The 144,179-nt window shown below is 42.1% G+C and overlaps 2 protein-coding genes across 3 annotated transcripts; both read right to left on the reverse strand.

The window, feature by feature from the left end:
* Nucleotides 1-26,698: 26,698 nt before the first annotated feature.
* Nucleotides 26,699-55,899, reverse strand: EDEM1 (ER degradation enhancing alpha-mannosidase like protein 1). 2 transcript variants are annotated; one of them, XM_046657692.1, is made up of 12 exons: nt 55,265-55,895; nt 49,570-49,642; nt 46,246-46,349; nt 44,139-44,310; nt 42,959-43,142; nt 40,521-40,695; nt 38,802-38,922; nt 38,132-38,302; nt 36,227-36,300; nt 35,264-35,360; nt 32,975-33,178; nt 26,699-30,693 (listed from the first exon to the last, which is right to left on the reverse strand). In XM_046657692.1, the coding sequence occupies exons 1-12, from the start codon at nt 55,771-55,773 to the stop codon at nt 30,604-30,606; spliced, it is 1,974 nt and encodes a 657-aa protein (XP_046513648.1). In that variant the 5' UTR covers nt 55,774-55,895; the 3' UTR covers nt 26,699-30,603. The 2 variants fall into 2 exon arrangements, with proteins under 2 accessions (XP_046513648.1, XP_046513655.1); XM_046657699.1 differs by lacking the exons at nt 26,699-30,693; nt 36,227-36,300 and having other exon boundaries at nt 33,041-33,178; nt 55,265-55,899.
* Nucleotides 55,900-63,479: 7,580 nt separating this feature from the next.
* On the reverse strand, nt 63,480-106,470 carry ARL8B (ADP ribosylation factor like GTPase 8B). The gene is made up of 7 exons (XM_046670550.1): nt 106,164-106,470; nt 75,855-75,935; nt 74,425-74,498; nt 73,913-74,006; nt 71,079-71,146; nt 70,730-70,800; nt 63,480-65,555 (listed from the first exon to the last, which is right to left on the reverse strand). Exons 1-7 carry the CDS (start codon nt 106,284-106,286, stop codon nt 65,506-65,508), a joined length of 561 nt encoding a protein of 186 aa, XP_046526506.1. The 5' UTR covers nt 106,287-106,470; the 3' UTR covers nt 63,480-65,505.
* Between the last annotated feature and the right edge of the window lie 37,709 nt (nt 106,471-144,179).

The raw sequence follows: 144,179 nt of genomic DNA on the forward strand, positions 1-144,179 counted from the left end.
TCGGTCATTCATGCTTGTATTCAGAGAGGAAAAAAGCACTTATATTGATTCTTTTATGGGAATTCTAAAATTCAGAGACATCTTACTGGAAAAGAGAAGGAAGAGGGGGAGAGGAGTTGAGAAAGATAAAGATTCATTTATGCATACATTTATTTAGACATGTAGAGCATTTGCTAAGTGCCAGGAGTTATTTTAGGAACTGAAGATGCAGCTCTGAAAAAAGCAGGCAAAGCTTCCATCACCAGAAAGCCTCTATTCCAGTGAGGGAAGAGAGATAACAAACAAATAAACGTGTAAATACATATATCAGTTGTGCAAGCCATGTGACTATCTATGGAGGACAGAAGGAACAGCAAGTGCAAAGGTCCTGAGGTGAGACGGATTGCAACACGTTTCAAGAATAGTGTGGGAGGCAGAATTCGAAGAGGGGCCCCATGATCTTCCCGTCTCCCCTGTGTTATTTCTAGGATTACATTTAACAACCTAAAGGATTCTTTTAACAAACGGAATTTTGCACTGTAATTAAGATTACTAACCAGTTGACCTTTAGTTAGGAAGATTATCCAGGTCAGCCTAACCTAATCATACGAGTCCTTTAAAAGCAGAGGATTTTCTCTGGCTGCCTGCAGAAGGGAAAGTCAGAAGGTGAAAGCATCAGGAGGATCCAATGCACCCTTGCTGGCTTGAATATAGAGGGGACCATGTGCAAGGAAAATGAGTGGCCTCCAGGAGCTGAGAGTGGCCCTCAGCTGACAGTCAGCAAAGAAACAGGGGTCTCAGTCCTACAACCTCAAGGGACTGAATTCTGCCAATAACGTGAATGAATCTGGGAGTAAACTTTTCCCCAGAGCCCAGGCCAGCTGACAAGCTGATTTTGGCCCAAGCAGAAAATATGGGGCCAGCCCGGCAGCGCAGCTGCTAAGTTCACACATTCTGCTTTGGCAGCCCAGAGTTTCCTGGTTTGGATCCCAGGTGTGGACCTACACACCACTTGGCAAGCCATGCTGTGGCAGGTATCCCACATATAAAGTAGAGGAAGATGGGCACAGATGTGAGCTCAGAGCCAATCTTCCTCAGCAAAAAGAGGAGGATTTGCAGCAGATGTTAGCTCAGGGATAATCTTCCTCAAAAAACAAAAAAAGAAAAGAAAACGTAGCCGAGCCTGCCCCTACTTCTGACCTACAAATTGGTGAGATGATAATAAATAGGGGCTGTTTTGAGCTGCTACACCTGAATTACTTTATTATGCAGTAACAGAAAACTCATAGAAATAGCAAGGAGGCCAGTATGGCAGGAGTGGAGTGAGCAAAGGTAGTTGAGAAGATGAAATCGAAGAGATAGTCAGAAGCCAGAAAACGCCAGGCTTTCTGAGCCTTGTCAGGCCACGGGATTTCTGCCGAATGAGACAGGATGCCCCTGGAGGGTTTGAGCAGAGGAAACACGGCCTCGACTTGCTCCTGGGAGCTCAGCACTGTCTGAGGAACTGATACCCAGAGAAAGTAACTCCACTGACAGAGTTCCAGGTGACCTCCAGGGGCACTGGTAAACGCTTGACTATAAAATATTCAGAAGAAGCTGGCAAAACAAATGGAGAACAGCCAGAAAGGTTGAGAGACGAAGCCTATCAAATACAACATGAAAGATACGCCAGCAGCTTCGAAGAGCAAATCCGTCCAGAGAGAGCACCCCAGACAGCCTGAAACGCAGCTACGCTTCCCCTTTCTTCAGCTCCCACGTGCAACAGGAACAATGCTCTCAGAAACCGTGCTTCTCTAACCAACATATCTGTGTGGTACAGACTCAGCCTCAGGACTATCTGAAGCTTGCCCCCACACCACCCTGGCAAACGATTAACATATGATTAAACCTGATGATTAATCATGGCCAGGAATTTGATTGCTAATAATCAGAGACTCGGGGGGCAACTTTTATTGGTGGTTGAGAGCTTTGCCAGAAACTGCCTCCCAGAGGGAGCTGGGGGATTGGAGGATGACTAAGGAGTCCCATGGTGGGAAAAATGAAACTGCAGACCCACGAGATAATAACAGCAATAGAGAGAGAGGCGGGGCCTCCCACACACACACACGCCAAGTCAGAAATACCTCAGGTATAATTAAACCCCACTCCAGAACGCAGCACCTTTTTGCAATAAGAATCTTTACTTGCAGTCCTCAGCATTCTGTTGCCTTGGCAAAAAACCTCTCTTTTGACATTTGAGAGGTTTCTGTCCTGTTTTCAAAGAACAGTCCTGGTGGAGATGCCTTTAAAAATGTGTTTTGTATCTGCGATGCCTTTCCTGCGGAATTCCCTGGACCCTCCCAACCCCGGGCAGGGTAACCTGCTCTCTGCCATATTAGAAACGGTTCTAATCAGAATCTGTTCATATCCTCTACCTGTCTTCTCCATAACAGGCATCCCCCAACCCCATTTTCACTGGCAAACCTTGGGTTAGACATGCCGTGGGGCCCCAGTTGTAAGAGGGTGCCCAAGCAGGAAGCAACAGAGATTTCCGTGTCACATGGTGCCTTTGAGTGTCCACTGTCTGAACTGGTGACCTTCTGCTTGTCTTCGACCCTGGTCCCTGGGAACGGTGGGCTCCTGAAGCAGGTTGAGCTTCTGGGACTTGGGATTGGCAGCTTACGTTTTCTTGACGGGTTTCTGATCAGTTTTATCCTGACTGCCAGTTTATGGGGACTTGTCTCTTCTATTTCCATTTCTGCCCCTGTTTGCTTTCTCCTGGCTTCCTGCTCTCCAAGATCCATGGTCAGAGCCTAATGCTGTTAGGAATGAACCGTAACTAGGAATTCTGTAAACTAGGAATACTCGTGAGTCGATCACAAAGGGGGCTTGTGATGATCTGGAAGATAACACATAGAAAGCGTTGTGCGGGTGGGCGGTACGTAAGTGTTGACCAAAGGTTAGCCATTTTTAGCAGGAAAGCCGGTGGAGGATGGGAAGAGATCAGAATGAAACTCAGAGAGAGCGCTGGCAGGAGAAGACACTTGGGCTGTGGGAATAGAATTTCAGAGTCCTATTTCCAGGCAAAAGGCACTGGGCAGTGGACCCCCACTTCATGAGCATCAATTCAGCCCTACAGCCACAGAAACACAGAAAGAGGTACTTGGGAGTTTGCTTAAAGCCAAGTAAGGCTGAGTTTGCTGTCTGAAAATTCTAGTGATGGAAAATTCACTTTAGTCCTGTTTTAGCCTTCTCTGTCATAGTGATGACAATTATGATGTCTTCATTCAATAAGTACAGTAGTTCCCCTTATCTATGGGGAACACATTCCAAGACCCCCCCCCCATGGTTGCCTGAAACTGCAGATAGTACTGAACCCTACACACTATTTCCCATCCATACATATTTGAGGTGTGACAGCAGAACTAGCATGAATGTCTTTTTCCTTCTTCACAATTTCACGGATGGAAGATTCGTTCTTATTGTAGTTCTTAGCAACCTAAAGATACAACGTTTTTCTTTCCTTTCAAGTCAAGAACTTTGACCTCTTCACTTAAAGCAAGAACTTTATGGTTTCTCTTTGCCATATCCATCCACACTGCCAGCATCACTACTCTTACACTTTGGGGCCAGAATAAGGGTGACTTGAACCCAAACACTGTGATACTACCACAGTCAATCTGATAGCCAAGATCATTACTAAGAGACTAATAGGAGAGTACACAGGGTGGCTATGCTGGACAAAAGGATGATTCGGAGTGGGATCGAGTGGGATCGAGTGGGATGGTGCAAGATTTCATCACTCTACTCAGGACACTGCACAACTCAAAATTTATGAATTGTTTATTTCTGTTAATTCTTTCCCATTTAATATTTTTGGACCACAGTTGACCAGGAGTAACTAAACCCCAGAAAGCAAAACCGGGGATAAGGAGGGGACTACTGTATACCGAGTGTGCATATGTGCTAGGTACACCGCAGAAAGCTAAGCAAAGGCCCTGCCCTCATGCATCTTAACCGTCTGGTGTGGAAGATAGATAATAAATACGAACACGACATAAATAAGTCATCGCAGTCAAAATGGTGGTATGAATAACTGGAGGAATCTCTTTCAGATAGGGTCATCAAAGAAGGCCTCCTTGAGAAGGTGACATTTAAACTGAGGCTTGAGGCAAATTAGAATAAACAAAGCAAGCAAACAACGGGAGTAAGGCAGAAGGACCTAAGGTGGGGAAAATGATAGGAACCACCTACCATGTGTTGAGATGCTATATGCCAACCCCTGTACAGGTCATCTCATTTGACCCCTACAAATCTTCAAGGAAGGGGCAATTTTTCCAGGAGATAACTGAGGCTACGGAGCTCAAATAAATCACCCAAAGCAAGGGACAACACTGACTAACACTGAGTGGCATCAGCATCTAGCTGTTGTGCACAGCCTTGTTTTGGAAACCCAAGGTCAGAGCAAGGCAATGGACCAGAACCAGTAAGAACAAAACGGACAAGGCTCCTGGGCCAGGGGGAAGGCCAGTAGCCACCATGATTGATTTCAAATGACTCTTAAAGAGAATTGTAATAACAGCCCCCATGTTCTGAGCGATGGGCTTGTGCCAGGCTCTGTGCTAAACCCTCCACAGCATCATGCATGGCCTCTCCCAACACCCCATAAGGTAAGAAGCGCTACACTCCCAGCTTTGTAGATGAAGAAAGGGACGTAACACCCCTTCCTCGCACCCCTTTCTCCCCCACCACCGGGTCACACACGGACTCAAGCAGAAGCCAAGATTTCAATCTGGAATGTTGACTGCAAAGGCAAGTGATGAGGGAGATTGTGAGACTTTCAACCGTGTCATAGGAGCATTGGTTAAAACAAAGTGAACCTGGAGAAGAGGAAAGTGCAACAGAGAGCCGGGCTAAGGCTCTGTCTGCAAGCATCTGGAAGGTTATCCCTTTTGGAAGCTGGACTAGATTTGCTGACCGCAGAAGACAGAACTCAAGTCAGTGGGTGGAGTGGAGGCCATCAATGCCCCACCCAGATCCCTTTACCAGGCCCGTCCTCTCAAATCCAAGTTGCTGGCAGTGCTGGCCCCGAGTTCCCACAGGGCACCCTTTTCTGGAGACTCGGCCGTGGGGCTGGACCACAGAGCAACTGAAGGTTTGCTCTGTCCCAGCCACTCCATTCAACCTGAATTTTGACATGAATAATGACTGTCTGAAAACCCAGCCCCCTCCTTGTACAGCTCACTTTAATAAAGAGCAAAAAGACCATGGTTTGGAGACAAAATAAATTCCATAGTATCCCACTTCTCCCCATCAAGCACACAAAACAAACCAAAAGAGGACACACCGAATATAGCACCCAGAAAATACGGTTTTGGAGTTTTTCCCTGCTGATATTTTATTTAATCCCTGGGGCTTTCCCTCGCTTGGCTAATTTACAGGTCAATGATGTCTATTCTCTTTGCACACCTAATGTTTGACTCCTCACTTTCATCAAGGAAAGATGGAGGCAAAAAGCAAGGATGTCTGGCTGTAGCAAAAAGCAGTTGTGAAAAGCGTTAAGCCAAGATCAAATATTTACGCTGCGTCAAGCTGGCTAACTGACTGTAATATCAAAGGACAATAAATCACTTGAAAAAAGGGAGAAAAAGCAATCAATGTGAATAGTATAATTTGCCTTTCATCAGGTGCTGTTGAGATCTTGATTTTTTTGGTTGTTCATCTAACAATGATCGTTTCTGACTTTCTTTTTTCTCATTTAAAAATACATTTCATTTCCGTCCCCGAAGCCACTCAGCTGTGCAGCGTGATTAGATGAGGTTTTGTGAAGATGGCATCGAATTCCATACTTTGTACTCTGTGAAAGGAAACAGTGTAGCTCTCTGCAGTCCACGGCCGCTTTTCAACGGCTCCCACTGTTGTTACACGATTAAGAAATTGATTGAACTCTGAGAGACCGGAGCATTTCAAAGAACAGCCCTGTTCAAATTATAGATTTTGGTAAATGAGACTTATGAAAAATTAACAGCAGCCAACTGGCCAATATTTCACATCCCTAGCCACCCCCCTCCCACCCCCAAGCCCAAATGGGCAGCAGGTAATAAATTAAATGTAGATAACAAAAGAAAAATGATAATGAACAACTTGACGTCTCTTCACCATTAATGTTTTTTAAAACTCTACCATTTTACTATTTTAAACAGTAATTTTCATCTTGTTGCATTTTTAAAAATTTTGTTACATACTTCAATTACAAAACCCTCCCGCGAAAGTCTGCAACAAGGTCATACTTAGAAGATAAATTGACCTAAGATTTATCATCAGACTGTTAATTTCCAGTGAAAATGACCTGATTCTTACAGAAGGCTGAATGCTTACGGAATTTGGTCCTCCTGCTTTTTTAATTTATTTATACCAGCTTTATTGAGACGTAATTCACATACCTACAATTCATCCACTTTAAGTATGCAATTCAGTGTTTTTTCCTATATTCACAGAGTTGCTTTCCTTTCGAATAACCATAATTCTGTTGTTTTGAATTGGTCTTTTTAGAGGGAAAGCTTTAAAGAAAAATCTAAAAGAACTTTTAACCTCATGAACTTTGAACTCAAAGCATCAACTCCTGCTTTTCTCCCACCTCCTGGCTTCTTTCTTTGTGGATTTATAGTTTTTCTTTTGGAAGACTTCATTTCACCAGTTGAGGCCCTCTGTGCCTAACATCGCCACAGAAGCAGAGACGTTAGGGTAAAGCTGCATCTTCACTATGGAAGCATCGCCGGGGCTCTGCTGCTGGCAAATAAAACCTTCGTTTCCCTTGTGTTTCCTCGCAGACATTTTCGCACTGCTCATTGCAGACTGATCTTGGCAACTTCGCACTTGCTCAAGGCCAGGGATTTATTAGCAGTGGCATCAATATAAATTCACAGAGGAAAAATCTTGATCAAGTTTCAACAAGCCAGATTCACCTTTTACACCTTGTGCTGCGTGGGCTGGGGGGGGGGGGGAGGGAGTGCCTGTGCGTGATTTGCAGGCACACACATACACATTCGGTCATTCGTAGCATGGGTCAGTCTGATTCTGTTATTTGTGTTTTCCTTTTATAAGAGGAGGTAATTAAACATGACCACTTACTGTCCCTCCAATTCCTGTCCATCACTCCCTCTCACCCCAGGCTTCCTGAACCTCTGGAGGAGTAGGGCCCAGGAACTTGTACTTTAAGCAGACTTTCCAGGTGACTCTGATGGCCCAACACTGGGGCACCAAGGCTGCTCTGTCACATACTGAAGACCAGGTATTCCATGCAAGCAGTGGAGGCCCTCACAGCTGATACTCAGAAAGACCGATGCACTGGAATCAAATCCCTAACTGCTGTGGTCCGAACATTTGTATCCTCCCAAAACTCATATTGTGAAATGCTAACCCTTAAGTGATGGTATTAGGAGGTGAGGCCTTTGGTGTTTACTAGGACTTGAGGGTGGGGTGCTAATGAATGGGATCAGTGCTCTGCTAGCAGAGCCCGCAGAGCTCCCTCGCTCTTTCTGCCCTGTGAGGACACAGCGAGAAGATACCAGCAGGGAACCGGGAAGAAGCTCTCACAGCATGCAACAGTGCTGGCACCTTGATCCTGGACTTCTGGCCTGCAGAACTGTGACGAATAAGTTTCTCTTGCTTATAAGCCCTCCAGTCTGTCGTATTTTGCTACTGCAGCCCCAATGGGCTAAGACACTAACTGTCCTGAAGTCTGAGGGCACCCAGACCCACAGACGCTACCACAAATCTACTCTACACCACACGCCAGGACTACAAGATAAACCAGACTCAGCTCCTCACTCTCTGTCTGGTGGGGTCTGGACGTGGAAACCAGTAAAGTGCAATAAAGTATTAAAAGTACAAAAGCAAAAATCTATGTTACAAGGCTAATTTGGGGAAAGCTTTTTAAAACACCTTCAGGTTTCCTATGTGTCGTCTTTCTTTCTTCTGACCAACCCTCCCATCCCCCCACCTAAACACGTACCCTTCCACACAGTATACACCCCCTCAGCCCCCCACCCCTGCTCATCCCCTACATACATCCCACTCACACATCACACAGACAGGGGTGCCAGATTTAGCAAATAAAATACAAGATGCCATTTAAATTAGAATTTCAGACAAACATATTTGGGACATAGTTATACTAAAAAGAAATTCATTATTTATCTGAAATTCTAATTTAACCGAGGGCCCTATATTTTACTTGGCAACTCTTCACACCGTTCTCTCTCTCTGACACACACAGGCATGCCTGTACTCTACTTTCACATTGTTCTACTGTATTGCTGCAAATTCTCACAAGGACAGTTCTGAGTCACTATCCTTTTTACCGTTCTACATTGTTTGCTTGAATTTTTATAACACATATGTATACATTTGAAATGGAAATTTAAAAGCAGTTCAAAAATATTTTAAAAGCATATTTCTTCCCATTAAGCCATCGGCATTCCTGAGACTGTGTCCCCTCCTCACCAAGTTGGTGAACTGCTGCAGAGAGCAGCGAGTTTCTGGGGAAATTTGGGAACTTTAGAAAGGGCAAGAACATAAGTCCAACAGAAAGGGCAGCTAGGAATGGACACAGGAGAAGGCAACCAGGAGGGCCCTAGGCACGGGGACTGATAAAGGCTTTTTTTTTTATGATAAAATCGATTACATAATAATATTTACCAGGACTGCTACATTTGGTTGTGCAGTATGTGCACTGCAAAAGGGGCTCATCCAAGGGGGGAGGGGCTGTACTCTGCCTGCCCCTCCCCACATCCATAGGGCATCTTTTTCTAACTTACATAAAGGCCCCATAGAGGTTCACAACTGCCTCAATGAGGTCGCACCTAGGAAAATTTGTTACATGCTAGCTAGTTTGCTAATTGGCTTAAGATTCACGACTCACTGTGAAGAACTCCCTTTTACAGCAGGAACAACACCCCGGCAATTTGGAGCGCTAGCAGGTAGCATGAGCACTGGTCCCGTTCATACATTGGAAGCTGTCACCCTTCTTTAGCCTGGCCTCCCTCACACGGGACTCCAGAGAGACGTGGAAGACTGTATTTGCCAAAGATGGCTGCAATATGCTCTCCTACAGTGTGACTCTCCAACCTGGAAACCAGGCAGGGTTGCAACTGCTTCAACCACAGTGTAGAGCAGAGTTGATACAGATGGCTTGGGAGGCTGGGTCATAACAGGTGACGTAGCTCCCGCCCTGAGTCCGACCACCCTGAGGCCGCCATGCGATGAGGAAGCCATGTTGCATGCAGAGGCCAGGTATAGACCTCACGGTTCTCCTAGTCCAGGCACCACATGTGTGCAGGAATGAACCTTCAGATTCCTGCCCCCTGCAGCTACATCACTACCCACCTTTGAGTCTTCCTAACTGAGACCCTAACATCCCGGCACACTGACATGCCATTCCCGTTATGCCTTGTCTGACTTCCTGACCCACGGAATCCATGGGCGTAAGTCACTAAATGTTATGGTAACTTGTTACACAGCCATAGTACCTGGAACAAAAGAGCAGAATGCCAACTGACCCAGGAACCTGGTGAGAGCCAACAAGTTTTATCAAAGCCTGAAGAACAGAGTGATATAAGTAAGGCCAGCTGCATTGTCCTGAAATCCGCCAGACCTGGGCTGCTTCCCTCTCAGGCCTAAACAGCACTTTGAGCCCATTTGATCACACCAAGGCAGAAATTGCAGGACATGAAAAATCAGCAACCGGCAAAATGGCTTTACTCTCTTATTACTGCCTATCAGAAGCAATGCTAAGCTCACTCTACTCCTATCCTCTGGGACAATTTGGTTCATCAATAGTCTGAACATCCCTGCGCCCCAGAGCTTGCAGAGCCCACTCAGCAATGGGGGCAGGACAGCAAATCCCACAGGTACAATTGGACTCCTATTACCCAAGGAGAGGGATAGTCTGATGCCTTCTCATACTTTCCCCGGGAAAGAAATTATGAGGTCATGGTGCTATCCTATCACAACTCTCTTGGGCCTTTTTGGGGACATAAACTACAAGCTTCTCCCTAATATGTGTAAGAACATGCCTAAGAATAAACGTAACAAGCAAGCATGATTTTTAAATGAAGGAGGGAGTGTTCAGCAGAGGGTTTGCAAACATTAAGAATTCTCTTACTTTGTACAAACACACATGCAGCCCATCTCTGGGAAAAGACAGAAAGTTTAGGTGACCCCACAAAAAGGTTGTTAGAAATTAGCTACAATCCATTAATTCCATTGCTCACCCATGAAATGGAAAAGTCATTGTGTACTGTTGTCCAGGGTCTCAAGGCTTACGTAAGGGATTTTTCTGAGGGCCTCCCATGACATTTGCGTATAGTTTAAATAACCTGCGATGGTTTAATAAGGTCCAAGAGGATGCCCCAAATCACCTCTGTACCTTCATGGAACTCACAATTTAAGACACTCATTGTTGCCAAGAAGTAGAAAAGCCAACATCCATAAACAGTTTTGGATCATTTGAAGAGGCTGTGCATTGCTATTTAGAAACAAAAATAATGGCGCTCATTTTTCATAGTGACATCAGCAAGCTTATATTACACACTAACAGTCTGCCTAGAAGGGACAGCATTAGCCCCAGGATCTCTAGTAAGAGGATGACGTGGAAGGTACTTCCAATTCTTCAATTAGCGACAGGATGTAGTGGCCCAAGCACTGGCCTCAGACAAGTTTGAATCCCAGTGTAACCACCATCCTACAAGACCTTGAGAAAGTCACGCTAACCTCTTTGGAACCCATTTCTCATAACCTAGAAAATGAGGAGTTTGGACCAGAGTGGTGTTTCCAAAAATGTGTTTCTTAGAATGCTAATTTTACAAGACATGTCATAGATTAAAAAAGCAAAAAGAAAAGATCCCGTGACCAAATAAGTTTGGAAAAGGTAGCATATTGAATGACTTTTTGGGGAATCACAGGCTGCATTGACATGTACGAGTTCTAAGAAGCCCTGCGTTACAGAAGCTGGTTTCATTTTGTTTAACCCAGCATTTCCAACACATGGTTGACCATGAAACACTTTTAACCTGTAACTCCTATTAACGTGTGGAGAATGGTTCCATGGGAGCCATTTGGGGGGAATACTAGCCGATGTTCATTTATTCAATCACTAATTCAGTTCCTCTTAGTCTCCCCAAGTTCCAGAATTCTTTTATCCCACCTCAATTAGTTTGCTTGTTTGAGTGGGACATCTGCCAAGTTGTCTACAAGAAAGTCAGTGGAGTCAAAACCAGCATGCTTTTACCCAGTTTGGCTGAGGGACAGCCCTCATCTCATCAATAGGACGCTGATTGTAAAAATATTAATAAATGAGCTCTCCGGGAACAAAAAAAGCCTAATGGAAGTGCTGAGAAATATTTTCATCCTCATGCTGAGAGTTCCTTTTATTCTCTGTGATGCTGTTTAGCCTCTCCCAGGTTGACTAGGGTAAACTATTCCTCCTTACCAGCCCCCAAAATAGCAAAAATATTCCCCTCTTTCCCAGAAGTAGACAGTTCTGAACAATTTTCTATTACTGTTCTGAGAACGGAATATTTGTCTTGCTCCACTTCAGATAAAACGCCTGTCCCTAATCCAAGGAGAGCAGCTAGGTTTCTGACCTATCCTCTCCCCTGCTTGGACTACTGGGGAGAGAAGGAATCTAAGGCTGTGTCATGGAGTCATGGGGAAAGAGTTCTGTGGTTGATTAATGATGTCTGTAGGGTCAGGGAGCAAAGACACACACCATGAATTCGCTATTCTGGCTCTGAACTAAGGTGAGGTAGAAGCCAGTATCCCAAAGCAACAGGACTGTTACAAAAATCACCTCAAAAATCAATCATAAATTAGCAGGGGAAATGTAAACAAATGCTCATTCTTTTTAATATTGTTCTTTTTACTCCACCAGCACTTGAGGAAAAAAAAAATGTGAAAAATTAGTCCATTTTATTACACTCCCAGATCCTGCTACTGATTCTAGTGGGATTAGAGTTAATAAACTTCTGAGCTGGAAGATTGAGTTGTAGTTGCTGCAATCCCCATTCTATTTCATTACCGATAATATGTACTCACCAAAAGTAACTTTATTATTCTTCTGACATCTTTTATCTAATTCAGAAATGGGCAATTCCAGCCATGATATGTGTGTGCTGCATACCAATATATGCAGAAGCTGGGCAAACCGCTGAGTGCTGGTTGTACATGAAGAAGTGTTGGTGCTTCGCCCCTCGGGGTCTCCATACAGCCCCGGTGGCCCTGTGATCAAACTCACATGAGCACGTTAGTGACAGCTGCCTCCTACTTCTCCATCACTACCTCGCAGTGGAGACGGCAGGAATCAGTGAGCTGCTCTTCTTAGGGCTTGGGAGCACCTGCGGGTCAAGCACAGTCTCGAGTTGCCGACCTCAGCCCCCAAGCACTCAGGGACTCCAAACTGAGTAGGGAAGCCGGCCGTGCATTAGGCAAGAAACACAAGGAGACCCGGATTCTAGATGAGCGCTGTCCAACAGCACTTCCTGTGACGATGGAAATGTTCTGCCTGTCCAATAAGGCAGCCATATGTTGGGCACTTATAAGGTGGCTGATACCACTGAGAAAGTGGAATGTTTACGCAATTTTAATTAATATAAATTTAAATAGCCACTATGTGACTCTGGTCAAGTTATTTAACTTCTCCAGCCCTCACTTCCTACAGACCTCCCAAATCCATTTACTTCTTTCCATCTCTCCGCTAGCATTCTAACCCCTTAATGGAAGCTACTCTGGCTATCTCTACCCAGGATAGCCACAATGGCCCCCTGATTAATAACCCTTGCTGATTGTGGGTGGCGAGCACTTATAAAAATAAAAATTTGAGTAAAAAAATTTTTCAGTGGCTTCCCAATGCTCTCCAGATAAAGGCCACGAGCACTAATGTGGCATGCTCCCTCCTACCTCCCCAGCCTGAACTCTCACTGTGATGCCCTTGCCCTCTGGGCTCCAGCTACTCTGATGTTTCCCTGTCCTTTGAAGTTCTGCACTCCTTCCTGCCCCAGGGCCTTTGTACATTCTTCCTTTCCCATTCATTGCCCTCTGTCATCCTCCTCTCTCCCTTTGCCATATTCACTCTTGTACATCTTTAGAACTCAGCTCAAGCATTATCTTTCCAGGAAAGCCCCAGTTTGGGTCCCAATCTTCTGTTGTGAGATCTCTTAGGACTATAGTTCACTCCTTCAGAGAACCATCACCTCCCAACTTCAAGGTCACTGCTCCTATGACAAAGAGGAAGACAGCCTTGTCAAATTCGTAGTAGCATCTCAGAGCAGGAGGGTACAGTTGCAATATTTAGAAGATTTGCAGGGACTGGTTTAAGGCAGCTTTCTCAAGGCAAGTTCTGACTGGGCTTGTGAACTTACAGAAAGGCCCCTGGGTCCAGGCCACACACAAGGGGAGGGGTTACTCAGGCCGTGAATGCCGTGGAGGGAGAAGGCTGGGGGGCAGCACAGAAGCGTCCTGCTTCACCCTCCACAGTCAGCCAGAGGCCCGTGGCTAAGGCTCACCTGGCCTTCCCATCACCCTCAGCGGCGGGAAGGGAACAGAGCAGATTTTAAGTACCTGATGTTTCCACTGAGCCAGACACCAGTGAGAATGCGAAAGCAGCAGATGCAAACAGTGAAGAATTAAACATTTAGAAAGATCATCTCGTGTAAACACAAAGACTAAAGATGACAAATATCGGAGGAGCACAGATGAAGCAGCCAGAGGAAACTCAGGTCTTCCCAGAGCCAGGGCCTCGGCCAAGCTGGAGGGATGCTTTTAGACTCCTTAAAAGAAACCAAACAGATACTCAGCAAGGTGATAGTAGGAGGCTCTGCGGCGCCCGGCCCAGATCTCCCTTCCCGGGAGGGGCACCCGTCTCCCCACAGTGCCCACCGAGAGTGTTGTCTGTCCGCTAGTGGTGCACAGCCGCCCCTTCTCCAGAGAACTGCCCCAGATGGCAGGAGCCGACTCTCCCAGAAAGGTGCATGCACACCCCTCCTGGGGGTGGCCCACTGCCTGGCAAGGCGAGACTCCCTGAATCTCCATCCTTGCTCTGCTCCTTCCCCTTAAGCATCCTGCTTCCCTCCTGCCTTCACACACATTTTTCCTCAAGAAATCACCTACAGCCAAATCCCTCTCTCAAGCTCTGCTGCTAGGGGAAGTGGCCTCTAGAGGAACAGATGGTGACAAAAGATCCAAGATGCCAAGCACTGTTGGAAGCATTGGTCTTCCAGGATGTATGCCGAGGGCTGGAACACTGGATTGCAGTTGGCAAAAGCCAAATATCCAAGCAACAGGGGTTGGTGCAAAGAGTGGTCCTCTAAGGAGCATTTGTTGTGTTTAAGTGGACTGGCATGACAAACTCAGGTCTAACAACAAAAGCAAGAGATCTGCCCGAGAATGGGGCTGCTATTCTCCATACGAGTCTCAAGGAAGAAGGTTCAGGTACTGATCTCAGGCCATCCTTGGTTGGCTGCAGCTTGTGGTCCACCAAGAGCATCATGTTGACAAGGTAAATGAGAAGCATGATCCACCAGCAATAGTTGACCCCAACGCAGGAGTGAAGCGTCAACCTGCACGTCTTGAACGAGCCATCTCTGGACTGTAGAAGTGAGAACTAGGCTTTGGAGCCAGCAAGGCCTATGTTAAAGTTCTGGAACAGCTTCTTACTAGCCCTGGGGCCTCAGGCAAACATTCAGCTCCTCTGTGTCTCAGTGTATTTGCTTCCTATGGCTGCTGGAACAGATGACCCCGACTTGGTAGCTTAAAACAACACACACCTATCTTCCTTCAGTTCTGGCGACCGGAAGTCCAGAATCAGTTACATGAGGCTAAAGTCAAGGTGTGAGCAGGCCTGGCTCCTCTGGGGGCTTTGAGAGAATTCCTTTCCCTGCCTTTTTCAGATCCTACTGGCCGCTCGTATTTCCTGGCTCACAGCCTTTTCCTCCATCTTCAAAGTTCAACACTCTAATCTCTGCTCATATCACCTCCTCTTCTGTGTCAATGCTCCCTCTGCCTCCCTCTTTTAAGGACACTGTGATTACGTTCAGGGACCACCCCGACAAGCCAGGATACTCTCCCCATCACAAGATCCCTAACTCCATCACATCTGCAGAGTCCATTTTGCCGGTAAGGTAACATTCACAGTCTCCAGGGATCAGAACCCAGATCTCTGGGGGCCATTATTCAGCCTATCACACTCAGTGTGCTCACTTGTGTGGTGGGAATATGCCTATCTCCTCACAGTGTTGTTGTAATGATTATAACACTCAAATGTTAGGTCCTCCATTGTCCCCAAGGGTTCAAACTGTCTGTCTTTACATCCCAGCTCCACCACTATGCAGTAAGGACTCGGCCTTACCCAGAGTTCTGAATTTTTCCTCAGCTTCTGGGAGGCAGTTGATATCATACATGATAGGAGTGTCTTTGTGTAGGGCAGGGGCTGGCCACGTCAGATCATAGAGTGGGGCTGGCCATATCTGACAGCTGTGGGGTGTGGGCTGACCATGCCTGAAAGACCAACCATATGATTTAGGGTGGGGGCTTCGGTCAAGCTGTATCAGCTGACCTGGAGACTGAGTTCAACCACATGGGCAATCGATCAACAAATCAATCACGCCTACGTAATGGACGTCCCAATCAAAACTGGACACCAAAGCCTGGGTAAGCATCTCCTGCATGGCAGTTCTCCGTGCATATTGTCATGCATTGATGCCAGAGGGTAATGCACCTTGAGGACAATAGAAGCTTCCTGGTTGAAACTCTTCCTGACTCGGCCCTATGCATCTCTTCCTTTGGCTAGTTAGTCTGTATCCTTTCCCTGTAATAAACTGTAACCACGAGTATACCAGCTTGCAGTGAGTTCCCTGAGTCCTGCTAGCAAATTATCACACCTCAGGGTGGTTTGGGGAGGAGATTGCTCCCTCTAACTTTGTAGTTGACCAAAATCCCTTGTAGTTGGTGTCAGAAGTGAGGGAAGTCTTGCACGGAATCTGTTCCCTTAACCTTTGCAGCTTAGTTAACTTGAGACCAGTACCTACACGCTCTGTGACCTTGGACAAGTCATTTCTTTGTGTCTCAGTGCCCCAACTCTGAAATGGGAAAACCTGGTAGGGTCATTGTGAGGGTTAAATCAGCTAATACAAGTGAGCACTCAGAAGAGAGCCTTGTGCATACAGAGTAAGCACTAGATCATGCATACTATTTTTACGTATAAAGCACAGATATACATATAGTACATAAACAGGTATAGAGTTTATCTATGGTATCAAAACTTCAAAGCAAGCAGGATTAGGAAACAAAGTCTAAAAGTCTCCATGGGGGGGCAATAATGCAACAAAGGTTGAGAAACACTGCTCTAGATGGACGCTAGCTGTGGTGATGGCGGTGACAGAGCCCAAATTTCTCCAAAGGGCCAAAATACAGAAATGGGCTCTTTCTGTTACTTGGGCAGAGGCCCATTCTCAGGACTGGTCAGTCCAGATTGCTTTTCTAGAACCCCCCACTTCCTCCCCGCCCGTCCCCAGGCAGTCAGTGTTGTGAAGCGGTGGGCCTGTTCTCAGCCTGAGCGAATGCTGCCTGCCTCTCTCGGGCGCGTGGCACAGTGATGCAAGGCCAAGCCTGGTCATTCTTCTCCCTTGCCTCCACCCCTGGTTTGCATATTATTAAAGCCGAATTATTTGGATGTCTGGGCTGAGAGAATTTTACTTTTTTTCTCATTGAAATCTATTTTGAAATTGATGGATGTGTAAAAAATACATGCAACGTGAAGAGGCCTCAGGATGACTGAATTGTCTGCAATTCTGGGGAAAGAGAAAGAGTTGCCGGAAGAAAGTGTCATCTATCTGCATACAATTTGGGTTAGAAAGAGAAAATCCTTATCAGTACCTTATTATATAGCTCTCAACCGGCACCAGGAAACAGCATGATTTGAGACAATGAACATCATCAGTGCCATGAATTCACTGTAATTGTATTTCATTGAGAAAAGGAAAAATGTTTCCCCTCGGCAGACTTGTGCTTCTTTTGATGGGGGAGAGGAAGGGGGGACAGGGAGAGCACTGTACCATCTGGACCGTCAGAACAGAGATGAAAAATAGAACAGCCACTCACTCCATCATTGAGAACTCAGTCACATGTTTCTGAAACACAAAATATGAACGCGATTAAGCTAAGGTAAGAAGAAATCTGCTCGACAGCTGATCATTCTCTGCAGTCCGGCCGCCTCTTACTGACCACCTACGATGGGTCAAGGGCGGTGGTAGCTGCCTCGCAGATTCTCTCCCCTTGTTGAATCTTCTTTAACAGATGAGGTAACAACTCAGCCTGAAACTGGCAGAGCGCATTGAACTCATGTTCTCTGAGTTTAATATTATAACCCTCTGAGTTGCAGGAGATTGAAACAGGGCCCAGCTGAAAAAGTAAAGTATTGGCTCCCCAAACGAAAAAGTCCAGGTGCAAATTCTCAGGCATGGCGGGATCTAGTGGGTCCAATGATGGGATCAGGACTCTCACCTCCTCCCAGTTCCACTTCCTCGGGGTCGGCTTTGTTTCTCAGGAAAGCTGTTCTATCATGGCAGCCCCTGAAAACCCCAAGCCTAAAATCTTCACAGCCCAATAACTTCAGTAGTAATTAAAAGAGGTTCTCCATTTCTTTTTCTCTCCAGCAGTTTCTAGGAAAAGCCCCAGGACTGAGTCTCCCTCAGGCACCTGGGACGAGCGTAGCCCATCAATGAAGCTTTCGCCTTTGGGAGCAGAGAGATGAATGCTCTGATTGGCCAGGCCTGGGTCACGTGCCTATCCCCAAAAGTGTCGGAAGGAGAACGGAACCTCTCGGATGGCGTCCAGGATGTGTCCCAGCTGGTTGGGAGGAAGACGCACCGGCCGGCACAGGAGCCCCGCCCCGCATTCAAGTGGACTCCCCAGACTTCTCAGAGCAGATTGCGGGGTCCCGCCCCCAGAGTTTCCTGTTCAGTAAGTCTTGGGTGGAGCCCAGGAATTTGCGTTTCCAACAAGTTCCCAGGTGCTGCTGCTGCTCAAGGAACCACTTTTGAGAACGGAGCTTTCTTGCAGTCAAAGACAGTGTATTTCTGGGGCCGAGTGGTTAAGTTTGCACGCGCTGCTTTAGAGACCGAGGGTTTCGCCGGTTCAGATCCTGGGCACGGACCCAGCACCGCTCATCAAGCCATGTTGAGGGGGCATCCCACATAGCTAGAGCCAGAAGGACCTACAACTAGAATATACAACTATGTACCAGGGGGCTCTGGGGAGGAGGAGGGAAGGGGAAGGAGAGATTGGCAACAGATGTTAGCTCAAGGCCAATCTTAGAAAAAAAATAAAAGTGTTTTTCTAATAGTATTCCAAAGTTGGCAGGCACTACTGAGTGCCGAGGGTACAGAGGGCAGATGCCTAGAGGAGCTAGATTTGTGAATTTTATTAAACCAGTCCCTGAAGGTAAGCGTTGAGCTGCCGGATGTGGTGCAGGTCCCCCAGCAAACTCCCAAGGCCGTGGTTCTCAAACTGTGATCCTCTGACCACCGGCCTCACAGTCCCCTCGAGAGACTATTAAAAAGCAGATTCTGACTCAGGGCCATTCAGGAGCTATTTGGCAATCAAATAATTTACACCAGGGAAGCCAATGGTATAAGTCCCAGTCTGAGTCTGAAGGCCTGAGAACAAGGAGTGTTGATGTCCAAAGGCAGAAAAAGATGGACGTCCCAGCTGAGCAGAGAGCAAATTTACCCTTCCTCTGCCTTTTTGTGCTGTTCAGGCCTTCAGCGGATTGGATGATGCCTGCCGGCATTAGTGAGGGCCAGGGGTAGCGGGGGCAGGGAGGGCCAGTGGCCAGCCATGCTTTCATGGGCTCAATCCCCAGAGCCCTGCCCTGCCAGGCATCTAAGAATTGAACAGGAGATTCTTATTTAAGTGTGAGAACCACTGCCTCAAGGACCTCAGGGTTTTATTGAACGTAACTAGGTCTGTAACAAGTATTCTGTGAATTCTCTCAGAACCGAGGCCCGCAACCACGGAGGCAGCTGATCTGAGGGTGAGAGAGGAAGAAGGGGAGGAGGATTCGCTCAACAGATCCACCTACCGCACGCCAGGCCCTTGGGATACACAAGTGCTTGAATCCCCACAAAACCCTATGAGATGAGTGTCACTAGCCCCATTTTACAGATGAGGGAACTGAGACTCAGAGAGGCTTACTGACTCACCCAGCTAATAAGGAGCGGAGTCCAGAGTCAAACCCACGATGTCGACTCCAAATATTGCCTTCTGTCGGCCAAATGGGATCATGGAAATTGACGGCAGGGCAGTAGCTATAGAAGGCTCTAAGAGTTGGGGCTCCACGGGACCCGGAAGCTTCTAACATCCAGAGTGGAAGCTCATGGTGAGAGGCTGTGAGGAAGGAGAGCCTAAGGAAGCTGTCATCTGGGAACCTCCTAGCTGTGCAACACTCCGTGGGTGACCAGAAACACCCTCCCAAGCTCAGTCTAGGACGACGCATCTACCCAATTTCACATCAAGCCGAAAGTAACTTCACAAGATGAAAATTAAACCACCCACCTGAACACTGAGGAAGGCCTGGTGTGCTTCCAAAAGAATGGGTCTACATTTCCCCCTTTTCTTACTTACCTCTTGGTTCTGAAACATCACCACCTAATTATGCAACTTGTGGAGTTTCCCTAATTTTACTCTCTTTACGCATCCCAAGATGCATGACATTGTGAGTTGGAATTGAATAATATGTGTGAAAGAGCTTGATCCTGAGAGGAGGACCCTATAGAGACGCCCAGCATCATCATTGCCATCACTATTCCTCATATGTCAATGGCAGCACGCACTGAGAGTTTGATACAAGATTCCAAAGGACCATGAAATTACATTTCTGCACACTGTGTTTAAAACACGCCAACACTGTTTCTTGCTGTACCACTGGTTGTTAAAACTGCATTTTTTTAAAGGCACCATTAGAAAAAGTGAGGCAATAGTGGTCTCTTGTGGAAGCGAGCAGTATGTACAACAATTTATAGAACCTGAATCCTGAATGGCACAGAATCTTTGGAAGCCCATTGGTGGAAAATGGCCCATTTTCAGAGTGGATGGTTTTTGAAAGGGCATGCCTAAAACCTAAGGCCGTATTTGGGAGCTCTCCTTGGGGCCATGGAAGTTTTATTCCTCCCGTCAGCCCCCAGCCTTCCTGCTCTGCCCTCCTCAATCACCCAGGCACGTCTGAAGCAGGGGTTCAGGATGTGCTCTTGAGAGTGCGTGTTCCAGTGAGTTTCACTGGCATCGTGTGGTGCATACCACTGCGTTTCCTTCAAATACCACTTTCAAAGTGGGGCCACACCACTTAAAGTCTTTCCCTCCTGGACACCCATTCAAAACAGGGCTGCTAACCCACTGACAACCTCTAGTCTAGGTTTGTGTCCACGTAAGCAAAGGAAGACTAGGGCTAGCTGAGGAGTAACAGAACTAAAAGGTTGGAGGGGGCCCCAAATACGTGGTAGATTTCTCACCCAATGATGAGTGTTTATTTCCCTCTATTTTGATGAAGATTTTACCATTGTTTACACTGTACCAGAACAAACTGAATTTATGACTTATATTTCATGATTTGGGAAACCAATTTCATACACAATGTTAAAATTCATTTATTATGAAATTTGACATCCACACTGAAGAGCATCTAAAACATGTGGACCACATAAAGAATAAAACTGAAGTGAGCATCCAGGCAACTAACAGCGAGCCCAGGCTAGGAAGGAGCAGTGCCAAGAGCCCTGCGCCCTCCACAGTCACAGCCACTCTGGGGATGACTGCCCCTAGGCTAACGTTTATGAGAGTCATTTCCTTGCTTTCCTTTAGAGCTTTCCACATGTGTTTACATCTCTAAGCAATAAATTTAGTTTGGGTTGTTTTTGAACTGTATGTAAATGGACGCCTTGTGACTCGCTTCTCTGCTCTTTAATATTCCATTGTACAAATAGACTACTTTTGATGGACATTTGGGTTGTTTTTCACTTTTTCGCTTTGGCAAACAATGCTTCTATGAAGTGTCTCATCTATCACTTGATTCCCACATGCAAGGAACCCTCCAGACCAAAGGTTGGTAAACATTTTCTGAAAATAGCCAGATAGTAAATATTTTGAGCTGTACAAACCAGATGTTCTCTCTCGCAACTCTTCGACTCTGCCATTGTATCAGGAGAGCAACCGTGACCGTATGTAAACAAATGAGCATGATGGTGCTCCAGCAAAACTTTAACAAGGGGCCGACCCCGTGGCTGAGCGGTTAAATTCACACGCTCCCTTCAGCAGCCCGGGGTTTCGCGGTTCAGATCCTGGGCGAGGATATGGTACCACTCATGAAGCCATGCTGAGGTGGCGTCCCACATAGCACAATTAGGAGGACCTACAACTACAATAGACAACTGTGTACTGGGGGGGCTTTGGGAGATGAAGAAAAAAAAAGAGGAAGATTGGCAACAGAAGTTAGCACAGGACCAATCTTTAAAAAAAAACAAAAAAAAACTTTAACAAAACAAAAACAGATGACACCCCGTTTTTGGACCATGGTCCACTAATTTGCCAAGTCCTGCTAAAGATGACTTGCTTTGGAGTGGAATTGCCAGGGCCACACCGTTGCACAAGTTCTGCAGCCAGAAGCTGCAGCTAGGTCACAGGGTATGTGCACGTTCAGCTTTGCTGGATAATGCCAAACTCTTCCCAAAGTGGTTTTGCAAGTTTGCACTCCCACCAGCAGTAGAAGTGTCCCCATCACTCACACCCCGACCAGTACTTGGTAGCATTAATTTTTGCCAAACTCCTGGGTATGTAATAAAATTTTGGTTTGCATTTTGCTGGAAGTAGCTGAGTCTTGAGTTCCTGTATCTCTGCCAGTGGTACTACTTTTGTGTGACTTGAAGCTCAGTCATTTTCCTTGGGCCCCTGAGTGGCAGAAGCATGTGCTTCCACGTCTCCTTCTTGCCCCTGCCCCCAAAACCAAGCTTACACATTGCTGAGGCAATTCTTTTGGTAATTCAGATCATGCCTCAAACCTCTGAAAAACCCTCCTAATATGAAAGACAGGCAACCAAGACTGGTGGTTGAAGCTGAGGCCATTTTTTTTTTTTTGGAAATACAGACCACAGACCATATTAAAACCCTGGAAAATAAACACAACCCTCCTAGTGAAGAAAGCAGAGTGAGTGGCTATCTCAGGGCCTTCTAGGGGACTCCTAGGGCTTGTAAAACAGGCCTGGTTGGGGCAGGAGGGAGGTTGGGGAGGGATGTGCCAAGGGCACAGGGTCCCCATTCCTATCTGCACGTCACCAGAGCTACCAGTGTGGGGTTTCGGTTTTTTCATCTGTTTTATAAACTCAATCACTGCATATTTTATTTGAAGGTTTTTATAAGCTCCTTAAAAAGACCACAAACCACTCTTCACTATTAATCAACTTACAGAGAGCCTATACAAGAGACTGCCGCACGTGGAGCGTATGTGAGACCGCTAGTGGTTAAGATCTGGGTGCTGCGGCCGGACATCCTGTGCTCAAATCTTGGCCATCACCTCCCGGCTGGGTGACCTTGGGCCGATGCTACACTCCTCTCAACCTGTGTTTCCTCGTGTGCAAAATGGCAGTAACGACTGAACCTCCCTCATTGGCTTAGTCTAAGTCTTAAATGAGATAATGCATGGGAAAAGCTTGCTATGTTTCAGGCATAAAGTGTAAGCAATAAACGCTGGCTATTGCTAGTTTTTTTTAAAAAATGCAATCAGGAATATAGCAGAATGTCCCTTATGTAAATCCACATAAACTCTTCTGGCTCAGACCCGCTTGTCTCCTATTGAAGAAGTAGGGTTGGCTTGGCTGGACAATGAGAGGCCAGGAACCCAACTACTTTCCCTCTTTGCTCTAACTGCCAGGAAGCTGAGTTTCTCTAACCAGAGGGTTGAGGGTATGTGTTAGGGAAGGGGCGTACAAATGTGAGCCACAAAATATAAACGTATTAATATAAGTATAAATACAGAGTATAATCAAAGGGTATGTAGCCAAAAGATGTAGGAACAAAAGAGGTGAATCAGGTCATTTTAATTAAAGCATTGTAATTTTTATGGATTGTGTTGTGATGTTTGTCAGCTTTTTAATATTTGCAATTTGCTGTGACTTATTTTCTCATCCTAAATACATATTCACTTTTTGCATTTCTAATTTTGCATTCATAATTTTATATTATTTTTCTTAAAAGAGATTGCCTCCAGAACCCGGAGAGAGGCTAACCCTGCAAGACATGGAAAAGTCAGGGCAGTGTCATTTGTATTGGAACACCTTCCAAGGGGCCCGTCTGCAGGGAGAGCTTTAAGCAGGATTCTCAGACTGTGGTCCCCAGATGGGCAGCATCAGCCTCACCTGGAAGCTTGTTAGCAGTTCGGATTCTCAGGTCTCACCTCAGACCTACTGAGTCAGAAACGCTGCGGTGCAGCCCAACGATCTGTGTTTTCACAAACACTTCAAGTGACTCTGAGGCACTCTCAAGTCCGAGAAGTACTGGCTTTAAGGGAAACAATTTCCAGATCCTCAATGTATAGAAGATAAAAGTACGCATTTGTACTTTCACCTAAAATGGATCAGCTTGAGACCTCAGCTGTGATCTGCCCGTTCTCATCCCCGACAATCCTCTCTTCTACTTTATCAGAGGGCACATCTCTCACAAACCCAGAACCTTACTACTCTGGGTGCACAGCCCTGGGGTGTAAAAACCTCTGGAGCACCAAAGGGTGGATGTGAAATGACAACCACGCCTCTTGCCTTCCCTCCTTGTCAGTGAACGATGCCTTGCTTCAGAGGCTGAGTCTCCATGAAGACACAGAGGCTGAGTGCCTTGTTCCATTCCTGCAGCAAACTGCAGCCAAACTTCCTGCCCATCTCTCCATCCCAGACTTCAGAGGGGAAAGGGCCACCACATAACTGTATTAACACATTTATTAGCACTGAAAAATGAAGTCAGACTTTTCTGGTTAGCAAATAGGCTTGATCAGGCCAGTTAGCTTGAAAACAAGCACCGACTTAGCCAATTAGGTTAAATGATGGATATATTTTCTAAATTGAAGAATTAAGTCTACAGCTCCACGGTTTTGATTCAAATATATTTAAGGGAGGTGACAAGATAAAGGCACTTATTTTTTTTAATGTATTATCAGAGATATGTTGAAGCTAATAATATTTTTACATTTCCCAGCACTTTGTTAGTATTTCAGGTTACACAAGGTGCCCCTAAATTAAAAAATAACAGGTACAATGAATAACCATTTGATAAATCTTGGAAGGCTTTTCTGGAATACATTCCAGAAATTGCAAAAGTGATGACTCTAATGACTCAATAACAAATCTTTTTGCAGGTCAGCGGTTTCCAATTCTTTGCTTGCAACAAAATTGAAAGAGAGCCCAATTAATTTGTCAGCAGATTCTTAAAAATAAGTTCTGATGATAAATTATTGCATAATTTTTGGCATATTGCTCACAAGTTCAAAGAATTAAGATATGTATATCTATAGATATTTATATGTAATATGTATAACAAAAACTGCCTCTATTCCATCCCTTATTTATGTGAATGAGGTTACATCTATAAAAATGAAAAATAGAAATATAATTGATACGGAAGCCTGTCTGATTCTGGCAATAAGTAGTGTTCATCCAGATATATACAACTCAATTAGCAGGGGAAAAAAATGTCATTTAATAAAAGAAAACCCTTCCAATAAAATTTTACTTTAATAATTATCAAAATATATATTTAAGCTGCTTACGTACTAATTGTAATGTTAGCTCAACCCTGAGGAAGTTTTTTAAGACTAAGAGGCTTACAATCACAGAAAATTTGTTAAACCTTATATTTGTCAAACTATATGTATTTTTGTCACACAGTTTGGTAGACAAAAAGACTTCAAAGGATTGAAATATATGAAATCAGCATGAAATTCTGTGGTGGGAGAGGAATAAAGAAGAACTTGTGGGAATCTATGTTTTAATAGATGATGGTAGGTAACAAATTGCAGTGGTTTTTAGACTTCAACAGATACATTTAAAAGAGTAACTTAGTGTTATTTTTAAATGTCCATATTTACCAAAAATATCTGTTTAGGGTGGCTCACGTGGGTTTTCTAACAATGGAACCCGGCTTTTTGCTCCCTTTTGGAGTCTTCGCTAAGCAGGTATCAAGCTTTTCAAAGAATCAGGCAGTTTTCTCCAAGAATTTAATTAGCCCACCAGTGAAGATGGCCCCCCCAGGCCCGCTCCCCCCAGAGCAGAGCTTCCTCAAAGTGCCCCATGATGCAAGAAATCCCTGCCTTGGAAAGGCGGATATTTCAGGAAGACTCAGCTCTTGAGAGAGAGCATTTCTATTGTCTGGAGGCAGTGCAGACCCCCAAAGCAGCCTTACTTCACGCCCCCGACAGGCACAGAGAATATTCTGAGTTGTGGGGAAAGACTCCGACACAGGCCGCTCCATGCCAGTCCAAGGTCTCATCCCTCCTCAGGGTCCCTGTTTAAAGACCCTAGGGCTCACCCTGGGTATCAAATCCAACTTGGCCATGATCATAGGAAATGTACACAGAGCCTGCTATGTACCAGGTGCTGTGTTTTAGGCAGTTTACATATCCACCCTACGCACATGGACTATTATTATCATCCCATATAATAGATGGGAAAACTGAGGCCCAGAGAGGTTGTGTAACTTGTCTAACTTGGCACAGAGCTCATCGGTGGTAGAGCTAGGACTGTACCCCACACAGTGTGGGTCCAGAGTCCCCACCCTCAACTCCAATGCTCTACTGCCATACCAACACAGGATGCTCCAGTCCACTAGATCCACGGCCGACCGAGGGTACCGCTGCTCCCAATATCAGGGCTTGGCATCTTGGAGAGGAAGAGGTGAGCTCTATGGCTCTTCAGCTGTCCCTCTGGCATACTGGGCCTGTCTGGATTTGTCAAGAGGATTACAAACCCACAGGACTTCATAAACCCAACCACCAGGCCTTACAATGCACATGGTTTAATATCAGCAAAGTGCTTCCAATCTCAGGACTTTCTCCTTAGCCCTGTTGCAATTCATAACTTTTATAAAAGCCCATCAGAATTGCCTATGGCATAAAGCTGGGACAGCAAGATGTCACAGGGCCAGAATCAGCAATCTCCTTCAAGATCCCATCACAAGTCAGGTAGCAGCAGGAATGAGGACATCCCTCTGAAACCCTCCTGGCTCACGCTTCCCCTGAACCAGCGCACCCCACATCGACCCCATGATGCCATTACCCTCATCTTAGCTGGTAAGAAGGTAGGAGAAATGAATTGCCTTGCTTAAGATAACATAAGAGAACTGGTTCTAGAACCCTGACAGACTCTGATAAATGGCAACAAGAATAGAGAATGAGTCAGTGCCTGGGAGAAGGGAGGCTGATACAGAGAGAAGGACAGGGATGGGACAAAGACCATTAAAAGTGGCTCCCACCCATATATGAAGGACAGTTAAATGAAGGTGCGACAGACAGACATGAAGCGGTATTACTTAGGGCTTAGCTGTAAAAAAATAGTTTTTATTCATCTAGTTTTATACTTTCCTTTAAAGATGTTTTTCCCTTTGTTTGCCCTGCATGTAAAGTGTATATGTGAGTATAAAAAGGAGAAACAAAATGACAACTCAAAAAAAAGAATCTTTTAATAAAAATTACTCATAAAAATCCTAATAAATTTCAAAAAGCAAGATATTCCTTAGTACATTTATAAAAGAACATTTGGTCCTTTTACAAAAAGCTCCCTTTTAATTTAAATACATTTCTTATTTACAGATTAAACGTAAAATATCATCTATAGTTGCAAAGCATATTGCACATTACAGAGAGAGAAGCATTCATATATTTCAATAGGTTTTCCCAGAGTTTCCAACTCCAGATTTTTTGTAAAAACAGATTTACCTTTCCTGTGCATAATAAATAAAAATGTAGCTTGTGTTTTGCTATTTAAAACTAAAACAAAATACCTTTAAAAAATATTATTTCTCTGCCTCTCAGAAAGAGGGGAGGGGGTAAGGAGTCAGGACGGTCCACAGGGACGTAACCTTGTCACCAGATTCACCTCCAAATTCAAGCGGGAGCAGAACCCTGAGCCCTGCAGACCTGGGACACGCAGCCAGCCTGCCCCCTTCTCACCTTCACGAGGGTCCCCGCCCTGCAGGGAAGAGGCACCGGAGGAGCTGCACGTCTGGGAATAGCAAAGGAAAGATTAAGGGTTTTTCTAAAGTCCCTGCACAGTCACTCTGGCTCAGGCCATCACTCAGCCCTGTTAGCCAGCACTAAATGTGGAAACGGCAAGAGAGAAAGACCTCGGGAGCCCTCCAGAAGGAAGAAAGGAACGTCTGATGTTGGGTCTACAAAATCCAAAGCAAAGGATTAATCACAGTTCTCAATCATTCAGTACACGGAGCTCAGAACACAGCTCAGAACATGGCTAAGAGGGGTATTCTTCTTTGGTGAGGGAGACAGGGGGATGCAGAACGGGACCAAGTTCAGGCCCTCAGATGGCATGACTGCACGCATCCAGCTAGGTAACTACAGATGTCCTCTAACCTGCAACTGCACAGACGCCACCCTGGTGCATAAATACAGAGAAAACGATTTCGTGACATGCGCACATCCCACGATCCAGGACAGCCTCCGAACCTGGGATTCAGTTGCACAGAGCAAGTTCTGGCAGAACAGCTGGAACAAACTGAAGGAAAGATTTGGAAACAGAAGAGGGTTTTTCACAAAGGTCAGCACAATCGGAGAGCTAGCAAACACTTCCTTTGTCACCTACTCTTCAACGAAATGGAAGAGTTCCTCAGTCACGTCATCTAAAGTGGCGAAGCCTGCCTGCAAGGATTTAGAACGTTGTTGGTGGGAGATTCAGACCCCACCAAGACTAACTGTAAGGCAGCTTCCTACAACAGTTTTGCAAAACCATTTTCATCCTATCGACCAAAGCAGACTCTAGACACTAGCTACACACGGGAATGCGAGGATGTCCAGGCTCACAGCTGTTCCAAGGATGACACCTGTTCAGGGGCAAAGCACTGATCAAGGGGATTTCTCTGACATCCCCTCTTCAGCCCTGCCCTTCCTGATATCTCACGACACAGACTGGAAGGAATAGCAAAAGCCCTGAAGGATGGATCACAGTTGTTGACATTCTGACTTTCAAAAAGAAAACAAGCAAGCTTTGAACTTGGCTCAGAGAACCTTCTTTTTATGACTGCCACTAGACAGCACTCTGGTACCGAGTCCCACAAATGACTGACTAGGGAGCATCAACCCTTAGAGTGGGTAGTCTGGAAGCTCAACAACCAGCTCTAGTGTGCAGTAACTCGCTCGCCCTGAGACTCCCCAAATGGCACCAGTCCAGTGCCTGGAAGTCAAGAGGGTCTGAGACTTCATACAAAACATGTCTCACGTCAGCTGGTAGCCCCTGAGGTGCGTCTAAGGTGCCAGGGCACTGCCAGGCACAGATCCCTTCCAGAGCAGGAGGAGGGAGAAATGCCCGAGCACGCGGCAGGTTAAGGGCCCCGATGAGAGGGTGAGGTTGGTGTGCTACACATCAGTGTTGTCACAGAAACTGGCGAGGGAAACCAGGAGGGTGCCAAGAGAGAAAACAGAAGCACAAAGGACCCACTTTCTTCTCTGATGTGCCCCAGTCTCCCAGCTGGGTCATTTACAGTCCCACCTCGATTTGCCTGGAGAAATGGTCCAGGGACGCTCGTGTGCGTGAGTGTGTTTTTGTGTATTTAACATGGGACATTTTGGTTTTACTGAGTCCATGAAAACATTTAAAATATATCGTATTCCCCAAGAAAATTCTCTATTCAGTAGATGAGATAATGTTGATAAACAGACCGCTTCTGAAATGAAGAAAAAAAGTAAAATAGAAGCATTTGACTTCTTTACTTTAAAATAATTTGCATAGTAAATGTTTAAAAGATAGAAGTGACACATTTATTACTGAAAATCCCTTTTTCAAAAATCTCAAAGAACTGAATTATATATCTATTTTATAAAACAGTTACACCTAACTTTTCAAAAGGAATAAAATTTCTCCCTTTTGATGGATGATGCAATGGCATAGACAGCACTTCTAGTTTTAAAAAGACTAAAATGAAATCATGTGAAGTGTGCAAGCAGTGACACGTGAGCAACATGACAGGTGAGGCTGGTGGCTTTTTAGAGACTTTCTGCCCTTTCTATTGGGATTCATTTCAGCCTCTGAGGTTACATGGAAGCCAGGGTAGGGCTCAAATCCACCTCTGCTCTGTATGAGCACTGAGCTCAAGTTCAAAGAGGGATCCTTGTGTTCTGGATAAGAAAACAGTAACAAAAAACAAAGAAGGTGTTTTAACTCAACTTCCTCCTTATACATGCTTGCTTAAAATTATCAGGTTGAAAGGCAAGGACTGACCAAGATATTTCCAGCATCTTCCTAACTAATACCCATCCTATCCCTCTTTCACTGTGGTCCCACCATGTGGCAACATAGAGCCAGCCTGCTAAGACCACAGCAGCAGCTGGCACACACAGTGGCCCAAACCAAAATCACATAAGGCACTCATCTGAAGCCTGTATTACACAGAGAAATGGCTCGAGGATGCCAGAAACTCCTCTGATCATTTCTTTCTCCCTGACTTAGCTAATTGGCACTAGTCACAGGAAACAAAAACAAAACAAAATTCTAACCCAAACATGGTCAGAATTGAGAATCCTTGGTTAGTAAATATGAGACAGATGGAAGCTCAGGAAATCTTAGGTATTTTTCTCTCCCTAAAATGCACCTGGTTCTAGAACTATGGAAGTTCCTCAGGCGAGTTCCAGATAAATGTAAAACATCATCCAAAAAGTCTGCCAGTTAACCTCTTAAATCCTGATGTGACAAAGTAAGAGACTGCCTGTTAGACTTCGGATAAAGCCATCATTCATAAGCAAATAGTCCACAACCCTATGAAGATTATTGGGGGTGCAAATAAATAACTGGATGATTTTTTCCCCATGTGATTCAAAATCACGGGTGGATATCCAGGAGAGAGCCCAATTATCCGATAAGAGAGAGAAAGGATGACAAAATGCAATCAACAGGGATGCCAAGTGACCCTCAGGCCCGTTTGCACAGAATTCCACCCCCAATCCTCTAACAGAGGGGGAGCAATACTACAGTCACGGCGAGTGCCAGCCACGGGAAGAGACCAGTTGGATTCCAGGGTACGAAGCAATGAAGAAGATCAATCCAAGGCTGCCCCATCCACTGGGCTTAATAACATGGGCATGTCATAGAAGCCAACTTCTATGGAGCTTCTCACTTCAAATTAGATCCTTAAGAAAAACAGGGCATTTTATTGAACAGAACAGAAATACTAAAATATGCAAGATTTGACTACTAGATGTGGGTGAGGAGCTAGACAGAAATTCCTACACCACCGTGGACGGCCAGACTCCCAACTTCTTCCACGTTAGACTGGATCTCGGCCTGGGCTCAGCTGTTCGGGTCCGGTTTCAGAGGAGGCCACACAGAGGAGAGCCGGTCAGATCAAGCCCACCATCTGGTCAATCTGCCGCATGTAGATGCTCTTCAAGGGCAGGGAGTACCTCCTCTCGTCAGGAACCCGATTGCACTAGAAAGAAAACAATGAGGGAAAACGTGAACCCGGAATTAAAAATCCGAGTGTCATCTCCTCAGGAAATGTGGTTGGATGACCTCATCCAGGGTTCCTCACCCTGGGCACGGTTGACATTTTGGGGCTGTCTGTGCAGTGTCGGATGGTTATCAGCATCCCTGGCGCTCCCACTAGATGCCCCCCAACCCATACCCCCCAGTTGTGACATGCAAGATTGTCTCCAGACATTGCCCAGTGTCCCTTGAGGTGAGCAAAAGCACCCCTAGTTGAGGACCACTGATGTAACTTAATATCCTTAATTCACAGGGGAAGAAATGGAGACTCAAAGGGGCTGAAAGACACCCACCCAAGCGCAGAGTGGCCGGGACTAACAGCTGCATCCCTTGGGTCACTCCAAATTTCGGGAAATGCTTTAGCTTTTTGAAAATACGACATTTTTTCTGAGTTTATGGTCCTTCTCATCCACAGCTAAAACCTAAATGCTTAAGAATGCTATCTTTTGTTGTTGTTAATTAAAGGCTGTTTTCCCCCTCAAAGGTGATGCGAGTTTGAGAACCAAATATGTTATCTGGACACAGTTTCCACATACATTCATTAGATGCTCTTCCCCAAAGAATCATCTCCCCACTGCTCTGAACTTGAACTCACTACACCCAGCTCCTCATCCTCGTCAGGTCCTTCACTTGGTCCCAAGCACTCCCCTCACCACAGTGCTTTTGCAGGTGCTGTTTCTTCCGCCTGAACATCCCTTCTGGGGAAGCTTCTCATCCTTCCAGGATCTACTGAGAAGCAACCTCCTCAGTGAAGCCCTCAAATTTTCCCTGGCAGATTATTTCCTCCCTCCTGTGTATTTCAACAGCATTTCACGCAGTCCCCTACTGACGCATATCCGGGGGGAGCCAGTCTCCCAGTCTCCCCACTAGGCCATGAGCCTATCCAGAATCAGGACCCCTCTGATTGGCCCGCATCCCCAATGCCTGGCACAACGGGATCAGGTCTATTAGATGAGTGTCTCCTTCAGTCCAAATCCTGGCTCCACCACATGGCTCTGCCATGTGACCTTAACCTCTCTGTGCCTCCCTTTTGTCATCTATAAAATGGGGATATTGAAAGTACCTACCCTTCATGAGCTGTTGTGAGAAGTAAATGAGTTAATGTACGTGAGTATTTAGAAGAGTGCCTGGCATATGGTAAGCGTTATAAATAAATGTTGGCTATTACTATTATTTCTCCCCCTAACTCTCCTTCCCTTTTCTTCTCAATTATGCTTTGTTCACTTAATCCACACTCCATGGCCTAATGGAAATTTGGGGAACTTACCTCTGCTCTGGCCTGTCAATGTAGTTCACAGACTAAAGACCTTCAACGAGACACTACAGGGAAAGTCCTAAAGTACAGTCTAGGATGCAAGGGTGTCCTCTAACCAAGGCGGGTTGGGGGTAAGTGGTAGAACTCTTAACAATTGAGGCTTTTTCCGAGAAGAGAGATGGTATCCAGTGCATTGTGGGATAATGAGGTTTGATATTTCAAGTCGATTTCCCCATCCTCACTTCCCAACCATTCCATTAGATTCAAGTCAATACACTAGCTGGGTCTGCTATTAGAGGCTCAAGAATTGTGTTTCCAAATCTTTCCACTGCTTATCAGGGTGATCTAGGCATGCTCGGTGAAGCCCTGCTTTAAATACAACTGGGCACTTCCTACACTTCCAGAGCATCTTCAATAAAAACACAGTGACTGATAACTGCTTTTTTCCCTCTCCTGCTGGTGGGTGATTTTGCTGGATCTCTTCCATTTGCCCTCTGGGTCCACTCTCCACCCGTCTCCACCCTGCTCTGGCATCATATCTGGATTATATCAACAGGTTCCGCTGCCCTCTGGCTTCTGGTGGGGACGGCCACTGAGAAGCTCCAGCAGATCAGAAGAGAGAAGGAGGCTCAAGTGTCCACTCTGCTGGCTCCCTTTCTGCAAGATGACTGAACGCTCAGAGCAGCGGCTTCTGCCAGGAGGCCACCCCCTCCCACATGCCTCTCTGTCCAGGTTCCACAACCCCTCTCTCCAATGGCCCCTGCAGCCAGGAGTGATAACGGTGCCACTGCTCCTATGGGTTCCCTAGACCCTGACGACACCGACGTAAAGAGCCTCTCTGAGAAACTCCTCTCAAATAACCCAATCTAAGTGTGTCATCAATTTTCTGTCAGGAACTCTGGGTGACAAAGTAATTAGTGGTATTTTCTCTTCCTCCACATGCAAATCACCCCTGGAAAAAGCAACTTACATTGGAGCTGGAGTTGATGACTTTTAACTCATGAGCTTTAGGCCTGTGCACAGACTTTCCCTCTTGGTCCTGCCCTGCCTCTTCAGAAAAGAATTCCTTCCAGGGTGATTCCCGAAGGTGCTTGTCCACAGATACAATGTGTCCCTCAGTTGTAAACATGTATCTGGTTCCAGATTTGTGTACTGGATTCTCCTCATCAAAGAGCTAATGAGAAAAAGACAAAAAGCCACAGCTGGTAATTGCAGCAAGTTTAGAACACCTCACAGGGTGTTGTGTCCCAGGCCACTCAGGGAGCAGGATTTTGCTTGGCCCTCAGGCTTTTCAATGGGTGAAAAGGCATCAGTTAACAACGGAGGTTTCCAACCCTGGCTACTGGGCAGAATCACCAATTTATTTAAATTCAGATGCCTGGACTTACCCCGCCCCACCCCACCACACCCCACCCAGACCTACAGATTCACAGGCTGGGGGCTGAGACCCAAGCACCACTGTCCATACAAGCCCTCTGGCTAACCCTCCATGCTCCCCTGAGAGCTCTCATGCCGGAATGCTAGACCTACCCCCAACCTCACACACAACTAGGCCCTAAATGCCAAATGCTGGAGGGAAGGAGGGGCATCTTTCACCCTTCACCGAATCCCCAGGGCCTAGCACAGAGTCTGACACATCGCCACCATCTGGTTCATTTCTGTGTGAGAACACGGGCTGGGCTCTGAGGACACAGCACACAGGGCAGTCGTTTCCTTCAAGAGTGAGCTTAGTGGCGACGAAAAAGGGAGCATCAAGAGCATCCAGAATGAGCACCTAACTAATATGGGACAGGTTGGTGGGGTGAGAAGGCAGGTGTTCAGTACATGCCTTCAGTAAATGAGTGAATACTTAGAAACAGAAACCTCAGAGATGGAAGAAACCTCACAGTCACCTCAAGTGTTTTATAGACGAGGAAAAACAAGACTCAGTGCAGCCCATCTGTGTTTACACAGCTAACAGAAGAAGGGGGTAGGCGCCAGGTTTTCTCCTCCCACACCCGGAGTTCCTCCCCTAGAACACCCTAGAGGCTCCTCTCCATTCACTCCAGAACTCGCCCTGTGAGCATCCCAGATACCAACGGCTGCCTGACGGGATGCAGGCCAGCCTCTGATCAGCCTGCTTCAGCCAACCTGACCCCGCTGCGCCGCACTGTGAGCGAGGACGTCGGCACACCACGGGGACTTGACAGCAGGACAGCCATCTCCCCACTGCCTAGACTATGCAGCCTGCTGGGGGGCATGTCTCCTCTGCAGCCTTCTGTGAAAAGTGGTGCCAGATGCGGAAGTGTTGTCTTAAAGGATTAGACCAGTACTTTCAAAACCTGGCTTTGTACAAAATCATGAGCTACTTAGCAAAATTACAGATTCCTGAGCCCACTTCTAAAGATTCTGATTTAACAGGGCTGTAATTTTAACAAGGGCCCCAGGGTGACTCCAATCCAGCTGGCCCCCCAGGCTTGGGAACCACTGAACTAGATAATACAACCATCACAATTGATCAATATCTTTGAATTTCAGCCCAAGTTCTCGGTCTCCACGCTGTCCAGACCCTCTGTGCCTTGAGGAAGCGTTCTTTGTATATATTCATACTGAGTACAGTGGCAGAGAGGGGAGGAGAGTGGCTACATGCACAAGTGCACAGACACCATGCATGCACGTGGCAGAGTGGTAAAGTAGAAAGAGCGCTGGAGGAGTCAAGACTGGGTTTCAGGTCTCAGCTCTGCCATGTAGTCACCCCGAGAACCCAGGCAAGTCACTTGACCTCTCAGTGTAGACTGCAGTTTCCAGGAGGGAAGAATCAACATCAGTGAGATGATCCCTAAGGTTCCTTCCAGGTCCAGAAATTCTGTCTCTCTCTCCATACACAGGAAAACGTGTCTATGCCCAGAGAGCCGGCGGGTCTCAGCCAAGATCACACACACCAAAAGAAGGAAGAGCTATAGACACAGCTCTCGCCCTCAGGGGAGCCCTCCCCAACCAGCACGCTGATGTGAGCCCTCCATTAACATCACCACACTTGGCACAATTTGTAACCTTACATTCGTTGCTTGTTTACTTGACAATGCCTCCTCCGCAATGAGGTTAGAAACCACGGAGGAAGGCAGCCACATCCTTTGGTCCTGAGAGAGCTGTGTTCTGGGCCAGCACAATGGCCAGCACGGGGCAGTGCCCCGGAGAGACATGTCAGATGGAAGAGTGAGTGAGCCCCTGCTCCACACGGTAGCAAACATTTCTTGGGTTAATCTTACAACACACATACCAGATACAAGTATTTACAGGTCTCGCTGAGGAAGAAGCTCTCCATCCGGTCCTCTTTGGACTTGTCTATGACGTGATGCAGCGTGGCGTACCCACACCTACAAAACAATCTTCCCGTTAGTCCCACCTCTGCTCCTTCCCACCTGCTGATTTATGTAAGAAACACAAGTCGTCTGTTAACAGAATAATCAACCAAATAGCAAATACCATATGAAAAACAAAGGATGTTAGCTTTAAGGGCCATCCTTTTTTAGCCTAGATTGTCTGCAAATTCATGTAAAAAGTGGTTTGGTTGCTAAATCATCAGGTTAGTTGTACCGGGGAGGGGCGGGAGGTGCAAGGTGTTTGCCAAAAGCATAACATGACACCAAGAAAATGACTGGCAACAAATTTAAAAGGACTGATTTAAAATTTCTGTCCCAATATTTGCAGAACTGACTTTATCATTTGGATAGTCTACAACAGTACTTTGTAAGAAAAAACTTATGATATACTGCTAGGTGAAAAAAGCAAGTCACAAAATTGAAATATGGGGTTTTTTTATATATACATATATACACACATTATATGTATAAATATATAAAAGAGGTTCTAAGTATATAAACTTAAACGCTGACTGTGGTTATCTCTGCATGTGGAGATTACAGTGACAATATTCTACCTCTATATTTTCTGTACTCAAACTTTTTAGCATAAGTATTATTTGTAAAATGAGGGTAAATAAATTACTTAAAAAGAACACACATGGAACCTTACATAAAAAAGGTAAAAAAAAATTTTTAAAAAGTAATTCACACTATAACAGATAAGTTCTACCACAGAAAAAGTAAGCAATTTCCCTGCAGAATTAACGTTAATGACCTGTTCTATAAATTAAAATCCAAAACAGAAGAATATTTCCCCAGAACAACTCAAAGTAACTCAAAAGTGGCCAACAGAAAAAGGAAGAACTTGGAAAACTAACTTGACTTTTGTGTACTTTTCCAGACTCTGCAGAATATCCATTCCTACATGGAGGTAGAAGGGATTCTTGGTTGCCTAGAGAGAACACGAGAGAATGTGATCCAGCAAGGGCCTGCAAGGCAAGCCATCAACAAACATCACGGCGACCGCAGGAATTTCCTGAGATGAGTCACTGGCAAACGAAGACGCAGGCCCAGCTCACTTTGTCTTGAAGGGTCACAAACGTTAAAGGTCTAAGATATTGTGTCAGTTCACATCAAAGCATACCTATGATCTCTTTAACTTTAACCAGGGTTGAGACATCTGCTCCCAGGGTAGAACAAGACTCTGCTTTGGCTCTCCTGATCCATCATGATCAGATATGAAACCACGCCTCACTGACAGTACCATCTCTGAGAACAAATCCAGTTTCTATCTTGCCTCAGAAATTTCTAGAAACTTAAGATGCAGGCACAGGGAAACAGGAGCTTGCCCCATTATTCCACTTCCAGCATTGTGAGGAAAGGCTAAGAGGAAGAGGAAGACTTTCCAAAGTACCTAAAGGAGGTCTCTACACTTTCCTTCCTAATCTCCCTGCGAACTCAGTCCTTGGGTTGCTTACTCTTCCGTTACATGCTCTTAGATGGTTTCGTTACAGGAAAAAATTCTCTGGGAAGATGAGACTTCTACCCCACAAATAGTTTAAAGTTGGGGATCATCTTTAATTCATGCCAAGTGCCAACCTGCAGCAGCAAAAGTAAACTACTACAAGGTCAGCTGTGTCTGGATGGAGAGAGTACAGGGAGTGGCTTCAGAAGGCAAAGCTGTAAAGCTGAAGATTTCTCTGGACTCTGAGAAAATAGTCACTGTGAGGGAGAAGCTGAAAATAAGAAGCAATGAGAGAAATTAAGAGGTATAAACCCAAAGGCAACAGAGCTGAGCGTAAGAGGAGAACTCGGACAGCACCAGGCATGTCATCCTCAGATGAGTTCTGAGAGGAAAAACCGGAGGCTACCTTCCCTCTTCTGAGAGGTCATCTAAAACTCATGAAGTCTGTCTTTAGGCATGAGGACTATTATCAGTTTCACAGGATTTCTCCCTTTTTCAGCTAGAAGCAAGTAGCAAGGACTCAGTATTAACAAATTATTGAAGAAAACTAAAGCACAGTACTAAACCTACTACCAGAGCTCATAAAAATAAGGACCTCCTTGCCAGGGCTGGCCCACAGCAGGTGTTTGTTACAGGTTTACTGGACTGCGCTGAAGGCCAGCTTCTTAGAAAATGAACAGCTCATGCTGCTGTCTTTGTAAATGGAGGAGGAGTGTGTATATATGTATGACAGGCACAGAAGTATAAATATCTGCCTTAAACTACAGGGAAGAAGACTTTTCACAACGTGACATTCCCTCTGGCACTAAAGTAATTTCAAGAAAGATGAACATTATATTTTTTTTAGAATTAAACAAAAATAGGCATTCAGATGAATCCCAGATGATTTCCTTTACAACCAAGAAAAAGAATGTTTTTGTCTGAATAATTATTACATAGTCCACGGTTCCACAGTACACGAATACAGAATCGCATCTCAAGAAAAGAGTTCTTTGGTCAAATAAATTTGGAAAACACTGAGTATCAAATCTTCCTCCTGATTCTTTAAGAAGGTGAGAAATAAGCCCCACAGTAAGGACACGATTCAGCATTGCAGAATTTTAGGTTAAAAAACGCCTGAGACCACAGACAACTTCTCTGTCCTGTGGAACCATGAGTGACACTAAACACTACCAAAACTATTGATACATGGTAACTCGACCAGAGTCACCATGAAACAAGACAATTGTACATCAATCATCAAATGTTCACTACGAAGCAACTGCTACATGTCCTCCCAGTGTTTAAATACAAACTACTGTTTAACAAGCTCTAGTACCTGGTAGAGGAGATACGTCGATTCCACTAACTCTGGTCTCAGCGGGTAGAAGAGCACGTCAGGGGCCTGTAGCTGCCAGTTATACCGCTCAGGGAGGGCCCCGTATCGCTTCCAGATGGCATAGTAAAAGGCATGGAGGCAGATGGCATCTTCCACATCTCCTATCAGAACCTAAGGAGAAGAAGACACAGGGCACCAAGCTAAGACACTTTTCCCAGAATGGTAAGACATGACACAAAGAGGGCACCCTGGGCTCTCCCTGTAACCCTGGTTCTCATCTGACCTAAAGCACGGTTGGAGACAAAACTATGCCAAAAGTAGCAACCCAGGCAAACAGATGCTCTCCCTGTCTGGCCATCAATGCCAAACTGATGTCAACTGCACTGGACGAGAGGTTAACTGTACTCCTGAACAAAGAACAGACAGCTGAGAGACGGGCCATCCAAAACCCACACGCGTTACACTGTTCAAGCTTGGTTTCACACTTATTTAACGGCTCTGTTCAATATTCTGGGGACTAATTTCACAAATAGAGTAATCAAGACATACTGTGCTATTAACCTCCCAAACCCAAAGGAGCCAGAGAACACTTTGGTATCAGAAAAAGGAAGAGAGGAAAAAAGCCCTTTCCAATGACAGCTTTTCTTTAGCGAGTATGATGGCAAACTACCTGCAGTCCAGGGAAGAAGGCCTGCAGAGAGTCAATCCAAGTGTTCATCAGCTGCCCACTGAACATGTTCACGTTGACATAGAGCGGAGGGTCTCCTTCCCCTTCGTTACAGGCTTCCCGGCTGAGGAGCCAAGCAGAGGGGCGCAGGTGAAGGAACGATCACTGGCAGGGCTCGTGCTCCTCCATTCCTCCCGCAGCCCCTGTGCTTTAACGGAAAGGCACTTTTCCTCCTACCTCGTCCTTTAAGCCTTGGGAGACAGACTGCCTCGACCTGCCCACACTAGACTCTAGCACCAGATAACATTTACCTGAGAACAAAAGCTCTAAACTCAGCCATTGTAACATATCAGGATTTCAGGGTGCTGTGCAGAAAGCACTTTGATATTCAAGTTTAAAAACGCTGCCACGTAATACAATTTGGTGTACGGCATGGGTCTCTGTTGGTTTTGACCTGAGTGGGGACACCTGGTTATTTCTGCACAAAAAAGAGTCTCTTCTCTAATAAAGACCTATACCAAGGGCCTGGAGGAATGCATCAGAGCAAGATGCTCAGGAATTACTACTCAATTCAGCTTGGGGCTTTAAAAAGCTAAGGACTTTTAAATGACTGAACTTTGGCCGAACAACCTCTCACTAAAACAGCACTTGCACAAGTGGTTCCTACAAAGCCTATTGTGGCAATGGAGCCCAGAAACTCCTACCACACAGGAAGCTCATTAGCTATCACTTGCATTGGCCATTTAATAGACAAAAGTATACAAAGGAAGGCCTGGGGAAGAGAGGGGTGACATCAGGGTAGAGGCCACTGTAGCTTCGAATGGTACTCTCCTGCCATCCTGAATGCACAACTGAGAAGCAGCAGATAATGCTGTTTTAAACAAACAGAGGGGAAAAAAATGTGGTAACTGTTCTTTCTCTTATCAGGCATAAAGACCAATCCTAACAATTCTCTGGAAAATAAAAGAACTAAAATAACTCAGTGATTGACCTGCATTACAGTTCTATCTGCAGTTAAAGCCACAGTTGAACACAGGGATATGTCACCCCTTGTGGTAGCCAGTCTTCAAGGTGGTCCCCAATGACCCCTGCCTCCTGGCAGTCACACCGTGTGCAGTCCCCTCCCACACTGTATCAGGGTAGGTCTGTGTGACCAATAGAGTCAGGCAGAAGTGATGGTGTGTCACTCTGAGATTAGGTCATGAAAGCACGTGGCTTACACCGCAGTCTCTCTCTCTTTCTCTCTGTCTCCGATCACTCACTCTGGGGGAAGCCAGCTGCCTACAAAAAGGCCCATGTGGCAAGGAACTGAGACCTCCAGCAAGGAACTGATGCCTGCCAACCACCAGAGGAGTGAGCCTGGAAGTACTTCCTTCAGTCCCATTTGAGCCTTGTCATGGCTGCTGCCCCCACCAACAGCTTGATGACAGCCTCGTGAGAACCCATGGATCAGCTCGGCTGATCCTGGCCTCCTGACCCTCCGAAACTGTGTGAGATAATGTTTGTTGTTTTAAGCCACCAAGTTTTGGGACAATTTGTTATGCAGCAGTAGATAGCTAACATGCCTCTTCATCCCCAAATGACTGACAACCAACTAGGAGGCAGTAAGGTGAGGGCAGAGACCAACAGACCCTGTGAATTTATGTTGAGAAAAATATAAACTTTTCAGAATGCATTCTGTCTGCTTTACAGGGCAATAGAAGAGATGTTAAGGAGACATACCCTCTTCTTAAGTAGTTCTGAATACTCTGATATGCAGCATTAAACATTTCTAGGTCTTCTTTTTCTCCAAAGAGAATGTAAGATTTCAAGAGGTATTCATAGAAGGAATCCAGTCCGGCACCCAAGCCACTCTGCTTTCCAACCCAATGGCCTGTCTGAATGTTCACAACATTGCCTGTGAAAACAAACAAGGCTCTTTAGGTCCCAACTATCTTCCTATTTCAGCCCCACTGCTCTCCAGCACCTTTGTCCCTGAGAGGTAAGAGAAGGAATAAATGCTTGGCCCTCAAATTTGTGTCAGTCCTACCAGTAGCATGGACAGCCATGAGATCTTTCTGAATACAGTGTTTAGCCACTGATGCAAAAATGGAGAAAACTTTTGGGTCAGCCCCAGTGGCCTAGGGATTAAGTTTGGCACACTCTGCTTCAGTAGCCTGGGTTCAGTTCCCAGGTGCACACCCACACTACTCATCAGTGGCCATGCTGTGGGAGCGGCTCACATACAAAAAGAGAAAGATTGGCAATAGACGTTAGCTCAGGGCAAATCTTCCTCAGGAAAAAAAAAAAAGAGAGAGTGAAAATACTTAATGAAAAAGAAAAACAGGTTTGTCATTTTGCTTTTCCAGATTGACAATGCATTTCAAAAGCCAAAAGAGTGTTCAGCTTTTGATCCAATACTGCTGTTCTGGGAATTTATCCTTAAAAAAAAATGGTTTTAAAAAGAAAAGTATTATGTTGTTCATAGAGAATTATCTGTAAAATGGGAGGAAAAAACTACAGAAATTATACAAATGGATATCCCAAATGTTCAACATCAGAAGAGTTAATGGACTATCATGTAGCTTCTAAAGACAATAACTATGAAAACAAGGTAACTCGAAAATACTTGAATGACTTGCCAAAAGTAAGGCTAACTAAAAATGTTTATTTATGTATCATAACTTGAAAATACATAAAAATTGCACATGGCAGGCTGAAAGGGCCTATGTTAAAAACTTGACAATTTGGGGTGACACTAGTCAACCATTTGGTGTTGGGCAAACAATTTGGGTGATTTTTTTCTTTCTACTATTGTTGTTAAATACAACAAATTTGTAAATAAATTTAAGACCTAAAGGAATAATCAAAAATTTCTTTTAAAAAGCAGTCCTTTCGCAATGACACTCCATGGCTCTAGGACAACCAATCAAGCTACTTCCCAATGACAAAAAGAAAATATTTCTCAATATAAGACAAAGAGTTACACGAGGTAAAAACCCATTTTTAAAAACACCTTGAGTTACCAACATATTGATAATTATTGAAGATGAATGGTGAGTGCACAGGAGTTCATTACTCATATACTTTCTTCCTACCTTAATATGTTTGAAATCTTCAATAATTTTTTTTTAAAGAAGGCATTTCTTTTTTTGTTTTGGCTGAGAAAGATTCACCCTGAGCTAAATCTGTTGCCAATCTTCCTCTTTTCTTTTTTTTTTTTCTCCCCAAGGCCCCAGTACACGGATGTATATTCTAGTTGTAAGTCCTTCTAGCTCTTCTGTGTGGGATGCCGCCACAGCATGGCTACCGACAGACAAGTGGCGTGGCTCCATGCCCAGGAGCTGAACCCGGGCTGCTGAAGCAGAACACACCAAACTTTAACCAGTAGGCCAACAAGGCTGACTCCATAATAGTTTTTTTTAATAACATCTTGACCAAATATTCTCAAGGGAAAAAACCCCCACCTATTATAGGTTTAATCTGGGCTTTCAATCTATTACCACATGCCTTTTTAAAAGGAGAAAGCCACTCTACAAGTAACTCTAAATTCCTATATTTAGATCTTTATATTGAAGCAATATAATCTGCCTCAGAGGCAGTTCTTGTTTTTTTTTTTAGGATTGGCACCTGAACTAATATCTGCTGCCAATCTTCTTCTGTTTTTTTCCTTCTTCTCCCCAGAACCCCCTAGTACACAGTTGTATATTCTAGTTGTAGGTCCTTCTGGCTCTGCTATGTGGGACACCACCTCAGCATGGCCTGATGAGTGGTGCCATATCCATGCCCAGGATCCAAACTAGCAAAATCCTCAGCCGCCAAAGTGGAGTGCACGAACTTAACCATTTGGCCGTGGGGCCAGCCCTGAAGCAGTTCTTTTCATAGCATTTCCATTAATAATTATTTTCAAGTGGAATATGCCAAGGGATTCAAATCAGAAGGGAGCCCTCAAACAGCAAAAGCATCATTCCTTCCCTCGAACATTACAGCATCACTATGCAAAAAGTCACATAAATAATTGGATATGACAGACACCGAGGGCCATTCTTTCTGAGCTGTCAATTTTCAGATTCAATGGTACGAGAAAGAAAGAAGGGAGAGGAGGGAGAGCCCCAGAGAGGGTGAAAGGAAAGAGGGTCAAATGTATGCAGGCCCAGTGGCACAAGAAGGCGCCCCCACACCTAACAATCCTGTATCATTGCTCCGGAGGTTCCAAAGGGCTTTCACTGCTCGCCGGGCCACCCACTCAAATGTGGAATCCCCCAGCAGTCGGCTCAGAATCCCAAACTCCACCAGGAGGGAACCAGCTCCTGCCGTGCACGTCTCATTATTGCTGTCAGGAGGCACACCTGTCTTTAGATTCACCTGGGGACAGGAAGAGACAAAGGATTTGTAGCAAAAGTCAAGGAAACCGCAGGGCTAACAGGCAAGGTCACAGCTACTATACTCCACTAATGAACCCAGCTCACTGGCCCCCACTTTATATCCAAGATGAAGATGGGAGTTAAGTTTCAACAACACAAAGAAGACAACAAGAACACCAGAGCCCTGTTTTATTAATAAGAGCAAGTCTTAGGGGAATCATTATAATGCTATTCACTAATCCACCTCTTTCCAGCAGGTTCTCCTCATGGTTACACACACCAGGCTTTGGCATTACCATGGCAGGCCGTGGAGTCACTTATAGATTTTAGTGAGCTACTATGAACTCACTCTCGCTCAGCGAATGTAAACAAACCTTCGCCTGGGAGACAAAGGAGACACGGCGAGAACATGACAGCGAGTCTCCTCACTGAGGCTCTGTGGTCTGGCAATTCTCTGCTGGTTACCTAAAAGGCTGACTCAATTCCCAGGAGTTCTGGGCTCAGCAAATCAGATGCCGCAAAGACATAATCTTATTCCAGATCTTGCATTTAAATCAGCAGCTAACTTACTGGTCTGTGCAGGCTTTATTTGAAAGATCCATGTGAAGCATTCAAAAGAACATTCACTGAGCTCCTATAACACAAATGTGAGGGTCTTTGGGAAACGCCCCACGTCAGAAATGAATTCCCCTCGCTATTTTGCAGCATGGGATATAAATCCCACCTGCAAAAGGACTTAAGAATACTGGACACAGGAACATAACTCTTTCCATAAGGGGAGAGATTAAGTCACATATGTCACCATATGCCTGGCATACAGTAGGTGCTCAGTAAATGCTGAATTAATTTAAAGATATTTGCATCATACTGAGAGCCAGATTCTCTCAAGGACACGTCTTTCCTCTTCCACATCAGCCCCATTCCTTCCCCCAAATAAATTCATCAATGAAGAGTTTTAGCTCAGGAAGATGGCGGATTGTCAAACCAGTCTACCTACCCGAGGATAGGGGATCCCTGTCTTGGTGTTTTCAAAGGCAGGGAGGAGCCGCACAGCCAGGTCATGAGCCATGTGCAACAATTCATTATCATAATCCTTAATTGTCATGTCGCCAAAGGGCTGCTTGGAGTCAGTGATTATTCTGTGGGCAGAAAGGAGGCTTCCCAGGACCCTAATGACAGGAAGAACAAAAATAATGTAATCATGTTGGTTGTAAACGAACACACGCCAGTGGAGAATGACAGAGGCAGTCTGGAACTCCTTATGGACTCAGAGCTGCCTGGAATCAGAGGGACTGGACTGCCTGGCTTCTTGAAGTCCTTTCCAGCCCAATAATAAATGATCGATTCTTACGTCAACCACATTACTGAAAGGAAGAAAGGGAGCCGTTCCTCTGAGGCGACTGAGAATAACGCCACTTAAAGGAATAACTCATGTTTGGTAATTTCAATCATCTCATCGGAAGGGAGGGGACTAATTATTCTCAGAATAAATATTACCTTTCAGTATTAACAAATTACTCTTGATTTCTCCCACTTGAGGAAAAACTTAGCCATATAAGAAACAGAAAGGGGAAAGACAAAAGAATACTAAGTGACTTTTGTAGTTTTAGCTGCCAAGCAACTGATGAAATTCTCTAACTTCCAGCAAAGAGAAAAGGCGAGGAAGAGGAGAAGATGAAGAAAAAATGACCTACTCAGAGGTAGGAGGCACCAGCTTAGATCTGCATCCCGGACGAGCCAGGAATTCGTGTCCCACTTCAACGATCTGAAGTGGATTTCGACATGTTTCAGAACAAATGTTTTCATAACTTTAATTATGAATATTGCATCTGGAATGTTACACAGTAATACAATTTTCAAAAAATTTAAATGAAATAGCAGAACAGTCACAATACTGTCATCCCCCTTATTCACAGTTTCACTTTCCGCGATATCAGTTACCCACAGTCAACTATGGTCTGAAGATATTAAATGGAAAATTCCAGAACTATACAAGTCGTAAGTTTTAAACTGCACGCCACTCTGAGTAGTGTGATAAAATCTTGTGCCATCCCACTCCGTACTGCCCAGGACAAGAATCATCCCTTTGTCCAGCGGATCCATGCTGTGCGTGCTACCTGCCCATTAGTCACTTAGCAGCCATCTAGGTTATCAGATTGACTGCCTCAGTAATGCAGTGCTTGTGTTCAGGTAACCCTTATTTTACTTAACAATGGCCCCAAAGCGCAAGAGTAGTGCTGCTGGTAATTTGGCTATGCCAAAGAGAAGCCTTAAAGTGCTTCCTTTAAGTGAAAAGGTGAAAATTCTCACCCTAACGAGGAAAGAAAACAAACTGTATGCTGAGGTCGCTAAGATCTATGGTAACTTTTATTACAGCATGTTGTTATATTGTTCTATTTTATTGTTTGTTATTGTTGTTAATCTCATACTGTGCCTAATTTATAAACTAAACTTTATCACAGATATGTATGTAAAGGAAAAAACACAGTATATATATAGTGCTCAGTACTATCCACAGCTTCAAGCATCCACGGGGGATCTTGGAACCTCTCCCCCGTGGATAAGGGGGAACTACTGTATATCAAGCTACAAAACTGGGTATGAAACATGAGCCCAATACACTGGGGGTGGGGAGAGCAAGGGGGGGGAGGGGGAGGGATACACACACACACACACACACACACACACACACACACGGAGGAAATACACCCAAACGGTAAGAAGCGGTCTTTCTGTGGGTTGTAAGTAAGATGGGAAAGTTTCATTTCCTTCAGAAATATATAGGGGTTTTCCTAGGACACACTGAAGGAAGGAAAAGAGACCAGACAAAAAGCAAAACCGTGAAAAACTGCATTAAAGGAACCCCTATCTTACACCTTCATTCACCTTCAAGTGTGTCTTTCTGTTTAGTCAAAAACATAATTACTTTGAAATGTCAATCGTTTCAGTTGTGATAAATCCAAAAACAGATGAAAAATGGATGCTGCGCCCACAAGATCCACAGGGACTCTCTCCCTGGATCTCGTGGCTGGCAGACCCCCACGGGGGTTTTTCTCCCTACACACACAAAAGAAGCCTTCAATCCAGTTTATGCACTATTTTACCTTATTGTGGCCTCAAAGACTTGGACGGTGGAATCTTTGTCAAATGAAACTGTGTTGATCACTAACTTGACTGCTTTCTGGAACTCGGATGAATTTCCCATTATCTTTAAAAAGAGGAACACAAACCATTACAACAGCTTGAAATGAACCTGAGGCTCCGTGACCACAGGAGCTGGGCCACCTCATCTAAATGTCAGTCTGTGTGGTTTCACCACCCGCGGGAGTAGAAACACAAAAGGTAGAAAAGCACAGTTCTCTCTTAGAATATATTCTAGGACAGATGGCAAGCCTATTTCCTCCAACTCCAGAATCATACCTCCAAATGGCACAACTGTGAAAATAATTCCTCATAAAATCATTAGCACCCCTCATCTTCCCACTCTCCCTCAGACTTCAGTCTGATCTTATTTAGCATGCGAGGCATTATGGTTCCTAAAATGAGTAAAACTAAATCCCAAAACTGAAGAAACAAAACTATGACTTTCCCTCTGCTCCTCAAATAATCGACGGCTTGGGTGCTTGGCTCCCAGGAGACCAAAACATCTGGAAAACTGACTTGTTGCTTGTTACCCAGGTGTCTAAACACTTTGAAAAATGGTAATATTATCTTTTGGAGCATAGCATAAACCAGTGACTTCAAAACAAAACATCCAAATATCAGCTCTGTGTGCTTTTTAAAAAGTGATCTAGAATAACAACTCCTATTTTGGGTACGTGGATATGACTTCATACCAAGCTGCTCTCTCCTATACGAAGTGTAAATTGGGCATAAAATTTTATAGATTAACCTGCACTGAAACTTTCGTTCTGTTCAAAATTTTATGACAATCCTGCAACTATAATGACATCATAAGGACACACACAAAAAAACAAGGAAAAACAATTTCACCCAGACACTACTTCTCTCCAGTGTGTCTTGTTTCCTAATATTTATTGGTCTAGTGCATCTTTTTTTTCCCCTCCTCCTGGTTATTTTGCTGAAACACACAGAGCAAGTACAGACGCTTCTTCTGGCTTTCAGTTCTTTCTTTTTCAAAGATTATGCAATAATGCTGCAAGTTGCACCCAATGCTCAGGGGATTGCCATGTTCCACGTGTTTCCACAGCACATCTGTTAGAGCCTGTTTAAATTGTTAGCAAAAGAAAAGGACAACCTCAACAGAAGTAGCACCTGAGAACTAAGCCTGAAGTGCTGACATGTTAAAAGCTCGATCTCCTACAATGAAAACCACAGAGACGGGTTTATTTCCTTATAGATGTTTACCAGCAACAATATCTGTTAGCAGCTGTAGATGCTGATATGATCTCAGACCAAGCGGAGGATTATGAAGGAAGCCAGCAACTTTCAATTACATATTGTAATTTACCATTTTAGTCAGATAGCTACAGAACAGAGTAACCAGGTTACGAAACAATGCGCTCAGGCTTAAGAAAAGCACATTGGACAGAAGAGTTTAATAAGTTTCTTTACTGTAGGACTTCTCAGTGCCTTTAAAATGCTGGTGTGCAATGTGGCTCTCCAGTAGTGAGACAGACATGCAGACTTTCTCAAGTTCATTTGGGAACAGAATTCTTCTTTCAGGAGGGTCTAACCTTGGAATATGCATTGGGAAATGCTGAATTAGTAGAAATTCATTTTTGAACACATATTTGCACTCCTATTATGTACCAGACACCATTAGGTGTGGAGAGAGTAGAGTAAATATAGAGATAAGATCTCTGTACTTAATAAGCATGACAGTGGGATAAAAAGACACAATGGGGGGCCGGCCCAGTGCCGGAGCGGTTAAGTTCACACGTTCCGCTTCTCTGTGGCCCAGGGGTCACCGGTTCTGATACCGGGTGTGGACATGGCACTGCTTGGCAAGCCATGCTGTGGTAGGCGTCCCACATACAAAGTAAAGGAAGATGGGCACGGATGTTAGCTCAGGGCCAGTCTTCCTCAGCAAAAAGAGGAGGACTGGCAGCTGATGTTAGCTCAGGGCTAACCTTCCTAAAAAAAAAAAAAAAAAGACACAAGGGGGCAAAAAAAAAAAAAGAGAGCTCAGGGAGAAGAGGTGAGCTTTCATAAACTATATATGAGTCTTAGGACTTTTTTTTAAGCAACACTTGAAAGCTGAGTCAGCCTCTTGTATCTTCAACAAATTAACTCTAATTAGGTCGAACATACTTGTCTGGGCACATTTTGATCAGGGACGGCAGGTGACAAAGTGCAGCAGCAATAACTTCCGAAGGAGATATTGGGGGACTAAACTGCTTTGCAACTACCACCTGGCAGAATGAGATCCCAGATCTCTTATTAGACCACGGGCCCAGTAGAACGTAGAATGACCTCTCAAGCTCTCTTCAAGTTCTGGTAATTCTACTACTAGCAAGATACCAGCCAGCTGTAATGCAAACTTAGCTTGCATTACCCAGTTCTTACTCCTGACAGTTTCAAAGTCTTCTAAGGAAAGTTACAAGAAATCAAACTAAATTACTAAATGCAGGATTTGGGCTAGACTACAGTAAGAATTTTCTAATGGTCAAGGCTTACTGGACAATGAAGAAGAGCACAGAGGTGGTAAAATCACCTTTCTAAGAAGATTTGAAAGCAATGCTATGGGGGAGTCCAGTCTCGTGGGAGCTCTATTCTACAGTGAAAGGTCACAAAGCCGACCAAATATACATCTTGGCCTGCTAAGTTCCAGGCCACAGGGCCTTCCTGCTTTCAACGTGCTTCTGCAAATCTGTTCAAGGGTCTCCTATTCCCCAGACTCAATGAGGGAAACCAGAGGATGAGGAGGCAAAGGCAGCACCTGGTGGGCAGCCCAGGTGTGGAGTGGGCAGTGTCCACAAAACACAGAGGAGCAAATAAAGAGGAGCGTTTACAGAGAGGGTCCCTGCGCAGGGGCCGGGCCAGAGCTCAGACACGCTCCTGGGGAGCCAGGAGCTGGATGACACTTCAGGGGACCTAGCAACCCTGAGATCTTGTCTTTTACTCCTGAAATCTTCACTACAGTAACTGTCAACTTAATGAAATTCTCTATGGGTTCCTTTAGGGAATAAAATAGGGAGAAACTGGTAGAAAAATAGGTTCCCTAAAACCAACCACACTTCCTTCTCCATTTTTGTAGGGGAATCACATTTCGCCTCGCTGAAGCTTCAGTGCTTCTCTTGCTCTCCTCATTAAGGTCATTAAAATAAACTATAGCTATCAAAGCTACAGATACATTTTGAGTATCGGGTTTCCTGGAATTCCCATTCTTGGGGGAAACTAGGGGTAATTAACTCCAAAATATCTTAACCAATTAAAAAGTAATAATAATAAGGCTGAACACTTACTGCAAGTGTATCCAACGCATCAACAAGAGTCAATGAGTAGTTCCCTAGGACATCATTGATGTTCAGATTTGAACTGAAAAAGAAATAAAATTAAAATTAAACAACGGTACTTTATTTTAAAAGAGAAAAAAGACAATAAAACTAAACACCCATCAGAAACTAAAATTGCTGGCAACTCTTATTTATTCAGGGACTGTCATGGGTAGACCAGGGTGGCAAAGGTCTCTCTGCTTCACAAGTGACAGTTTCTATGGTGTCTACAAGTAGAACCGAGTTACAGAACCGCAGACACAGACTTATACTATAGTGGAAAGAATCGGTACAGGAAGTCAGGAGACAGTGAACAAGAGTCACCTGCCCTCCTGAGACAGTTTTTTATCACCAAAAATAATCTTTCTCTCCAATTTCAAAAAGCTCTGATTTCAAAAGCACTAAGAAAGTAAAAGGAGAGACTCTGTCCTATGACCGGCCTGTAACACTCGAACAGAGAAATCAGACCTGCCAGAGATTACACACAGAAAGATGCAAATGCCTTCAGCTACAGTCACAACATCGCTCACCTGTCCTTTGGTTGGGGGGAATAACATAACTTCTTCATATCATTTTTTCACTTACATCTCACCCAAAGAATCCCCATCATCTCCACAGTTCTAAGGAGATGTTTTTTTAACATGAATCAAGGCAGGACTTCTCTTAATTATGGTGCATAAACGTTTACGCACACCCCTGCCTTATAACCAGCACCAATTTCCCATTCTGAAACAAGCTCGAGAACCCAGCTTCAGGACGGTGAGAAGGGTCAAGCTCCTCAGCCACTCGGAGGGTTCTTTGTCACACTAAAATCAATAACGAAGACAACTGACACATCTGGGAAGGGCAGGGACGGAGAAATAGAGAGTAACAAGGTGCAGCTTGACAAATTCTGGGCAGTTCTGTTACTCCCCTGCCCCAGTCCCACAAACCCAGAAAGAAACTGCAGAAGTTTGGAAAAGATGATAGTCAGGGGAGAAAAAAGACGACTGTTTAAAGATGATGTTTATTGAAGCCCAAAGTGAAAAAGCCCTGGTTCTGTCTTCTGCCAGAGATTCCCTGATATTCTGACCTCTTCTCTCAAATCCCCAGGCCCCCTTCTCTCCTCCTTGGCTCCCTCCCACAGGTCCTTGTCTCACTTGCCTGTGGGCAGCATCTCCATGTTCCTGGCGGCTTCCTATGCTCCCTGAGGCCTCCTACGGGCCTTAGCTGGAGTGACACGGGCCTTGCATAACGCAGGCATCGACAGCTTCAACACTTCACATCTGATCTTATTTGAACCTTCCAGTTGCCTTGTTTTATGCTGTGCTATGTCACTTAATCTAGGACAAAGAATTTATAGCAAAATTTTAGATACATTTTTTGAATGAAGCTGTAGAGAAGGGGTTATCTAGGAACCAGGGCTATCTCATCCCTCGCAAGCTATGAAGTCAGCAAACCTCATGCCTGCAAAATTGCACCTGCTTCTTGGGTTTGTTGGTTCTTTCTAATAAACTTATATAACTGCAAAAGATCCTCTAAAGACAAGAGCTGTGGATTAAAATAAGCACTTCAAGGGCAGTGCCAGCCAGAAAGGATACAGGAAGTGCTGAAAGTTAAGGAGAAGGTCAAAGTAGACAGGGAGATCTTCGTGCTCAATTTTGCCAACTCAAGAACATTCTGTTGGGCTTAAATATTTAACTTATTTCTCTGCTTCTCTGAAACAAAGAGAGGGCTCCAACAACCCACCTCACCAGAAAATGGTTCTCTCATCACTTAGCAGCCAAGCTAGATGGTGAATGAACCACATGTAACCAACCACCTTGTCCTCAGTTACACCGGAACCTGTGGCTTCTGTCACCCCTCCACCTGCACAGGCCCATGGCAGGTGTTATTAATTTTGATCACTGCACTCCTTCCCATGTTTTATTGTGCTTTTCCTTTTAGGCTATAACTAAATGGCCCTAGGTTTAAAAAATGCTTCTCAATACAATACCCAAGCAATCATTAACAATTAACAACCATAAGAGTTGCCACAGAAAGAAAATGTATTTGCAATTACTAGGGTGTTTCCTTTCCTCCACTCGAGTCAGACAAATCCACTCAAAGATCTAAGGTGTTCATTAAAACACTTTAAATTCTTTTCTACCCAATAATTGCTATATACTCTTTCAAACTTGCCACTATAGAAAAAAAGAAAAAGGAGGAGGGGAATGAAGGAAAAAGTAGACTCCATAAAATGTTCCCATTGTGGAAGTAAGACTGTGGATTGGTTCTTTGAGGATATTCCTCATCAACGGCCAGCTTGACGATAACTTCTAAGCGCCTCCAGCCAAGAACTCAATCTTCCTGTACAAGGTTAGGCTCAAAAGTACACATCTTTTACATAACCTGCTGGCTGAACCGTGATGACCCAGAATTAAACTCTCCCTTAATTTACCATGTGGAACCGTTCATGACATTCACCCCACTGTGAATTGTCAACGTTCTTATCACTCTGAAACAGAGAGGATGAAGAAAACTGTGGCCTTTGATAGAAAAGTTTTGATTACATAGCTAACAAAATCAAACGTGTGTAAAATAAAAATTCCTACATACCCTTAACCTGTAACAGCTGTTCAGAAATCCACCCAGTGCTGTGTAAGCACAGAGATAATATAAGAAACACTCCCTGTGTTCAAGGGATTGACAAACCACGGAGACAGGACAAAGGGAAAGGAAGATGAAACACAACAGAACTCAATGCTCAAATGATGTTAAAATGCGGAAGAGCAGCTCAAAGGAAAGGAACCAGAAGGAGAACTGAGTAAATCAAGGAAAACTATCTTCAAACAGTTTAACAGCATCATAGAAAAAGACTCGAGCCTGACTGAAGGAAAATAGGACTTTAGAAAGAAAGAGGAATGCAGAGGAAGCTAGCGATGCCTAGGAATGAGTCGGGGTGGGGCGGGGGGCGGGTGTCAATATTTCTTGGTTTGCTACTTTGAGATTTGCTTTTTGTTTGAATAGCAATGTGACTGAGGAGAGCACAAGGGTCATGTGACTGACTATAGTTATCATTCACAAGATTGCAAAAATATAATATCCAAATTTACTCAAAGAAACTTCTGAATTTGGAACCTCCAACCCAAATTGGGGATGTGAGAGGAACTGACTTTGCATAGTAAAGCTGGACAGAAAGATTTGCTATTTTTGAAGCATTCAGGTTTTATTTACTTTATGTTAACTCCTCACCCAACCTCCAGTCAAACAAGACAGGCAAGATAAGCCTCAATAAACGAGGCTTAACGAAAAGATACTCATGTTTATCACCCACATTTTGTTCCTGTACTTTTTATATAATATTCTCACAGCTACTTCACTCCATTTTTCAGACTCATCATTAGAATACATTTGACAACAATCATTAAAATAAATCTGATTTTAAAAAAATCTAAATGATTCTTATTACAAGTTATCTCCTTCAGGGATGAAAATGTGTCCTGTTGTTTCAGAGCCAGAATGACAAAGCTTCGGTTCTAAACTTTCCTTGAAAACACTGAAATCTGAGAGGAGTTAAAGGAAGGAAAGTAAGAAAAATTGACCTTTCCACCCTTTGTAAGTGGCCAGCGTGAGGAATCTACTTGAGGCCCCTGTAACCCCAGAGCCCTCACACCTCCTCAAAGGCCTGACGGTTTACCAACCAAAAGGTTTATTAACCTCTGGGCACAACCCTTCCCAAATGCCATCCCCCCAGTATTTCTAACTTCCATCTTTCTAACAGCAACATATCTGTCTCAAAGCAACCTGACCTCAATTGACCCAGACTGCCACTGCACACCAAACCATAACACTCGTCAGCAGACTTCATCCTGAAACAAAGGCCTGTGCCACCCGGAAACAGCACAGGGACCAGCCAGCTAATCAACCGCCACCACACCTTGCAGGAGAGGGGCTCCACTCTCCAGAGGGTTCTTAAGGTTCGTTAAGAAAAGCATTAAAATGTTCGACTCACTCTCTAGATGATCATATTCCCCAGTGAAAGTGTTATCACAAGTTCCCATAAACCGTTTTCCTGAGGTCCACACCATAAAAGGAAATCTGAGAAAAAAGTCTGTGAGACAGAATAAGGAGAGTCCCCTTCCTTCTGGTACTACCATGAGCATTAGTGAGAAAACACAATTAAGATCCAAAATACGTACACACACTTTGATTTCATCTATGTAAAAAATGTGTAGGCACATGGGCAGGAGCTGGCAGGAACGACAAAATAAAAATAATTCTGGTGAGATTTTAGGCCTTTTTCCTTCAAATTTTAATATTTTTTCTCCTGAAAAAATTGAAATCGAAAGAAAACAGATAGGTGTAAATTCTGATAAGTCAAGCAAGACAAAGAACTCATTAATTTCCTATAATCTGGAAAGACCCAGTACTTCTAGTCAAAATTTAATAAACTTTTTTCTAAAAAAGTGAGATAGAAAATATTTATATGTATAAAGCCTGATATGGTGAACAAGAAAAATAACTCCGTTTCCTACAATTTTAGAAGCTATCCTTTCTAAAGTCCTTTGAAGTTAGCCTGTGATGAGCCCTTGCTGCACTAAAACTCATGCTCTCAGACTGAAATTTAAGACATGAATTTGTAGATAACCAAACCATCTTTAAAATTCTTCAAGCCCATTTAGCCTATGGGCTTCCTCTTTAGGACCTAAGGATTGGACTCTGCTGCTTTTCATCAGGTGAAAGAAAATGCACGTCCGCAACGTCCAAAGGCACCCAGAGGGTGTGGTGCCAAGGCACTGAGCAGGCCAACTCCTCCACTCCCACCTAAGGGGAAGGACCCAGAGGATGGCAGTCATCTACCCGCCGAACAGGGTCAGTACGCCTTGCCCTCCGGCTAAAAGGTCCTTAGCTGGGTGTGCTGACCTCTTGGACTCTGAAATCAACAGCAGTGACCCTTGAAGCTCAGCCTCCGAAAACACGGCTGGTGTGAAGCCGGGCGGGGGGGGGGGGGGGGGGGGGGGCACGACGGGGACTGGCCGACCTTCCCTGACAGCCCTGCCACCAGAGCAGGGGGCACTTTACGGAGCAGATGGTATGGGGCAGTGACGCTGACAGCCAATTCAGCGGCCAAGGAATCCCAGCCCGAGAATCAGGACCCCAAATCTGGGCCAGACAGCCTCTCTCCCTCCCACCTAACTATCCTTAGCCTAAGCAGCAGACCCTGCGACGAAAGAGAAAGACGGTAGCCCAGCTCTGCCTCAAACTCAGTGGAAGGCTCTGGGGCAGTCCTTTCCGGGACCAACACCTGAATCTGACATCTACATACAGAAAGGCCGGGGCGGGGGGCTAAAGATAAGGGCTGGAAGTTACGTTTACAAAGGATTCCATTTTGATTATACGTTCGTCTGAGAAGGGGATGGAGATGGAGTCTACAGCTCCCCAAGCCACCCCGTGATACCGCCACCTTCCCTTCCGGTCTGTGGGCCTCAATTTCGCCATCTGTAAAGAGGGCTGACTCCGGAAGAATCAGGAGAGAGGACAGCCACCGGCCCATCCACGCACCCCCAGGCCCAGGGGAACCGCGAAGGGGGTCGGCCGAGGCACGGGGCGGGCGGGCGGGCGCCGTCCCAGGACCCTAAACGTTCCGGCGGCCCTTAGGGGAAGCGGAGGACAGAGGACGGCGCGCGCGGCGCGGGCTACTCACGGGTCCCCGCGGTCGGGCCCCCGGCCGCGGCAGTGGATGGGGTTGAGCTCGTCCTGGGGAAAGGCGTGCGCCATGTAGTTGTCGTAGCCGAACACGAACATGCCCCGCGCCAGGTCCCGCATCTGGGCGCGCAGCTGCGGCGGGAAGGCGCCGCTGTAGCGCTTCTCGTACTCGTCCGGCCCGCAGCCCCGGCCGCCCAGCGCGTAGCCCCAGTGAGCCGGGCCGCACACGCCGGGCCGGGCCCGCCGCGGAGCCCGGCGCCGCTCCGCCGCCTCCCCGTGCACCGGCTGCTGCAGCCACGCCGGCCCCGCCGCCGCGCCGGGCCGGCCCGCTGGCCCCGAGGCGGGCGCCGCGGGGCTGTCGGGGCCCGTCAGGCGCTGGAAGCCGAAGCTGAGCGGAAAGCGCTGGTAGAAGCCCATGCTGGGCCCCAGCCCGAAGACGAGCCACAGCACCCCATGGAGGCCAAGCCGGAGGAGCACCAGCCCCAGGACGAGCGCTCGCCATTGCATGGTCGCGCGGGCGCCGCGGGCATTCTTTTAAAGCGCTGGGGGCCTGCCCCGCCGACCACCGCACCCTGCTCCTGTCCCGGAGCCCCGCTCACTTCCCCTTTAAGGAACTCCCCGGTGACGCACCAGGAACTGACCCATTGTCCTCCACCCCCAGCCCCGCGGGCCGGCAGCTCGGGCACCCGCGTTCGCCCGCCCTGTCGCCGGGATTGGCCCGGCCCGGCCCGGCCCCGGCCCGGCCTCGAGGGGCGCGGCCGGGGACTCCCTCCCGCGCCATAGGCCGCCCGAGCGTCCCCCGCCGCCAGGCCCCGCCCCTGCCATCGCCCCGCCCCCCGGCTCTGCCTGGCCCCGCCCCTGCGCGGGGCCCCGCCCCTGGGCGGTCCCGAGGCCGGCTGGGCTGGCGTGGCGACTAGGGGCCGCTCGGGCGATGGCGAGGGAACTTCCAGCCAATGGGAGCGCGGCACGAGAGCGCCCGTCCGGCGCCGGACAGAGACGTGGCCCCGGACACGCCCGGCTTTGGGCAGAGCGAGTGTTCGCACGAGTGGGAGCGAGGTGGGACCAGAGAAAGCCGCTCTGGCTCTAGCTTAGGGATGGTGACAGTAAAAGACGTCAGAGGAGAGAAAGGGACATTTCTGTAAAGCAGCTTTTGCATAGCAAGGGCAGGGTTTTTAACTTGTCTGTTTATGATGGGGGTGGGATAGTACCTTTTAGCTCAAGACTGCACAAAACGGTATCCTGAATTCTGTTCTTTTGATCAGAACACGGTAATTTGTAAGAATCGCTCACGGTGATTGTAGAACACGTATTTCCAGATCCTGTCCTAGAGCTATCGACCTCCAATGCAGGGTCCCGGGAACGTGTGTATAACAAGTGCTCTTGGGCGATTCTTAGCGTTTGGCAGTTTCAGGAAATACTGAGTTAGGTTATATTGCTTTTGTCTCAGAAATAGGATCGTTAACAAAAAAAGAGAGAGTGGGAGGAGTCAAGGCTGCTGCCACCAACAAATTATCTTTAGCAGGTGTATTTAACCGTCTCCCCTCCTGCCTGTCCCACTCCCGCCATCTCTCCTGTGCGCCCGCAGCAGGGACCTCACCTTTGAGGTATGGGATAGATTCCTGGTCAAATCGCTTTACCCCTTCTCTACCTACTTCCCATAATTAAGAAGGTTGCAAATGTCAGCTCTGAAGATCTATGGCTTTCATGTAATGATTCAACAGGTTAGGGCTTCTGTTTTCTTTTGTTTGCTGCATTTGGAAATGTCTGCTAAGGCTTGCACTCCATAAGTTTAGACCACGTGCCTGTTATACCGAGGTTCCTGAAAAGCTTGGGAAGCAAGGCCTGACAAGTGGCCCAAATCAGAGATTGGCTGAGTGACCAAGGAAGTGATTAAGAGGATGATGAAGTTGTCATATGGCACAGTCATCACATTCTTAGGGTCAGGGGACTTGTTGCAACACAGAGGAGGTGTAATGGAGACTGAGAAGCAGCCCAAAGAAACATCTGATTACAACACAAAAGTGGTTCGCACATAGTAAGAGCCTTTTTGTTGGGTGAGCCTTATTCATCCCCCAAATCCTGAGACAGGCCTGCCCAAGCATTAGAAAGAGTATAATGAGAGCCTGGGCCAGGGGCTTTGCCCTCACAGATCCCACTTTTTCTCCTCTGTGAAAGGCATTTCTGCTGGAAGTCCAACCTCAGTGCCTGATCCTGAACTTTCAGGTCTACCATCCTGGAACTTGCAGACTGAATGTTGAATATTAAGGTGTGTGTTGTATGTTTCCTTCCTAAGCTATTTTATTGCAAATTTTACTTAAAAGTTTTAAATTTGATCTCGCACCACAGTCAACTGTAGACCACTTTGATGACAGCTCCTGTCCTCACATCAGAGACAATCTCTAATAAAAACAAATCTCTTTAATAACCAGAAAAAAAATCCAACTTTTGAAACATGCTTTTCACAGTAAAACTGACACAACAGCTGCCAGTCATATATGTCCTGTGGTTTTTCAAAATTCACATGTTCTCGCTTAATCTTAAAAAACCTTGTAAGGTTTATTGCACAAGTCATAAGGGAAGAAATCAGGTTGGGGGACTCAAGTTCCTCGAGCCACTTGGCTCTAAGCAGAAAAAGAGCTACTGCCTACCTCTCCCACACTTCAGTCCCGGGAAACTTACTACAACTAGCTGGCCCTCAAAGCACAGAAAGATTGGTCCTTCTGCTCTTCTAAAGCCACCCCACAGGCAACAATGTTGACATTAGTCCTTGCAAGGTACAGCCTAGGATTTAGGGGCCAGGTTCAGACAGTGTTCCCTTCTCAAATTGAACAGAAAGAAAATGGACTATCTTGTTCTAGCCTTTTAGACTAGGACTCTCCTCAAGGTAAATGTGGCTGATGACTTTGGGACAACAGCTCTAGCTAATCAGAAAAGCCTAACCTTAAAAAGCAACTTTTTAAGAAACTGTTTTGTGTTGGTTTTTCTGTACGTCATCTCACAAGAGCGTCAGGAGACTGACAAGAACACTTGAAACGCACTATGGTAAAAATGGCTTTACTCTGGGGGGCGCCACAGAGAGGACAGCTAAGAACCCAGACTCAGAAGTCAGATCGCCAGGTATTCAAATCATAGCTCTGCCCTCTGAGGGACCTCAGGAAGTTACTTAACTTTTCTGGACCTGTTTTCTTATGTGTAAAATGAGGGTGATAAGATACAGCAGGTGTGACAATTAAATTATTTCATGTATATAATGTATCTACACCACCACTACATACATAGTGAGCCCTATTATTACTACTCACCAACTATGTGAACTTTTCAAGACCAGCATCTAGTAAAAGTACTTAGTACATATACACCTGAGGTCTGTTGGACGAATTAAACTAAGCCCCTCCTATTTTCAAAGCCCTATTTTAGGAGAAAAATGTGTCTAAAGAAATCAAATGGAAAATAGGACAAGGGCTAAAACTCACCACAGTCCAAGAACAGCTGAAAGGGCTTTTGAGTCCTCAGGTCTAATTCCATTTAACTCAACCTGTTCCAGCTTCTACACATCATGGTCCTACAGCTCTGTTATTTGGGGTTATATCCCACAAGGTGATCCAAATTCAGTCTCCCTCTTACTTTGATAGTTGAACGAGGTGACCTGGCTAACAGATGTATTTCAGTGCCTTTAAAAATACCCTCCATTGTAAAAAAAAGGCGGACATTCCAGTTATGGGACTCAGTCTTGTGAGTCTGAGTGCATGAATCAATGCACTAGGTTCCTAAAACTGCAAAGCCAGAAAAAAACCCTCTGGCTCTAGAATGACCTCCAAGGGTAGTCCAAGAGCTCCTAATGTTAAATAGCAGGGTTAAAATAGCCTATTAAAAGGAGGGATTTTTGTATTCTAACAAGTAATAAATGATTTATTATCCAAAGCAATAATGTAAAAACATCAAGTGACGTAATGATGACTTTTAAAATTCTGATTACAGCTTTCTGAAGCAATATATACTTGCTTTATAAAGGAGTGGGGAGGAATAAATTTAAGCAAAAAAGGGAGGGAGGGAATTACCTATAATCCCATTATTAATTTGGTGAAGACCCAACTCCAGAATTAAAGTAATATTGTTTATTATATAGCTAGGTAAGAAAAACTAAGTTTCACATTTAGTTTAAAATTGAACAGTATATACTTATTGTTCAGACTCATTTGATGGGCAGAAATCCAGAAGTTTGTCAACACACTCTGTTGGCAAGACACGGGAGACAGACTGGTAGAAATAAAAACTGGTACATCCCCTGTGAAGGGCAATTTGGCAATTCCTAGCATAAGTACAAAGGCATTTGCCCTTTGACCCAGATATGCCTCTGTGAATTGCTGCACGTGTAAATAATGACCCAGTGCAGTATTATTTATAAAAGCAAAAAGTTATAAACAACCCAAAAGTCTATCAAAAGGAGACCAGTTAAATAAACTTTGGAATCTATTAAAAACCACACACACAGTGAAATGGGAACCCTGCTGCTGTGAAAGAGAATGAGGAACTCTGTATATTGACATGGAAAGACCGCCAGCACACAGTAAGTGGGGAAAAGCCGTGTTCAAATCAGTAGACTACCTTCTCTGTAAGACAGTGATTAGAAAAAAAAAAAAAGCATATATAGTTGCTTTTTGTATTTTGTATAAAGAAAACACTAGAAAGATAAATAAAAAACTGACATAAGGGTTATCTGTAAAGGCTGGTTGGTGATGGAGGGGTGGTTACTCAGTCATGGGTGGGATCAAGAGTTCATATATCTTTTTATGTATTTTAAATTTTGAATCATGTGATTCCCTATTAAAAATCACCTTATTCAAAAAACAAATGGAACTTAGAAAAAAAGCGGTGAGCTTCCTTTCCCAGCTGTTCTAACTACTAAACCATTAAATCAAATGTGCCGACTATCCATCCAGAACTGACATTCACCATCCCTGTGCCATGCCCCAGCCCCTAGGTTACAGATGCTTCTAGAGAAAGTAAAACTATATAAATTCTCAACCCTTCTTTGAAGGGTGAGGAGAGCTAGTGCTTTCATAAATTAGCTAGTGGTATGACAAATAATAGCAATTTCCTTTTCCTCAGAGAATGATACAAATAGAAAATGGAGTCATCTAATTCATGCATTGGCTAACAGTAGATAGAAATGATGGACTCTTAATGTAGCAACAAGATAGCACATGGTGTGATAGATTGTACAAAACTCAGGGTAGGCCAAAACTGTAGATTACCTGGTATATAAGAGCTGGGTGGAAGAGATACTATAATTACCAATCCATTGATGTTCTACTTCTCATGTTCAAAAGGGAAAACATTAGTTTTGTTGGGTTTTTTCCCCCTCAGTATTTTGAAAGGAAGTATTTTCTAACTGCTCCCAGTTTTCTCCAAGCTCCAAATAAATTCAAGCAGAACCTAGCCATACAGCAGTTAAAAAGTGTCAAATATTAGCTCTAAAGCATTTACCGCCAAATTGGTAGTAGGTATGTATTTTTCCACATTGTATACCAGAATAAACATTTTTCTGCAGTCTGGAAGAAATGCTTTAAATTTTTTAAATGACTTTCAAAATATAAGCCCACGTGATTACAGTATTTCCTTCAAACAAAATGTAAGTTATTGTATCATTCTATAAATTGTCTGTGATCTCCAGCCCTTAACTATGTTAAGATTTAAAGTTATGAAATGTAAATATTTCTGTGTTTTTGGGTTATTTTCAAGTGGTAGGAACACAACATGAACAGATTCACTAGGATGAGGGGGCGTTTTCATCTCTCTTTGCTTTGTTTCACCACCATCCAAACCTCTTGGCTGCTAGAACCACAGCCTGTTAGTGGGAGAAGTTATATTAGAAATCCTCTACTTTTCATTTTACAGATGGGAAAACTGCGAAGCCAGAGGGGGTTTGGCAACTCGCCAGTCACACAGTTAACAGCAAAGAAAAGAACCCATTCTCTCAAATGCCAATCCGGCACTCCTCACAGAACCAAGCTACATTAGCATTTTAAGCTGACAACTCTTTTCCTACTCCTTCTCTTCCTTTTATGAATGCAAGACCTGCAAACCCCAGTGAAATGAGGCTAAGGTATCTTCCCCCTCTCCTGATTCCTGTAGGAAATCTGCATTATCTAAGTCATCAGCTGCCTTGGGATTTTAAAACAGAATTACCTTGCTGAAGGGAGGGCTTGTTAATGAAATGGAATAATGAATGACTACTGCTGTTGCTTAGATTAAGGCACTTCCCATGGCAGTCCATCCAGCATGTCAATGACCTGCTTCTGTTTCTCTAAGAACCTTCAAGAGGCAGCAATTACAAAAGTACCCATTTTTATTAATAGCTGAATTTTAAACAGACATTGTGCAGAGGATATTTACTAATCAACAGGAAACACCTGCTGTGGGCCACACTTTTGTAGAACTGCAAACTTAAGGGAAGTCACACGGCTAGCGTTTGCTTTCTTGTCTTCCTCTTCAAGCATCTTCACCGGCATACGTTTTTTTGAGGGCATAACCTTTAAAGTTCGTAAGAAAATGAAAATATTTCAAATAGTAAAACATGGTGGTTTCCCCGCAATGACACATTTTTAGAGTAAAGCATTTGGCCAACTGGAGGTTACAGTTATAGGTCCAGCTACAGTAAATTTAAACTTCCACTCCAGTTCTCAAACCGCCAGACGCTGAGAGGTTGAAATTACCAAATCTACAGGATTTCAGTGTAACTGGATTCTAGATGGATAGAATACACAAGGCAATTAGTTCCTCAAAAACAATGAAAACTGAAGTAGCCATGGCCCAATACATCCAATTTATTTGACTGATCCAAAGGGACTAATTTTAGAAGTCCCAATTTTTGAAAGCACATATAGACTTAGAATCAAGAGTTAAGTAACCCAAATTTATATCCCCTCCGTTCCCCTCAAAATGACAACTCCTCCAAAAATTGCTTTGGTAAGCAGTCATTGAGAAGAGGACCAAACTGGTTGCTTGAGTAAATGGCTCCACCAATTCAATAAAAGAATTTAACCCTGATATCCTAGGGACTTCTGTCCTAGAAATACTAATCACACATCCAACTGGCCACCAAGGTTTGGCTGTACAGAATGACAGTATGGATCTAGAGGAAAAGTTGAGTAAAAATACATAAAAGCATTTCTCCAACAGCTTTGATGAGATAAATGTTTGCTTTACAGTGCAAAAGATAACATACTAGAAAATAAGTCAAATGCTTTACTTTAAAAATGTGCTTTTATGGGAAAACCACATTTGATGTTTACAATTTTTTCATTCTGGGGGCCAGCCCCATGGCCTAGTGGTTAAGTTCAGCACACTCCCCTTCAGTGGCCCAGGTTCGGTTCGCAGGCACAGACCTATGCCACTCGTCAGCAGTCATGCTGTGGCAGTGACTCACATACAAAATAAAGAGGAAGACTGGCAAAGATGTTACCTCAGGGTGAAACTTCCTCAAGCAAAAAGAGGAAGACTAGCAACAGATGTTAGCTTAGGGCGAATCTTCCTCAACAAAAAAAAAAACCCAAAAAACTGTTCATTCTGGAACTAAAGTCAGTAAGTAAGCATGTCTCATGGTTTGTTTATTAGTAGAGTTCTGTTATGATTTTTGAAACAACTGGATATAAAATACTTAATTAGAGACTGGCCCGGCGGCATGGTGGTTAAGTTTGCACACTCCATTTTGGCAGACTGGGGTTTGTGGGTTCAGACTCCAGGTGCAGACCTACACACCATGCTCATCAAGCCATGCTGAGGCAGCATCCTGCATATAAAATAGAGGAAGTTTGGCACAGATGTTAGCTCAGCGACAATCTTCCTCGAGCAAAACGAGGAAGATTGGCAAGAGATGTTAGCTCAGGGCCATTCTTCCTCACTAAAGAAAAGAAAATGCTTAACTAGCTCTTGCCACTTTTAGAAGTCCTGAATTTGGTGTATCATGAGAGTTTACAAGTAGTAGCACCTCCTCCACACCTCCCACAAAAAACTGCAATATCAATTCTGTGGATATTTTAAAAGTTTATTTCTATTTTAACTAGCCCACAGACCCAATTCTTTGAGAGCTGAGCTGATTTTTTTCTAACACACAGTCTATGGAGCCTGCTCATGGTAACTTTCTCTCCACCCCCCTCCCAAAAAAGTCAGCACCTTCCATCATGATGCACATTTTAAGTTAAAATCGTCAATACAACCCTCAAAATGCAAGTTTATTGAATAAAGCTGAGAAGAGCAGTAAACAGACAAAAAAACGCATCCACCTAAATAAAAAAAATTCACATATTTACAAAGTTCAGTAACTGTTAAGTTTTCACATGCAGAGGTTAATGCACAGGAAAATGTTGGTAGTAGTGTTTGGATGTCTTGAAATGCTGAAAGAATGAACAGACACACAAACACATTAAGGTTTAGCGATAGGTCAATTAACGAACCTATGCGATCCCCACACAGTCACACATTCTAGTTCCGATTCCTCCTTTCAGGCACAAGCAAATTGCCACTTTCTGTGTAATGGTTCACAGTGACCGCTAATGGTGTTGAACTACAGTAGCAAGTTTAAATATCTTCATTTACAGAACCATCCATCCTATCAGGGAAGTATGCAACATGCTTCAAAGAATAAGAACAGAATTTTAAAAGCTGAGATTCTACTCATAAAAATCTGAATGGAGAAAAACAAGTAGTGTCTGTGCAAGACAGTGCAGTATTTTGTACAGACTACTGTTAAGGCCATGGCAGTCTATAAATTAAAACTGGTATTCATTAAAAGAACTTACTGTTGACTGCACTTTGAGTGCTCAACACATTTGGAAATGCACTGACTACATGGGTGCTGCTTAACAAAAACAAAATCACACACAGTGTGAGGCAACGCATCAGCAGGTGTACTATGGAGTTTCATCTACTACAGTGCTCTATGGGAATAACGATTTACAAGTGAACCAGTATTAATATGTCCCTTTATGTATATGGAGATCACTAAACTACAAAACATGTTCATTTTAAGTTTTTACACATCTCTGTATCATAGAAGCAATAAACGGCATCAGTTCCGCAGCTCTCGGTGGGACTGATCGTTAAACAACCTGTCGACGGTGCGCGTGATTACATTAGATAAAGCAGGCAGCTCTAGAGTTGTCACAATAATCAAGACATCTAATGGCACCAGACAAAAGAGTGCCAAACCTTACATCAATAAGAGAGAAAAATAAGAATTTTTCTTTGTTCATAAGTGTCTATTGTGCTGAAAGTCCACTTTATGACTGGATATAAAAAGTCAAGAGTAAGAGTGTCATGCAGCAGCACTGATTTAATGACTGGAGATAGAAAGAACAAACAGGTGTTTGAACAAAGTGTGACATTCTTAACACGTTTTATTATATTGGCTGGAATGCTCTAAATTCATGAAAGCTTTTGCGAAAATCTTCAATTCCCAACCCCTTAAAAAAGTGTGTTGAACCAGAAAAAAAAGAAGAAAAGATATAGAAGTAATGATCTGGACAGATACAAAACAGCATGCCTTAGTTCCTCCCATACCCCCAACTGCTTTCCAGTGATGAAGAATTCTCAGAAAGCAGAAATGTCTTAAAAATTCATCACCTAAGATCTCACCAGAGTAAAGAACCAATAACAACATTAATCTGGTGCCTCTGCTCCCTCTTCAGACTACTGTTTTAATTCCTAAGGTGTAGTTATACATTTTACATGCATTTGTGAGATATGTAAACATTATATTTACATCCCACCTTAGTCAGGCTAAAGGTTTGCTAAATTCTGTGTGTGGCACTAGAAACTTCATGCTGTATCAAGTCAGTATCAATATTAAGCTACTGGACTCTATAATGAAATACCATAGTTGGACGTTTACTGAAAACCAATATAAAAGTCTGGCCCAGAAAGACCAGAACAGAAATATGCAATTTTCTTGATTTAAGATGGTCAAAAGTGCGTTTTTTAAAAAAAGCTCTACACACTGTTTAAGACAAGTATGTATAAGCAGCCTTTTTTTGTGTGCTGACTTTATCATGACAACTCTAGCTGATTCTTTATGAAGGATTAGGGATACACATCTTCAGCAGTGCACATGAGAAATAAACTCTGAAAAAGGCAATTTCTTGGGTTTAGGAAGGACCGTATTCTGGGAAGTACTTCAGAGGAACGGACAATAATTCTAAGATTATAGCCAAGAAGGACTGGAAGACTTCAGGAGATGCTTCAGCTTCTTCTAGATTTTGAATGTTGAATAAGCCACTGAAGTGTGATATCTAAAGATGGAAAAAAAAAAGTGAAGACATTAAGATACCACAGTTAAACTAAATATCAGAGATAATACTTAAAATGCAGCGATTTAAAAGCACATGCTGGGCCTACCCTCTTCTGCTTTTCTCCATGTATACTACTGTTCTCCATTACCTGAACTTCAAGAAGATAATCTGAGGAATTACAAGAGAGACTGAAGAGTCTCTAGTTTAAAAGTTCAACTGTGTACAGGTCAGCTTGTGCCATCTTTTATTCATTTAAAAATTTACTGATTGCCTATAAGATCAGATATTGTATGTGAAGTGCCAGAAAAGCAAAGATTGGGGGGAACCCTTCTCTGCTCTCAAGGAGCTTTTAGTGTAACAGTCAGAAAACATACAAGTAATCATTTGGGGTTGAGGGGCTTCCCTAGAGAATTTCAGGCAAAAGAAACAGCAACCGCAAAAGGATAAACGAAGGCATGAAACAGTGTGGAGCTCTGGATGGATGATGAGTGATAAGATGTGGCTGAAGCACAGAGATGGGGAGGGGGTTGCCACTCACTGATAAGGCTAGAGCAGGGGTTCTCACCCTTATCCTTTTGACATTTTGGGCTGGATAATTCTTTGCTGGGAAGCCGGGAGGGCCCTTCCTGTGAGCTGTAGAATATTCTGCAGTATCCATGACCTTTATCACTAGATGCCATTATCACCCCTCCATCCTTAGTTATGACAACCAATTACGTCTCCAGATATTGCCAAATGTCTCCTAGAGAGCAAAATTGTCCTCAGTTGAGAACCACAGGCCTAGAGGGAGCCAGATAACCTTGTACGCCATTCTAAGATCCTAAACAGTTTGGATTTTATTCTCAAGTCAACAGGAAGTTATTGGAGAATTTTAAGCAGGGAAATTATATTAGTTTTTTAAATAAGATCAACCATGCAACAGAGGAGGACAGCTCAGAGGGCTGCCAACATAGAGACTTGACTATTACAATAGGAATAGGAAAGGGCTAAGGGTCTGAAGCAAACCAAGTGCTGTAAAGACAGGGAGGAGTAAAATGAGGAGCATGGTTAAGATATAGAACTGAAAGGACAGACTATATGTAGTGGGTGTGAAGGAACCTTCTGCCCTGAATGAGTATGTGGGTCATGGAGCTGCTGACTAACACAGTGGCTACAGGAAGAACAGCCTGAGAAAAGAAGATTAAGAATTCAGCTAAAAGTACACCAAGTTTGAGGTACAGAAGGTAACACACATGAGATGTCCAGCAGGTAGTTTTAGCTATACGGATCTGAGGCAGACATGGAGCCTGGCAAGGTATCATCGCATGGCTGGCAACTGAAGCTACAGGAGGTAAGATTAGCCAGGAAAAGCACTTAGACTGATAAGAGAAGGCAGCAAAGTCAAAACACTGAATTACCGTCTTTGCGTTCTTTGAAATGTATTATCCACATAAAGGGTATGTGCACTTCTATTAGAAGCAGCACTCTATTCTCCAAGCCTGAAAGATGAGTGCAAATGCAAGCTCCCAGTTTCCCAGCTAACATGCATTAGAGAAACTATAAGCCACACACATATAAAGAATAGCCTAGAGCTGAGATATGAACAAACAGGACCCATTCAGAGTTGTGGAAACAATGAATTAACTGGACTGCTGGAGCAGGTCATTTGCACTTCAAATGGAGGACAGCAGTGTGTAATAAGAGCAAGAGCACGTTCATTTGAAATGAATAGGGGAAAAGGTAAATTTGAAAGTGAAATGATCAGGTTTAAATATTTAAGAAATGCACTAAAAAAAACAGATAAACAACTGTGGACACTGGACAGAAATCATATCCTAAAGACACATGGATCCTTAAGACTAGATAAAAAGGCAGAAAAGAAATAAGATACTCAGATGAAGGAGTCATCTTCCATAACAAAAAGGCCCACAAGTATGAGCCATCTTTGCAAAGAGCATCTTCCTAGAAGTAATCTATTCTGTGTACGGTTTGAGGACACATTACTAATGAAACCAAGGCACTTCATTTACCACATCAGGAAGCTGGAAGTATAACACACAACCCATGTGCACTGAAATACTTTTTGGATCAATTTAGCAAAATCATAAATTTGGTGCTAAAATTTGTTATAAAAGCTGAAATTAGGAGGGTGTTCTGACTTGATCACCCAAGAAGTCTAATTTACTTGGCTGTTAGTTATATTTCTAGCTCCAAACAAACAGGCATTTGGATTTACAATTGTTTTGGATTTGCTTGTTTTGAATCTGGTTAGAGTTGATCAGCTTCCTTGGGCTTAATAAGACTCCGTGAATCCAGAGTTCTGCAATCACAATCCTGGTGACTATGGAGCTCTACAGCAAACTCTGAAGATCAGCCTCAAACAGAAGTTCTCCCCAGCTTCCCTGCAGTTACTTCATAAATGAGCTCACAAGATTTTTTCAGAAAAGTATGTGGCTAGTTTGTCATGCTGGTAAAACAAAGGATATTTTTTTTCTCCCTTCGAAAACTTTTTTTTCTTATTTTAGGAAATACTAGAGAAAATATAAGGGAGTAATAGATTTAAAAAACAGCACAATGTATGAAAAATTATGGTTATGTGGAACAGGGTTTCTCAACCTCCCCATTACTGACATTTTAGGCTGGACAATTCTGAGCTGTGAGGGCTGTAGGATGTTTAGAACATCCACCATCTCTACCTACTGGGTGCCAGCATCACCCTCCTTATTATGACAACCAAAAATGTTTCCACATATTGCCAAATGTCTCCTGGGAGAAAAATCCCCCAATGAGAACTACTGGTGTATAAGTAAATGCTCTCTTGGGGGCACAACTTAAAATTTAAGAAGAGTTCCCTTCAACATAGAAAAAATATTTTTTTCAAATAAACTCTAAGTAACCCTAAGTACCTGAACAGTCTGTTCTCAAATTAACTGAATGCTCCCAGTGTAACAAGTCACTTATTCTATCCATTTAATAGAGGAGAATTTGTGTCCATCAGCAAAGCAAGCATAGATTGTTTGGGGTGGTCTTTAAAGGAAGCCCAGAATCAGCCCAAAAACTATCAACACTTGGAGCTCCTCAGAGCATGTTTGAGAGGGGCGGGAAGGAGTTGAGATACAGACTGGAACTGACTTGAAGAAAGTATGATGAGAACCAACACATACTGAAGAAAAGCTAAAGAAAAAAATATCAGAATACCTTGTTAAACACACTATTTATTACATTTGATTCCAATATACTTTTTTTTGTTAATTGGAGATGTGACTATAGAAGAAGGGTCAGAGAGATAGAATGCTTTTGGCTTTGAAGATGGAGGAAGGAGCCAGGAGCCAAGAATGTAGGCAGTCTCTAGAAGCTAAAAAGGCAAGGAAATGAATTCTCCCCTAGAGTCTCCAGAAGGAGCATAACCTGCAACGTCAGTCCTTGATTTCAGCTCGGTGAGACCTGTGACAGGCTTCTAACTGACAGCAGCACTAGAAAACTAATACACTCAGGTGATGTCCACCATACGTCAAACAGTGGTGCAATTCATTTTCTCCCTCTCACAAAAGAGTTTTTAAGTTGTTGCCATTATGCCCATTTTATAGATGAGTAAAAACTGGAGATAAAGGAGGTTAAGTGCTTTGTGCAAGGCCACTCAGAAAATAACTCAGGACCAAGTGCTCAAGCCTGAGGCTGACTGACTCCAAAGCCCACTGTTTCTAACCCACTACGCAGCATCGATGGAAGGCCTCATTTTTCTACAGTGACCCACAGAGATTTTTGTCACCAGTGACCACCAAACTGGGATAGGGGAAGCAGCCATGAAAATCCCTAGGCTCCTATCCATCTGTTCAAGGCACGTGCATTAAACTTCCCTTTCAAACTTTGGTTGAGCCTGTCAGGCCAGAAAAGAATTGTGACTTAGCTTGAGTATGTTTTGTCATGAAGGTATCCGTTACTCTTGATTATATTTTACCGTACTGTTATAGGTCTTTTCACTCAAGCAGCTAAAGGCTGAATAGCCTTTCATCTTATCAAATACTTCCATTTGTCTTTTTTTTTTTTCAGGGAGATTAGCACTGAGCTAACTGCTGCCAATCCTCCTCTTTTTGCTGAGGAAGACTGGCCCTGAGCTAACATCCGTGCCCATCTTCCTCTACTTTATATGTGGGACGCCTACCACAGCATGGCTTTTGCCAAGCGATGCCATGTCCGCACCCGGGATCTGAACCGGTGAACCCCAGCCACCAAGAAGTGGAATATGCGAACTTAGCTGCTGCGCCACAGGGCCGGCACCTTGTCTTTTTTTTTTTTTTTTTTAAATCTTTTGACCCTCTTCACCCATTCCAACACACTTTTATTAAATTATCCCTCACCAAATTAGTTAGGAGACTAAAGTTGAGACAGATATATTATTCTTTAAGAATACTGTACTGGATTGAAGAGTGTCCCCTAAAAATTTACATTCGGGTAGCCCCTAATCCAATGATATGTGTCCTTATAAGAAGAGAAAACAGACACACAAAGGAGAAGCCATGTGAAACCAGAGGCAGAAACTGGAATAATCCATCTACAAGGCAAGGAAAGCCAAAGACTGCTGGCAACCACCACAAGCTGGAGAAAGGCAAGGAGGGGTCCTCCCCAGAGCCTTCAGGGAGAGCATGGCCCTGCCTAGACCTTGATTTCAGACTGCTAGCTTCCTCAACTTGAGGGAATATATTTCTGCTGTTTTAAGCCACATAGTTTGTAGTACTTAGCTACGGCAGCCCTAGGAAACTCATACAGACACTAAGTAGATAAAGGGTATTTTTGGCTTATGCCTCCAACAGAGTGCTAACATACTGCAGTAATATACTTGTTCAATAAATGAAAAATTGTTGTAGTGCCTATAGACCAATTTTTGTAAAGTCTAACTTTAAAAACATCGTTATTTGTAATAAGGCACAGCTGGATACCAGCTCTGCAAAAATTAATGCAATAAATTGATATTACATAATGCTGAACTTCCTGTCTTTATTGCATTTACTTCTTTAAATAGCACAGAGCAGATTGTAGTCAAAAGGTATAATTTCTACTCTTCTTCCTGAGGCAAAAGCAACACTACTCTATAAAGCAAGCCACTTAAACAGAAATGAGGATAATAAATAAGAAGAAGCATTAGACATCCCTTCCAATGATACTCATTTCTTCCAAAGACACTAGTCATTTCTTACCTATATTATCTTTTTCTTTGCAAGAAATCGAATAGCAGCAAATTTCTCTATCCTGAATAGCAGACAGATTCCTATAAAAAGCAGAATTAAGAGAATAAGTCTGTGCTTTAAAACAAGTGTCACACTTATCACTCTTTTTGCTCAATCTTACTTGTTTTTTTATTACTATACTGAAGAAATTATTTTACTATTACTAAAATGTTAGAGATTCACTTCTCTGGTAGGCCAAGTTTAAATACCTAAACCATGGCTATGATAATGTAATGATGCTAAACAAAGTAGTGGGCAAAATAGTATAACTTAGAACAAAATTTTTTTTTAAATGCCATCATTCATTCTTCAGACATACATTTTTTCAATTAGCTGTTTCTCATCCAAGGCATTAGGAAGATCTCTCTTGTTTCCAAGTACTAGCACCTTTAAAAAGAAAAGATATTAAGAGCAAACTTTTATGTAAGAAAATGTCACAGAAGTATATCCTATTCATATCTGCAGATGTTAAAATTAGAATGCTACTACATGCCATAATATTAAAGTGTAACTGGTGACCTATCTCGTTCATTTAATCGTTCAAATTAGCATCTATTTTAACTTCTACCACATAGATGCCCTTAATTCAATATGTGGCTGCCAATTTCTATTTAAAATATTGTAAGTCTCTGATACACATTCTGCTATTTATTAATAAATCTTTACCAAAATGTGAATATGATCTTAACAATCAAGGGTGGAGGAATAATTTTTTTAACCATTTTTTTATCTGTTAGCCATTAATCATGTGACATGTACATAAGCTTTTAAAATTCTGGATCCATCCTACAGAATATCATGTATAAATATTCTAAAACAATGGATAAATCTGGCGATCAAGATAAATACTGTAGCGATACACCCTTGGATAAATATTGTCCTCTGATTGCTAGATATGCTTTGAAAAGGGAGGAAAGCATGGATGGGCTTCTCAATTACCACTCTGTCTTTCCCAGATACAGCCTTTCTGCCTCACAGAAAGCAAAGAATATGAGTACATACAACATTATTTAATAACATCCATATTCTCAATCAGTGTTTTCTAGGAACTTGTATCTTTGACCCATCCTAACAAAGTACACATCATGTCTACCTTGTCATATCTACTTCTTTCACTTAATACATCCCCAACCCTGACTCCAGACACTTTGACCAACTCTACTCATAGGCCTGAGACTCTATTTCACACAAAGGACAAGGAAACAAGGACAGAGGCACAGAGAGCCAGGGGCACTGGGAGCTCAGAGGGGAATGTTAAACTACAGGCAGTTGGAGAGCCAAGAGCCAAATCTCAGCACCTTTGGTCAGTTGTCTTCCCTTCCCCAATTCTTACCTCTCTCTAGACTCTTATTTAAGTCACTCCAGCTTCTCAAGCTGGACCCACCTTAGTTCCTAATACTACATCCTGGTCATCTGTGATCAGCTGTCAGGTCTGAGGTTGCCTGGCATCTTAGCCCTCTTCCTACATTTAAGAAATCCCCCACCTTTTGAATCTGCCTCCCAGTAAAGCTACTTGCTTCTGTAGATAATTTCTTTCCCAGCTTTCCTTTCTGCTAGAGCATGGACACATAATCTAGGATCAACCAAAACTCTGGATAGAGAGCCAGTGATTAAAGAAAGCAGGAATAGAGAACCCATTCTGATAGAGAAGGAGCATTAACTAAATGACTTTCCAATCAGAGCAACTGAGTCTAGTGTTCCAAAACTGCAGGTCACCAGACTTATTCCACAGTGTGAGTTTGAATGTGATCCTCACAGCTGCTTAGCTTCCCTTGTTCCAGCCTATTTTCTGAGCCTGGTTATGAACAACCTTCTTAGAGACTCTGTAAGCTACCCAATATCCTTTCAATGAACTCCTTTCTTAAATCAGCTTTTTATTGCTTGCAACTAAGAATCCTTACAGTGACCAAGACAAGACTGATTTTTACTTATGGTATATAGAAATAGTTTTTAATATAAAAGAAAAATAGTAAGCTTTGAAGTCAAGATTCAAAACCTGGCTGTGCAACATACTAATGGCCACGTCATCTTTGAGTGAATAACAACTGTTACAAAGGAGGGATAATACCACCAACCTCAATATGTTGTGAGAATTATTTGATAATATACCTCAAGTATCTGACACTCATGAATGTGTCATGAAGCAAAAGCCTGGTCCTTTTCCAGCATTCCTGAGCTCAGCAAATGGCACCACTTTCCATCTAACTACGTGAGCCAGGAACTAGGAATTATTCTTCATATTTCCCCTTATAATCCATCGCCAAGTCTGGTGGACTGTGTTCCTAAATATCCCCAGAACCTGTTTCCTTCTTACCATCTTGTCTATACCACCCTAATCCCTGGTACTCTAATTTGCCAGGACAACTTCAATGACTTCCTAAAACTGTCCTCCTTATAGTCCCTCTTGTCATTTCAATCCATTCTTAAACTGAAATCAGAATAATTTAAATAATAAAGCTGATCACTGAAAACACAACAATGGCTTCCCTCACAGTCCAGCCTAGCACGGCCTCCTCTAGTGTCCCAGCTGCCGCGTGGCTCACCACACTCTACCCTATCTTCCCCACTCTGCTCTGTGCTCTAGAGAGACTGGCCTCCTCTCAGTGCCCTGCTCCCTTCTACTAAAGGGTCTTTGTCTGGAACTCTTTTTCCCTCTAATCATCATATCCTTCACATGCCTACACATCCCTCACATCTCAGCTTAAGTATCACTTCCTTCCTTCTTCCTTCAAACTAGATGAAGTCTCCCCTCTAACTTACAACTTTCATAGCTCCCTGTACCTTTCCTTCGCAGCATGTATCAGAACTGTATTATTCAAGTGATTTCATATCATCTACCTTTCCGACGAAACCAAAAGCTTCATGATGGCAGGGAGCATGTTTCTATTCACTTCTGTTCATCACTATAACCCCAGGACTGAGCACTGCTCCTACCGCATATAGTTTAATAAATAGCTAGTTAAGAAATGAATAAAAAGCATAGTACCCAGTATATGGCAGATATTCAGTAAATATAAGCCTTCCAGACTTTAAAACAGAATCCATTTTACTGATTTCAAACATAATTAATATAATCGTATAATTATAATTTTAATAATATAATTATAAATATTATAATCATATAATGTAAAATAACAAGTACTCCATACTTACTGGAATTCCTTGTAACTGTGGTTTATCTAGAAGATTATGTAGCTCATTTCGAGAGGCTTCTATCTTCTCACGATCTGCAGCATCTATCATGTAACTTTAAAAAAAATAAAGTGATTTCAATATGCCTTCTTCATATTCTCTGATGATCACAATTAAGTTTACAGATCTTTAATTTTCTTAAGATTTACAGTACTGAAATTGTTAATCAAAATAAAGTCCTAAATAAAGAAAAGCTCAGCACCCAAAAATACTTTCAAATAGATTGTTCCTAGGGGCTAATACATTTGTAATCCTTAAATATAAAACATTTATATCCCTTAGCTCTTAACTGCATAAACAAAAAACAAAATTCTCATTCTATGATTAAATTTTTAGTCTCATGTTAATGGGATTACACTAAGAAAATATCTAAGAAACGCTGTTATTGCCTAAAATAAAAATTGAGCCTTAGAAGTACTAAAAACAACTTTTTTCCTTGAAATTTAAATTGACTTTAAAAGAAAAGTGCTTACACGATAGCATTGACTCCTCTGCAGTACCGTTCCCACATGCTCCGGAATCGGGGTTGTCCTCCTATGTCCCAAATCTTTAAATAAAGACGGACAATTCTTATTAAAGATTTTTCAAATACTACAATGAAGGAAAAAGTAGCAGATGGAGGAGAGAGAGATCGGACAGATATGTTCATTTCCACTATGTTACAGCCACACTGCTCCTGAAAGATTTGAGCTCAATCAAGCTCTTAATCTGGAAGTTCTTGGAGCTACTTCTAAATGTGAAGTCCTAATATGTTTACACTAGATCTAGTAAGTTCTGCTTGAGCAAAGATTTTGTTTTTGTGCAATATTTTCTTTGCCTGTTAACCAATAAATTTCAAGTACTGAAAATAAATATCTTTAAAATAACACTTTTAGAATCTACAGAATCATGCATTACAGCCAGATTTGAATGTCAAGACAGAAAACAACGGTTCATTCAGAATCTATTAAAATTTAGTCGTCTGATGGGGTATACATTAATGCCTGACCATTTTTAATTGCTGTGTATTCTAACATAGCCAACATTCCTTAGGTTTTTTCCTTACATAAAATTATTTTATCCATATGAAAGCCACTACTCACAATTATTCCATTATTATGCCTACTCTGCAGGGTACTATTCTGGGCACTGGGCTACATAAGAGTCTTAAGTTATGGTATTTATCTTCAAGAGGCTTCCAATTTAGCTACAGACACCAGCAACATAAATAAAAACACATATACATGAAAAATTAGGAGCTTTATTAGATGAACTATAGAAAGAATTTAGTAAACAGCTTCTGTGAGCCACAAGAATTGGGTGAAGTGGCCATAAGGGCTCAGGCTATAGAAGTAAACTCCCACGAACTAGTGAACCAAAAACTCCTAACATATGGCCCCTAAACAACAGTCCAACAGTCCAACAGGCCACAAGCTAAACCTGTCAAACTCATTCCAAAAACAAAATTATCTTCAACTAGCTAATTTTTTCATATTTTATAGTTTTAATTTTAGGGCTTAGTAGTAAAGAAAGGGAAAACTGGGTTAATATATTTGCTACCACAAATATAATACTAAATTACCAATATTATAAGTAAATTATCTTTCAGTATAAAATGTTATTTATGAAATAACATAATACCACACTCTGAGGATGGGATTTTTATTTCCTAGGAACATCTAAATCCCAAATATACTTCTGCTAACCCATATACTAAGTTTTTAATAGGCACTTAACAACACTTCAACTCTTATACATTTTGATCTATTAGAAAAAAAAAAAACTGATTTACATTCTTTTGGAACATGCCCATTCATTAGCTAAGAACTGCAAATACTCATGTAAAAGACAAAGAAACAAACAGAAAAATTCCTAGCTGGATGTGCTAACAATTTAAATCGAGTTTGGCAAGAAGCTGACGTACCTTTATTGTGACGTTACCTTTAGTTACTTTTCTCATGTTGAAGCCCACTGTGGGTATCATATCTTCACTGAATTGACCTGACTGAAAAGAAAACATTTGAAGTTAGACTAATCAATATTTATTAAGACATATAACACTGCATAACCTTCTGGCATCAACGCTGCTACTGTATGTATCTTAGTAAATAACTAATTTTTCAGTGATGGTAACAATCTGCCTTAAGAAAACATTCCTTATAGCCATTATTCTTGAAGAGGTGAGTTACTTTGTTCACATAAAGACTTAGTCTCCCATTAAAAAAAGATATTTTTGAAACTAAGGTAACTTTTTGCATATTTCCTTAAGTTTAAAAGAAGAAATAGTGTACATTACACCTACATATGAAAACTTGTTAATTCCCCCACCTATACATACATTTTCACAAAGTAAAGAAAATCAGAAGTAAAACTTCAAAGTTTTCCATTTTTAGTCTTTAAATTTTAACAATAACTGTTAAAATGAATTAACAATAACTGTTTAACAATTTTAACAATTACTGTTAAACTGAATTTAACTGTTAAAATTCACTGCTAAATGGCTTTTCCGAGTTTTTCTTTTAACAAGACTTAGAAAATGTTCTGTCACATGGAAGGTCTTCCTTTTATGTAATCAATTCTGTTCTTTTTAGTTTATGACCTTCCTGACACAAAACTAAAATACCTTCTAATAGTATTTGTATGACTTTTTCAAATTTAAAATGTTCACCCCCCCCCGAATTTGATTATACAGAGGCAAGAAAGTTCCTTTTTTCAAATGGATAACCAATAATCATCTCACTCATTTAAAAATCCACATTTTCCGAACTAATTTGAAGTGATATGCCAAATTCCATTTAGAGACAGTTCTTATCTGAGCCCTCAATTCTTTTTCATTAGTCTGTTTATTCCTAAGTTAGGACTATATGAATTACTGCAGCTTACACTATGTATTATTCTATATAGAAGATCAAAAATTTGAAATGCTTTCAAAATTGTCTTAGTTCATCTCTCACATCCCAAATAAACTTTAGAAATTAATAATTCCGTTAAAATATTGACTGGAATTATATTAAACGTATTCATTTGAGAAGAACTGCCCTTTATCAACTCTTGATATCTAATCACTATCAAGTCTCTCCATCCAGGCACATGGTTTGTTCAAACATTCAAATCTCTTATATCCTTCAGTAAAGTATCATAATTCTCATAAGGTCTTCCACATTTCTTGTCATATTCTTTAATTTGACTGCAATTGTGAAGTACATCTGATGAATAAAAGTTAATATTATTTTATATGTTTACATATTCATATATTTTATTTACCAAATACTGATTTCTCAGTTGACTGACTCTTATTTTTTAGGTAAACAGCCTAGGATTATGAAACATCACAACAAGGAATTGGTTAAACAAACAGGACTATTTTCAAGGCCCTAACACCGGTGGATTATTTGCTGTGACCTTATGGTAGCCACACATGCAGTCCAAAACTGTCGACAAGCCCTGAGCAAAATGAATTCCAATTTTACAAATTAATTTCCTCTACATAACTCCAAAAGTTCTACCTTTTTTTCCCCCATTCAGTGGACTTTGGGCTGATTTCAGAAAAAATGTTAACATAACCATAATCACTACTTTCATTTATATCAGACATTACAATTCTCAGAACTTTCACATATGATTTATATGTGAAGATCTAGTCATGATATGAAAACTACATGTATCAAAACTAGTCATGATACAACAAAAAATATAACCTGACTAAAAAAATAGGCAAAGGCAACACCAAAGGTACAATCCATGAAAGAAATAATTAATAAGCTAGACTTCATTAAAATTAAAATTAAAAACGTTCTGTAAAAGACAACGTTAAGAGTTGGAAGACAAGCCACAGAGTAGGAGAAAATATTTGCAAAAGACACATCCAATAAAAAACTGTTCTCCAAAATATACAAAGAACTCTTAAAACTCAATAATAAGAAAACAAACAACCCAAGTAAAAAATCAGCCAAACACCTTAACCAAAGAAGATAAACAGATGACAAATAAGCATATGAAAAGATGATCCACATCATATGTCATCAGGGAAATGCAAATTAAAACAATGAGATACCACTGCACACCTATTACAATGGCCAAAATTTGGTATGCTGATAACACCAAATACTGGTGAGGATGTAGAGCAACAGAAATTCTCACTAACTGTTGGTGGGAAACCAAAATGGTACAGCCACTTTAGAAGACAGTGCGGTGCTATCTTACAAAACCAAGCATACTCTTACCACCATACAATCTAGCAATCACGCTCCTTGGTATTTACCCAAAGGAGTTGAACACTTAAATCCACACAAAAACCTGCACGTTAATGCTTATAGCATCTTTATTCATAATTGCTAAAACTTGGAAGCAACACAGATGTCCTCCAGTAAGTGAATGGATAAACTGACTGCAGTATATCAGACGATGGAATATTATTCAACACTAAAAAGAAATGAGCTACCAACCCACAAAGGACATGGAGGAACTTTAAATGCATATCTAAATGAAAGACTCAATCTGGAAAGATTACATACTGTATGACTCCAACAATATGACATTCTGAAAAGAGCAAAACTATTGGGGACAGTAAAAAGAGCAGCAGCTGCCAGGGGGTGGAGAGGTAGGGAGGGATGAACAGGCAGTGAAAACACTCTACGTGATACCATAACGATGGATACACATCATTATACATTTGTCCAAATCCAAAGAATGTACAACGCCAAGAGTGAACCATAAAGTAAACTATGGACTTTGGGTAATTATGATGTGTCAGCGTACGTGCATCAATTGTAACAAATGCACCACTCTGATGTGGGATGTTGATAATGAGTGAGGCTGTGAGTGTAGGGACAGGGGATATATAGGAAATCTCTGTACCTTCGCCTCGATTATGCTGTGAACCTAAAACTGCTCTGAAAACTCTTAACAAAATGAAAAAGAAATGGGCAAAGGACTTGAATAGACATTTTTACAAAGGAAATATATAAATGGCTAATAAGCCCACAAAAAGATGCTCAACATCATTAGGAAATCATTAGGAAAACGCAAATCAAAACCACATTAGATACCACCTCACACCCATGAGAATGGTTACTATCAAAAAACAACAAAAGACAAACTAAGTGTGAGTGAGGATGTGGAGAAATTGGAACGCTGGCATACTGTTGGTGAGAATGCAAAATGGTAGAGCTCCTTAGAAAAACAGTGTAGCAGTTCCTCAAAAAACTAAAAATAGAATTACCACATGATCCAGCAATTCCACTTCTGGAAGCAGAGAATGAGATATTTGTACACCTATGTTCATAGAAGCATTATTCATAATAATCAAAAAGTGGAAGCGACTCAAGTGTCCTTCAGCAGAAGAATGGGTAAACAAAACATGGTCTACTCCTATAGTGTAATATTATTCAGCCTTAAAAACTTTATTTATGCTACAACATGGATGAACCTTGAGGACATTATGCTAAGCGAAATAAGCCAGTCACAAAAGGACAAATACTATACGATTCTACTTATATGAGGAACCTAGGTCAGGTAAAGTCACAAAGACAGAAAGTAGAACGGTGGCTGCCAAAGGCTAGGGAAAGGGGGGAAAGAGGGAGTTACAGCTTAGTGGGTATGGAATTTCAGTTTAGGAAGATGAAAAAGTTCTGAAGATGGATGGTGGTGATGGTTACAGAATGATGCGAATGTACTTACTACTGAACTGTACACTTAAAAATAGTTAAGATGGTAAATTTCATGTTTTGTGTATTTTACTATAATTTAAAATAAAAACTAGTTTGATGTAAGGAGAGGCAATTATGACCACCATTTTATAGAAAAGGAAATAAATTCCCAAGGTCACATAGCTCAACAGTGGCTGATTATATTTTTCTTAAAGATTTCCACCATAATTATACGTATTGTAAGTGCAAGAAGATTTAGTTAATCTCTGAGGGGTCTATGTGAGATAATGCCTCATTGATTTTATATCATTAGGAAATAGGTGTTTTACATAATGAAGCAGCCAGAAATGGCAGCTAAAGTTCTCAGGTACCAAAACTTTTTAACCACCTCGCACAGAAAGCTTTTTAAAATGCAATACATACTTAGCTAACTTCTCACACATAATCTATGTAACATGATTTAATGTGTTCTTGGTGTTTCAGAGTTATGTTACCAATTGTTAAACAAGAAAACTAAATGATTTAACTCTTAAGGGCCCTTCTAGCAGTAAAATTTTATGATTATGAAGACCAATTACAGCACCACCCCATGAGAAGATGTAGGGGGCTGCAGCATACTTGGGTGCCCCTGAACTTTCTTAGATGGTCACTCAGCTCTTTCTTCACCATTACTTCTCACTGCTGGCAGATGCTGACAATGACTTTCCCTAATATAGTTGCTACTGCTAATCTGCAATGGCTGAAAATTAAGTAATTAAGTCCTTGGGTTTTTAATCCAAAATGTCTTGAGTACGGCAAAATCTTCAATAAATATATGCTCATTTTGATGCATGGATTTTATGGTATAACTACTTTACAGACTTTGAAGTATTTTCTACTTCTTTCTCAGTGTCAAATCTTAATCATCACTTTTCAAAGCTTGTGTTGAATGACTAACCACTCACTAGTTAGCAGTTATACTCTAGATAACTGAGAATTTATTTCTATGCTGTCGAAATGCCACTAAACCGAGACTAGCAATTTAGGAAACAAATACAGTCATGAGTCCCTTAACGACAGGAAGACATTCTGAGAAATGCGTCACTGGGCAGTTTCGTCACTGTGTGAACATCATAGGCTGTACTTATACAAACCTAGATGGTATAGCCTACTACACACCTAGGCTGTATGGCACTAATCTTATGGAACCACTGTAGTATACACGATCTGTTGTTGACCGAAATGTTATGCAGCACGGTATGCGGCTGCTTAAAAAATACTACTTAATTGTGTATCATATTTATTTTAACAAATTTAACAACACTTAAATAACACTGAGCACTCTTCTGAGCACTTAATAAATATTAATATTAATTTATTTAATCCTTCTAACAACTCTATGAAATAAGTAGCATTATCCTCATTTTCCAGATGAGAAAACCAAGGCAAAGACAGATTAATTAAGACACTTGCCCAAAGTTCCATTATTTTGAAGATTTGAAGAGAGAAACAAAGATATGCTTTCATGCCTGCCTTTTAAGGAGCATATGAAACATAAACTGACCTTCACTTAATAACACAAATTTGTGATTACAAGTGGCATTCACTGTGATTTTGTGATGGTAGATGGAACTTAGTTATCAATGCACACCCTGTAAGCCAAAGCCACAAGGCAGTACCCCTGAATTTGTTTGGTTGGGCAAAACAAATTTGAAGCAAAATAAGATGGTAAAAAGAAGACTATTCTCGAAGTCAGGGAATCCTATTATGCATTATACCATTTACTAACCACACACGAGTCATTTTACCTTTGGAATTAAGCTACCTTATCTAGAAGAAGAGGGGATTGGAAGAGTATGTCCAAAGTAACTGCCAGCTCTGACATTTATGGTTTTATGTTTTATTCATAGGCCTCTTGTTTATAATATAAATAAGAGATGAATGCTCACAACAGTAGAGAAATGGGGCTTTCTTTTTCCAACTAGTGTATCAAAGGCTAAAGGCAGACCTTGTCCCAAAAAATTCTTTTAGTGTCAACTTCACCACGTAGAGCTTACCTAAATTTATTACTGCAGATCTTAGAAATGAGGCAAATGGAAGAGGGGAAGGAGTTTAGAGGAATGAGGGGAACCAAGGTAGAAGCTAACAGCAGGACGGCAGAAAACTTGAGGCCATGAACCTGTGTTAGTGAAAGGATACTTCACTGACCATACCCTAAGACACTAAGAATGGGAGGTCTATTCTCTGTAAACAGGTTGATGTGCCATGCACTGGCTGCTTGTAAACCACAATATCTGACACTGGTGAGAACACAGTGAAATACTCATACATTTCAGTGCTTTAAAGTAGGGAGATTCTAAATGAATTAGATTAGATTTTATAACTGCTCTTCTAAATGAACAAATGCAGAGAGCAAGCTATTAACAACATGGGAAAAGAAGTTTCTCTTGGCTTGGTCTGTTCCTCTACAGTAACAGTTCAATCTAATCCAATAAATTTGAAAAGACAAGCGGAAAAATACCTGCTTTGGCAAATGTCTCACAGTTTTTTCCCTAAGAATCTTTTTTTTAAGGTTTTGGTTATCAAGCTACTTTGTAAAAACAGAAGGAAATAAGGAACACAACAAAAGCCTCATATTAAATTTCTCCTCTTGGCCAGAAGAAACTACTTTCACACGCTAAGCAGAGTCACTGTCGTGGTCTTCTCTTTAAACAACACACTATGATTCAATTGTAAAATGCCTAAATTCACACATTTGACTAGTGAGAAGGCCAATAAATACACAAAAGTTAGTCATTTTTCTTTCTAAGAATTTTTAATTCAGATATGAAACTCATTATCAATACTCATTTTTCCTGTTGGTAGCATTATTATGCCTCTTACATTTCACTAATAAGTAGAATTACTGGTAATAATATTACTCATATTTCAATTTACATTAGAAATAAAAAAGAATGACAACCTTATTTTTTGCTGGTGAAGCACTTAAAATGAAAGGTAGATATTTCCATGGTCTTAAAGTGTATCCCCACAAACAGCTCATTAGTTGTAGGGGGGGAAACTAGCAATTATACAATGGAGAAGTCAGAGGACACCTTGACTGATCAAAATGAACATCACAACGAAGCTCAGACGGACATCACGTGCCTACAGAAGTGATACCGTGAGAAGGACACAATATTCCCTATGTAGTAATTCAGCTGAGAATGCATAAACCAAATCTAATCACAAGGAAACATCAGATAAACCCAAAATGAGGAAGATTCGATTAAAAAAAGAATAGGGTATTTTTCAAAAACGTCAATGTCATAAAAGACAAAGAAAGGCTGTAAAAATGTTTCAGACTTGAGGGGGTTAAATAGACATGACAACTAAATGCAGTACTTGACCCTAGACTAGATCCTGTATTGGTGGGCAAAAATGCTATAAACCGCATTACTAGATCAAGTGACAAAATAGGAATAGACAAAATCTATGAGGTATCAGTTTTTAATGTAATGAAGTTAGTAACTAAACTAGTCGTGTAAGAGAATATCCCTAATCTTAGAAAACACACACAAGTATTTAGGGATAAAGGGCCACGGTCCATATATCCTACGTAAGGTGACACACGGGGTACATGAATGATATAGCAAATGAGACGAAATGTTAACAAATAGTTCGATCTCAGTAAAGGGTATGTGGATGTTCTTTGCAACGCTTTTATTCCTGCAACTTTCCTGTAAATTTGAAATTATTTCCAAATAAAACATTTTTTTAAAATGATGAATTTTTAAATGGGGATAATCAAATATCACCTTCTCCTATATTAAATCGGGGACATCTAGAATTAAAAGATAAATTAGCCATGCCACTACTACATATTACCTACTATGATAATAGTGAAATTCATAAATACACTCAAACATAAGGAATTCTGACAACTAGTTCAGGAACAAGTCATTGCTAATCTTGTTCTGTCCTCTAATACTCTGAAAGGATACTAACTTACAAATGTCTTCTAATAGAAAAATCCATGTTTTATACTTTTGGTATAAGGAAAAAGCCTCTTGGACTTTAAAATTGGCATTTTAAAATCTACTCCAATGTTTTGGTATTTATTTGTAAGCTGGGAAAGGAATTAAGTACAGCATGCTCTTCTAAGTCTAAGCTCCTTAGTTTTTGGAAAAACTACACCATTTTAACATATTTTCCTCTTCTTTTCTTTCTAAGCACTTAAATATAGTGGTTACCATTGTGAACAAGTATATCATATCTGAGGATATCATCCTAACAACACTTTCTTTTTAAGGGGCTAGAAAAGATATAATCATTCACTACAGTAGCATTTGAAGGACCATATAATGTTCACTTTCTCCCAATTTTAGAACACTCTAGACAATCTTTCCGTAAACAATTTCCCCAATTTTTCCCAGTTCTATGTGCAAATCTGGATTTATTTCCAACCACAGACACAATTCCTTCCCACAGGACATCAGTTTAAAAAAACATGCTAAAAGATTCATTTGGGCAGTGAAACCCTACTAAGAATAACATCTTACAAAGAATAGCACCTCTCAAAATTCCACTGGGCGTGTTTGTGTTTCATTTGTTTTGGAAGAGCAGGGTTCTCTTCAGTACTTACCACTCGGAATTAAGTAGTTTGCAAAATTTTTAAGCTTCAGGTTCCCAAGGAGCAGAATCAATTAAGACCTCTTTTCTTCAAATGGCCCAAATTCTCAAAATGGGTCATCATTCCAAATAGATTAAACTCAGAAATTATTTCTCTGAAGCAACTCAACTAATAAAAAATTTTCTGCAAAACCACAAAACTCCAAGATTATCCTTCGACAAATGACATAATTTGCAACAAAATTGACTCAAAAAAACTTCTAACTCTTCAAAAAACACTAGCCAAAGAGAAAAGGCATCTTCAGATCCTTGCATGGACTGGCACTCTATGCAGACTGTGGTCTGGATGCCAACGGTCTTCATCTGGCCTACCGACTCAAATCAACTGGGAGCGGCTTTGACCTGGGCTCAGTGAGCAATGTGCTCCTCTTTCATTTGTGTTGTCTACACAGATGAGGGAGAAGTGGTTGCAGCTCTCATGCTAGGCATTTACAAATTCTGGCTTTGGTGTTCTAACGTAGGCAGGCCAATTATAAAAGCCTGCTTCAAAGATGATCCAGTTAGCAACAGCATACACAGATAACCTGTGTTGTACTCATTCACAAACACCTTTTATTGTTCATCTTTTCCTCTATGCTCTTATAAACCCACAAAAAGCTACTCTGACTCTGCCATTATTCATTTATTCATTCACTCATTTCAACAGAGAGAAGAAAAAGAAAAGAAACTAGAAAATAAATATAAAAATATTACACAATAAATATATGCTATTTACAACAGAGGAGATAATGTGGGGGTGATTGGGCATCCAAGAAGATCTCTCTGAAGTAGTGACATTAAAGCCTCTAAAGATTATTTAAAATCTACATAGGATAATAGGACAGATTCTGCAGATCACCTACCTATTGTGCTACTGGAAAATGAATAAGGAAATCTAAAGTTTAGCCCCAGCTGTGTTACTTTAGCTTATATACAGATATGGAACTCATAAAAACTCTCTTACTCAGAATGCAAAGGTTCTGTCTCCTCTCCTTACGGCTGCTCCTAAGTGGCCTATAGCTAGTTCCCTTCCTCCATCACCTCAAGTGTTTACTACTCCCTTCCCTCTGCTTTTCTTCTTTCCTGAGTTTCAAAAGCTACCACAGATAGGAGTCTCTGCTCCCAAACAGCTGGCCTTTAATAAAAAGTGCATTCCTTTCATCTACGAGGCAAGCGGACCCACTCCAACCCACAAGATGCAATATTTTACTCTTAACTGCTGTACGGGTACTCACAAACCATTCAAGCACTGCCCCCCTGCCATCAGAGGTGCTCCTGATACAGTTCTGAACTGAGGACCACTCCTGAACTCTAAGGGTCCAGGAAGGCAAGTCTCCAGGTTTTAATGTTAAAATTGCCAATTTTTTTTTCTCTTGTTTTTTTTTGATGTGTTGTTAAATTTATGATAATTTGGCAAGTAATCAGGTTTGTCTTGGAGGGTACTGAGAGTGGGAAGCTTATTTTTCAAATTAACTATTGGTAGGTTTTATTTATACTATCAGGATACACAATACCCTGAACAGTAGCAACATGGATTTTAAAACAGTTCTTTTTGGGTGGCAACATTAAAACTGAGCGAAAGACATTATGTTTTCTTTGACATTAGGCTATGAAAACTGAATATAACAGATGAAAACTGTCTAGATGAGAACTTTTTGTAAAGCACAATGGGCACAGGGAACTCTCTAACTGCTAATGTGCCTGTCATTCCAATTCAACTCATTTCAAACAACTAATTAATCCTTATCTCCTGCTAATACCAATAGAGCGACTTCACAGCAATCTCCTTTACAAAGACAACTCTTGAGGATTAAAATATTCTCAAACCCACACTTTCAGTTAGTAGCCTGAAAACTCTCATTCCTGCCAACCTCTATTCTTGAAGAAGATTCATTTCAAAAGGTCTCTAACGACTATTTTCCTATGTTCGCTATACCTTTCATTAACAGCACTTTAATAATGGTATTACTAAATCTATATCCAAAGCTGAAGAAAATCTCTATCCACAGATGTATAAATCTATAGATCTATATATAAATCTATATACTACTGAAGAAAAATTCAATTTGCTTGTCTATAAAATAATTTGCTAGTGAGTATCCCCAGTCAACTACTCAGCGACCACATCATAGTGCAGCATTTTCATTCAGATATTCAGAAATTCTGATAAGGCAATAACAACATAAAAATAGACCCCAATAGAAATCAGTGCTGGAGAGCTTTAGCAAATCTGTATTTGCTAACATGTGAAGTCACTAATATGTCTGGATGTACTTCCCATGAACATCAAGGGTCCACCATAAATCTTTAATAAACACCTATATCCTTATATAAAAAGACTACTAATCTTCACATGTAGGCTGCAGCAGGTTCTAAAGTCAGAAGCACAGGTTGGGGGGAATTAACATACAAGTCACATTTTCAGCCCTTGATACTATTCTACTAGTTGGTCTCTAAATACTTCAACTACTTTTTTTATCTTTACTTTTCGTTCTAATGAACACTTTATCATAGAGAAAGTGATTTTCTATATTTAAAAGTTTCTTTCCCTCTTTCTGGGAAGAACTGGGTATTTAGAGAACTAGAGTGAGGAAGAGACTTATTTTTCACTGCATGCCCCTCTGTGAGTACATGCATAGCTTGTTCAAAATAAAAAAAAGTTTCCTTCAAATCCTGAAATAGGCTTCTATTACTGGACTTAAAAAGGGGGATTCCTAGAACCACCCAAATGCTAAAAATCAATAAGTTATGTATGTAACAAAAGTCCTTTAGTCTTAAGAAAAACTCTCTCATGGAAAGGTTTCAGCATATATAACAAATTTTTAACCTACCAACAGTAAAATGAATTTTGTAACCTTTAAAACAAAGTAAGAAAGCCTAGTCTTTATCAAGATCTACTAAAGTAAGCCAGAATCAGAAGAACAAAATAAAAATTTGAATGTAATTAGTATTGCCCATCCTAGAAAAGTCAAATCACATAGCTGATTAATAATCGTTTGACTATAATTTAAAGAATCCCAGCAGCTGTGGAGTTACTAAAAGAGGTCCTGTTCATTTTCTCAGGTAACAGATGTTAAAACACAATGAAACAGAGGTAGTGTTAGGCTGGCGGTTATGACTGGGATTCTGGAGAAAGTTACACTAGGTTATAACTCTGGTCTTACACTTGCCTAGCTAGCTGTATGTCGTTCTTGCATCTTCCTTAATTTTGCAATGAGTCATTTTCCCCAAATGTAAATGTAAAATGGAGATAGTCTCTATCTCATAGAGCTGTTTAAAGATTAAATTAATTAAAACACATACAGCATTTAAAACAATGCTTGCTTCAGGTTGGTACAGGTACAGGGAAAGCACTCAATATTCACTACTAGTGTCATCACAGAGGGTCCGTGAAACGTGATGTTAAAATGTAGTTCACAGGGTTCTGGTTAAGATTAGGTAAGCACACTTCATCCTGACCCTTCCACTGAATGTAACTAAAATCCCTGGATAGACACATGCAGCAGCTATCTGAGGACTCTGAGAGTGGCAGCAGGTACATTAGAGAAGGAAATCAGAACTCAAAGCACAAGCAATCTGGCACTATTTCCTAGTTGTTTTTCTTTCCTCCTGATCTCCCAGCCTAGATTCAAAAGCAGCCTAATTGCAAGAAATGTACACCAGGTATGAACAAAGAAAGCTCCAAGAGAAGTGTTCTCTTTTTGATCTGAGGAGTGTACGTGTATGTTGCAGGGGAGCGGTGAGGTAATAGGACAGAAAGAGGGGGAGATATCCCCTGGATTGTTTTCCGTCTCTCCTACCTTAGCCCCTAGACAAAACCACGCCCGGAAGCTGTGAACACCTACGGCAGCTACAGCCAGGCAGGTACCTAGAGAGAAGGGAATCCTCTCTCACCAAAGGAACTGTGGTCCAAAAATTGCTGGGGGGAGGGCAGTTGGAGGGAGGAATTGCTACTGATTTTTTTTGGTCTCTATTTTCTCTCCTACCACTTGGCCCCTCAGACACATTCAGCTGGGGGTAAGGGCACAGCAAAGCAGGGACACTGAAGCCCCAACTTTCCAGCCAGAGGATCACAGCAAGGTGGGGGGTGAGGGGGGGTGCAGTGGCAGTGATGACACATGGAACTGTGAGTCAGACAGTATCAGGGAAACTCATAAAAGCAGGAACCAGAGAAATAGACCCTATAAAGTTGTATATGAACGCCTGGGCTCATTCCCAAACTGTCATATGCAAATCTGACCCTAAACAACATATCAAAGGCCTTGAGAAATAAACTATGAGATAGACCACTACCCAGGTTTCTGATTAACCCCCTAGGTGGTATATAGGCAGGAATGATCCAAATAGTACTACTAAGGCTTTGAAAACCAGACTGACATTAGAACCAAAGCTCACAGAAGAAGGCAGGTTGAATCGTGTGGTCTGAACCTAACTTGGTCAACTGCCTGCTAAAACGAAACAAAACAATAAATCAACATTCTCCATAGGATTTAAACAAAACCCGGAGTCTCATAATATTTCAAGTGTCCAAAATAAGTGAACATATGAAGAATCAAGATAATCTCAACAACTAGCAAGGGAAAAGACACCGAATAAATGCCAACATCAAGATGAGCCAAATGTTGCAAGTATCAAAGACTAGCTATCACAACCATGCTCCAAGGGCAAACACTCTTGAAATGAAAGGAATAGAAAGTTTCAGCAGGTAAATAAATGAACAGAGCCTCAGGGATCTGTAGGACAATATAAAAAGAGGTCTAACATGTCACTGAAATCTCAAAATAAGAGAAACAGAATGGAGCTACAAAAGACTGAATAATCAAAGCAATCTTGAGAAAGAACAAAGCTGAAGGCACCACACTGCTGGATTTCAAACTCTATTACAAAGCTATGGTAATCAAAACAGTATGGTTTTGGCATAAAAACAGACACATAACATAGATAGATCAATGGAACAGAATAGAGAGCCTAGAAACAAACCCATGCATCTATGGTCAATTAATTTACAACAAAGTAGCCAAGAATGTACTACGGGAAAAGGACAGTCTCTTCAATAAATAGTGATGAGAAAACTGGACAACCACATGCAAAAGAATGAAACTGGACCAGTACTTACACCATACACAAAAATTAACTCACAGTGGATCAAAGACTTGAACATAAGATCAGAAACAAGAAAACTCCTACAATAAAACACAGGCACTAAGCTCCCTGACATAGGTCTTGGCAATGACTTTTTGAATCTGACACCAAAAGCAAAAATAAACAACTGGAACTACACCAAACTAAAAAGCTTCTGCACAGCAAAGGAAACCATTACCAAAATGAAAAGGAAACTTAGCAAATGGGATAAAACATTTGCAAATCTTATATCTGATAAGGGGCTGGTATCCAAAATATATAAAGAACTCATACAACTCAACAGCAAAAAACAGTCTTATTAAAAAATGGGCAGAAGATCTGAATGGACATTTTCCCAAAGACATACAGATGGCCAATGGGTACATGAAAAGGTACTCAACATCACAAACCATCAGGGAAATGTAAATCAAAACCACAATGCAATATCACCTCACATCTATTAGAATGGCTATTAGCAAAAAGATAAGAAATAAGAGCATTGGCAAGGATGTGGAGAAAAGGGAATGCTTGTGCACTGTTAGTGGGAATGTAAATCAGTACTACTGGCCACTATGGAAAACTGTATGGAGGTTCCTCAAAAAATTAAAAATAGAACTATGACACGATCCAGTAATTCCACTTCTGGGTATTTATCTGAAGAAAATGAAAACACTAATTTGAAAAGACATATGCATCCCTATGTTCACTGTAGCATTATTTACAATAGCCAAGATATAGAAACAACCTAAGCCCATCAATGGATATTCATCCATTCTTTATCTGTTCAGATAAAGAAAACATGGTGTGTGTATACATATATACAATGGATATTATTCAGCCATAAGAAAAGAAATCTTGCCATTTGTGACAAAGATGGACCTCAAGAGTATTATGCTAAGTCAGAAAGAGAAAGACAAATACCATATGATCTCACACATACGTGGAATCTAAAAACAAAAAACCAAGCTCATAGATACAGTTGATACACTGTCCTAAAACAAGTATAACGATATAAGACAGTAACAGGAATGGATCACTGGCTAAAAAATTCACATCAATCTACAGCAAAATTCTATAAACAGATTTGTTTGTGACTTGGGGACAATAGCACTGACTAAGGGACATCTATCATTTGTTGAATGGTCTAGATTGTCAATTTTGTTCAACCAAATGCTGGTGGGTGGAGGATAGGGGGTGGGAGCGTACCAACCCCTCCACCAGGAGGTTACGGATGGTAACCCATCAATGTTTCCTGGTACCTCAGAAACCATGTATTCTAACCTAAAATTTCCAGAATACAATAAATCACAGTTCCACCCACACAGCTGCTTCCCCTCAGGGTGTCTTTTCTCTTCTGATTGTACCTTTGGTTCAGTTTAAAGCAGTCTGGAAATCTGCTCCAACATTCACTAAACAGAGAATTAAAGATAAAATTAATCTGTGTTGGAATTTAGCCATGAGGCTTAATTCCTGATGGACGAACAGGGGAGCATTATTTTTAAAATTGCCAGGCATGGTCCCCAAAGTAAAAAAAGAAAACAAGCTAAGCACATCTTGTACAGGAAGAAGATGCCATGACTACTGCTACCCCTGAAAGAATCTGACTAGGAAGGCCACTGGGAGCCCTGCAAGCTTTACATTGCATATTCCCCTCATTTCTTCGAGATGAGACACCCTACAGGAATTGAACTGGCTCATTCCGAATTCCCAGGTCCAATATCATCCACTAACTACTTTTGCTTCCTGTTCAGCTCCATTTCTTTAAGGAAAGCTATACAGGAGTTTTTCTGGGCCATGAAGAAATCTAACTGGTGATGAACATTTTACACAATTTTCTGAGTCTGCCTCATTCTAATTCCAGGGAAACAAACTTCACTGCTCACAGCAACTGCAACATCCCTTAGTGGCTGTTTCGATATGCAATTAAACAAATGTCAGAGACATTACTGAGAAGTTACCCAGAAACTGTCTCCTAATTTAGAATTTAATCCATGACTCTTACTGATATACTTTAAACCCTTAAATATTAGAATGAAAAATCCTCTAAATGGAACCAAGGATTACAGTATATCATGCCAGATGGATGACTGCATATACATGACCTCTTATCAGTTCTCTTTTCTATCTGGAAGATGAATGAAGTTATTAAAACCCTGCTCCACAGGTATGTCATAAAACAGACAGGCAATCCTCCTTTCCTTATCTTTTAAAGACTAGCCGAGGCATCCTTGACAGCAGTAGTGGAGGCAAGAAAATGTTTATAAACACAATTTTGTTGTCAGACTCTGGAGGAAGCAAACTGTGACACCTATCGTTAGGATACATTAAAACCTGGATTTTAATTTATCAGTCCTTTACTACCTACTTGTAACATTTTCCTGCCTTGTGGATTTACAACCTTATCTCCTCCCCTGATAACACCATGTGGGTTGCCTTATTTTCCCCCACTGTAAAATGTTTAGTAATACTGTTTACTTTTTAAGATATTAAAGTTACTAATTCCCTAAAAACATTTTAAACTAGAGTACATCAAATCTTTCAGCTGTTTGTTTATATCAGTAGAGACATCTCTGCTTCCACGTTTATCTGTTTGGCAGTAAAGTGCTGTGGCTGCAGAAAATGCCATGGTCTGAATACATTCTCTTTTAAGGGCTATTTTTCACCCCTGGCACTCTAGGTGTCCCCAAAGAAACACTAAACACTGCAAAGCTACTCCATTAGCCTAGTCAGTGTTATCAGCTTTGCTTCACACCGAAACAGATCTTAAATGATGGACAGTCATGAAATACTGAGTCACTGCACACTGCTCAGGTTCCAAACTGCAGTGCCTTCTAGATGCTATAACATCATTATTTATTCAGTAGCTGTCTACAACCCCATTTACTACCATCCGGGTGGGGAGCTTGGCAGGGAATTAGAAGTGCAGGAAGAGGCTGGATTGAACAAGAATGTTTTCCAGTTATATGTGATTACTGCATCAAGAATACATCATTGTTATTAGCTAGGATACATGTTGTTCATTTATACTGTTAACAACATAATAATGATGATAATAGCGGCACAACACCATGCACTTTACTGGCCTCATTTTACAGAAAAGGAGCTTCAAGTCAAGGTCACAAGGTCACACACACAGCTAAATAGTGGCAAACTAGGATCTGAACCCAGGTCTGAACTTCAAAGCCTTAGTGTTACTTTCTAATCAAGTATAACGCTTCAGGCAGTAGAGGGTTGTTTGTAGATAGATAAGCAAGGGTCATTATTTGCACAGAAGCTTGAAGCCAATGTTAGGTTGCTTAACAACAGAATACAAACTCAACAGTCAATTGAGAGGTGATAATTAGATATTATGTTAGTATTCTATTAGCATATGTAGTAAAATACCAATTTAATGCAACCACAATCTCTTTCGCCAAGCCAAAACTAGTAACTACAACCAAATCTACCAACAGGAAGACATACTCAATAGATCGGCAAATTTTTCAGCAGGTTGCTCCAAATATCCTAGCACATCTATAGTGGATTATGGTAAAGGCCAGTCTGTTATTTTAATTTCTCTCTCACAGAGACAGAAAACCTTCACCAAGAATCAGAAACTGGTCCCTAGTGCCCAGTAGACCTCCATCTTGGAATTAAGGAATCTTTTCCCTCCCTCTGAAACTAAATTCCTACTCAGTGCTCACTTAAGGGGTGAGGGGGATTCCACTTCATCCAGAACCTAACTGGAGTACATGCTCCTGCCCTAATCCCCAAAAGTCACATCGACCACAATGGTATTTACCAATTATGGAGCATTCACTTTACTCCAGGCACTGAGCTGATTATCTTACCTCACACCATGAGCCCATGTGGCAACAATTCTCATTCTCAAATCACCAAGGAGGACACTGACACTTTGAGGGGGTCACAGAGCTCTGGCAGACCTAGAATTCAAATTTAGGCCTGTCTGACCCAACATACTTAAGCATTACTTTATACTGCTTCACTCTAAGAAGTCGATAATTATAGAGCACCTACTGAGTCAGGCCCAGAGCTACCTTTAGGGGGCATAAATAATAATAAGGAAGTTCGCAGTCTGGAAGTAGAGACAGATAATCAGATAACTGGCACAAACAAATATAATTTTGAACAAAGGGCTATGAAAACAGGGCAAGGGGCAATCAATTTTGCCTGGGAGAAGAGGTGTGGCAAAGCTTCACAGATCTGGGACGTAAACAATCTCTAACACAGTGCCATCAAAGGTAAAAGGAGCTCCAGGAGATTAAAAAATGTATTGTAAGCAATGAAAATGGCTTGGTATCTTCAGTGTCTCATTCTCCATCATTACCACAGTCTAATATCTATTTCAAAGGCCTGCTTTCCCAATCCTTCTCCCCATACCCATCTTGCTAATTTTCACTGGCAAATTTAAGCCCCCCTCCAAAGTCTGACCCCCCAAAAATACTAATATTTACAAGTGTTCCTAGAAAGGATAATATAGGAAAATATTAAAACAACCAGTAAAGTAGACTTAAAGCATTTGGCAACAAGGAGCCAAAGAAAGCTAAAAACACATATGCAACATCACAAGAGGTCATGTCCAATTTCCAAACTATCCTCAGTCACAGGATTTGAAAGAGTTGTAATTATCAAGTGGCAAGGCAAGATCCTAAAGGATTTGCCTGTAAACATGGATTCATCATAGCTCACCTTTCTTATGGAAGAGAACAGGCTGAGAGTTGGAGCTGAATTCCAGACCTATCTAAAAACTGTGTCACTTAACCTTTCTTTACCTTATATAAGACAATGAATAACTACTAAGAAGGGGGCTAAAAGAATCATACAATGGATTATGTGTGAAAGCACTTTCTAAGTCAACTGTTTCATTAACTAAATAAATGAAAAGATTTTTAATGAATGCCCCCTGTGTGCTGTAGATACAGGAAAAGGAGGATTAAGAAATAGTAGGTCGTCTAGGAATATTCTTTGTGTTAACTACCCTTAAGAACAACATAGGGGAGGGCAGCCCCGTGACCGAGTGGTTAAGTTCGCGCTCTGCTTTGACGGCCCAGGGTTTCGCTGGTTTGAATCCTGGGTGCAGACATGACACCACTCGTCAGGCCATGCTGAGGCGGCATCCCACATGCCACACCTAGAAGGACTCACAACTAAAAGTACACAACTATGTACTGGGGGGCTTTGGGAGAAAACGGAAAAATAAAATCTTTTAAAAGAAAATTCAAAAAAAAAAAAAAGAACAACATAGTGTAGGTGGTACAGCCATTTCCTATCTTGTTTTACAGTAATGTCCACGTGTTCCAAAATGAACTGGTGTCTTTGAGCACAATAAATCCACAAGAGACTGCACTAAGTGAGTCTCTAAGCAGATACCAAACAACCTAACTGGGATATGAGGATCACACTTTGTCTTTTTTCTTTTTTTTTCCTAAAGATTGGCACCTGGGCTAACAACCGTTGCCAATCTGTTTTTTTTTTCTGCTTTATCTCCCCAAACGCCCCCTGTACATAGTTGTGTATCTTAGTTGCAGGTCCTTCTAGTTGTGGGACGTGGGACGCCGCCTCAACGTGGCCTGACAAGTGGTGCCATGTCTGTGCCCAGGATCCGAACCCTGGGCCAGCGCAGCAGAGCGCGCAAACTTAACCACTCGACCACGGAGCCGGCACCACACTTTGTCTTTTCAACCACCAGTAAAATAATCAATAATATAACCCGATAAGAAAGAAAAATGATATTCTGAGTCTAATGCTATCTATGTGTTCACCCAGCACCTAAGAAAAATCCCAACTTAAATCCCAAGAAATTAGATATCCTTTATATTCAGGGCAAATAAATTACACATAACTTTTCTCTTCAGTAGAAAGACACTATATAAACCTAAACCAGATACTTTCCAGGGACAGAAACATTGCTCTTCAAATTAAACAGCAAAGCCTTCCAAGCCTACAAGAGTTTAAGCCACTCGCAATATACAGCCCTCATTCAGCTGCCTGAAGGGCCTATGATTAGGACCTCTTCTGGGCAGCCAGCATTCTGGGTACAGATTAATGTACATAAGCACCAAAGATAAATGAAGATAGCCCAACTGCAGTTCTAGAGGGGTGGAGAACATTCTGCTTAGCCCTTGTGTACATAATGTTGGCAAAACAAGTAATCAGCAGGGTAAGATAATCAACACACAGTCAACATGAATCACTAGAAAGAAAATCCAATGCTCTTTTGACAAGAAACCAGGATTGAATTCTCGAGTAATTCCTAAGTCTCTTACTATTCCTGAGGATAAAGATATGAATTGGATGAAATTTTAATTCTCAGTTTTAGTCTCACTGTACTTTCAAATACAGCATTAACACTCTTTGTGAACAGCATTCCCTTTATATCATTAATTATATAATACACTTTATACTCATCTCTTTCTCTTCTAAATCCATTCTCCCTTCTCCACCCATATCTGCTACTTGTTGACTGCAAAACCATATTCCCCACCATTCATTCAGATAGTTAAAAAGGTCTTTAATTACAAATTCCCCTTTGCCCTGCACATCTGATTCAACTGCTAAACTGTAATCATTCTACTTCCATAAGCTCATCTTTCCCTTACTCCTTAAATCTCCTCCTCATTATCTCTCAATCAAACCTTTGTAATAACTTTGTAACGAATTTCCTTTTCCATGGTCTCTATATTGCTACTAAATTAATCCTTTGGAAACACAGGTCTTACTCCATTCCCCTGAACAAAAATCTTCAACCGCTCCCCATGCCTACAGATTCAAACTCAGTCACGGCTTTGTAGGAACTGATTCAATCTACTTTTCCAGCCTTTTATTTTTTTGCTTCATGCAGGTTACACTTAATTCAACAAAAGTTCTTGTCCTTAATTATGTCTTTGCTTCCCCTACTGTTCCTTCTTGAACATCTATCTTTTCTTCCCTCCAGGATACTAGAGGCTCCACAAGGGAAGGAACCATGTCTGTTTTGTTCCTCATTACATCTATGCTTCCTAGAACACTGCTTCAAATACTCATTGAATGAATGAAAAGCACTTTCCCCAGAATGTTCAGCTCAATGGACACTCCCACCATGGTTCCACCAAAAGTCAGCAAATTGCCCTTCCAAAACTCCCCTGACGTCTTAGTGAGGTGAGGGTGGGGAGATTCCCTTAGCATCTTGTGCCAATATTGAAGCACTTAGTATTTCTATCCTATTCACAGCTACTATGAGGCACATACTATATCATAAATAACCTTGTCTGGTACATTTATGAATCATCTCCTGTCACAATGCCTTGCACATAGTTTAAGTATACAAAGAATAGACACATTTTGTTGTTACATTCATTCGTTAATTTACTCAATACTTAGAGAGTGTATTATGTGCCAGGTACTGTTCTTTGCACTGGGATACAGCATTAAAAAAAGGACAAAGCCCTGCCCCTATGGAACTTATATTCATAAAAGAGACAAAGACAATACACAAGATAATTTTTGATGATGGTAAGTGTGGTGAAAATTATGATGGAGGTGATGTGATCAATCCTGACTTGAGAAGATACGTACTATAGACAGGATGATAAGAAAATCTAAAGGCTAAAACTGGTCAAGCCATTTGGCCCACTTTCTGGAACGCCAAAGGAAATTACAAAAATTAAAGTTTTAGGCACAAACATTTCAATCATCAAACAGTGAAAATAATGTCTGTAACCAAAATATACATCTAAGAGTTAACTAAAGTCTATAACATCCATTTGATTTAATATTTTTAAGAAAAGGGTAGATGCTACTTCCTTAGATGGAGGAACAAGGGGATCTAGAGTGCCACTGTGAACTGAGTGAACTTGAGTTCCCTATTAGCCGCCAAAGTAGATAAATCAAGTAGACTATATGAGATCACTCAGTAGGTACAGCATGATCCTGTCACTGATATCAAGAAAGCATTTATGCAGAGCCAAATAACTCAGACAGAGACATACATATGTGAAGTCTAAAACAAAAAACAAACTGATAGATAAGGAGACCAGATTGGTGGTTGCCAGAGGCAGAGGGTGGGCCAGTGAGTGAAATGAAAGAGGTCAAAAGCTACAAACTTCCAGTTATAAAATAAATAAGTCATGGGATGTAATGTACAGTATGGTGACTATAGTTAATAACACTGTACTGCATATCTGAAAGTTGCTAAGAGAGTAAATCTTAAAAGTTCTCATCACAAGAAAAAAAATTTATAACAATGTGTGGTGATGGATGTGAACTAGACTTATTGTGGTGATCATTTCAAAATATACACAAACATATTTTATATATATATAAAAATATAGAATCATTTATACACCTGAAATGAATATGATGCTATATGTCAATTATATCTCAATTTAAAAAAAGCAAGCATATATTTGTATACATAAAAAGATAGGGAAAAAAGTCAGAAGAATGTACAGCTTAATATTAATAGTGATGAAATCTTAATGGCATTAAAGACGATTTTTTCCTGTTTGTATATCTGTAGCATTTTTTTAGACAACATGAATTACGTATATTCTTTTTAAGAAACAAATATTTTAAGTTTTTAAATTCAGCCAGTGAATGAAAAAATAATAAGATCAAAATAAGGAAACCAAAAGCTAGTGGAGTGAAACAGCTAGATTTTAGAGGGGGGAAAAAGTGGGTTTCCTCCATTTCCTAGTTTTTCCTCTGAAATGAACCATTTAGAAGTAATGAAGTCTATATATTTGCATTAAAACATTTTGTAGACAAAATGAGCTTTCAAAAAAAAGTAAAGAAAAAGTAGGCCTAATGATCAGTATCTAAACCAGACCTTAAGCCATGTTAAGAGAGGAAATTCCTTCTGCCAAAAGCTCTCTCTGGCCCAGCCTGCATGCAATCTACAGAGCCCACTTCTCACCCAGGAGAGAATGGGTTAAGCAGAGTATTGCCTGTAAGAGCTTGCAAATTTACGGCTGTCACCAGTGGTTAAATCCACTCTAGTCTTAAGTTCTGGTTCAAAAATTACAACAAAAATTACAACAAATACATGCAAATGGACAGCAATATTACGGTCTTATCCAAATTTAAAATTATAATCTAAGCATACACTTGTACAGGACACCCAAATTCTAAAGGGCAGGTACTTCTGCCAAGGGCCACTCTTTTCCTCCTGTTAAGATCAGTCTTTCCACCTCTTACCATAAAGCTGCAAACCACTCAGTTTTTCTTCTGGCAAGAGGCTGGAATTTTATAACCAACATCTTACATTGGAGCACTTACACGTTTATTTAACTCTATGATCTATGCCTAAGAGTTCTAATTCCAGGTACAAGAAAGCACCACTCACTCTCAAGCAGCACGGTGCTCACAGTGATTATTCATTCACTCTTCACAAACATCACAACTGAAGAACAGAAGTTAAATCACTTGTCCATAGTCCCACCACAGTCAGTCGTGGGACAAGCAAAAGGCCAACTCATATTTCCAACTCTCTGTTCAGAATTGTTCCCACAACAAATACTGTCATTATATACTGACCAAGGAGAAGTATATCAGATCTAATTTCACCTTCTAAAAGGAAGAACAATATGAATACGTCCATCAAAAATTACTAGCCTACCCTGGAGGCTAAAACATTTTTTCTACCAGCCCATCTCTGCTATCAACTAAATTCAACATGATAAATTATAACATTTTCCAAGAATTAAACAAACAAAAAAGGCTTACTTCCTAAACAAAAGCTACTAATATTTAAAATATAATCAAGAGAAATCTAAATGGTAATTGAACATAACAGCTACTAATTACTACTACTCCGGACACATAACAGTCACCATTTATGGAGTGCCTTCTATGCGCCAGGCACTGTGCCTGTGCTGAGCACTGTGTATACATTCATTTAATTCCGACAACTATTCTGTGAGGCAGTTCTACGATCCTCTATAATTTTACAGAGGAGGAAAAAATGAAACACAGAGATGCTGACACAAGTGATATATGGCCAAGTCAATATTCAAATCCAAATCTGTCAGACTCCAGAACTCTCATTCTTAACATTATGCAACACTTTGCATACTGAAATACGAATATAAGCTCGTAAAGACACTTTTTCTTAATTTTATACTTTGAATATAATAATATTTGTCCATCTGAAAATCTATTTGAGCACCTAGTTTGTGTCAGGCACTGTTTCAGACAGTTGGAAACAAAAAGGAACAAAAGAGGCAGAAATCCCTGCCCTCAAGGAGGCCTTATAGTAATGTAGCAGCTAAGATTTAGGAAGGCTTCCATATCATGCCTTGTCCTGAACACTGTTCAAAGTGTTTTACAAGTATTAACTCGTAACAACTCTATGAGGTAGAAGTTACTATTATTTCTATTTTACAAGTAAGGAAACCCAGTTAAATAACTTGCCAAAAATAACACAAGTGGAAGAGTCAGGATTTGAACCTAAGTAGGTTGGCTCTCAGGTCCTAACCTCTATGCCATTCCAACTCATGTAGCCACTTAATTCAAATATATTCCAAATAAATATGTCACCATATCAACCACACTACATTCATATGCCAAGAGTTAGGCTCAAAATATATTCGTAAAGTAATACTACTTTGGTAGATGCTAAAGTAACTGTTATCAAGTAAACTGTTACAAAAGACATTTTTTTAGTATTTTGCCAATCAACCAAGTGTGGGTTTTTTCGGTTTTTTTTTTTTACAACAAATGATTATTTTCTAACACAGTTTGGGAGGGAAGGCTTTGATTTTCAAGCAGAAATGTCGCTACTTAAATACCTGAAACCTAAATTATTTTGCCGGTATTATAATCCTTAAAAAATATAGTATTCTTAGAGACAATTTTTAAATAAATCCTAAAGCTTTGTGTTTTTTTTTCAATGTTTTTAGAAAGTTCCTCCAGGATATGAAATAAGAATGTTATTCTAGGGGCCGGCCTGGTGGTGCAGCAGTTAAGTGAGCACATTCCGCTTCGGTGCCCAGGGTTCACCGGTCCGGATCCCGGGTGCAGACATGGCACCGCTTCGCAAGCCATGCTGTGGTAGGCATCCCACATATAAAGTAGAGGAAGATGGGCACGGATGTTAGCTCAGGGCCAGTCTTCCTCAGCAAAAAGAGGAGGATTGGCAGCAGATGTTAGCTCAGGGCTAATCTTCCTCAAAACAAACAAATAAAAAAAAACAACAAAAAACAAAAAGAATGTTATTCTAGTGTATAAAACTGGGCAACCCATGAAATGGAATCCAAATACAAGATCCAATATCTAATCTAAGAAACACTGTAACCTTAAAAAAAAATAGCACAATAGAACAAAAGGCTTGTGATTTTGACTTTGAAGAAAGAAATTCACTCAAATTTCTCCATTAGAAATTTCAATTTTGGTTTGTCACATCTTAGAAAAACTAAGTGCCTTAAATTATCACTTAATTTTGACCTATTCAGCAAATAGGTTAATATTTTTTTCCTTAGTTTTTTTCATATACAAGCTCAAAGGATATGAATCAACTTTTATAATTATACTCAGTTATGAATTTTTAAAAAACTCATATGCCACTGCCTCAAAAAGTGGTCCACCTGGCAAACTTTCTTAGACTCTGGTTTAGAAAAGAGTATTTTTTAACACCCTCCCCCGCTCCCTCAAAAAAAGCAGTATCTCACTATAATAGGACAAGATCAGGTGAGGTCTGCATGGAAATATGCCAGAATCCTGGAATACAAACTCAATCGCAATCCGCCAATAAGTTTAAAACAAATTTGATCATGACAGCTAACAAGGATGAGCTGCATTTATATGGCTTGCCTACAAAGTTCAATAAAAAAGAAAATGGAAAAAAGAATTATGTTCTCTATAGTATTAGTCTCAGCAGTTGCTGAAACATAAATAGGTACTTCTTAAAACATTAAACACAAAAAGAGAGCAATTATCTAACAGGATAGTTTAAAAGTACTGCTGGTTTACTTTACCTTATCCACAAAACTAAGTATGTTTTGCCCTAAAAATACCAAAGGACAAACTACTTAACTAAAGTCTAACTTTATATATGAAATCTGTTGAGAAGACCTTCTCAGCAGAAGTGCATACTTTCTGGAAAGCAATTTGGCCATTTAACATGAAATATGTTCATATCCTTTGACCCAGTGATGCCAACTCTGGAAGTCATCTTCAGGAAATGCAGATCAAATTGCTGTACAACAGCAAAACCCTGGAAACCACTCAAATGTCCAATAATGAGGCAATGATCAAATATATAATGGTATATCCACAAGATACGCCATACCAGAATGAATTATGAAGGCATTAAAAATGGTGTTACATGTAGAAAAATGCATACACCATAATTAAAAGAAAACAAACCAGGATACAAACATTATAAATAGTATCATCTCAAAACTTTTTAAAAAGGCATTTGGATGTATACATTTTTAAAAAGACAAAAAGGGAATACTTTGAAATGTGGACAGTAGTTAACCTTGGATGGTGGAGGTAAGTGGTTTCTTCCACTTTATACTATTCTTTTCAAATTTCTACTAATGGCCCTGTATTATTTTGATGATCAGGAAAAAAATCTTCTAAAAATAATCTTTAAGTAACTATTTTTGATAGGTGCAATGCATTTTGTATTCCATGTTCAGTGACCATCCACTTTATCTTTTTTAGAAACTTAAAAAGTGCTTTAAGTTGTGAAATATCCTCTAAGTCAGTAATTTAAAATGCATTATTGCACTCAGCTTCTTAACAAGAACATTTTGAGATTCTAGGTCTGCATGGAAAAAATAATGGGAGAGGGGACGGGGACAAAGAAATCTGAAGAGGTGCTCCCTGGCAGGATGCTTCATATTCCACAACTCCGAATCTATATTTGAAGACGACGTCATTGGAAGGCTAGCTTCCAGAGTAAAGTTTCAGATTTGGTAAACTTTAGACTTGAGCCACAGCATATTTTCTTTAAAAACTGTTTTTGCCATTCTTACCCCCCAGTAATTAAATAATAAGCACGCTGATCAAACACAGAATTATTTCTACTTTTTAAAGATATTAAACATAGTTCAATAGCCCAATAATGCCTCTTAGCCAGTTATTTAAAAGTCCAACCATAATACTATAATATTCCACTACTCCTACTTCATGTCCTCAAATAGACAGACATACATACACACACACACACACACACACACACATTTAGTCCTCAAATCTTAGTCAACACGCTTAAGATGCTTGGATTTAAACTGCTCTCCAGATTCATAAAAAGAGTATAATTATATACAAAAAAGATTTGTAAAGGATTAATCTATCACAATTCACAGCTCTGTAGTTCTAACCTCAGCTGGATCTACAGAGACAGACAAGGAAAACAGTGCACTGGCCTTGGGTTCTAATTTTATCTCTGCTACTAATTAGCTTTTCTGTCTTAGGAATTTCACCTTTCTGGATCTCCTAGCTACATCTATAAAATGAAGGTAAAATTAAACCACTTATTTAAGGTTTCTACAAACTCTTAAAATATGATTCTAGGCTCAGATTTCTACAATCTTCCCTAATATTTCCCTTACCTAATTCTCAGCAGTAATAAACTTTTCTTTGTATTAAACTTCAAGGTATCAACACTTCACAAAAATGTAGACAAATATTTACACTACTCATTTCAAAAATACACAATGTCTATAAAACTTATCCTGTAACAGTGATAAATCATATTAAACATTTATTAACTATCCTATAACCCATCTAAGAGGCTCAGTTAAAGATAAAAATTACTCAACATACATTACATATACAGGGCACATGATTTATTATGCAATAACTGCCAGAATATTTAGCAGTGAGCAGTATTTCATGCCCTAACACTAATCAGAACAGTAAAGACCAGAAGTGTTTCTTTTTTTAATCTCCAAAACAAAGAGAACATAATGCGTACTAAACGTCTCTACATAAAATATTAGATAAAATGAAGTATCATTTCAGCTTAAAACCATAAGAATACAAATTTTAGGAATGAACCTCTCTGTAGGTAAACTGCCTAATTTCAGAATGGACCAAACCCTACATATAAGTAATTCAGCTTCACAGACTTTTTGAAAAAGTTAAATGACATCTATTAGATTTTTAACTTTTAAGGCAGAAGATATAGCCACATTTTAATTTGATGTTACAAAAAGTTGATTCTTACTAAAACAAAATTGGCTTCACCTGAAGCTTTTCAGACCTGGGAAGTCACTTGCTGAACCTGAGCAAATAAAGGGCCAACTTTCTCAAATGATACATAGCGCTCAACACATCTGTTATTTCTGAGTCTATAAATCAAACATTTTATACAAAATACAAAGAATAGTGCAGTTGACTTTTTTAAATGATAAGGCTAAATTTACTATGTTGGACACATTGTTTCTATCTAAAAGTCTATAAAATCACCTTTAACTACTAACTTTTTCCTCACCCTCAATATATTCCATAAGAATCACAGATTAGGTTGGAGTCTGAGGTTTAAAAAAACAATGTATGAAATTTACTGAAGTGTCTTTTTTTTTTCAGCATCTTAAAGGCCATAGCCAATTACAGTCCAGATTTCTTTTATTAACAGAACCTACTCATATCCTTATAATTCAAAAAGAATAGTCTAATGTTAAAATAATAGTGGAACCACTGGTTCATTCTGAATTCAACAGCTTTCCAGAAGTTTTGTTGTTGTTAAAACAATTTAATGCAAAAAAGAAAGGGGGAGGGGCTCCATGACTTGATTACTTGCCACAGTCCATAAATCCACTACAGCAGCCCACATTTGGGCACATACACAGACCCAAAGAAGGAAAGGACCCCAGCTAATTCCCTTCGGAATTTTTCAAAATATTGTTTCTGCATTAAACAAATGTGTGCATTATAAACAATAACAATGGTTACCATTCACCTAGTCCCTTCTATGGGCAGGCATGGTGCTAATACTTAACATCTGTCATTTCATTGACTCCTCAGAGTAACTCTGTAAGAAACACATTATTATCTACGTTTAATGGAAGAGAAAGCAAAGACTGAAAGAAGATACAAGGCTGCTAAGCGGCAGAGCCAGACTGCAAACCCAGGGTTGCTTGACTTCAAAGTTCATGCTCATTATGTTAAGCTACGCTGTCTACTAACAACATAAACATGAAAATCCTGCTTGTTTTTAGAAGTTCCTCTGGGATTTACCAAACTTTTTTAGGTTTCCCAAGCACACCTATTTCTCTGCAAAAAATACAACAATCGATTGTTGTGATACACCTATTTACACTATAAATTAATTCAATCTTGTCAAAAGGATAGGATTTACAAGGAAACTCCAATTCTTAAGGGAATACCAGAAAATTTACAGTTAATTGAGCTCAGCTGCATTCAGGCTGATCTTTTCCATATCATATAAAAGTTCTAGTATGGCTACCTAGCCCAAAGCTTTTCCTTATTAATTTCAGTAGTATTAGATACACATTCCACTCTACTATACCTGCTGAAAAGATAGTCATCCCAAGCCAAAAAAAAAAAATTACAAAAACAGCCAAACAAGTAAGTAAATTTTCTTGATACTTATACGCAACATTCCTCAAAGAAGTTTGGATTTCTGCTAATCTTTTTCTCCAAGTCTTACTCACTCCTGTCGCTCTACTACTGCAAGGACGAAAAGTCACAAGTTACATGTTTTCTCCAACAAGGGAACCGTGTTTGAATCATTGCTGTAACCAAACCAGTCGGACAGCTAGTCTCCTATTAAATAAAGATTTCAACCATCACCTTAAAGTGGAAGAACTGCTGCCATCTCTCTTTAGAATAGTTCTAAAGCTCATCCCTGACAAGTACAGGCCCCTAGCAGGAAAGACTGAGTCACAGCAACTCCTGGGCTCTAAATAAAGATTGACGAGAATCTTTCGCTCTTATTCCTTCACCAGCCAAGCAAACAAGCAAAATTTAATAATCATCCTTCCACTCAGTCGCTGCTGAATAAACACCACATTGTATATTGGTTCCCAGGACAATGTCCCTCCCAGACACCCATTCCTTGGGCCTGGAATAAGCTATGTTCCTGCCCTTCTCTTCAAGTGAGAAACACCGCTGCCAGAGACCAAGCCCTCTTTTCAAGGTAGTCAACTTTATGCTGATGGCAGATCCATCTTAGCCTTTCGCTTCAGACAATCTGCTCTGGAAAAGCGAAGACCCCTAACTGCTTGGCTTAATAAATGCTGTGGACTGGCTGGAAGTCTCTCTTCCCAGTTTCTCCCAGTGAGCGCAGAGGCAATCAACTTGATCTCGGTCCCAGGGGGAACGAATGAAAACCAGTAACTGAATTACAGGCGACAAGCTGCTCGCGGAATTCAGCAAGGAGCCCACATAGGTCTCCTGCTTGCCTCGCCACAGGGCTCTTCGTCCCCGACTGGCGACTTAGGGGTGGCTCTCATTCTTACGCTTTCTCACCGGACCGACGGACTCGCAGAGTCCCACCCGTCGGGAAAGTGACAGGCTGGTCTTAACACTTCAGCTGCCCCCCAGAAGAAACCCGAAGGAAACCCCAATCGCTTGAAATATGTGGCAAGCCCAATTTCACCCATTCCAAGCCCCGGCTCCATTGAGGACACAGCCCTTTGAAGAAGATGACTAAATGGAATTAACCCTTCAGCTGCCGATCTCGGCGCTACACCTCAGCCATCAAGCCGCGGGAAACTCCAAATCCTGGCCTTCAGGGAGGTGACAAGCATGGCATGCACAAGTCCCCCCACACCCTCATTAGCCCCATCGCGCCAAGGGGAGCCCCAGCCCAGGCCTTCGGGCCGACGCTGGGCCGGACTCGCGAGCCGCGGGCCCCGGGCGGGGGAGCCGGGGGCACTCACCGCGATGACATTGACGAAGGTGGTCTTGCCCGAGTACTGCAGCCCCACGAGCGTCAGCTCCATCTCCTCCTTCCAGAAGAGCGAGCGGAACCAGTCCAGCAGGCGGGAGATGAGCGCCAGCATGATGGCGGCAGGGAGGGACGACGGACAGGCGGGCAGGCGGCCAGCGACAGCGACGACGTCCACACGAGCGCTCCTCGGCCCGGACCCCTCAACGGCTCCTCGGGGCCCCGGCACAACGCTGACGGACACGGGCGGGCGGCGGCGGCCGGAGCCAGGAAGCCGAGCGGGTCATATGACTCGCCCTACCCCTACGCTCGTCCCCGCTCCGCCGTCGGTGCGCACGGCAAGAGCGGCGTGGCCCGCCGGCCAGACGCGCCCGCCTCCTGCAGCGCCCCCTGGTGGGGCCTCTCCGCAGCACAGCGTACCGGCAGCCCAGTGGGACTCCCTTTTCTGCCACCGCTCCTTCATTCATTAATGTTGATGAATTCATTGTTCATTCTTTCTACAATTGTTTTTTGACTGTCTCCTCTGTGCAGAAAGACTTCAAGACTCTGGAGTATTCAGCATAAAAATCCCTATCCTACATTTTTGGTAATAGCAAAAGAGAGGAAGTCACAAGTGTTTATCAAGAGGGAACTGATGAAATAAACTATGGTAGGTCCTCAAAAGGGAATGCTATGAAGCTGTAAAAAGAGAATGAGGAAGTTCTCTATAAACTGGTATGGAATGATGTGCAAGAAATATTTTCAAGGAACATAAATACAAGGTGCAGAATATGTATATAGTATTTTCTGTGTGAGTTGGGAAAAAAAGCATATGTGTCCATATAAGCAAATGTGTATTGTATTTCCATAAAGAAATATTGGAAGACTAATAAAAATGGTTTCCTATGGGGGTAGAGGAAATTGGATGGGCAAAGGCAGGAATGGGAATGAGATTTCTCTGGTTATCTTTTTACATAATTTTGACTTTTAACAATGTAAACGAGTTGCCTGCTCAAAAGCCTAATTTATTTGACAGATAAATAAAAATACCTACAAGGCTTTCAAATTAAAAAACAATCCCTGCCTTCATGGAGCTTACATTCTAGTGAGGAGACATATAATATAATAAACAAACATGAGATATAATGCCACGTAGTACTGAGCTTTATGAAGAAAAATGAGCAACAAAAGGAGACAAGACGGAGAAGGAGACAAGAGTGCCCACTGTTCTAGTTAGGGTCAAAGTAGACCTCTCGGAGGAGGTAGTTCTGGTTTGGGAAGAAGTGCGGAGAGCCAGACACACGTCTGGTGGAAGCACTTTCCAGACAGAAGGGTGGCAGAGACCCTGGAAGGGAAAGGAGCATGGAAAGCTCCGGGAACATAGAGATGGCCAGTGTGGCTAGCTCAGATTAATAAGGCAGGGATTGGGAAGAGATGTGGACAGAGAAAAAGGCAGGGGCCAGATGAAATAGGGCACAGTGACCCTAGTTCAGATTTTATTCTTGGAGTGATGAGAAAGAAGCCAGGAGAGTGAGCCAGTTTATACTTTGAAGAGTTCACTGTGGAAGCCACCTGGTGGTGTAGTGGTTAAGTTCATGTGCTCCACTTCAGAGGCCTTGGGTTCATGGGTTTGGATCCCAGGTGTGGACCTAGCACCTCTCATCGAGCCATGCTGTGGCAGCATCCCACATACAAAATAAAGAAAGATTGGTACAGCTGTTAGTTCAGGGACAATCTTCCTCACTAGAAAAAAATAAAAGTTCACTCTTGCAGCCTCGTGGAGGATTGGCTATAGGAAGGCATTATGGGTTGAATTGTGTCCCCAACCCCCAAAAGATATGTTGGAGTCCTAACCCCCGGTACCTCAGAATGTGACCTTGTTAGGAAATAAGGCCATTGCAGGTGTAATCAGTTACAATGGTTGTACTGGGGTAGAGTGGGCCCTTAACCCAAACTGACTGGAAGAAGAGAAGAGAAACAGATGCAGGAGGAGAGAAGGCCATGTGACGACAGAGGCAGAGACTGCACGCAGTGTTGCAGCTGCAAGCCAGGGAACACCAAGGAATTGCCAGCGACCCACCAGGAGCCAGGGGAGAGGCACAGAACAGATTCTCTCCCACAGCCTCAGAAGGAACCAACCTTGCCAATACCTTGACCTTGGACTTCTAGCCTCTGGAACCGCGAGACAATAAATTTCTGTGGTTTTAAGCTACACAGTTTCCGGTCCTTTGTTTCTGCAGCCCTAGCAAACTGGTCCAGAGGGAAAACGCAGAAGCAGTGAGCTGCTTTAGGAGGCTGCTGTGTTAGTTGAAGGCAGTGACGATGGGGACTAGGACCACGGCTTTGTTGACACTTAGGTCTCAGTCGTCACCGAGCTTCCATTCCGGCGGGAAAGACAATGAACAAGTGAACAAACTCGTTTCAAAACGAGAAATTGAACATTCCTCAACCTTTACAATTATTGTAATTCCCTTCACCTCTAAAACTATTTCATGAAAAAGTCACTTCTTATCTCCCAGTTCTAGTTTCCCATTTTAAAAAGGCTTTATAACTTATTTTTTACTGTAAAGCGCAATATGGTAGTTGTAAAAAATCAAACAATACAAGGGTGTGACAAGAAAAATGTCATCTGTCTCTTGGCATCCTCAATCCTTCGTCTCTGAAGTAACTCATTTTAACAGTTTCCCTTTTTTTTTAAATCAAATTAACACTTATATGTTGGGGGGGAGTTTTGTCTTATATACAAAAATGGGACTATGTTCTAGGCATTACTCTAGAGCTTCCTTTGTTCACTTAACTTACAGTTGAATAAATGTTATTATAAAGAAAGGCAATAAATACTCAAAATTCATCATTTCCTGATTATTTTACTACAATTTATCTATGTTCCTGAAGCTATCTACATGTATGCATATGATGGAAAGACACGGACGATGTATGATGCATCCGTATAATGGAGAGCTGCTGAACATCTCTGCCTAACTCTGTGCTCATCAACGTCACATTGGCAGCTTGAAACTGGCCATGGCGGGAATGTTGACACCATCGAAACTGGCAACCACCACAAATCAGGATCCGCCCTCTTCCTCAGAGAGCTCACTGTTAGGCATTTATCAGCACACCACTGATGATACCTAATTCATAGCATTAGAATGAAGATTCAATAAAATAATATTAAATTAGATTAAGCAAAATCATGAAAGGCAGGATGATATACTTACTGCATATAGCTTACATAGTTAGAATGACTGCTTCTGACACCAGCTCCTCTACCTATCAACTGTGTGAACTCTGCAAGTTGCTTAACCTCTCTGTGCCTCTGTTTACTGTAAAGGGAGACAATATTGTTATCTGCCTCAAAGGATTACTGCTAGAAGTGAATGTACGAGCCCACATACAGCTCTTCTAATAGTGCCTGGCATAGCGCTGACATTCATTAAATGCTAGTTATTATTTCTGGAACATAGTGACTTGGGGCATTTGGTAACAACTCAGGGGCTCAGTTTCTCATCTGTAAAACAGAGGTAGGGATCCCACCTTTATCTGATGCTGTAACTGAGGAGACATTTTCTGCTGGAGTTAGTCCAATAGTGTACACAGTCCTGCGGGTACACTATTCCCTTTGAACTTTGTCTAGAATTGGGTTCAAAGAATGGGAATGCAGGATCATGTGCTCAGTCACATATCATATGTAAAGGTTAGGAATCCCAGTCTCCTGGGGATGTGGATGGTGAGGACGGGGGCAGGAGATAAGACTAACCCATGTGTTTGTAGTAAAGCTGTTGCGTAAGAAAGGTACCATTCTACGGCCTCAGCGCAGGACGCATCCTTGAAGACCATTCTAATCTTAGCTCTCAGAAAGCGTAGGCACAGGGGAGGCAACATCACATTTAGAGACATGATTTTAAATTGCAATCTCCTTAAGAAGAGAGACCATTTCTGCTTAAATCAATAAAGTCATGGTCAGTATGGGGACTCTGAAATCTCATCTCTCGGGCATCTGTTTTGTTTGCTGTGCATTTGTCTAAGGGGATAATAGCTTTGGCCGAAGAATAAAATGGGTGTGACACATTCCATATGTTCCCACTCGCCTAATTATCAGCCTCATAGCATCTTAAAATGACAGCACCTGGGCCTTCTCCACAGGCCATTTCTGCGTTTTGGCCAAGTCAGTCAAGGAGCCAGGATTTTTCATTAGCCATGGATGTCACTCCGGGTCATATAGATAGCCCCCCAACATTTGGAAGGGGCAGAACGTCAGCTCTTTCTTTTAAAAGGAGAGAGTCAGCCTTCAGGAAAAGGGAAGAAAGAACCAGTTAGGGAGTTCTCTTTAGATGGAACATTCCCCATTATTCTAAAACTGAGCTAGTTGACTGCATTTTAAGAAAAGCCAATCATATGAGAATTCCAGAGGTGGAAACAGATACTCAGTAGAGTGTGGAGTGATGCAAAGAGCACTCTGCTAGGAAGTAAAAGCCTTATCTTGAATAAAAAGTTCTTATCCCGGCTTTAAAAACTAAATAGCTGTGCGATCTTGGGCCAGTCACTTCCCCTCTCTGGCTTCAGTTTCCCTATCTATGAAGTGAAGGTTTTGGATAAGATAAAATTTAAGAACTTCTTATCTCTAAAATCTTATGATTTCATAGCAGCCTGACTGAAATGTTCAGGATGGAATTCCTATATGGGAAAGGAAATAATTCCTTTTTTAAATAGCCTTTATTTTTTTAGAGGAGTTTTAGGTTTACAGAAAATTGAGCAGACAGTACAGAGAGTTCTCATACCCCTCTCCTCTCTCCAGCTTCTCCAATTACTTTTGTTACATTTATTACAATTGGTGAACCACTATTGCGACACTATCACTAAGTAAAGTCCATAGGGTACGTCAGAGATCACTCTGTGTTGTACAATCCTATGGATTTTGACAAATGCATAATGTCAAGTATACACCATTACCATATCATACAGAATGCCCTAAAATCTTTGAGATAACTCTTTCAACTTTGATAGTCTATGATTCCGAATATTTAAAAGAAACAAAGAAGCATCAAGTGGCACAAAAAACTGAGAAAAAAGTCATCAGTGGAACTCAGAAACATCCACATGACCATCCAGCAGAGGAGAAAGGGATCCAAAGGGTTTTGGTTTGTTTCTTGGAGCACCCTGATTCAGCCAGGCCTGAACCTGTTATTCTGAATTTTTCAATTATATGAGACAGCCACTCTCTCTCTCCTTAAGCCGCTTGGATCTGAGTTTCTGTCAAGTGCTCTGATAATAATCCTGTCTAAAATAAATTTAAGAATCAAACAAAAACAAAGACTATCTATGAAAGGAACAAAGAGAGGTAGAGAAACAAAAGAAAATACAGCAAAGTAGAGGGAATGATAGAAAAATAAAAGAACATGGAAATACAGAATAGAAGCATTATTTTTTTTTTAAGTGAGTCCCTGCTTCATCCGGGTCATCGTTGCTTTTTGGTTCTGTTTTTTAGTTGCTAGTCAGTGTATGGTTTCACAGGTAAATGCAAGTATTTTGGAGTCAAGTAGGTGTGGGTCTGCACCCCACTTCTCTCACTTCTGACTTTTGGCAAAGTATTTCACCTTCCTGAGCCTAAAACGGAGACAATATCTATTTCTCAGTGTTGGCATGAAGGTTAAATGCAACAGTGTTACAGAATCTCTTGGCACAGTGCCCTGCACACAGAAAGTGCTCACTAAATGGCACTGTTCTTACTTCTCACGTTTGAGATTCCATGCCTAATGTGGAAACTCTCTTTCCTGTGTTCCTGTGTTTCCTACCAGAAGATTTGGCATAATCCCATTCTTCTAAGGGTCCACGGTCTGCAGCAATGTCCGTTGGGAACCCTCTCTGGGCTGTCCTCACTGGCGCCTTAGGAGCCCTTAGTATAGATCCTGTCCTTGCAATGTCAAGGCCGGGTTTTCTCAACCTTGGCACTCTTGGCATTTGGGGCCAGATAATCCTGTGTTGTGTCCTGTGCACTGTAGGATCTTTAGCAGCATCCCTGGTTTCCACTCACTAGGTGCCAGCAGGACATCCTCGCCCCCAGTTGTCATATCCAAACATGTCTCCGGACATTGCCAGATATCCCTTGGGGGCAAAATTGCTCCCCATTAAGGACCCTGGATTCAACAATAGGTCTTTTTTTTCTATTTCCTGCCGTTGTGTCCTTTAAATCCACTCTGGGGCAATGGCTACCAACAGGTGGGAGCAGCAGGGGTGGCCCCAGGCAGGAGAAGAGTCTTATCATGGACACTGTTCCAAATAGTGCCAGCACAGTGGTAATAACAAGCAGATCAACTGTTGGCTTACTACTGCATTTACCTTCTCTACAGACAATGCACCCCTTTATTGCGGCCCCAGGGCCCCCCTGGCATGCCACTGCTCGGTGCACTGATTCTTCCCCTGCCCCTGTCACCCTTACATAACAAACACATCCTGCTGACACCTGAAGTCACTGCACACACCTCAGGATCAGTAACAAATAGGTCTAGTTTTAAGAAATTGAAAAAAACAAAAGTTTATTTTAGATACAAATTTCTCCTGCCCTCCCCGCCACCCCCCGCCCCCCCTGCCCCGGGTGTGGAGCCAGCTGCAGATTGGACCATTGGGAAGGACATAGGGCTGGCCTAGCTGCTTCTGTCTCCTGGTGGGTTCCCTTCCTAGGGATTCCATATCAAAGCCCCACAACCGGGGTGGTCACAAACAAATGGAAAGCAATAGGATATATTGGAGTATATGAGGAAGCCACTTGGTGTAAAACTAATTCAGCCTGACCTTGTTTTTCCAAGAGGCCCTGACATGGCCGTTGAGCATGCGTTGTACATCTGCTTTAAGCATTTCCTATGTCCCAAAGACAAGACCAAATGCCCTTAACATAAAGATGCAACTTCCCCCCCATTGGGATTTCCTCAAGGATAAGCATCTCTCTAGGCTAGGAATTGATTGCTGCGCCCACCCTGTGACCACCCAGCTCGAGACAGCAGACCTGCTACCTGCTGTGCGAATCGCTGTGCCAGCTAGGCAATCTCACGACTGTTGTAAAAGGGACATTCCAATCCTATGTGATTCATGCTCTTTGACGCTATATAACCACTCTGTACCCCCACTTCTTTGGTGGCCTTCCTTCCACAAGGAAGGAAGGCCCCAGGCTAGTCCTCAGATCTGGCTCATAATAAACTCACCCCAATTTTGATTTATGGATTGGCTATGGAGATTTTGCTCCTCAGTCAGGACAGCTGGCCCAGCCCCAGTGCCACACATTTTAGATGGCTCAGGCAGGAGTTCACTGCTCCCCCTGGCCTCTCTAAGTGGTCCCTTTAAAGGCCCTTTTGGGAGGTTTCAAATGACTAGCAGGTACCCTCGCACATCCCCTCACTGGGAGTGAGGATGGGGGGGGTGGGGGCTGGGGACGACGACGACGACTCAACTCATCAACAGCTCTCTTCAAACCCTGTTCTTTCATTTCCCCCGCTGGGTCCCTTTCAGCAGGGGTGAAGGCTTCAGCACCTCAACGCCATCCTTTTCGCAAGTCTTTCACGGAGATCTCACACAGGATGACGTTATGTGACATCTATTCTTTTGGCGTTTCAGCCAAAAGCAGAACAAAATGGTTTCATCTTAACCATCTTTTACCCTACTATTATTCTCCAGACTGAGGCCTTCGGAAGGCAGGGATTGTCTTTCTCACCGGGGCAGCCCCAGCGTCTGGCTGCGGGTCTGACACCTGGTAGGGAGGTCTGTAAATGCTTCCCAGTGAATGAAGCTGTGGCCACTCTGCAGCCCTCTCTCCATTCGGATCCCTTTTCTTTGGCAGTGTTTTAGACTGCTTTTATTAAATCCCTAACAGCAACCTTTGATAACGGAGGCGGGCGCCGAAAAGTGAGATGTAAGTGAACTTCTGTGCACCTTCTGAAAGGAGGCCTCTGGTTTCCGCGGATGGCTTGCGAAGGCAGCGAGCGAGGCGCCACGGACGCGACGCGCTCGGCACCACGTGGCTTCCCGGGCTCCGGCCGGCGCCGCCGCCTTTGAGCTCCCGCTGGCGGCTGCGGGGCGCTCTGCAGGGGCTGCTCCTGGCGGCGGACGCCGGGCACAGAGTTCTGACACGCAGCGGGATCGTCTGGGATCTCTGGGAGTAGCGGGGAGGTTTTCATCTGCTGCTGAGTTCAAAGGCGGACGGGAAGCTTTCAGGATTGACACGTCGGTCCAAAACACCGCCGGCGTTGACCAGGCCTAGGCAGGCGGTCTGCTGCTTCAGGGCGTCCAAAGAAAACACTGCTAATAACCGGCGCCTGCACGCTGCTCTCGGGCCAAAAATATGCTACGGAACAGAAGCACTTGAATAGACCTTTCAGATTCCAAAACAGTTCATTATTATTTTACTGGTTGCTTGTAGAGGAAGATAAAGGCATTTGGGGAAATAATTTTTGGAATGAGAGGTATTTTTTCTAAAATAATTGACATTATATTATATAATAGAAGTAGCATCTGATCGATGCAAATGCTTCGAACAACCCAGATGTGAGTAAAGTAGAAAGCACATATTGCCATCCCCTCCCTGACCCCCAGCTTCACTTCCTAAAGGTACTCACTGCTGACAGTTTGCTGAATTTTCTTTCGTAATAATCATAATGATAGCCAAAAATGGATCAAGGACTCATTTTTGTGTCAAGCACTGTGCAAAATGCTTTACATAGACTGTTTCATATAATCCTCATACCCTTTCTCTGTGATGGATACTTTTACGACCCCTGCTTTGCAGATGTAAAAACCAAGGCTTAGAGAAGGTGCGTAACTTGCCTAAGGGTGCACAGCTTTCTGCACATTTTTCTCATACATTTACGAACATATATTATGTGAGTGCATATGTATGTGTTTAGGTATATTTTCTATTAAGATTAAGTATAACATGATGTTGTAAAACTTGCCTTTTGCACGGAATATATTATGGTCACCTTTATATCAAGATTTCTGATTCTGCCTCATTGCACTCTGCAAGGCAATCTCTCGAATCCTCAGTTTTGCTGTTCTTACCAACATGAAAGTTAGCTTATGTATGTAAAGTACCTGGGCCACATAGTAGGTGCTGAAGAAATTACAGCTATTAATATCACAATTAGCATTGCTGGTTAATGTTCAGGTGAACCACCCTTAAAGGAGGTGTTTTTCGTTTGTCTTAATTTAGTGTGATTGTCCTAATGCAACTAAAATCTACTGAATTTAAACAGCCTGCCAGTTCTCTCTGGGGCTTTTATGTTAAGGGTTTGGCTGTTGTGGGCTCAGAAAGAAAAGGGAAAAAATAGCTGGGAATGAATGTTTAAGGAATCATCTAATGAGGCTGAGAGAACCAAACAGAAAATGCAAAACGAGTGAAACCCCAGGAAGAAACCTGACAAAGGGAGATCAATCTGAAGACTTTCGTGTCATCCATACATCCGTCTGGCCTCTTGAGATCAACTCCTGGGTCTAGATGAGGTCTGCTCAGAACCCACCTCCTGGTGAGCCTGTAATGAGAGCCTCCCTCACAGAGCTCAGTTACTAGCCTGGAATAATATGGACGTGCTTATTTTTTGTCACATCTTTAAGGTGCTACTCCTTCATAAAAGAGTGAATTGCAGTTGGCCTCAAGGGCAGAGGTTGCAAACTGAAACCACTGATTTATAAATTCCAAGGGAGCTTCCCTCCATTACAAGGGATAGTGACTCTGGATGCTTCTATGTACAAAACAGATTTGATATCTCTTGCTGATTTCTTCCTGTGTCTGCTGAAACAAAACAGTAAACTGAGAATCCATTGAAATCATAGTTTCATTCAACAAACATTTATTGACCACCTACTGTGTGCCAGACACTGTCCTAGGCATTGGGATATCAGTGAACAAAATAGAAAAAAAGAAACACTCTTGGAGTGTCCATTCTAGTGGTCTGAACTTCAAATGGCCCAGGAAAACCACAATTCCTGATGATCTGTTTTCAGGAACACAGCAACCCTTCTGTGACATACATGGTAATTTAATAAAAATAATAATTCCTTATGCTTATTTAACCAGTATGAATTGCTGCATGATCCCTGGGTTAGTATTGATGCTATGTCTGTATTTTTGAAATTGAATTAGGACCAGCTTACAGCCCTACATATCAAGATTAGGAGGGAGTCTGGTATCTGTCTCTCGAGGTGCTCTCTCTGATTTGGCATGTCAGGATTCCTAAGAGGACCTCAGAACCCGAGGAAATTGGCTCGACTTCCAACTGGAAGGATCCTGATTTCTCAGTCCAGGGCTTACCAGGGCTGCTAATATTCCAAGCTACTTAATGTCATCAGAAACAAGTTACCCACTACAGGTGTGACCCAAAATATTCAACCATCTGTGTAGTGTGGGCACGAACCAATCAGAAGACAAGCCAGCTGTTGTGCTGGTGCAGGGTCCTGGGACCCCCACCGTATCTGGCATTAACCTTTGATCACTACATCATGGGATATTGGAGTGAGGCAGCCAGGTGAGAGTAGTCAGGGTAGAGGGAACACTTGAGGGGAGGGGGGATTGAGGCAATAGCTATTGATCACCCATGACAACAGTATTTCAGTATGTTGACTACCAATATAGCCACATCTGCGTGTACAGGGAAATCGCCGTGCTCATGGCCTGTCTGTCAAGTGGGGCTGCTGACTGTGGGAGTGGGTTCTTGCTCACTCAATCGCATGCCCTAGATAGTGGGTCCTTTGAAGAAAAGTGGGTCATGTCTGTTCCTTTCCTTGGGTGCCAGCCTCACCCAAGGAACCCTTCACGCCGCTCCACAATCTTTACCCAGTCCTCATGGACATCTTTGTGGACATCATCCCATGAGGTCACCCTTCCTCAAAGGGGCTGCGTCTGTGTGGGCTCAGCAGGAATTTGCCCCTGCTGGAAATGACAGCACTTGCCCCCCTGTCTTTCCCAGAGGGAACTTCCCAGAGTGCCCCTTGAGCTTTTGGATATAAAAGGCTGATTTCACCCTCCTTTCTAGGCAATGGCATTGACCCCACCTCTTCTAAGAATGGCCACCCCAAAACCCCTGACACACAGATTGTGCATATCCACTACACATATACACACACTCTTTGAAGAAAGCTATCTGTATTATAGTGGTTCTCAAACTTCAGTGTGCGCAGGGTCGTCTGAGAAAACAGTTAAAATGCGGGTTTCCAGGGGTCTGCCCTCAGAGATTCTAGTTAATTAGGTATCCAGTGGGACACACATATTTGTATTTTAAACAAGATATCTTCTCAACAGGTGGATCTGATGCAGATAGTCAGAAGGCAAGGACCTCAGCCCCATTTATAAATCACTTGTATTTTACAAAGCAATGACAGAGGTATTTCCTTCTCCAAAGTCCTAATGCTGAACAGAGAAATAAATTATGAACTATAACTTTGGTTGTTATACCTCAGCCTATTAGTTTCCTTTAAGTTGTCTGTGGCAAACATGCCCAGAGATTCATTTTGAGATTAGAGGTTATTGCAAGGATACAAGGGAGTTAGAGGTAGCATGGTGTATTTCCCCAGCCGTCCAGTCTCTGTCTCCCAGCACTTCTTTGATTGGAGACTTGAGGCTCAGGAGATACCTTAGTCAAGTACCCATCTTCACATCTGTTCATTTAGAATATGTATTTCCCACGAAAAAGGATATGATTGGTCAGCTCTCCAGCATGCAGTGTGAAATGCCTCTTCTGAACAGTTTCATGCCCCACATAGCCTTGAAGGGTGGAGTTGCTCATGTTTGGAGATGTCACCATCCAGTGGTGACAATGGGACATGGCTCAAGACATGAGCTGATTTTTCCAATCATCCAACAGCTCATGGAAGAAAGCCCCTTATGGGAATGTTTTACTCAGATGGAGCTAAAGATAAAGCAGTTTCTTGAAGGTTCATGGAGGCCTCTTGACTTCTCAACATGCACTTCCATTGACTGGGGGCATGTGGCATACACATACAAGGGAATACTATTAATTCTTTAAAAAGAAGGAAATTCTGCAGTGTGAGACAACGTGGGTGGACCTTGAGGACATTATACTAAGTGAAATAGCCAATCACAGAAAGACAGATATTGAATGATTCCACTTATATGAAGTCTAAAATAGTCAAATTCATAAAATCAAAGACTGGAATGGTGGTTATCAGGGGCTAGAAAAGCAGAGGGAAATGGGGAGTAATTTATCAGTAGGCATAAAGTTTCAGTTAAGTAAGATGAACCAGCTCCAGAGAGCTGCGGTACAACATTGTACCAATAGTCAATAACAATGCATTGTACACTTAAAATTTCTTAAGAGGATGGATCTCGTATTAAGCGTTCTTACCAAAATAAAATAAAATAAAGGGGACTTTTCATACCTGAACCTTACTTTCCCTCATGTTGAATGTTCGCTTCCTCACTCAGTTCTCAGCCCAGAACTTCAAAATTCATTCCGTGTGACTGACAAAAAAATTCTCTTCATTAAGTTATTTCATTCCCCTTCTTCCACTCCGATTTTTTTTGTTTCATTTTGAAAACATATATATGTATGTATGCGTGTTACTTTTTCAAGGCTTCTGGTCAATTGAACACAGGATTTGACCTCCCAGGGCCTATAGAGAAGACAAAAAAGATATTTTTTTATACTGCTGAAACCATAACTGTGAAGGAAAACAAAATAAAGGAACTAGGAGCAGAGCAAAAATTGGGGGGAAGTTGTAAAAGGTAAAGGGAAACAGAATTTGCTGAATGGAGAAAAGAGTAGAGGGAAAGCACTGGAATAAAGAGTAATCCTTCCTGGGGGACAAGAGAAGCTTGGGAGCAGGAGGCCACAGGGGAGGGCAGTTTGGGGACCGTCACTGGGATTAAGAGCAGTGTTTGGTTATCTGCTGCTGTGCTACAAACTACCAAAAATTTAAAACAACGACAATATTTATACTGCTTGTAAATCTGCTATTTACGCAGAATTCAGTGGGGACAGCTTGTGTCTGCTCCTCTCAGCAGTGGAGTAATTCAGAGGTGAGGGCTGGACAACCACAGGCTTCTTGGGCATCTCTATCTCTATATGGTTTCTCCAGATGGTCTCTCCAGTGTAGTGGCTTCGAAGCAGCTGGACTTCTTGTATGGCAGCTCAGTGCTCCAAAAGGACTTGTCACAAGAAAGAGCCAGGCAGAGATTGAATTGCCTTTATGACTGAGCTTTGGAAGTCATATAGCATCACTTGCACTATAGACAGACCCTCCCCTATTCGAGGAGAGGGAACAAAGACCCAACCTCTTGATGGAACAGTGTCAGCATCACTTTATAAGAAGAGTATACGAGATAGGATATATTCGTGTGGCCACCTTTGGAAAACACAAACTGGCACAAATTGCATTTAGACCAGCTGAACCAGAAAACTAAGGAAAACTGAAAACAGTGAAGAGAAGGATCAAGAAGAAGAAACACAATGACTGACCCAAAAAGGAACAAAAAAATCAGGGAACACAAATTTAATTTTTTAATAAAAACTAATTTAGGATCATCAAAATTATTTGAGAATATTTTACATCCATAAAATAATATAGGCTGCTATGGAAAAAGAATACACAGAATAAAAGAATCTGACCGAAATAGCCAAAATTAAATACTGAATGGACTGACTGAGTACTAGAACTGATGGAGGTGAGGACTGAGACAGCAACCTAGAAGGTAATCTTGAATAAAATCTCTAGGATGTAGAGCAAAGAGGTGAAAAACATGTTCTTTAAAAAAGTTAAAGTTGGTCTTTACCCAAAAGAGTTGAAAACTTATGTGCATGCAAAACTTGCACACGGATGTTTATAGCAGCTTTATTTATAATTGCCAAAACTTGGAAGCACTCAAGATGTCCTTCGGTAAGTGAATGGATAAATAAACTGTGGTACACCCGGGGACTGGAATAGTCTTCAGCACTAAAAAGAAATGAGCTATCAAGCCATGAAAAGACTTGGAGGAAACTTAAATGCATATTACTAGTGAAAGAAGCAAATCTGAAAGGAAACATACCATGTTATTCCAATGAGATGACATTCTGGAAAAGGCAAAACTATGGAAACATTAAAAAGAGGAGTGGTTGCCAGGGGCTGGGGGATGGGAGTAGAGCACAGAGAATCTTTAGGGCAGTGAAAATACTCTGTAGGCTATTATAGTGATGGATACATGTCATTATACATTTGTCCAAACGTCCAACACCAAGAGTGAACCATAAGGTAACTATGAATTTGGGTTATTATGATGTGTCAATATGGGTTCATCCTTGGTAAAAAATGTGCCATTCTGGTGAGTGATGTTGATAATGGGAGAGGCTATGCAAAAAAAAAGTGACGGGACATGGAAGATAAGTCCACGGGGGTCCCAGCTTCTGTGTACTAGGACAGTCAGAATAGACTGCAGAGACAACAGAGAGGAGGAAATAACCTCCCCAAATAGAAGAAAACGTCCTCAAGAGGAAGAAAGGCGTGATCCTTTGGAAGCCTAAAAGGCCCCTGAATCCTGAATAGGATGAATAAAAAGAGGCTCATGAGTAGAAATATACTATTAAAAGTCTCAGAATTCTAAGGATAAAATGAAAAGAAAAAAATTCTTCAAGCAATATCCATATTCTTTGCTACCAGAAAGATAAAACAGGTTCCCTAAAAAAAAAAAAGACCCACACTGGCACTGGAATCCTCCTCAGCAAGCATGGGCCCCACAAGTCAGTGCTGTAATGTTTTCTGATCATGAATGAAAATGTTTCAGTCCTAATTTCTATACCCAGCCAACATGAAAGCAGGCAACATGAAGATATATCATAAGATTTAAAAATAAGATTCTAGGAGCCAGCCCTGTGACCAAGTGGAAGTTCACAGGCTTGGCTTTGGTGGCCCGGATTTCACTGGTTCAGATCCTGGGTACGGACATGGCACCGTTCATCAGGCCACGCTGAGGTGGCATCCCACATGGCACAACCAGAGGGATCTATAACTAGAATATACAACTATGTACTGGGGGGCTTTGGGGAGAAGCAGAAAGAAAGAAAATAAATTAATTAAAAAATAAATAAAAATAATATTCTAAAAGAGGTACTCAACTACAATGAGAAACTCCAATGCATACACCAGAATGGTTAAAATAAAAAAGACAAGTATTTTGGAAAACGTGGAGCAACGGGAACTCTCATACATTGTTGGTGGGTGTATAAGATGGTGCAACCACTATGGAAAAACTGTGGCAGCTTCTTATAAAGTTCAACATGTACTTACGCCATAACCTAGCAAGTGGCATTCCGAAGCATATGCACAAAAAAAGTGAAAGGATATGGGCACGAAAAGACTTGAACACGAAGGCTCATAGTAGCTTTGTTCATAATGGCCCAAATCTTGGAAAAATCAAATTGCCCATCAACAGAAAAATGGAAAAACAAATTTTGGTGTATTCATGAAATGAAGCTCATCCACAGAAAAGAACAAACTACTGATACTTACAACAACATGGATAAATCTCAAAAACATTATGTTGAGCAAAAGAAGCCAGATACAAAAGAGTACACAGGTCTGGATCTACTTAAATGAAGTTGTAGAACAGGTCAAAATGAGCTATGAAATCAGAATAGTGGTTACCTACGTGGGGGAGGCAGGATAATTGACTAGAAAGAAGCATGGAGGAGCTTTCTGGAGTGATAGGAACGTTGTATATCTTGATCTTGGTAGTGTATACATATGTAAAAAGTCATCAAGCTATACATTTAAGATTTATGCATTTTCCTTTATGTAAATTATACCTCCATAAAACACTGTTAAAAGAAAAAAAATTAGGAGAAAAAATTCACTAGTTTTAATGATTGGGTGTAAAAAGGGAGAGAGATGGGAGAGCTGAGGTTGACACTCAAGGATGATTCTTAGGAATCTTCGGTGCTATCAGCTCAGACAGAGGGTGAAGGGCCATGAGCTAGGGTCTCAGAGCTGGAGTTCTCAGTCAACAGCAAAGGATGGCAGGGTGGGCTTTGTTGCAAGTAACTTCCTACCACCAAGAGCTACCAAAGTTGTAAATGGTTTGTTTTAATATTTTTAAATCAGCAAGTGTGGATTTTAGATTATTCCTATATTGAGGGCATTCTAACATACTTATGTTCCAACTTACAATCTCCAGCGGGAAATCCAGGGGTGAGGTATAGCCAGCACAACAGGAACAGGCATCACCTGCAGCTTATCTATGCCACAGCGACCTGCTGGGGAGATTAAGTACTCACACACTTACAGGAAACCTTGACTGTGCAATAAAATAAACCAAGGTACAGAACAACAAAGTAATTGAAAAGGGAGACATTCTGCAAAATTAAAAGGAAATTCAAGAAAGAAGATAGGGTAAGGTAAAAAAAAAAAAAAAAAAAAAGCAGTAGTGGTTAAGTAGGACCCAGGAGAAGAGAAGAGAACTAAAAAGCAATGAAGGAAGATGCCCTTGAACAGTGATGCTCAAGACCTTTCCTGCCAAGTGGCTGAAGTTTAAAGGCACAAGGTTACATTTCCTTCTCCGTGGATCTAGGATGACAAATTGGCTTTGTGGCAAATACTAATTACATAATTGTAATATTATAGTAGTTTTCTTAAGCTTAAATCTTAGACTCAATCTTTAGATGAATAAGGAAAGAATTATAATCTTGCCAGTAAAAAAATAGGAACAATGAAAATTGGAAAGCAAAAAGGAGAGGAGAACTGGATGGAAATGTTAATGTCCTGGTTTCCACTCCTTTCACAGAGGAGTGTCAATAGATAACTGTCTAAATTTCAAAAATAAACTGAGGTTTAATTATATTACTTTAGATCATAAAGATCACCATTATAAGAATTTAAAATAATAGTAACGGGGGAAGGAAGAGTGGTAGGCACACAGGCAATAGAGAAGCGGCACTGAGTTCTTCAGTAACTCATGGCAGCAAGGTCACAGATGCCCTCTAGGGCTGATGAAACAAGACAGGAGTACACTCTCTGAAACAAATGTTAGCTACTTGTAGAGCTTAAGAATCATTAAAAAAAAAAGGGTCATCTCTAGGAGTGAGTGATGGATTCAGGGTGGGAATGGACATTGGAAATGTTAACTTTTTAGTCCCTTCTGGATGGCTAGAATTGGGAACAGGATGGGGCAGATATTGCCTTTATTTTTTGTGTAGAGTGGCTGATGGGAGACGCAAAAGCCTCCCCCAGTTGTCCCCCAAACTTCTCCTTGGTCTCTTCCACACCTGCCCTTTTCCTTTGCTTTAGCTTTCGTGAAGCTTGTCAGGATTCAAGCCACCAGGTTCCTATGTGACTACCCTGAGATCACAAATGAGAACTACCTTCAGGAGGAGTTACAGCCACCGAAGGCTGAAGGCTGACTGTTGCCTTACCATGCTGCTCCGGACAATCCTCGTTGGGGATGCCAGCTAGGACCAGAATGAGGCCAACTCGTACCACTATCGTTCTAAGGAATTAGCTTAAAAATGTGCAGCTAACAGAAATTTAAGGATAACCAAAGCATTAATGTTGGCAAGGAACTTCCATCTCTGTGCCCTCCTGCTCCCTCCCTTTCCCCACCTCAAACACACACACACATAGGCCACAGAGGCCACACACACCTTCCTCTCAAGAAAGTTCCCAACCCTATGGGGTAAGGAGGTACATTTGGAAATATGTGGGCATTATTTTGGTCATTAAATAACGGATCCACAGTCTAAGGCTGTTAAAGATCTTACAATGTCTAAGACGGTTCAACCAGGAAATATCCTGCCCAACGTAAAATGGTGATTGTTAAGAAACAGTTCACTCCTGCCTCGCTGTCCCCCTCCTTCCCAGCCCCAAGGAAGGAGTGACTTCTCTAATTGGTGGCTTTGGGAGAAGGAGTGAGCAGGGAAGCTTGGGCCCTGCCAGGATCTGTTCTCTTGGGGATCTGCCAGCCTGAAAAGAAGGTGAATTTGGGGCTGCCCTTCACTGGGTGGTAGTCTGCCCAGCAGGCTCTGCCCTCATGGGAAGACCTGGAATCTATCCACACCAGAGCCTGGCCAGGAAAATCTGTCAATTCCAGTGGAATGTTAGCAAGCCCTTTGGGACACAGTCCTGAAGTCGTGGTCTATAGTCACCTTTATTGATAATAGAGATGACTTTTTTTTTTTTTTGAGGAAGATCAGCCCTGAGCTAACATCTGCCATCAATCCTCCTCTTTTTGCAATCCGTGCCCATCTTCCTCTACTTTATACATGTGACGCCTTCCACAGCATGGTGTGCCAAGCGGTACCATGTCTGTACCCGGGATCCGAACTGGCGAACCCTGGGCCGCCAAAGCGTAACGTGTGCACTTAACCACTGTGCCACCAGGCCAGTCCAGTGATGACATTTTTATCTCCATTTCTCTGTCTCCTGTATCTTATTTCCCAATTGTTTTGAACGGAGAAGGGAATCAAGGAGTGCTATTTATTGGCTCCAAGATTTTTAAAAAAAAAAATGTTTGAGAGACTTAAGAGAAAATACTGTGGGGTATAAATGTCAATAGTTTTTAGATTTTCCAGAGATTTGAAATTTAAAAATGTCCATCACTTGGAATGATTTATGCTATTCATATGGATTTCCAGATATTGAAATGGTATTTTTATTTTTAAAATTATACCTAGTCTAACTCTAAAACAGACTTGAGGCTGCTTTCTTTAAAATGCATACAATTGCACAAGAATTTCTTTCTTGCTTGAAAACATAATAGAGTAGGAAAATTGAGGTCCAACAACAGAATACAGCTAATGAAGTGTTAGTACACTGAAATGCATGCTCTCCAGTCTTGCACAAATGTTAAAGATAGGCAGCAAATTAAGTGCTAAACTTCCAGGTAGCCAAAGCAAAAAGGAAAAGACAATTATTCTCAAGACTGATTTTGCCCATTGAATATAAGATTAAACTACATTTTAACTGATTTTACACACACACATACACACAAATACTGTATATCTATCTACGTATGGATATATGGATATGTGTATATATGTGTATATATATACATAGATATATATACCAGTGTACGAGTTGTTCAGCAGAAAGTCAGAACTACTGGCACTGATGTCTGAGAGAACTTTCTCCAGGAGTCCTCATAGAGGGAGTGTTGGCTGATATAATGGAGATATCTCCAACATCTCTAAAGAAAATGTAATAGCAAATTACTTTCAGCTGTTTCTTATGGCTTCCTTCAATGCAAGCCATGAGTATTATGCCAAAACATAATTTAATAAAAGGCCTCCTTCAGGGACCAAGACAATCCAAGAAAACTGCTCTCTGATGGCCTGGCTTGATGCCCAAACTTACAATTCAGTTTGTTTCACCATTTATGAATAGGTTTGAATAGCAGCTATTATCTCATGTATATGACAAATGTTCAAATTCTATACTGCCAACACTCCATCATCCATGCAAGGATGTAAATCATTCGAAATCTGAGACCCTTTTTTTTTTGTTAAAATGCACTGGAAAATCTAAATGCTTTTTGACTTTGGATTATACGGCTTGGATTTTTTCCGACAGTAACAACGTACTTCCTCTGTTATCTTTTCCTGGGTAGTGTATATCCTCTGATCTTCAAAGTATGAACTCATCACACAGCATACAAGAATGCCCACTGAGGTGAAACAATAAATCATTATCACTTCCTATTTGTATTTAGGGGGAGAAAAGGAAGGAAGGGAGGGAGGGAGGGAAAGAGGAGGAATAAATAAATAAATAAATAAATAAATAAATAAATAAAAAGTTTCCCCTCACTCAGTATCCAAATGACCATATGCATGTGTGGTATAGGAGGTACTCTGAGAGAGTTCCACAATGCTTTGAGGTTGAAAAAGTACTCTTTTGGGGGTTCCTCTGCTGTCTTGGACGACTCTTGTGCATCAATTCAAAATCTTCTTGGCCCCCTAAGGTGTAAGAAGTGAGCTCCATCACTGCTGTGAGACCAGCATCCTGTCAGCACTGACATAGCCCTCACTGTGGATCTCTCTTTCTGTTCCTTGGGAACCTCCTCTGCACAATCCAGAAAAGCAGGTATATTCATGCCCACGAAGCCAGACTTGACCAATGCAGGACAGGAGCTGATGGCTAAATGCTTCTCTTTTGTCCTGCAGGCATGCAGCTCTGAAATAAACTCTGTGTCTTCCCACAAGGTCCCAGTGAGATGAAGCACCAACCTTCCTTAGCCAGGGGAGTGGGAGGGGCAGCTTGGTAAGGGATTCTTGTACTGGTTTTCCCTCCTTCTCTGTTTCACTCCCCATCCTGCATCAGTGCTCCCTAGGACGACAACCCAAATGAACCAGCTGCAAGCAAGACTTTGAACCACGCTCTGCTTTTGGGGGAACCCAGCTAAGACATCTGCTTCTAGCATATTTTACTGTGTTCCCACTTATGCGGATTTACAGATTTTGTCCTTAATTTTAATAAAATTAACCTTCATCTAATGAACAATGACTTTAAATGATTCCTGCAGCAAAGCTACTGATTGAAAACAAACCAAGAACGCAAACACAAGACAATAAGAAAATAACAAAGCTGATCTTCTCTTACTTACAGGATGAATTCTTCATTAGCTGCAGAAGAGAATAAATAATATTTTAGCCTTAATACTAAATTAAAACAAATAATTTAAAATATTTTTATATTTATACCATTCTTCTAAAATTTCATTTTAGGTATATGTTTTATAAGGTACATAATATGAGTAGAGTAGTCCATATATACTTTACAAATAAATAACTGCACATATATTGGAAGCATGTGCTCAAAATTTTTTGCTGATAGGATGAGAGATCAAAAAAGTCTGAAGAGCGCTAATCTAAATAAATTCAAATGAGTTTGCCTTTCCGGTTTCCTTATCAGCCTTGGTCGAGGATGATAGGAGGTGAGCAGAGCTGAGTGGTCTGTAGTTTGCCCTCAATAATCCACAGTGATGATCAGACCAGGTTCATTGACAGAGAGACAAATAATTTCTCTTCTATTTTTATAAAGGCTTTACTTTTTTTAGAATAACTTTAAGTTCACAGAAAAATTGAGAGGAAAGTACAGAGATTTCCCACATCCCCCCTACCCCGACACATATATAGCCTTTCCCATTATCAACATCCCCCACCAGAGTGGTACATTTGTTACAACTGATAAACCCACACTGAGACAACATAATTGCCCAGAGTCCACAGGTTACCTTAGGTTCACTCTTCACGTTGTTCAATGTACAATGACATGCATCCATCGTGACAGCATCAGAGCATTTTGATGCTCTGCTCTAAAAATCTTCTGTGCTCTGATTTTCTCTTATTTTTCATATCTTAGAAAAGATTTTTAAAATTCAAAGTTAATACAGTAAATTTAAACTCACATATATGCAACATCTTTCTATCTTAATCCCTTAAAAAAAGAGAGAGAAAGAAAGATGTACCATCCTGGGAATTTCTTCATGAATTTTATTCAGAATAAATATTACATTTCAAATGATTGTTGGCATCAAATGCTGATTTTAGGACATAATATCACTGTTTTTTGAATGATCTCTGTTTTTGTTTTTGTCCAGTGTTCTAGATAATGGGGATTTGTTAATTCATAGAAACTATGTTAACCTGGGCTCGATCCGAGCTAAAGAATTAGATATAAAGGGAACCACACCAAAGCTTTAACGCCAAAGCTAATAGAAGAATTATTTTCAGCTATCAATAAAAAAGTTAATCAATTATTGTCTAGAGTCATCGAAAGCTAAAGCTTCTTGCTTTACAAAGTAGTTCAACATTTTCCAGATTTCGTTCATTAGTGTATCATCTCCATGATTGTGACCAATTTCCATCCATCTATTAAGACTTTCATTCTCACTTTTTTAGCTTTAATATGTTTATTTGAAAAAGAAACTTGTGCTTCCATAAATGGAAAACAAGTATCACCTGATACAAATTGAAAGTAACCGTAAAATTTTTTTTAAAAGTTACAACTAAATTAAAAAAAAAAAGTGTCCATGTAACTTTAGTATTACCTTTGGTAGATGAAAGGTAAAAACATAAACCATTTGGAGACTAATATAAAATAATATCTTCAGGACTTGGGAGTAGGCAAAAGTTTTTTAGGTCACAGAAAGCAAAATCAGAAAGAAAAACTTGACAAGTTGGACTTCCTTAAAATTAAAAATTTCTGCTCATCAAAGACTCCATAAAGAAAATGCCTAAGCAAGCTACAGACTGGGAGAAAATGTTAGCAAAACATCTACCCAACTAAGGACTTCTATCTAGGGTATGCAAAGAATTCCTACAATTCAATAATAGAAGACAATTGAGCCGATTTAAAAAGAGCAAAAGCAATGTTTCATAAAGAAGATACAAGAATGGGCAATAAGTACATGGAATCAGTGAATGGTTTATTCATTCACTGACTATTAAATCTGTGCTAGGTGAATAAAACAACAAGTGTGCTGCCGAGGGCCTCACTGTCGGTCAGGAAGGCATTAAACAGACTCCTACAATCCAGTGTGAGGGTACCATGATAGAGAAAAACTGCTGGATAGCTTTTCATGTTCACATACATACACACACATCTATCTGCACATATACATGTGTATACATATATATATTATACATTACTAGTATATATAATACATACTATGTATTCATGGACTTAAATATAGGTTTATTTTATGAAGATTTTTTAATGCCGCCAGGGATAAGGGCTCTTTATGCATTCCTTAGACATTTATTCAACATTTCTTGGGCACATTAACTAACCCCAAATAAGTATGTGCTAAGTCATGTAATGAAACAAAATATTAATATATTTGTATGATTCCATTTATATGAGGTTCAAGAACAGGAAAAAATACTCTAGGGCATAGAAATAAAAATACTGGTTATCTTTGTTTTGACTGAGATGGATTTCTGGGGAATGGTCTTTGGTGCTAGAATGTTCTAAATATCTTGACTTGGATGATTACACACACTTGATTATTTGTCTGTGGTAGTAAGTTATACCTCAATAAAAAGTTTTAAAAGATACATCAGACCTGCTCCTGCCCTCAGGAATACTATAATCTAGTTGAAAAAGTAAAATGTGAGAAACAAACTACAATAGAAGGCAAGATATGTTAAAAGTGGTGGATTTAGGGCACAGTAAGGCCAAGGGGTTAGAAGCATAGGCTTCCACATCAGGAGGTCTTGGGTTTGAAACCCGCTCCTTATCTGCCAGCTTCATGAACTTGGGCCAGTCTCTTCATTTCTAGAAGTTCGCTTCCGTGAACCCATTTGTTGCCCTGCTCTGTAAAATGTGAATCATGGTGCTGCTGGCTAGGATCGTAGTGAGGACCAGATGAAATCCCTTATGACAGCACTTGGCATAGTGCCTGGCACACAGCTGAGTTCATCAAGTTTCATCTCATATTACAATTATTCCTAAAACTCTCTCAATATGGTAAGTATAAATTCTCGCAGCCACAGTCATCCACAAGCCTCAGGTGGACCTTTCTTTCTTTCTTGGTCCGCAGTGCAGCTTAATCTCTGTTGAGCCCTTGTTCTGCCATGTGGCGGAAAACAATCTCAGTCCCAGGTTTTCTCAGTCATTTCAGGTTAAAGCCCAGTCACTTCATTATTTCTGCCTCCCAGATCAGGGAGTGGATTGGCTTGTGTCACGGCTCTGGGGAAGTGGCTGGTCCATGCTGACATCCGATGTCATCTAACTCCTTCCATCAGAATCCTGTCCTGAAGGATGTCACCCCTCCAAACTGGCCCTCACCAAGAGCATTGGGTTCACCCCATGACCCCAGGCTCCAGCCATCTATTGGATGCATGATCACCACGTGGAAAGATGTAGGCACGTTTTAGCTAGGCAGGAGCTAAGTGCTCTCATCATTTAAAATAGACAGTAGACATTCAGGAGTAATTTTAGGGAAATGCAAGTTCCTGCGAAGCATCAAACCCGGTGCTCGTCAGTGGAGACACATCACTGATCTCAGTCTTCAATTGCTGTTTTACCCCCTACCTTTGCCATTGATCTCTCTCTGGATGCCCAGTGATTCCGTCCTCCAAAACCAGCTACCAAGAGTCTTAAGAATAAAGAGAAAAGTCAAAAGCGGGGTGAGCACATCACCAAAGAGCTTCATTTCCCACATGACGGAATCAAAAGAATGAATGGAGCATGGCAGATATGAGGAGGTAAGGAAAGGGGATGGTAATGACAACAGCAATAAAAGTTATATTTATTATATGGCAGCTACTGTGCTGAGAAGTTTTCTTTTTTTCTTAGTAATGGAAAAATTTTTACCTTTTGGTATTGTCTCATATCGTTTCTATTTTTTTTCCTTTAACAGGAAACCTCAGCAGATGGGGGAGGAAATATTGTGCTTCTCCCGGCAGCAATCATGCCTGGTGCCACCTGGTCCAAAGCAGGTACCTTGCTACCTTGGTCAAGAAGTTCTCATACATTAGCTCAAAGAATCCTCACAATGGCCAAATGAGATTGTGCTATAATCATCTCCACTTTAAAGGTGAGAGCATAGAGGACTCTACGTGAGAGAGAAATACACTGTTCCTGTCTAAGCTGCCATTGTTTGGGGCTCTGCATCTCACACTCAAATCTAATACTGTCTCATACAGTAATTGGCTGTCTTGTTTTTGCTACCTAGGCCCGTCTCCTCCTTTATCCCCATCGTGTTTATGATGGTATTGTTACTCAGTGCACAGGTGGACAGCAGTCACAGAAAGAGCACACTCAGCTGGGATATTTTAAAAAAATTAATAGATTGTATTTTTAGAACCGTTTTAGGTTCACAGCTAAATTGGGTGGAAAGTATAGAGAATTCCCGTATACATCCTGCCCTCACAGACCCACAGCCTCCCTGACTATCAACACCCCAACACGAGAGTAGTACCTTTGTTACAGCTGATGAACCACATTGGCACATCATTATTACCCAAAGTCCATAGTTCGTTCACATTAGGCTTCACTCTTGGTGTCGTCCATTTCACGGGTTTGTAAAAATGTATAATAATGTATATTCCCCCATTATAGTGTCATGCAGAGTAGTCTCTCTGCCCTGAAAATCCTCTGTGCTCCACTTATTCACCCCTCTCCCCTCCCCTCAACCTCTGGCAACCACTGATCTTTCTACTGACTCCATAGTTCTGCCTTTTCCAGAATGTCATATAATTAGAATCATTGGCTGGGATTTTCAAAGAGACTTTAATGAGCAACTACTTACAGAGGTGTGGGCAGGGTTAAAGGGGATAGCAAGTCTCCAGTGACCAGTGATTTGAGGAGCCATTACTACCCCCACATCTGAAGATGTGACCAGACCCTGGCTGAGAGCTGGTACCACAGAGAGGGACTGGCCCAGGGAGGCTGAAGCCACAGAGGAATATGGCCACTGCCCGAACCAGGTCAAGTCATGGAGGAAGCAAAAGGAAGAAATACCCAGACTTTTCTCTCTCTTCCACCCTCCAACCTCCAGCTGATGCCGATCAGAACCCAGAGGGCAAGGAGACTTAGGTGATACAGTCCATAGGGCTCAGCCTCCCCAGCGTGCCAAGAAGGGTCTAGAAGGGTGGAGAAAGGATTTGGGGGCAAATGGAGGATTACTCTCCCAATGAGCATCCCTAGTTCCATGAGTCAAGTTGGACACAATTTGTTCACCATGAAAAATTTGATTCACTTCATGAGTACAACTTGCAAAGGAGGAAGCACTTTCCTGTAAATAAACTTGTGGCCTCTGTTTTTAGTCATTTTCTAGTATGTAGAAATTTTGTAGTAAATTTTATTTTTTAGGTGGACAATTTTCACATTGAAAACACAATCTAGTGAACCTGTTCCCCCACTTAGTTAATCAAGAGTTAATGGGGGCCAGCCCGGTGGTGCAGTGGTTAAGTTTGCACGTTCTGCTTCTCAGCGGCCCGGGGTTCGCAGGTTCGGATCCCGGGTGTGCACATGGCACCGCTTGGCAAGCCATGCTGTGGCAGGCGTCCCACGTATAAAGTAGAGGAAGATGGGCACGATGTTAGCTCAGGGCCAGGCTTCCTCAGCAAAAAGAGGAAGATTGGCAGTAGTTAGCTCAGGGCTAATCTTCCTCAAAAAACAAAACAAAAAAAAGAGTTAAATGTGCCTCCATATGAAGACAAACTGTGGGCCTTTGTGACTTTCCTGCTGGTTCTCATATTTAAAAGAAACACCAAATAAAATGAGCAAAAAACAAGGAACTATACAACAAAGACTTCCCTTTTTTTTTGGACAGACCAGAAGTGACAACTGAGGAGCAAGGATGGGGCAATTTTCTGTTGCAGGACATACCTGTCATACGGTTGGGTCGCAGACTCTTGAAGATAAAAAAGACCTTAAAAATCATCTAGTCTTGTGTTTCTCAGGCCCTTTTGGTCGTGATGCCCCTTGCTGACACACTTACATGGAAACCCATTATATAAAGGAATTTTAACAATAGTTCACACTTGTCAAGTCCATGACCATGTGCCTGGTACTGTGCTTTGTACTTTGTCTGGATTATCTCGTTTCATCCTGGCTATAATCTTATAAGGGAGTCTTTTTCTTTTCTCCATTTGACAGAGGAAGATACCGAGGGTCAGAGAGATGCCCAAGTCATATTGCCAGCAATAGTGGGAGGTGAGGTTCAAAGTCAGGCTAATTCCACAGCTGTGTCTCTACTTTCAGACAAAAGCAGAATTTCTTTAGTTAAAGCAGAGGGTGGGTTCTCAAAGTTCTGCTTGTTCTCCCCTTAACCTTAGCCTTACCCTTGACTACCTGGGTCACTGTTTAATAAACACCCATCTAGTCCAACACTTGACAACTTAATTTATTAAACTATCATTGACCTCAACATATAGAAAAACAATCCCACACTTCTCAAACACAACTCATCTCTTATTTTCTCTCCTCTTCAAAGTACTTAGATGCAACGTTCCCTAACTGTCATCCATATGCACATGTAATTTCATCTTTGGCTTTTTTTAACTTAAATCTTTTTTCTATAAGAATTCTCATGTATAAATCCAGACGTTAGACTTACCAATTTTAAAAGCTGCTTATCATTTTTATGGAGTACTTGATAACAAAATTTCCCACCCTGTATTCCGTGGAAGCCTGGCTCCGGGTGCTATTAATAGGTGTCTGCAACAAAAAGGGGTTTTTACAAGGTTTTATACTTATATTTATATTACATGTAAAAATATATATTTATGATAAGTTTGGGAAATAATACTATGCTCCCCTCACCTGCCTACCACATGCACAGTAGAATATTAAGGATGATAAGAAGTTATACAAGAGAGCAACTGGGGCTGGCCGGGTGGCATAGTGGTTCAGTTCACACACTCCACTTCAGTGGTCTGGGGTTCGCAGGTTTGGATCCTGGGCACAGACCTACGCACCACTCATCAAGCCATGCTGTGGCAGCATCCCACATAAAATAGAGGAAGATTAGCACAGATGTTAGCTCAGCCACAATCTTCCTCAAGCAAAATGAGGAAGATTGGCAACAGATGTTAGCTCAGGGCCAATCTTCCTCACAAAAAAGAGAGGGAGAGAGAGCACAACTGGCATAAACAGGCTTAGCAAACTGATTTGACCATAGAATGGAGAAACCCATTTTGGGCAAATTTACTGCTCTACAGACCCAGTTGATTGAGTTCCCCTCCCTATATCGGGTTTGCTTGATCCTTTCTCAGTGAGCGTAGTGTCCTTACTTTACAGATGAGGAAAGTGGACGCTCAAGTCGCCCAGCTGGCTGGCAACACCAGTGAGGATCATAGCTCAGGTCTCCTGATAACTTTTACAGAAGTCCTCGTGATAAAATTGGCTGGACTCTTAAACGTGGACACACATTCTGATATTTCACAATTGATGAAGAGCGAGCCAGCATAACACCCAGTTCCTATGGACAGCTCAGGTCACGTGGTAACTCGGTGGCCCAGGGTGAAGGATTCAGCTTCCAATGAGGACCAGTAGCAAACCCAAACAGCTTCTCAAAAGGAGAGTAGTTATCTGCCTATAACGGATATCATCTGCTGCTGAATACAGAGCTTTGCCCCCCAATCCTAAATGTCTACGCTGTGATTCACCTGTGCGGGGCCTACCAGCACCTCCAGAAAGCGTTTTCCTGCTGCAGACACTTCCTGGGCCGTCCAGTCAGCAGCCTGATCCTGTTCCACAGCCTTCTCGTGTTCTAGGTCCCACATAAAACTGACAGCTTTTTGGGTTACACAGTAAGTGTGTTAGGAATGAAACTTTGGGTACCAGTAAGGAGCCAGGGCCAGTGTGCTTGCTAAGGACAAAGGGAATATGGAATGGATAATGGGAAAAGGCAGTTGTAAATATTAGCTACGGTCACATGACCAGTTGCAGAAACCAGGACTGTAAGTGATGAGCATTTTTTCCTTATTTTGACATGAATATATTTACTCATATACATACCAATTTTTTCTTCCCCTCTTTCATTGCCCTACCCTCTAACGTAAGATGTATTAATCTTATATTTCAGTATTTAAATTATAGGATATCAAGGGGGCAGTATAACTCAGCTAGGAAAGAAATGAGCATCACCCAAAAATGGATAAAGGGATTTTGGACCCTTTACTGGGAAGAGGTTGGACATGTTTTTGGGTGTATAAGAGACGATTTTATCTTTCAGTAGTAGCATTTCTCAGTGGTTAAGTTGCCAGCTATCAAAGAAATACTGAGTGTGAGAAGTGAAAGGGACTGAAAAGAGTCTAATTTGGCCAGTGCTCATATTAACTCAGAAATAACATTGCATTTGTCCATGTGACGTAATTCAGCATCCTTGAAAAGCAAGTGTAGCAACAAGGCTCAAGAAAATTGAGGTCTTTGTACTGGAGGATAAATAACCAAATGCTGCTTGGGGGGATCTCCTGCCCTCTTAGCCTTCTTAGAACTTACAAGCAGAGAGAGGCTTTTCGTTGATACCAAGAGATGTGTTGTCGGGTGGAGGTTCTGTGCAGAAATGGTTTTTGGTGCCAGGTGACTCATTTTTAAACAACTTCCACATTCAGCAGATGGTGATAATGCCAGCACTTAACGACGGAGCTGAGTAAATCAGGACGGCATGTTTCCACACTTCTCAGATGCTTATTTCTAAACATTATGTAAAAACCACGTCTTTGAGTACCTCTCTCTCCAGTGAGTCATGGAGCCGGAGCGAGGCTGCTGCCTCTGATGTCCGTCTTGCCCTCCTGTTGGAATTCTGTGATGGACCACACTGGCTGGAGCAGAGAAAAAAGATCCAGACACTTTCGCTTTTCAGAAGCTGAAAATATCAGGCCACAGGGTGCACTTACCACGGACATTTTCTGTCTTGATCATTTCTCACACAAATACTGCCATGTTGAAAGGACCTTCAAGTCTTCATCAAATTCCCATGTATTCTGGACAAATTAATTTATTAAACTACAGAACCTATGGGATAGAAAGAACTTATACTCATTGAGGTGAGGCATAAATAAGTTTTTACAAAACATTCTATGCTCCCCCTTGCAAGGTGCAGAATTGATGCTGAGAAGTGGCTACCAGGGAGGGAATACATTTCCCAATGCCCCTTCACTCACACAAGGCCACATGACTAGCATTGGCCAATAGAATGTGGGCAGAAGTGATGTGTGGCACTTCTGGGCCAAGGCAGTAAAGAAGAGGGTGTGCCATTTCTCTTCCCTCCCCTTCCTCCTGGATGCAGAGGTTTCCACGGGCCTAAGGGAAGGCAGAGCCATGAGCTGGGACCAGCCTGGGTTCCTGAATCACCACATGGAGGAAAGCCACTAGGAACACCTTCATCAGGTTGCTGTATGAGTAACAAATATACTTTTGCTGTGTTAAGCCACTGAAATTGGGAGTTTAATCACCATAGTAGCTAGCGTTTCCCTATTTGATACAGAGGCCAACTTCCATCTCCCCACCTCCATCTGATGTTCAATTCTCTTTACAACTCCCCATAGGGAGACTGATACGAATAACCAGAAGCAGTTTGTATAATGGTCAAGATCATGGACATTGGTGTCAGGCAGGCTAGGGCTTGAATTCCATTTTCAATACTAAGCTAGTTATATGTTCTTGGGTGAGTCAATTAACTTCTCTGGGTGTTGGTTTCCTCATCTGTAAAATGGGCATAACAATAGTACTTGTGTCATAACGTTGCTGAGAAAGTAAAGGAGCTCATCTACGAAAGGCACTAAGCATTCAAGACGTGTAGGCTTCTCTTCTTATTGGCATCATCCTACATGTGATCCTCCAACCTACACTGGTGGTAGTATTGAAGAGATCAGCTCACAGGTTTTTGTTGTCATCAGACATTTTCCAGAGGGCCAGAGGAACTCAGGGATACAGGTGGCTTTCCTAATTAGATACGAGGACCTTAGAAAACTAGATGAGGGGGTGGAATTAGAAATATAGGTCCTAGCGGACTCAGGCACCAGGAACCCAGAGAGAATCAGCATCAGAGTCTCTGGACACATTGCTGCTGATGACACGTCTGAGCAATGCCCAGCATCCTTCAGTGGAGAGGAGATGGGAGCTGTTGTTTCCAAGGTGTACCAGTGAGGTCATGGGGGATGTGAGTGGACTGAGGGCGCTCAGTACAGGGCTGCTCGCTGACTGGGTCTCAGGAAATCGGACCCTCTCCTATGATCTCTAAGGAGACCCCAGTGATGTTCTCAGGTGACACTAAGAAGAGGCAGCACCAGCACAGAAGTCTTGGGACAAGTGCTGCAGACAGTGCAGGAGTGAGGTAGAGAACAAGGAACAGGGCAGGTAGGCAGAAGTCCACACTCCCTGAGAAGATCAGCAGTTTCTGGCCTTTGATTCCCATACCTGCTCCTCCAGCTCTGCTTTGGGTCCCGCCATCTCCGAGGGCCATGGAGCCCTCTCTCTTTGCTGTCTTAGCAGAAGTCCAGAGTTTCAGGCAGACCTTCTGCTGACCTCTCTGTCACCCACTGCCTCAGGGCAGTCCTCTTTTGGCATCAGGAGTCTGAAAGAGGGCTCTCCCTTTCCCTCCTTTGCCCAGATGCTGAGAACTGGAAAAGCAAAAGCAGATGTTTGGCCCAAAACTGATCCAAAGAAAGATGAAAACAGCCTGGCTCCTGCCTTCCCTGTGGACAACAATGGAGAGAGTGATAACTCAGACCGCATCCCTGGGCCCAATTCCAAGATCTCTTCAGCCAAGCTACTGAAGCAGCCTTCGTGAAACTGGACCCCCCAGCACTTCGGACTCCCCTCTGAAGAGAAAGGAGGAAAGGAAAGCAAAACAGAAACAGAAGCTCCTGTTCAGCATCTTAGCGTCGGTACTAAGTGATACTACTGGCCCAGGCTGCCTTCTCCATCTGGTTTTCTTTTTTCTGTGCTTTTGTTTTGCTGCTGTAGTTTTTGAGTATCTGAATTTGAACAGAATAGCTGGGTTAGGGGTTTGGGGAAGAGTTTGCACAACGTGAGTGAGGACCAAGCAAATTTCAAGTACAATGTATTTTCCAGATTCCTGTCTTTACACCAAAATAAAATATTGACACTCACAGAAAGAAAAAGAGAGAGAAAGGAAACAAGGAAGGAAGACAAAGAAAGAGAGAGGAGGCCACAGGACCCAGGGTAGATAAGTTTGAAAGGCACGGGGGGAGATGTGACCCAGTTTGTGTGGGAGTACAGCCAGAGAGCCCCCAAAATACTGGAGATACTTATATTCAATCAGCACAGACCACAGCTACCCATTTTCCATCATCACCAAGGCCTCAGGGGTGGGACAGAAACAGGAAGCCGGAAACACCTCCCTCCACCAATCCTGTCCCAACGTGTGTCACTCAGTCTGGCTTTCCCTGACGCCCCCACCTCTGTCTACTGTCTTCATTTCTAAAACGCTCTTTCCAACAACTATTCCAGATGTTGGCGGAGATAAGAGGAAAGATTTGAGAGAAGAGAAAACAGAGGACATTGCTTATTTATTCAGGATCTTAAACCCCTTAAAGTCTGCTTATTCTTAATTCTCTTTAGAGAGAACTTACTCTTCTGATTTTTCTCAGCCTTTTACTCCTATCTTCCCAAAATGACAAATATCGTTTGCCTGTCTGACACCCTTTTTGCTGTCTCACGCTAAAGCTTTCTGAGTTTCCTGTGATGAGCCATGCTTCTCAGTCCATGTGGTTCTTCACACAACTCACCATTCCAGGGGTGAATTGAAGACCAAGACTTGACTAACCAGAGTTGTAGTTACTGGCTTAGGGATGGAAATGTGGTGGGAGCCAGCCCAGTGAGAATCTATATGCTGAGACTTTTGCTGGCAAAGATGTGCTGAGGTTGCTAAGCTAATAGAATATAAACCTGGAGCTGCTGACGGTCATTGTCACCACCTCCTGGGGAAAGGCTACCAAGTATGAAGCCAACACTAAGAGGAGAAGGACTGACATGGGGAGAGACTAGCTTTGGCTTATGGCTGTTCCGGTTGAGTTTGTCTCTTGCATCCAAAAGAATTCTGAGTAGTACTCAACCTCGGTGGTTCTCAAACCTTATGGTCTCAGGACCCCTAAGTATTTAAGATTATTGATGACCCCAAAGAACTTTTGTTTATGTGAATTATTTTTGTTTATATTTATCATAGTAGAAATTAAAATTGAGAAATTTTTGTTATTACTTAATAAAACTGACAAACCTGTTACATGTTAATATTAACATATTTTTATGAAAAATAATTATATTTCCCAAAATAATGTATTTAGTGAGAAGTGTGGCATTGTTTCACATTTTTTCAATTCTCTCGCAATGTCTGATTTAATAGAAGATAACTGAACTCTCATATATGTTTCTGCACTAATACATTGCCATAAGTTGTTTTGATTAAAGTATCTGAAGAAAGTCCAGCCTCACAGAGATATGTATCATTAGAAGAGAGAGGGGTATTTTAATAGCCTTTTCAGAGAGTTTTGGATATTCTTTTTTGATATTACCCCAAAACTTGACAAGTGATAGTTTCTTAAAGGTTAGTTGCAATGTGGAATCTGAAACTATAAAAATGAACTTTTCATATTCTGTATACTCATGAGATAATGAGAGTGGTAAAAGGCAAAATAATAGCTTAGAATTAATAGGAAAGTAGTTTTGATCTTGTGGACCCCCTGAAAAGCTTTCAGGAACCTCCAGGGGTCCCTGGACCACACTTTGATAACCTGTTCCTTCCCCCTAATCTTCATCTACACTGACTCTCTCTGTATGTATTTTTCTAATTTAAACTTCATTGTTTGTATTTTTTTTTAAGCTCTTTTGGTAAGGAAGATTGGCCCTGAGATAACATCTTTTGCCAATCTTCCTCTTTTTTTTTTTTACCTCCCCAAAGCCCCAGTGCATAGCTGTATATCCTAGCCCTAGGTCATTCTAGTTCTTCTATGTGGGACGCTGCCACTGCATGGCTTGATGAGTGGTGTGTAGGTCCGTACCCAGGATCTGAACCTGCAAACCCTGGGCAGCTGAAGTGGAGTGCACGAACTTAACCCCTTAGCCACAGGGCCAGCCCCTCTAATTTAAACTTCTAATCTAAAAATGGGGAACTGATTTGGCTCATTCAGCCATCATTCAATAAGGAAATCCCTATCGGTTATCCCACAGACACTACTGGGTGCTCCCTCTGTTCCAGGCGCTGTGCTAGGAGCTGGGAGCGTGTGGGGAGTGAACAGAACCGGAGCCTCCTCTCAGCGTGCTGCCAGCCTAGTGCAGCACACAGACGTTAATGAAACAATCCTCACATAGGTTACAAATCGGGGTAAGTGCTATGAAGGAAACCACAAAGAGCGTCAAGTCGGGGAGAGGTAAGGGATTGGTTCCTCAATGAAGTGACTTTTAGGAGAAAAAGAGGACATTTGCTAGGGAGGAGGAGTAGAGACATGGGGAGGAGGTGATGGAGCTCGCTCTGGGTAGAGGCAACAGCATGTGAAATGTCTTAGGGAAGGAGAAGCTGCAGGAAGCCGGTCTGGCTGGAAAGCGAAGATAGAGAAGAATCCGGCGCAGGACGAGTCTGGAGCGGTAGACAGAAGCCATCTGGTAGGGCGCTTGCAAAAGGCCGTCCCGTGGGCTGCTGGCCGACCTCTAGAAGACTGCCTTTGAGTCAGGCACCTGTCCCTGGTCCAGTCAGCTGGAGCCACAGATGCAGGGTCATGCAGTGGCCCGTGCATAAGGGACCACACAGAAGGGATTGTGGGAGTGTGGTAAGCACTCCTAGAGGAGTCATGATCTCCTACAAACGTCCTGTTCCATCTCTCGTTGCTTCACAGTTGCCTGACGCACAGCCGTCCTCTGGTTTGGAAGCCTTGAGGGTCTTCTGCATTGCTGGTTCATCCATGCTCGATTTTCAGTATGGACATTGTCACGGGGGTGCTCCCAAGAGGCAGACCCCGAGATGGAGACTAGAAGCAGCATGTTTATTAAGGAGTGCTTAATATAACAACACTTGTGAAAGGGAAGGGACAGAAGCGGGATGGGACAGAGGGCAAGATGACCTGCAAGGCAGTCTCAGCAAAGGTCTCAGCCAACCTAACGGGCAGCTCAGAAGCCGCACTGGTCCTTCTGAACTGTCCCCAGTTGCAGCAAGAGCACCAGACTTTAAACTCCCATGTCTCCCAGTCACTGGTTGTGAGCTCCTCTAGAAGGAAGCGCAACCTAGGAAGGAAGCATGCCAAAGCAAGGCAGTTTTCTTCAGTTAATGCAAATCCCTAAAGTGGGCTAACAACAGGGGGCTGTCTTCCAGCATCATTCCCAACTCCTGGGGGAAGAATCCTCCTTTCCTGAAGCAGGATCTGAGGGGGGCATCACAGAGCCCACTACACTTGTGGGTTCACTCAACAAGAATCACGATGGTGTTTCTGAGGACAGCAGTGGCCAGGGAGTCAGCGGTACCAAGTTCTAGTGCTGACCTTCCTTAAACCAAACTCCCACAAAAACTTACAGCTGATGACCTGGATCCACTCTGCCTGTCTCTCAATCTTATCTCACGTCCTTCCTCCTTCATCAACCCGCTCCATCAGTGCAGGTCTCCATTCTGTTCTCTCAACCCTCCAAGCTCGTTTCTACTTTAGGGCCTTTGCACTGTCGATAGAAATCATCATTTGTGTGCTTGACTAGAATATACAGTCAATGAGTGTAGGACTTGGTGCTGTTCATCTTTGTATCCTCAGAGCCTGGAACACAGTAGGCATAAAAATATTTACTGAGAAATTGAATGACTGAGGACCAGGCAGAGTGGGTGTATTGGTTTGCTAGGGCTGCTGTAACAAAGCACGACAGACGGGGTAACTGAAACAACAGAAATGTATTTTCTCACAGTTCTAGAGGCTAGAAGTCTGAGACCAAAGTGTCAGCAGGGCTGGTTTCTGCTGAGGCCTGTTTTGTTAACCTGCACGTGGCTGTCTTCCACATGGTCTTCCCTCTGTGCATGTGTGTGTCTAAATTTCCTCATCCTAGAAAGACGTCAGTCAGATTGGGTTAGCACCCACCCTAATGACCACCTTTTACTTTAATTACCTCTCCAATGACCCTATCTCCTAATACGGTCACATTCTGAGGCCCTGGGGGTTAGGACTTCAACATACACATTTGGGGGGAGAACACAAAGCAACCCATAACATAGTGGGGGACACAAAAAGCCTATGTGGGGATTTTTTCTCTCCCAGAAGCATAGCTACACACACTAAAGAAAGGGTGGTAACACTAGCCAGAACTTTTTTTTTTTTTGAGGAAGATTACCCCTGAGCTAACATCTGCCACCAATCCTCCTCTTTTTGCTGAGGAAGACTGGCCCTGAGCTAACATCCGTGACCATCTTCCTCCACTTTATATGTGGGACGCCTGCCACAGGATGGCTTGCCAAGCAGTGCCGTGTCCACACCCGGGATCCAAACCAGCAAAGCCTGGGCCGCCGAAGCAGAACGTGTGCACTTAACCACTGCATGGCCAGGCCAGCCCCTTCCTCTACTTTATATGTGGGATGCCTGCCACAACATGGCCTGACAAGTGGTGTGTAGGTCTGCACCCGGGATCCAAACAGGCGAACCCCAGGCCACCAAAGCAGAATGTGCAAACTTAACTGCTGCACCATTGGGCCAGCCCCTAGCCAGCATCTTTTGAGTCCTTCCAACATACCAGGTGCTGTGCTGGTGCTTTATAGGTATTATCTTATTTCTCCTTACAACCATCTGTTGAGGCGGGTAGCCTTATGCCCATCTTACCAACAAGAAGACAGAGGCTAGGAGATCTTAAGTACTTGCTCAAGGTCACACAGTGGACAAGTGGAGAAGCTAGAACTTGAACCCAGACCTCTTGACTCTAAGCCCACATGGTTACCCATTTCTAGAGCGTGTCTCTTGTTTATCTTCATAACTTCATAATCCCATGACTTAAAAATGTGAACATTCTGCATCAACAGAGCCGTAATTAGTTTAATTACATGGTATTCTGTGATGTTCTCTCTAAGTCACCTATAGCCCTCTCCAAGGAGAAGGGGACCATCTGGGAAAATAATAGAAGCCCAGATGTTGCTGGGGTTCAGGATAGAGCAGCAAGAACAAACATTTTTTTTTTTGCTTCCAGCGTTGTCAAGGCTAACGGCATGGTCCCCTCCCTGAAACTTAAACCAAAATCAGACCTGACTTCATTCTCTGTTTCATTAGCTTGGAATAGGCCCAGGATAAGGTTAACCAATCAGAGAGTCTGCAAAAACTGCAACTAATTACCCTGAAAAATATGCTAAGCCTGAACAGATTTATTCAACTTTGCTTGGTGGGTGGCTTCACAAGACAGAGGCCAAGATTTATCATCTGCTTGGCTTTGCCTTTGATTATTCATTGACTGGGATGGCTTTCTTACCATAAGCTGACACAGTCTCCCGTCTCAGAGAGAGGGGGGAAAATACAAAAACACGTTTACTGATTCATTCCAAACAGAATGTTTTTAAGAGAGACAGACTTGTGGTACTGATGAATATTCCCTGTTTTTCCTTTTGAATTCACAGCAGGAGATTAATGAAAAATTTAGTGATGGGTGGAGGAGTGCGGGTGGAATGTTCTACTGATTCGACTGGGTGTGTAGCCAAAGACACATTATAACTGCCTGTTATAAGCCATGCACAGTGTGAGACGTTTTTCCATATTATCTCATTTGGCTTGCACAGAACCTCATAAGTAGGTGTTGTCATCCCCATTGAACAGATGAGGAAACTGAGTCTGCAGAACTACATCGTCCAATGTGGTAGTCACTGGCCATGGGTGCCTATTTAAACCTAAATTTAAAGTGATTAACATTTTCAAAGTCAGTTCCTCAGTTACACCAGCCACATTTCAAGTGCTCAACAGCCACATGTGGCTAGTGGCTACCGCATTGAACAGTGCAGCTATAGAACATTTCCACCATTCCAGAAAGTTCTGTTGGACATGCTGCCTAGAGTCTAGAGGCAAAGAGACTTGCCATTTGCTTAAGCAAAGGCAAGATCCAAATCTGGCTCTCTGCTCCAAACCCAGGTTCTTCCCACTATGCCACCACACCCACAGCATCTGTGACCTTCCCAGTGAGAGACTGTTAGCTACTGGGGGCACCAACCTTGACCCTGATTTCTTTGGCATTCCCCTGGCAGCTTATATTCTTGAACTTAAAAACTTCTTTCTGCCTTGAGGAGCGTGTTGGAAAAATGCTAAGAAGTGACCAGCAGGTGGTGTGTGTGTCCCATGTCTCATAACAGTGTGCCACCTCAGGGCCCTGCTAAAAGAGATACTTGCAAAACCAAAAACTTGTTTTGTTGCAAGACAGAGCCTGTAGATAAAATTGGAATTGTGTGCTCATTCCTCATAAATTTTGCAGTAAAGATGATTAAAAACTGGAAAATGCAGCCACCTTCCACTGTCAGCATCCTTGGCTTTAGATAGATCTGCATGTGGATTACTCTGAAATTTACATCTCCAGACAGACCTGTCTCTGAAACTCGAAGTGTATTTATTTAACTGCCTACTTTGTATCTCGCTTGGGTGTCAAAAAGGCATTTCAA

This window comes from Equus quagga, chromosome 1 (genome assembly GCF_021613505.1).
Source record: "Equus quagga isolate Etosha38 chromosome 1, UCLA_HA_Equagga_1.0, whole genome shotgun sequence".
NCBI classification, from domain to species: domain Eukaryota; kingdom Metazoa; phylum Chordata; class Mammalia; order Perissodactyla; family Equidae; genus Equus; species Equus quagga.

Excerpts from the sequence above, each read along its gene's own strand:
- EDEM1 (XM_046657692.1), bottom strand. The coding sequence starts at position 55,773 with ATGCAATGGCGAGCGCTCGTCCTGGGGCTGGTGCTCCTCCGGCTTGGC. Across the intron at positions 46,350-49,569 it reads ATGCGTTGGATACACTTGCA|ATAATGGGAAATTCATCCGA; the intron begins GTAAGTGTTCAG and ends CTCTTTTTAAAG. Across the intron at positions 38,923-40,520 it reads CAGAACTACTTAAGAAGAGG|CCGGGAAGCCTGTAACGAAG; the intron begins GTATGTCTCCTT and ends TTGGCTCCTCAG.
- ARL8B (XM_046670550.1), bottom strand. The coding sequence starts at position 106,286 with ATGCTGGCGCTCATCTCCCGCCTGCTGGACTGGTTCCGCTCGCTCTTC. Across the intron at positions 74,007-74,424 it reads AGAGGAGTCAATGCTATCGT|TTACATGATAGATGCTGCAG; the intron begins GTAAGCACTTTT and ends TTTTTTTTAAAG. Across the intron at positions 70,801-71,078 it reads AAACAGCTAATTGAAAAAAT|GAATCTGTCTGCTATTCAGG; the intron begins GTATGTCTGAAG and ends TGCTTTTTATAG.